This window comes from Pyrus communis, chromosome 2 (assembly GCF_041283825.1).
Source record: "Pyrus communis isolate YQ-2024b chromosome 2, ASM4128382v1, whole genome shotgun sequence".
Classification (NCBI taxonomy): Eukaryota; Viridiplantae; Streptophyta; class Magnoliopsida; order Rosales; family Rosaceae; genus Pyrus; species Pyrus communis.
The window spans coordinates 24,835,265-24,977,528 of record NC_142566.1 but is presented as its reverse complement, the minus strand read 5'-3'; the positions used below and the strand labels follow the sequence as shown (position 1 = coordinate 24,977,528).

General features: G+C 35.9%; 10 protein-coding genes and 5 pseudogenes across 26 annotated transcripts; 4 read left to right on the top strand and 11 right to left on the bottom strand.

Annotated features, from left to right (window-relative positions):
* Positions 1–5,874: 5,874 nt before the first annotated feature.
* On the bottom strand, positions 5,875–9,395 carry LOC137747178 (beta-glucosidase 12-like). Of its 2 annotated transcripts, none has more exons than XM_068487223.2 (13): positions 9,160–9,395; positions 8,858–8,927; positions 8,623–8,681; positions 8,410–8,485; positions 8,201–8,278; positions 7,954–8,041; positions 7,596–7,851; positions 7,317–7,432; positions 7,008–7,225; positions 6,882–6,913; positions 6,685–6,787; positions 6,402–6,510; positions 5,875–6,317 (listed from the first exon to the last, which is right to left on the bottom strand). In XM_068487223.2, exons 1-13 carry the CDS (start codon positions 9,337–9,339, stop codon positions 6,089–6,091), a joined length of 1,614 nt encoding a protein of 537 aa, XP_068343324.2. In that variant the 5' UTR covers positions 9,340–9,395; the 3' UTR covers positions 5,875–6,088. The 2 variants fall into 2 exon arrangements, with proteins under 2 accessions (XP_068343324.2, XP_088544949.1); XM_088688823.1 differs by having other exon boundaries at positions 8,858–8,923; positions 9,156–9,391.
* A 16,141-nt stretch (positions 9,396–25,536) lies between these two features.
* Positions 25,537–26,627, bottom strand: LOC137746921 (beta-glucosidase 13). The gene is made up of 4 exons (XM_068486931.2): positions 26,541–26,627; positions 26,344–26,446; positions 26,065–26,173; positions 25,537–25,980 (listed from the first exon to the last, which is right to left on the bottom strand). Exons 1-4 carry the CDS (start codon positions 26,604–26,606, stop codon positions 25,752–25,754), a joined length of 507 nt encoding a protein of 168 aa, XP_068343032.2. The 5' UTR covers positions 26,607–26,627; the 3' UTR covers positions 25,537–25,751.
* A 19,029-nt stretch (positions 26,628–45,656) lies between these two features.
* Positions 45,657–47,148, bottom strand: LOC137746764 (PRA1 family protein F2 pseudogene; annotated as a pseudogene). Its single transcript, XR_015958306.1, has one exon. The product of XR_015958306.1 is annotated as a PRA1 family protein F2 pseudogene (transcript).
* Positions 47,149–47,264: 116 nt separating this feature from the next.
* On the bottom strand, positions 47,265–49,244 carry LOC148698810 (uncharacterized protein At4g29660-like; annotated as a pseudogene). Its single transcript, XR_015958308.1, has 2 exons — positions 48,689–49,244; positions 47,265–47,504 (listed from the first exon to the last, which is right to left on the bottom strand). The product of XR_015958308.1 is annotated as an uncharacterized protein At4g29660-like (transcript).
* A 1,202-nt stretch (positions 49,245–50,446) lies between these two features.
* LOC137747008 (casein kinase 1-like protein 1) lies at positions 50,447–52,444 on the bottom strand. 3 transcript variants are annotated; one of them, XM_088677825.1, is made up of 6 exons: positions 52,150–52,425; positions 51,535–52,052; positions 51,362–51,423; positions 51,180–51,264; positions 50,956–51,082; positions 50,447–50,663 (listed from the first exon to the last, which is right to left on the bottom strand). In XM_088677825.1, the coding sequence occupies exons 2-6, from the start codon at positions 51,550–51,552 to the stop codon at positions 50,509–50,511; spliced, it is 447 nt and encodes a 148-aa protein (XP_088533951.1). In that variant the 5' UTR covers positions 51,553–52,052; positions 52,150–52,425; the 3' UTR covers positions 50,447–50,508. The 3 variants fall into 3 exon arrangements, with proteins under 3 accessions (XP_088533951.1, XP_088533952.1, XP_088533948.1); XM_088677826.1 differs by having other exon boundaries at positions 51,021–51,082; positions 51,362–52,052; positions 52,150–52,444; XM_088677822.1 differs by having other exon boundaries at positions 51,362–52,052.
* A 1,994-nt stretch (positions 52,445–54,438) lies between these two features.
* Positions 54,439–57,102, bottom strand: ACHT2 (atypical CYS HIS rich thioredoxin 2). Its single transcript, XM_068488482.2, has 4 exons — positions 56,710–57,102; positions 56,102–56,287; positions 55,178–55,342; positions 54,439–54,804 (listed from the first exon to the last, which is right to left on the bottom strand). The coding sequence occupies exons 1-4, from the start codon at positions 56,905–56,907 to the stop codon at positions 54,667–54,669; spliced, it is 687 nt and encodes a 228-aa protein (XP_068344583.2). The 5' UTR covers positions 56,908–57,102; the 3' UTR covers positions 54,439–54,666.
* A 2,251-nt stretch (positions 57,103–59,353) lies between these two features.
* Positions 59,354–61,700, bottom strand: LOC137747687 (nucleotide pyrophosphatase/phosphodiesterase 1 pseudogene; annotated as a pseudogene). The gene has a single exon (XR_015958295.1). The product of XR_015958295.1 is annotated as a nucleotide pyrophosphatase/phosphodiesterase 1 pseudogene (transcript).
* Positions 61,701–61,831: 131 nt separating this feature from the next.
* On the top strand, positions 61,832–65,067 carry LOC137748528 (enhanced ethylene response protein 5-like; annotated as a pseudogene). Its single transcript, XR_015958296.1, has 13 exons — positions 61,832–61,999; positions 62,102–62,238; positions 62,341–62,433; positions 62,549–62,638; positions 62,834–62,899; positions 63,025–63,114; positions 63,237–63,293; positions 63,654–63,715; positions 63,950–64,037; positions 64,252–64,328; positions 64,413–64,487; positions 64,568–64,673; positions 64,771–65,067. The product of XR_015958296.1 is annotated as an enhanced ethylene response protein 5-like (transcript).
* Positions 65,068–73,131: 8,064 nt separating this feature from the next.
* Positions 73,132–84,526, top strand: LOC137746726 (cyclic nucleotide-gated ion channel 1-like). Of its 7 annotated transcripts, none has more exons than XM_088688788.1 (11): positions 73,132–73,395; positions 73,486–73,708; positions 73,826–73,906; positions 76,110–76,206; positions 78,174–78,230; positions 79,604–80,084; positions 81,845–82,033; positions 82,756–83,072; positions 83,237–83,351; positions 83,513–83,629; positions 83,722–84,526. In XM_088688788.1, the coding sequence occupies exons 5-11, from the start codon at positions 78,214–78,216 to the stop codon at positions 84,229–84,231; spliced, it is 1,746 nt and encodes a 581-aa protein (XP_088544914.1). In that variant the 5' UTR covers positions 73,132–73,395; positions 73,486–73,708; positions 73,826–73,906; positions 76,110–76,206; positions 78,174–78,213; the 3' UTR covers positions 84,232–84,526. The 7 variants fall into 7 exon arrangements, with proteins under 7 accessions (XP_088544914.1, XP_088544929.1, XP_088544925.1 ...); XM_088688803.1 differs by having other exon boundaries at positions 78,174–78,236; positions 79,612–80,084; XM_088688799.1 differs by having other exon boundaries at positions 78,174–78,236.
* Positions 84,527–85,553: 1,027 nt separating this feature from the next.
* LOC137746611 (protein HEAT STRESS TOLERANT DWD 1) lies at positions 85,554–87,893 on the top strand. The gene is made up of 4 exons (XM_068486620.2): positions 85,554–85,687; positions 85,800–85,963; positions 86,308–86,386; positions 86,485–87,893. The coding sequence occupies exons 1-4, from the start codon at positions 85,640–85,642 to the stop codon at positions 86,509–86,511; spliced, it is 318 nt and encodes a 105-aa protein (XP_068342721.2). The 5' UTR covers positions 85,554–85,639; the 3' UTR covers positions 86,512–87,893.
* A 4,236-nt stretch (positions 87,894–92,129) lies between these two features.
* Positions 92,130–95,396, bottom strand: LOC137748906 (protein HEAT STRESS TOLERANT DWD 1-like; annotated as a pseudogene). Its single transcript, XR_015958285.1, has 12 exons — positions 95,243–95,396; positions 94,967–95,130; positions 94,527–94,605; positions 94,264–94,428; positions 94,062–94,160; positions 93,792–93,957; positions 93,527–93,633; positions 93,261–93,400; positions 93,058–93,130; positions 92,816–92,931; positions 92,578–92,695; positions 92,130–92,494 (listed from the first exon to the last, which is right to left on the bottom strand). The product of XR_015958285.1 is annotated as a protein HEAT STRESS TOLERANT DWD 1-like (transcript).
* A 527-nt stretch (positions 95,397–95,923) lies between these two features.
* LOC137747010 (cyclic nucleotide-gated ion channel 1-like) lies at positions 95,924–108,578 on the bottom strand. 2 transcript variants are annotated; one of them, XM_088688761.1, is made up of 7 exons: positions 108,337–108,578; positions 99,906–100,371; positions 98,449–98,637; positions 97,358–97,665; positions 97,078–97,192; positions 96,795–96,926; positions 95,924–96,697 (listed from the first exon to the last, which is right to left on the bottom strand). In XM_088688761.1, exons 1-7 carry the CDS (start codon positions 108,360–108,362, stop codon positions 96,218–96,220), a joined length of 1,716 nt encoding a protein of 571 aa, XP_088544887.1. In that variant the 5' UTR covers positions 108,363–108,578; the 3' UTR covers positions 95,924–96,217. The 2 variants fall into 2 exon arrangements, with proteins under 2 accessions (XP_088544887.1, XP_088544890.1); XM_088688764.1 differs by having other exon boundaries at positions 96,795–96,911.
* Positions 108,579–111,940: 3,362 nt separating this feature from the next.
* On the bottom strand, positions 111,941–113,093 carry LOC148698809 (uncharacterized). Its single transcript, XM_088688777.1, has 4 exons — positions 112,931–113,093; positions 112,740–112,845; positions 112,332–112,415; positions 111,941–112,246 (listed from the first exon to the last, which is right to left on the bottom strand). Exons 1-4 carry the CDS (start codon positions 112,945–112,947, stop codon positions 112,079–112,081), a joined length of 375 nt encoding a protein of 124 aa, XP_088544903.1. The 5' UTR covers positions 112,948–113,093; the 3' UTR covers positions 111,941–112,078.
* A 1,226-nt stretch (positions 113,094–114,319) lies between these two features.
* On the bottom strand, positions 114,320–138,495 carry LOC137746705 (putative cyclic nucleotide-gated ion channel 13). Its single transcript, XM_088688770.1, has 6 exons — positions 138,020–138,495; positions 124,667–124,855; positions 115,725–116,050; positions 115,376–115,493; positions 115,096–115,212; positions 114,320–114,999 (listed from the first exon to the last, which is right to left on the bottom strand). The coding sequence occupies exons 1-6, from the start codon at positions 138,197–138,199 to the stop codon at positions 114,580–114,582; spliced, it is 1,350 nt and encodes a 449-aa protein (XP_088544896.1). The 5' UTR covers positions 138,200–138,495; the 3' UTR covers positions 114,320–114,579.
* Positions 122,095–123,401, top strand: LOC137744085 (uncharacterized). 2 transcript variants are annotated; one of them, XR_015952313.1, is made up of 5 exons: positions 122,095–122,204; positions 122,557–122,624; positions 122,758–122,856; positions 122,941–123,021; positions 123,123–123,401. XR_015952313.1 is itself a non-coding variant. In XM_088677816.1 (4 exons), exons 1-4 carry the CDS (start codon positions 122,182–122,184, stop codon positions 123,220–123,222), a joined length of 303 nt encoding a protein of 100 aa, XP_088533942.1. In that variant the 5' UTR covers positions 122,095–122,181; the 3' UTR covers positions 123,223–123,401. The 2 variants fall into 2 exon arrangements, 1 of the variants encoding a protein (XP_088533942.1); XM_088677816.1 differs by lacking the exon at positions 122,557–122,624.
* Positions 138,496–142,264: the final 3,769 nt, after the last annotated feature.

Below are 142,264 nucleotides of genomic sequence, written 5' to 3'. Positions count from 1 at the left end.
CAATTACGAGAGAAGAGAAAATTATATATATTTTATTTTTTTTAAGTTAAAGTTCATAGTTCTATAATATACCTAATTGACTAGAATTTTAATAAACTTTTAAAATAATTGAGAAATAAACCATTTGCTTTTTAGTAATAAAGATATTAATTAGATGTACAAAATTAACCTCATTGCTAATACATTTTTTAATACAATTATTTAGTATTATGATTTAGTGGTGTTTCTCTTAACTTGTAAATAAGAGGTCTTAAGTTTGATTATCGCCAAAAGAAAACTTGAATCACATTATTGCTAGCCCATTGTGGAGCTAAACTCATCCATTTTCCCTTAATGTAAATAATATCTTTTTTTGTTAAAAAAAAAATATATATATATATTCTCTAATACATGTAGGTCTAACGGTTGCAAAATGTATGGTCAGTTTGTGTGCCTAATTAATAACATTAGTTGTTTCCAAAAAAAAAAAATTAATAACATTAGTGTTCTCTTTTTAGTAAGTGAATAAGGAAAATACTGCAGTACACACTGGTCAGTACCCAATTTCACTGATCATTCGTGAGGCCTAAATTTTTTTTAACATTTGTCAATCCGAGTGCTTTTGTCATTTCTGTAACCAAACACATATCCGTGCCTTAAATCCGTGATCAAACACTAGTCTTCTTCATTTCCAACAAGTCTGCGAAGATCCTCATAGCCAGCCACCATGACCTCGTCGGCTCCGCCATCATCTTAAAGATACAAGTCATAGACTTCACTTCACCAATCTTGTCCTCGACAGCCATGCCGAGCTCGATCTCACTCGCCAAGATGACGTCGAGTCCTTTACCATCGACGATTCGTACGTAATCCTTGCCGCTGCAAGTCGGCGGCATCTTCGTCAATCCCACATAGCTTCAGATTTCGTCGCCGTCAATCTCACTGCAACGGTGGAATCCACTGTTGGAAGAGGGACTGGGCGGGGATGGGGTCAGGGGAGGAGGGAAGATGGAGGAGAGAAGACGGGATGAAGAAGAAACCATAGTCATGACATTGAAGACTTGCAGATATCGAAGAAGAAGAGGTCTGTTTCGTATTTGGTATAAAGGATTGGTTTGCATTTGGTTATAAAGTTAGCAAAAGTGGTGAAAGTGATAGATGCCTTAAAATACGCCACATAAATGGTCAGTTAAAATGGGTACCGATCGACCAGTACCCAAGTATTGTCCAGTGATAATACCAGAAAGAGTGCCAGCAATCTTCTCTCTAAGCTTTTTTTTTTGGGGAAGGAACTTCTATCTCCTCCTCATGTTGTGTCATTTCTCATACACTCCAATACTTTAATTAGTTTTAAAAATTAACCCCTTTGAAGCCATCTGTATTGACATTTTTCCTAGCATTTTCAGATAATTATAAATCTAGCCAAATCTAGTGTGCACAAAGACTTAGATGCCCTTAGATTGAAAAATCCGTTGCCAACTAAAGTCTTCCCTCTTCCAGCAAACTTTAAACCTCGCACTACCGATATGGATCACCACGTATTTACAACCCCTAAATCACTAGCCACCACAATTTTTTCTTGAACATGGATGTCAGTTCTATTACTCCATGTGTGAAGTGCATGCAAAGAATCTGATTCCAACATAGCTCAATTCGGAGTCTAAGTGGACATTCCGGATCGGGATGTGTCAGTAGTTGTTTATATTAATGAGATTTTAAATAAAATCCATAATTTGTGGGATTTGAAATATTAAAGGATAGAATATACTCTCCACGACATTGTATGTATATATAAACAAGAGTACATATTTTCAACACTACAAAAAAAAAAAAATAATAATAATAAAATAAAAAATAAATAAATAAAAAGGATACTAGGCTTAATAACATTATTAAATTTCTTCAATTAAACTTGACATGGATACATTATCAAATCAAATGAAATATAATGTACCCATATAAGTTTAGAAAATGGATTAGGACAAAAATGAATGGATTTTACATTAAAAAATGGGTACAATATTAAAAAATAATACATTTCACATGTAACAAATTGATATATTTAAGAATGGGTACATTCATGATTAAAAAACATTAAAAAATTATACGAATGGGTAGATTTAAGATTAAAAAATTTACGAATGGGTATATTTAATAAAACCAGAGCTTTTAACAAAATTGTTTATACATTGTATTTCCTAGCAAACAATTATTATTAAATAAAAAATTTCTCCAGTGGAATTGTCTACTTCATAATGGGGCACAAGGAAAGTGAAAAAAAAAATATCAAGGGTATAATCCACACATTTTATTTCACAATTATCACATTTCTCATGTTGCACCAAACATAAAGTTCCCTCATTTTTTGTTAGGGCCAAACCACGGGCGGAGTCACCCACAAGGTTAAGGTGGGTTGTAGGCTAGGGAGGTTTTTTTTTTATTTTTTATTTTTTTTTATTTTTTATTTTTTTTTTATTTTTATTTTTTATTTTTTTTAGGTGTAGTGCTATTTAGACACTTAATTTTATTTCACACATATCCCTCTCAATTTTCGGCATTCAAATGAAATGAATTAATGAAGATTAATGACAAAAAATTAATAAAAATGTGTGAATATCATTAACCTTTTTTAAACTCATGCTTTAATGGCTTATATGTTAACGCATGTAGCATATATAGCTCACTCAATTCCAAAACAGGTTAATATTAATAAATAACACTTTTTCTGTTAAGAATAATAAATTAGTTCTATCTTCTCTTCTCCTTGCCGGAAAAGGCTCCAATTTCACTCAAACCCGTCGGAACCCTAAAATGGGTGGCTTTCAATTCCAGTTCACAGGTGCTCCAACGGCTCCAATTTGATTGGGTTTTGTTTCTGGAATCCATTGAAGTCAGATGGTAGTGGTGGCCCTCATCAGAACATGCAGATTTGCTAGAATTGACAATCGTGCCCCCCTCAACGCCGTCGGTGTCAAACCCCACGAAATGGAGCCATTAACTCTCGGATTTGGAGTGCAAACTGAAGAAGGGCAGTAGAGGTGTTGTTCTTAAGTGGTGGCTGGCTTCGAATCGTCGGAAAACCGCCTAAAAAGGCGTCGGAAAAATTACAGGACTCGGATCTACAACCGGGTCGAACGCGGGTCGAAAACTGGGATCCAGGTAGGGTGGTTTTCACTCCCCCTCATTTCCCTCCTTTTCCCCTCTCTAATTGGCCATCGCCTTCCTCTCTCATTTCCAATTGGATCTCTATTTCCTTTTCCCTGATTTGGGCAGCCAATGCCTTTAATCTTAACTTCCCCCGCACCTCTCCTTCTTTCCTCCCCTTTATTTTAACTGCTTTAACCTTTAACCCACAAGTGGAAATAAATAATTCCCAATATATAGTTTTATAACTTCAAACGTACTTAACTATATCGATATAATCCGGACTCACAAACGGCTTTCGCCTATGCTTTTGTACCAACGAGTACTACACAAATGCGCGAAGTAAATAAGTCATGCGTTTCTCTACACGTTGGTCAAAGAAAGTCAAAACCTTCATCTCTAGGGCATTGGGCATAAATTCATTTTTTTTAAAATTTATAAAATCGTAGAATTAGGGACGGGTTGTCACATAATCTCATGGTAAAAAATTTGTGTCTAAATTCTGAGAATTATAGAATTCAGATTCCCATTGTATACTAAAAGTTTTCTAGAATCAGAGTAAGAATAGTAATGATGTGAAATATGTTTTTTTTACCATGAGCCTTGTGATTCCTTCTCTAGAAAGCATTCCTGCTAATAAGCGCTTAACTGTTCAAACCACAGGTTTGCATTTTCAGCTTTGATGTCGTTTCTAACCAGACATAACTTTGAAAGTTAATACGTGCAAGAATTGGAAACTTAATACATGTTAAAGAATTGGACCATCTTAATTAAATTCCATCCAACTAAATAAAATTTAATATGAAAATATTAACAATCACCTACATGAATGGAGTTTTGCTCTCAACATTTTGCAAATGAAAATACACACTAAGAGAGAGATTCAGTTAAAAAAGTACCGCATAGAGATATGTAGTTTTTGGTTTTGAATATTATGTAGTGCATCAGCATTAGATGTACTTGACAAATCAGCGAGCACGATGTCATGAACTATTTAGTCGTTTGTGTAAACCAAGACAATAGTAATCACACTACACATTCCAGACCCCCGTAGTTACTCAGTTGTGTTTTCATTCCTGAACAATTACTGATTTCTCTTGAGTGCTCTAAAGAATTAAGTCATTCAAAAAAATTTCATTTGAACTGCCCCACTCAAAACTCAAGTAGATGACTTCACATTAAGAGTATCCTGCAATATCCTACTTGGATTTTAAGAATTCGATTTGAATTATTAAAAACAAAGTTCAACATAATCTCACTAGTAAGCAGTATAGTTATTATCAAGACATTAGTGAGAAAGTATATCTCGATGTTGCTACTCCAAATTATCATAATTTAGTTGTCCCATTTGGACCTAGATCTTTGAATCTCCAGACAACTTGTGTGACAGCCCGTCCCGGATTTTTTTGTACCGTAGGGGTGAAATGACGGTTTTTCCCCTAGTATGTTTGTTTCGTTATGTGGTTGTTTTTGGGTTTTGTTTGGCTGGTTTTAGACCACACACACTCTCCCACACCCCCTCACCCCGTATCCCTGTCCTGTATCCCTGTCCCTTTCTCTCTCTCTCTCTCTCTCTCCCATTTCTATCCTCATATGTACGGACACACCCAAAATCCATTGAAACCTTCACAGATCGAGGAAACAAATTACATATTCGTGCTCGTGAGGTCCGTAGGAGTTCAACCATACCTGATTTAAGTGTTGCTTGGGCTGGCTTGCCGCCCAGCTGCTTAGCATGTCAATTTTGGGATTGTTCTAGTTTATGAAAAATTGGAAAAATAAGAATATTGAAGCTCTGCATCGTATCTTTCCAAGTGTATAAGGCATGTCACTGAGAAACCTTTGAAATTTTCGTTTTTCCCTAGATGTGCAGTTCTGACAAAAATGCAGTTTTGCCTGTTTTTAGTTGAAAATTTGAAAGGATTGATCGTGTAGAAAATTATGAAAGTTCGACATTATAATTTTCAGTGTCTTAGCTTTTGTGTCCAACTAGACTTGTGTCCAAATTCGTATGCAAAGTCGATTTTCTGTTAAAAATCATCCAAGAAAGAATGGTGTGATGGGTGATATATCGTGAACCATTCTTGACGAATAGGCTATGGTGGGGAATTAAGGAGATAAGTGCTCCATGGACGTGTCTACGGGTAGACCGCGGTGAATATGACAGAATATGCGTGTGGCAGAGCATTATCTTTAGTTTCATTGGTTAGAGTTTTTATAGATGTCTTGAGAGTTCTTGTAGGGAAAGTAATCCTAATTAAATTGGGAGACTATCTATGAGGAAATCTACGATAAGATATCCAATCTTCCTAGGATTACCTTGCCTATTTCCCAATATATCCTAATTTGACTTGAATTAGGGTTTTCAAACTTGGTTGGGAAGTAATATCTTCAGTGGACTTAAGCCTAGTATGTCAGACTAAGAATGTAGGACTATGCTTCATGGGCTATGAGCATTTTGATCATTTTTGCTACCCAGGTGCCATGTGTCATGGTTTTGGAAAATTATGGTCCCCCACACTTCAAGTGCTTTTCGATGATTCACTTGCATTTTTACTAAAGATTGATTCCAAAAACATTTTCACTAGAAACACTTTCAACCATTTTAAACAGTTCCAAATGAACCCTTAGCATATTTTGGTTAAGGAATCACTAGCTGGTATAATGTGGCGTAAGGCCATTGATTATCTATGGCAACTTTTTGGTCGAAGGCACTGAGGGTAAGTGTACAGTTTAATTGAATACTGAACATTCAAAAACATTTATTTTCATAAATAGTACATTACATTCATATGGAATTCAACTGCGGAAGAGGCACTAGCCATAATGGTAGTACAAATATAGAGAGACACACACTAATAACATATACAACAAACTCATAACGATTTGTTGCAGCTTATTCCAAATCAGAAGGAGTGAAGTCGAAAAAACTAAGAACAAGCCCCACAACATTCATCATTTGAAGTTACACTTGATAGAGAAAATCAGTGTCTCCAACATTATTGGCCAAAATATTTGAACTTCCTTTGCGCTTCTTGAGGAAATTTGTGAACCAATGGGTCGAATTTTTTGGGTACCTTTGGAGTCCGTCAAAATCCACATAGTTAATACCAAATCGAACTGTGTAGCCTTCACTCCATTGAAAGTTGTCTAAAATTGCCCATGCAAAGTATCCTTTCACATTACTACCCTTCCTGCACCACAAAATAAATAAATGATGACATGATATCACTATAAAATGCAATATAGTCCTAATTAGTATTTCAACAAGCACTTACTTGATTGCTGCATGAACGTAACAAAGGTGGCGATTGTAGTAGTCAATCCTAAATGGATCATGGAGGGCATCATCTAGTGATAAGTTGGAATCATTGAACTCATCAACGCCTGCAATATAATTCAGTACATATGTATTTAGTACTTTCTCTCAAAAAGAGAGATGTAGTTGGTTTTAAATTTAGATTTGGAATTACTCATCTGTATTTTACATCAATATATACATATATATATATGTCAGAAATTAAAAAGTGAGATTAAGTGAGGCTTAAAAGTGTCAATTACCATTCTCAGTAATGTAAATGATTGGATCACCATACTTATTCTTCGTGTAGAGTATAAAATCGTGAATTCCTTTCGGATAAACATATAACCAGTCTGAAGCAGCCTGTAATACCATTTGAAGATATATGAGATTGTTAGGAATTGTATAAAATTAATCCTCCAAACACAAAAAACTTAACCTAAAATTTGATGCGTACCTGAGGACCAATAGGAATGCCATCACGTTCAGCTGCCATAACACATATGAATGCGATCAATATTAGAATGTAATAATTCTAAGATATTAATTAATTAGTCGATAAAAGGTTTCCATTTGTACTCACTCAGTGTAATAACATGTGGATCGTATAAGTAACTTGCAGGTTTAGAATAATTCTTAGGTACATCAGTTGCATATAGAGCAGTATAATAGTTCAATCCAACAAAATCAAAAGACCCAGTTAACATCTTGGATTCTTCTTCCGTGAATTTTGGCAATCGTTCTTTAACAAGGCCTCGCATGGTGTACGGGTAGTCGCCTCTTGTAATTGGATCCATAAACCTACAAAGATGTGAAAATTCCAATAATCAACTTTATAAGTCATAAAAAGGAAATATAACCCACTTGATTTATAAATTAATTATACACTTGCCATCCAAACATAAAATCCATAGCTCGATTTGCAGCATCTATATCTTCCTTTGCATCTGAGGCAGGCTCAAACCAATGTGACAATAGTGTTATTCCTATCACCCCATTTTGATATGCCTACAAAGAAAATTCAGAAAATGATTTGATGTAGTACCATACAAACTCCAAACTGTTTACCTCGCTATACAAAAGGTTTCCTCTTGTGGTGGAACCTAATACTAGTGACTCAGAGAGATTTCAGACGCATAAAAAAGGGAACTAACTAGTTAATTCATTATACCTGAAATTTATCTTTGTACACTTTTACAGCAGCTGCATGAGCAAGGAGTTGGTAGTGTGTTACCAAATAGGGTTCAGTAGCCGAATCTCCACCAAGGCAGGTTGGGTCTTGCCAAGCAGAGCATCGTCCCGGTGCGTACATCCCGATTGTATAACCATGGTTACTGATGGTATATGGTTCATTCAATGTGATCCAGTGCTTCACTCGATCACCAAAAAGTGAAAAACAAAGTTCTGCGTAGTCTTTAAAGTCATCGCTGCGTGCCCAAATTTCAAAACATTTTTGTTAGATGTGGTACGTTTTTATTTAATTAAGCAAATGACCAATATTACACTTAGGATAAAATTTGTTTACTTACACAATACGAGGGCTTAACAAACCACCATATGCATCTTCTAACGCTTGGGGAACATCCCAGTGAAAGATTGTCACAAATGGCTGTATGCCTATATATAACATTATCGGAACCAAAAAAAAAATTAATAGTTTGATTCAATATTGTTTTATGAGGGCACGTTATTAAACTCTAATTATATATTAATGGATGGGATGATATATGAGATTAGATGGGAGGGATGATATATGAGAGTAGGTAGCTTTGTCACCATTGCGAAGGAGTTCATTGATGAGATTGTCGTAGTATTCAATTCCCTTCCTGTTGACACCCCCACTTAGCGTGCCATCTAATAATTAGAACAAAATAATCAAGTGAGTTAATACCTATCTATATATCGAAATCGAATTAAGTAAAACAGGTTAATCCATGAAGTAATTGGTCCCAAATCAAGTATATGGAAGCGGATGTCAACATTACTTGGTAACAATCTGGGCCATGAGATAGAGAACCTATAAGCATCCAACTTCATATCCTTCATAATTGCTACATCTTTCTGTAATGACAAGAAAGGCATACATAATTATAAGAAAGAAGCTAAAAATTAATTAAGGATCTCATGTTCAATGTGCTCTTCAACTTCATAGTGGGAATTTAGGGTTTGGAGAATAATATTATTCCTTGATTGACAACCTTATAGAGGTGGTATTGATCAATGGCGACATCTCCATTGCTGTGATCATCGATTTTTTCTGTCATTAACCATAAAAGTTTTTATTATTTAGAGCATAAAGATGGTAGGAATCATAGAATGAGAACTATTATATATGTCCATGTAGTGCATGTATAGTCCATATGTATCGAAAAATATACAGACATTTACTACATGCCCGAGCGTAATTGATGATAATATGTAGAAGACTATAACCTGGATGGTTGTGGGTGAAGGTGTCCCATATGCTTGGTCCTCTACCATCTACGTTCCATGCACCTTCTACCTGAAATATGCATATGCACATTCAAACTGAAGATGTCAATATTCATGCTTAGAATGAAACTGAAATGTGCATGTGCATATACATATACATATATATATATATATATATATATACATATATATATATATGCTATAGTTTTTCTGACATTGAAATCAAATTAGACCTATGTGATTATATGAAACTCAAATTAATTAAAGGGTAATTAAATAGCTAAGCCCTAGCAGGGACTGGCCTGGTAAGCTGCTGTAGATCCACCAAAGACGAACCCCGGTTTTAGAGCATCAAACTTGGTCCTGTCAAGTGAGTTACAGACAATGGGTTTATCTGGCTTAGCAGCTTTGGTGTTTGTCAATGCAAAGCCATTGAGTAGCAAGACACACAAGAGCAAAGAGCCTAAATCATGCATTGCCATAGTTAACTGGAGGGGTTTTGGTGATCGAGATAGCTAGGTTGGTTCTTCCCCGCATATTGCATGGGGTTTATATAGCGGGCTACGTACCACGTCTAAACGTGAGAATAATTGATAAGCATTTATTTACTAAAATTTGATAAACACGTGCAGGCTTTAAAAAAGTGAAGACCACTTAAAAGTCCAAAGCAAAATATACTTTTGTCACAATAATAATTAAATATGAATACTGTTGGGATAATACATATTTATACAAAAAACTAAATATACTTTTGTGACAATAATAATTAAATATGAATACTGTTGGGATAATACATATTTATACAAAAAACTAAATATACTTTTGTAACAATAATAATTAAATATGAATACGTTTGCAATATTATATATATTTTTATAAGTAAATAATTTCTCAAGCATGTATGTAACGTAAAACTTTGGTGGATTGGTTTTGGGAAATATATCAAGGAATGGAATTAAGTAAAGACAAATATTTAAAAAAAAAATAAAAAATTGAAAAATGGAGAAACGCAATTCAAGATACTGTAGGATATGATACTTTTTCATCTTTCGACTTTTTATCCTGTTGGGACCTCACTTGCAAGCAATGGCGGTACGCGCATGCATGAAATGGACCAGAAAAGTTAGAATCCGACCTTGCCGGATCTTTTTTATGAAAATAAAAGAGATTATATTTTTTTTATATGTCAAAATTGATAGCACATAATCTTTATGTTAAATCATGTAGAATTGACAAATTGATTAAAACTTATATCTACTTTCAAATTTTATTACATAACATTCTCCTTAGAATAGACATCTCCTTTGAAAATGCTCAAATTTAATAAATTATCATACAATTTATTTGACCAATACATAAATTAATACAATTTCAATATTTCAACGTGGTGAATGTGAGAATTGAAATTTCTTGATCTATTTTGCAGAATCAGCCCATATATGAGGTGTGAAAATGTAGTTTACTCAACATGATTAGAGATTTGGAATGAGGATCCTCTCCGGATCCTCTTTGTTTGGATTCCGGAAATTCTTAAATGGTGTCCGTTCATTATATATTGTGCGGTCATAAACCATTTTAAATATCTTTAATTAAAATTAAACACAAATAGTACCTGAAGAAAACTGACTGCACAATATACGATAAACGAACACGATGTGAGGATTCCTAGGATTCTCACAAAAAGGATCTGGAGAGAATCCTCACAAAGAGGATCCGGAGAGGATCCTCATACAAAGATATGTACTAGCTGAAGAGTCTTTTCTCTCTTTTTCCTTTCTTAAAGCATTCAAACCCCACTGCAAGTGACACCCATCCGAAGATGGGATTCCATCTGGATTGAAATTGTGGAGACCCTAGAGATGGGATCCCCTCACAAGACATAACCCTAACTCCTTAGCGACAATGACATCTTTGATACGACTGCATTTTTTATGACAACAACTCATCAACTTTACCAAAAGAAAAAGAAGGGAAAGAGTTGTTATAAGAAAGATTTCTGGGTTCTTGCTGGTGCATTCATTCCGTTTCTAGGTTGCTGGTGTTCTCGATCTTTGATTCATTTTGGTGCTTGAAACTTGTAACTCAAAATATATACAAGAACCGAGTCAATGAAGATGCATTCCTTAGTATGTCGTCATCTCAACAATCTCTTTTTCTTCTTCTAAATTTGGGTTGATTAAACAATACCCTTAGTTTCATAATCTGTTATGCTACTGCGATTCTCAACTTACATGCTACCAGCACCATAATCAGAAATAGTCTATATATAGCATAGCCCCGCCAAAAATAAGAAGAGGAACATATGTGAAACGGAGGCCCCAATGTGACTGCCGTTTTCTAAACCCAGCAGGGCGTCATGCATTGTAACTTTTATACATGCAATTGCATGATTGCTTTGAGACACCTCCGTTTCTATGCAAGTCCTTCTCCTAAATAAGCGTTATGAATAAAATAGTAAAACAATTAAGAGAAGTTCATTCCAATTACAACACACAAGTTGCATGTTAAATATATAAAAACATACACAGATCTAAGCTTAGAACACTAGAAGAAAAAAACTCATCTACCATGGTCGATGTCCATGATAAATTACAATCAATCACGGACACTATGTCCATTAATAATCTGAACATGATAAAAAGTCTCAAATTCTACTACGGGCTATGTCCATTATCAAATATAAGGAAACCAAAAATTGTGCCCGTTGACAAATTGAAGCAATCAATTGAAATAGAAAAATAATTTAATATTCAGCTTGCAGTTTAAAATTTGTAAAACCTTATTGGTAATTCAATTCTAAAACTTCTAGACTGAACTTGAATAGGTAAAACTATTAATAAGTTATTCGAAGGTGACTTGATTAAAGAAAGCATTCATGTGCTTACATATAGTTCATCGCGAGTTGGATAACCGGGTGTTGATTGGTGTTAACATATTGTATAAAACATTCGGCAAGAAGAATCAATGGCCACGTTCCAAAAATATTGTTGAAAGGTTTTATCAATATAATATAAATTCATTGAAATACTTTTAACTTTTATGGTCTATTCCATGGAAAAAAAATTCATTATGACTGGCACACGAATAGTACACCACTTGTTTTTATATAAATAGTGAGAAATTTTATTTTTTGAGTTATTAAATTTTTAACACACATATCTTATAATTTGTATAATGACAAATAGTGTATCACTCCGTGTTCTAATCACATTAAAAAGATCTCTCCATTCCATGCATGCATGTACTGCCACTGCTTGCTAGTGGAGTATGGTCCCAACTGGATTAAAAGTCTAAAGATGAAAAAGTATCATATCCTACAATATCTTGAACTGCGTTTCTCCACTTTTCAATTTTTAATTTTTTTTTAATACTTCTCTTTACTTAATTCTATTCCTTGATATATTTCCCAAAACCAATCTACCAAGGTTTTACGTTATATACATGCCTGATAAATATTTATTTACCTATAAAAAATATATATAATATTGCAAATGTGTGTGTATAATTAAATAACGAGACAAAACATGTTTGTATATAATCCGAGATCACAACCGTCAAACATGTCTTTAAAGTTATCGCTGTGTGTACAAATTTCAAAACATTTTTGTTAGATGTAGTACGTTTTATTTAATTAAGCAAATGATCATATTATACTTGAGATAAAATTTGTTTACTTACACAATACGAGGGCTTAAGAAACCACCATATGCATCTTCTAATGCTTGGGGAACATCCCAATGAAATATTGTCACAACTGGCTGTATGCCTATATATAACATTATCGGAACGAAAAAAAAAATTAATAGTTTGATTCAATATTGTTTTATGAGTGCACGTTATTAAACTCTAATTATATATTAATGGATGGGATGATATATGAGATTAGATGGGATGGATGGTATATGAGATTAGGTAGCTTTATCACCATTTCGAAGGAGTTCATTGATGAGATTGTCGTAATATTCAATTCCCTTCTTGTTGACACCCCCACTTAGCGTGCCCTCTAATAATTAGAAAAAAAATAATCAAGTGAGTTAATACCTATCTATAAATCGAAATCAAATTAAGTAAAACAGGTTACTCGATGAAGTAATTGGTCCCAAATCAAGTATATGGACGCAGATGTCAACATTACTTGGTAACAATACAGAACTTATAAGCATCCAACTTCATATCCTTCATAATTGTTACATCTTTCTGTAATGACAAGAAAGGCATACATAATTATAAGAAAGAAGGTAAAAATTAATTAAGGATCTCATATTCAATGTGCTCTTCAACTTCATAGTGGGAATTTAGGGTTTGGAGAATAATATTATTCCTTGATTTACAACCTTATAGAGGTAGTATTGATCAATGGCGACATCTCCATTGCTGCAATCATCGATTTTTTCTGTCATTAATCATAGAAGTTTTTATTATTTAGAGCATAAAAATGATAGGAATCATAGAATGAGAACATATATGTCCATGTAGTGCATGTATAGTCCATATGTATCGGAAAATATACAGACATATACTACATGCACAAGGGTATTTGATGATAATATGTAGAAGACTATAACCTGGATTAGGGCTGGAAAAAATTCTCAAAAATCCCAAACCAAACCGAAAAAATCCCAAACTCAGACCGAAATATTCGGTATGGGATTGGTTTTCAGATTTCATTTTTCGATAATCCTGATATCCCGAAATCTTCTTTTCCTTTTTGTTTGGTTCATACTTCCCACGCTACCAAAGAACAAAGTGTGCAGAAAAGAAAACTACAATATCAATTATATATTATTAAAATAGTGCATATAATGCATTCAGGCCACTTTATAGTTTATATATACAATGGCCATCCGAGAATAAATTAATATCGCTTCGCGATGAAGAGATTCATGTTTTTTTGTTTCTCATCTACCTCATATACAATATTTACCAATTAATCAACAAACCCAAGTTTACGAGGGATAGTGATATCAGTAGCAATTTGGAAGTGAGGGAGGAGAGTTTTGCGGGGTTTTTCTTCCTCCAGGTGGCTTGTGGAAGATGAAGTCTGAAGAGTTCAAAAAGAGGAAAGCGAGAAAAGTTTTCGGCTTAAGTAATTTCAGTGGCAATTACGAGAGAAGAGAAAATTATATATATTTTATTTTTTTTAAGTTAAAGTTCATAGTTCTATAATATACCTAATTGACTAGAATTTTAATAAACTTTTAAAATAATTGAGAAATAAACCATTTGCTTTTTTAGTAATAAAGATATTAATTAGATGTACAAAATTAACCTCATTGCTAATACATTTTTTAATACAATTATTTAGTATTATGATTTAGTGGTGTTTCTCTTAACTTGTAAATAAGAGGTCTTAAGTTTGATTATCGCCAAAAGCAAACTTGAATCACATTATTGCTAGCCCATTGTGAAGCTAAACTCATCCATTTTCCCTTAATGTAAATAATATCTTTTTTTGTTAAAAAAAATATATATACATTCTCTAATACATGTAGGTCTAACGGTTGCAAAATGTGTGGTCAGTTTGTGTGCCTAATTAATAACATTAGTTGTTTCAAAAAAAAAAAAAAAAAAAAATTAATAACATTAGTGTTCTCTTTTTAGTAAGTGAATAAGGAAAATACTGCAGTACATACTGGTCAGTACCCAATTTCAATGATCATTCGTGAGGCCTAAATTTTTTTTAACATTCGTAAATCCGAGTGCTTTTATCATTTCTGTAACCAAACACATATCCGTGCCTTAAATCCGTGATCAAACACTAGTCTTCTTCATTTCCAACAAGTCTGCGAAGATCCTCATAGCCAGCCACCATGACCTCGTCGGCTGCGCCATCATCTTAAAGATACAAGTCATAGACTTCACTTCACCAATCTTGTCCTCGACAGCCATGCCGAGCTCGATCTCACTCGCCAAGATGACGTCGAGTCCTTTACCATCGACGATTCGTAATCCTTGCCGCTGCAAGTCGGCGGCATCTTCGTCAAACCCACATAGCTTCAGATTTCGTCGCCGTCAATCTCACTCCAACGGTGGAATCCACTGTTGGAAGAGGGACTGGGCGGGGATGGGGTCAGGGGAGGAGGGAAGATGGAGGAGAGAAGACGGCATGAAGAAGAAACCATAGTCATGACATTGAAGACTTGCAGATATCGAAGAAGAAGAGTTCTGTTTCGTATTTGGTATAAAGGATTGGTTTGCATTTGGTTATAAAGTTAGCAAAAGTGGTGACAGTGATAGATGCCTTAAAATAAAGTGGCTGATTCCGAATCCGCCGTCTGTTTCCCCAAATTCAAACATTTTGATAGAGTTTTACTAATGGGTTCCAATAATATGCTTAGATGCGATTACTATTGGAGACTCTGGCTAGCCTAGTTTTACTAATGGGTTTGGATGCTTATAGAAAGGAAATAGAGAGAAATTTCCCTTTATGGTACATAAACTTCTCTTTCTTGTACATATCTTTAATCTCAAGAGATAGCTACATTTTCACACCTTCATGTATGGGCTGATTTTTCAAAATAAATCAAGAATTTCAATTCTCACCTACAACACTATAAGATATTGAAACTGTATTAATTTGTGTACTTGGTCAAAATAATTGTATGATAATTCATTAAATTTGAGCATTTTCAAAGGTGATGTCTATTATAATGTTATGTAATAAAATTTGAAGGTAGAAGAAGTTTCAACCGATTTGTCAATCTGACAAGGAGAAATTGTGTGCTGTAAATTTTGACATATGAAAATATTTAATTTCTTTTTTTTTTTTTTAAATGTTTTGTGGTCGAGTCCTAGTAATTCATCAGCCATAAATCATGAAAATTAGCTTTGATTGATCTGTTTTGAAGAGTGGTTTATTGAATAAGATAAAAGATATGGGTTGGAGCAAAATGAAATTTGACATTGGTACATAGGCCTTCAAATATACATTTGACAATTTTCTTTTGACATCTCCATTGGAGATCGATGCTCTAAGACACATTTGCACCACATTGACTAAAAAAAAAAACTCATCAATTTAATAAAGGATTAGATGTTCAGAGAAACAAAAGGTGTAAATTTAATACGATTTGAAAACATCATGGTGCAATATGAGAAGATTGAAACATCATGGTTAAGTTTGCAAATCACCTCAAACTTGTAGGGTGTAAAATGTAGTTAGTCATAATATTAAAGTTGTCCGAGTCCCGCATGTTTAGAGAAAACAATGTTGGAAAATATTAGCATTAATTTTAGGTATATTTTATTGTTTGGGTATTTTACATAATTCAAGTATTTGGTTTTCTAGGGTATTGTTGGATTTTTGGTGATAAAAAAAAGGAAAATATTAGTAGAAAAAAAGGAAATGAAAAAAAAAAAAAAAGTTAATGTTTTGATGATAAAAAAAAGTATTTGTTGTTATTGGGGTGTATAAGGGTGACGTGTGAAGGATTGATGTTGTTGGGTCTGTATATAGAGTCTACTGCAACTGTTTATCGCAATTACTTAACTGTTTGGATTGGTGACGCTTTAGTAATGGTTGTTAGAGTTTCCAATGTTGTATATGTGGTGATACATTTCATTTATGTTCATTTGTTGTTGTGCTTTCTGATATGAGATCTTGTTCGTTCAGTGGCAGAGAACATTCATATGTTTCGTTTCTATACTCCCAACATCTATCTGCATGAATATGTCTGCTTGAAGATGGTGCAAAGTATATGTTGACCTTACAAAATCTATATGTTGAAGAGTGCCAACTAGAATATGCCTGCCTCCATATATGCCTAACAAAGTATGCATTCGCATTTGCTTGTTATCAAACTCATGTCGTTATCACCTTGAGTTTGATGGGACTGTTGAAAAATATTAGTATTTTAGATTTATTTTATTATTTGGGTGTTTTAGATTTTTAAGTATTAGGTCTTATAGGGTCACTTATGATAAACACAAGTTTTAACTCAATATATATTAGAAACGAGTTGATGAAAATGTATTCCTTAGATTGTAGTTGTATCGACATTTTTTTTTTTTTTTTTTTTTTTGGTTAGTTAAACAATATTCGTAATTTCATACTTTGTTATGCTAGTATGACTCAACTTGTATGCTAGCAGTGCCATAATTAGAAATGGTTCATGTAGAGCATTACCCCGCCAAATAAGAAGAGAAGCGTATATGTAACGGACGCCCCAATGTGACTGCTTTTTTCTCAACCCAGTAGGCCACCATGCCTTGTATCTTTTGTACATTCATTTGCATGACTACTTTGAGACACCTCCATTTTTATGCAAATCCTTCTACTAAATAAGTGCCCTGAATAAAATACTAAAACAATCAAGAGAAAATTATTTCCAATCAATACAGCACAAAAGTTACAAGATGAATTTGTAACAACATACACCGATCTAAGCTTAGAATACTAGAAGAAAAAGCTCATCTACCACGGTTGATGTCCATGGTAAATTGCAATCAATTACGGGCACTGTGCCCATTAGTAATCTGAACGTGATAAAAAAATCTTAGTTTCTATTACTCGCTATACCCGTTGTCCGGATTATGCCAGTTTCACGGATTGAAGCAATCCATGGGAATGGAAAAAATATTTAATATTCAGGTTGCAGTTTAAAATTTGGAAAACCTTATTGGTAATTCGATTCTAAAACTTCTAAACTGAAGTTGAAATAGTTATTCGTAAGGTGATATGATTAAGAAAGCATTCATGCGCATATATGTAGTTCATTGGGAGTTCAATAACTGGGTGTTGCTTGGTGTTAACATATTGTAGAAAACATTTGGCAAGAAGATGATCAATGGGAAAATATTGTTGAAGGTTTTTATCAAATTATAACATTCATTGAAATACTTTAGCATTTCTTGTCCCTTCCATGCATGCATGCACATACGGTCCCAATTGGATTGAAAGTGTAAAGAAGGAAAAATTGAAATTTGTAGTTGTTACAACCCGTCCCTCATTCTACGATTTTATTAATTTTAAAAGTGTGAATTCATGAAAATGCCCCTACAATAAAGATTGTTGATTTTCGTTGACCGCCTTTTTGGGACGTGTACAAGCTACTATTTTAGCGTATGCTCGAAGTCCTCGACAATACGAATGCATAGGCGCAAATGGAATGGGGATCAGAGTTACGGTTAAAATTTCACGAAACATTGAATACCGATATCAAGTTGGTGATTTCATTTTAGATGATATTTTGTATTGTTTTGTGAGCCACTTAGGGCTCATTTAGTGAAATTTTAACCGTCCTAAGCTAATTTCGATGTCCTAAGTCCCTTTTTGACACCCATTTAGTGAAATTCCAAAGTTTTAAAGTGGTTGACCATCGGGGCGTCCCGGTTGACCTTTTTTAGGGTTGATCGTTGACCTTTCATTGACTTTTTACAAAAATTGCCTTGGACCCTTCTTAACGTATTCCAACAAGCTGATTCCGAATCCGCCGTCTGTTTCCCCAAATTCAAACATTTTGATAGAGTTTTACTAATGGGTTCCAATAATATGCTTAGATGCGATTACTATTGGAGACTCTGGCTAGCCTAGTTCAAACGGTTGCAACCTCGCAAGTAACTGTGAGTGGGTCTTTTCTTTTATATAGTATATACATATTTATTAGTTTCCATTTATACATTTGAAAAAGAATTTAGTACGTATGCCTAGATTAGACTAATATTTACAAGAATTAGCGAAATGACGAAATTTACGAAATTATTCCGAATCCTACGAGATGCACAGTTATGTGTGGGATGCCTTAATGATATTTACGGCCGCAAATTTTATATGCTGATTAGAATTATCGAATCACTATGCCATGATTATATTTATGTTATCTGCTTATCGTTTGCTGCACCGGTGTTAGTACTCGCTCGGGCCAGGGCCAGGCTTTCACATATAGGTGCCAGTCATGTCGTACAGGTTACAATAGCCAACTACGACTCATATGTGCTGCACATAACGCCAGTCTTCACGTGATAGTAGTACTAGAGTGTATATCATTGTTACACCCAGTCCTATTGATGTCAGAATACCTCTGCATGAACACGTGTCGATGAGCACTCGATATGATATGTTTGCTTATGTGAGATTATACAATTACTGACGTCATGCACTTATTTTCGAATTATTATGCCGTATTGAATTCTTGTGATTTTGCAAGTTACAGTAAGTATTTTCTTACTATACGTAGTATGTATATTTTGGAAACTATACTTGTTTTACGGTGAGAGGTTATAATGTTTTCAGAAAGGTTTTACTAAAACTTTATTTTCAGGCCCACTCACCCTTGTTTTTCACCCCTCTAGGTTTTAGAAGCTAAGCTTTCGTATCGACGAGGATTTTTGGCAAACATCGATATTAGAGATTACCTTCAACGGTATAATTCTCATCCTACCTTATTGTACTTTACTTATACTATGACATCACGTGTGAAATGGGTTCATTCCCGCTCACTAGCACACTTTTACATTTAGGCACTTTTAGGTTTAAATGTAATAACATTTTCGACATCACTACACTTTATGGCTTCTTCACCCTCAAAGTGTCGGCCAACATAGCTCAATTTGGAGTCTAAGTGGACATTCCGGGTCGGGGTGTGTCAGTAGTTGTTTATATTAATGATATTTTAAATAAAATCCATAATTTGTGGGATTTGAAATATTAAAGGATAGAATATACTCTCCACTACATTGTATGTATATATAAACAAGAGTACATATTTTCAACACTACAAAAAAAAAAAGAAAAAAAAAACAAAAGGATACTAGGCTTAATAACATTATTAAATTTCTTCAATTAAACTTGACATGGATACATTATCAAAACAAATGAAATATAATGTACCCATATAAGTTTAGAAAATGGATTAGGACAAAAATGAATGGATTTTACATTAAAAAATGGGTACAATATCAAAAAATAATACATTTCACATGTGACAAATTGATATATTTAAGAATGGGTACATTCATGATTAAAAAAAAATTAAAAAATTATACGAATGGGTAGATTTAAGATTAAAAAATTATATGAGTGGGTATATTTAATAAAACCAGAGCTTTTAACAAAATTGTTTATACATTGTATTTCCAAGCAAACAATTATTATTAAATAAAAAATTTCTCTAGTGGAATTGTCTACTTCATAATGGGGCACAAGGAAAGTGAAAAAAAAAATATCAAGGGTATAATCCACACATTTTATTTCACAATTATCACATTTCTCATGTTGCACTAAATATTTTTTTTTTTTTTTTTTTTAAGTGTAGTGCTATTTAGACACTTAATTTTATTTCACACACATCTCTCTCAATTTTCGGCATTCAAATGAAAGGAATTAATGAAGATTAATGACAAAAAATTAATAAAAATGTGTGAATATCATTAACCTTTTTTAAACTCATGCTTTAATGGCTTATGTTAACGCATGTAGCATATATAGCTCACTCAATTCCAAAACAGGTTAATATTAATAAATAACACTTTTTATGCTAAAAATAATAAATTAGTTCTATCTTCTCTCCCCCTTGCCGGAAAAGGCTCCAATTTCACTCAAACCCGTCGGAATCCTAAAATGGGTGGCTTTCAATTCCTGTTCACAGGTGCTCCAACGCCTCCAATTTTGATTTGGTTTTGTTCCTGGAATCCACTGAAGTCAGATGGTAGTGGTGGCCCTCATCAGAACATGCAGATTTGCTAGAATGGACGATCGTGCACCCCGCAACGCCGTCGGTGTCAAACCCTACGAAATGGAGCCATTAACTCTCGGATTTGGAGTGCAAACTGAAGAAGGGCAGTAGAGGTGTTGTTCTTAAGTGGTGGCTGGCTTCGAATCGTCGGAAAACCGCCTAAAAAGGCGTTGGAAAAATTACAGGACCCGAGTCTGCAACCGGGTCGAACGCGGGTCGAAAACTGGGATCCAGGTAGGGTGGTTTTCACTCCCCCTCATTTCCCTCCTTTTCCCCTCTCTAATTGCCATCGCCTTCCTCTCTCATTTCCAATTGGATCTCTATTTCCTTTTCCCTGATTTGGGCAGCCAATGCCTTTAATCTTAACTTCCCCCTCCCCCCCCCCCTTTATTTTAACTCCTTTAACCTTTAACCCACATGTGGAAATAAATAATTCCCAATCTATAGTTTTACAACTTCAAACGTCTGTAACTATATCGATATAATCCGGACTCACAAATGGCTTTCGCCTATTCTTTCATACCAACGAGTACTACACAAATGCGCGAAGTAAATAAGTCATATGTTTCTCTACACGTTGGTCAAAGAAAGTCAAAACTTTCATCTCTAGGGTATTGCGCATAAATTCATTCTTTTAAAATTTATAAAATCATAGAATTAGGGACAGGTTGTCACATAATCTCATGGTAAAAAATTTGTGTCTAAATTATGAGAATTATAGAACTCAAATTCCCATCGTATACTAAAAGTTTTCTAGAATCAGAGTAAGAATAGTAATGATGTCAAATATGTTTTTTTTTACCATGAGCCTTGTGATTCCTTCTCTAGAAAGCATTCCTGCTAATAAGCGCTTAACTGTTCAAACCACCGGTTTGCATTTTCATCTTTGATGTCGTTTCTAACCAGAGATAACTTTGAAAGTTAATACATGCAAGAATTGGAAACTTAATACATGTTAACAAATTGGACCATCTTAAATAAATTCCATCCAACTAAATAAAATTTAATATGAAAATATTAACAATCACCTACATGAATGGAGTTTTGCTCTCAACATTTTGCAAATGAAAATACACACCAAGAGAGAGATTCAGTTAAAAAAGTACCGCATAGAGATATGTAGTTTTTGGTTTTGAATATTCTGTAGTGCATCAGCATTAGATGTACTTGACTAATCAGCGAGCACGATGTCATGAACTATTTAGTCGTTTGTGTAAACCAAGACAATAGTAATCACACTACACATTCCAGACCCCAGTAGTTACTCAGTTGTGTTTTCATTCCTGAACAATTCCTGATTTCCCTTGAGTGCTCTAAAGAATTAAGTCATTCAAAAAAATTTCATTTGAACTGCCCCATTCTAGACTCAAGTAGATGACTTCACATTAAGAGTATCCTACAATATCCCACTTGGATTTTAAGAATTCGATTTGAATTATTAAAAACAAAGTTTAACATAATCTCACTAGTAAGCAGTATTGTTATTATCAAGAAATTAGTGAGAAAGTATATCTCCATGGTGCTACTCCAAATTATCATAATTTAGTTGTCTCATTTGAACCCAGATCTTTGAATCTCCAGACAACTTGGGTTTCCATTATGGTGACTCTTAATTACGGGCCCTTAACCCGTTCTCCTTAATAATTAACTTACTCTCTAGCCAAGCCATGGTACCACTCGGTTGACCATCTTTTATGGTGTGCACTCTCCTTTTAAGTTCTTAAAAAAATAGTTGTTTTACAACGTTAAGTTCTTCAAAAAACATATGTTACGACTTATAAAGTAATTTGCTAATAAGTAAATAATAATAATAATAATAATAATAATAATAATAATAAAAAGAAGTTGATATAAAATCTCTAAGATAACCTTCTCAATTGTGGTTGCTTTAAATGCTACCATTAATTCATTCTTTTACTTAAGAAGTAAGAAAAAAATATATATAAAGATAGACCCCTATTTTTTAAGCATCACTAAGCCTCCACAATCCAGTCAACATCCTTACATGGATTCCAAAACTCACTAGTGGTTCCATTACATTACTTCTCTTTCTAGAAAGTGCTCATCATTCTGTTTCCCAGAAAGAAAAAAAAATGTACTCATCATGTACTCATGATTCTCCTTCGAAAAAATTCAACACAGTAACTGTGAAAGCCATTTTTAACAAAATAAAATTTTAATACGAAAATATTAAATAGTTCTAACACTTGCAACCAAAATTGTAAAACTTTATTTTTTTCATTTGAAAATGCTTGTTTTTATTTCCGAGAACTCTATAGGCTTATTAGTTCTGTAGTTTGCTGCTGGTGTTTGAAGGATATACGCTTATGATTTTAAAGCCCAAAAATATTAACTATTAAAGTCCAAACAAAAACGACTATATCGGATATGAATTTGTTTGGTTTCTAGAGGGACTTCAGTTCACTTTATGATTTTTGAGTGAACTAGTCAAACTGTAGCATACCCACCCATACGTATAGTTAGCAAGTAAGCAACAAACATCCACTTAATTTGAAACAAAATATTCCATTTTTTATTGGTAAAATAAATAATCCTAAGCCAAATTCATTCAGATAAATCATTCAACATTAACCTAACATTATTCATTCAGGTAAAATAGATCGATACATCTCATAAACTGCCATCCAACTTTGGAATGCAACAGGAACAACGGATATTTTCGTGTGAAGCAACGCTTTAGTCACGATGATGAAACTGCATTTTGAACATGCACCAAAAACAGATCCAACAAAAGTTCTAGGATACTCCAGCTGTTCTAATCGTTAATCTTTAATTACAATGACTGGAAAATCAAAGGGCATGAGAACCCAATGCATGAGTTGGGTTTTCTTTGTATAATCCCCTCCAAAAGATATCCTAACAATAGTTCAAATGAAGTTCAAAATTCAAAGCAATTGAAGAGCAAGACAGAGAGATGAAATGGTGTTCGTGCTCATAGTAGTGCGGTTTTAACAAAATCCAAACAAGTATAGAATCATAGTCATGAAGTGTGATGATATTCGATAACAAAAAACTCTCAATCCGAAAGTTGATTGCTTCTTTGAAGGAACGAGTTCTGAATCTCTGATTGACATGTAACCCCAAGCAAATGTTGCAACTACGAACAAAGAATTCAACTTAAATGTGAGAACCAAAACCACATAGAAAACCAAGTACAAAAATTTCAAAAAATAAGAAGTGAAGCAATAGAGGCAATGAGTTGAATCACCATTCAAATGTGATTTCAGTTGGGCATTTAATCAAACTTTTTATAGGCGAATACAAGCTTCGCAATCGAAAACCCACAAAATAAAAATTATGTAAGCACCAAGGATTATATGTACCATCGTATTTCATTTCTTGTGGAGGCGCACTTATTTCAGTCTACCTTACTCTGGATAGTTTTAGAGTAAGCTGGAGGAATATGCAATTCAGACTTCTTCATGTGCAGAATTCCAAATCCATAATGGCCAAGTGATGTAGGATTCGTTCAGATTCATGAATTTTTTTCTTCTTACTTGATGTAGTATGCCCCCCCCCCCCCCCCCCGCGCGTCCTTTTCCATTACAAGTTAGTAGTGGAGGAGGGCAAGTGTGAATTTGTCACACAGTGCTTTGCGAGTGACGTTGCTTTTATCTTGTCAAAGCGGACTTGAATTGGTTAACCCTTAGGTTAATCATTAATTTGATCATGACTGTGTGTATCATGAACTCATAGGTTTTTGCGGCACGTTATGCGTCGTTTAATATTAGTTCGGGGAAGAACTTGAGGAATTTTGCAGAGGATATGAATGGTCAAACGGCAATAACGTTTCCCACATAGCTCGAAATTGAGTTCTGCAAAATTCTACAGAATGCTAACATCCACATATTCGTGATGGTGTATAAAAAGAAACTTAGTTTGCTTCGAGAAGGTACGATTTAATATGTCAAGTTGGCAGTGCTGTTCCAATGTGTTGCTTGGGCTGGCTTGCCGCCCAGCTGCTTAGCATGCCAATTTTGGGATTGTTCTATTTTATGAAAAATTGGAAAAATAAGAATATTGAAGCTCTGCATCATATCTTTCCAAGTGTATATGGCATGTCATTGAGAAACCTTTGAAATTTTCGTTTTTCCCTAGATGTGCAGTTCTGACAAAAATGCAGTTTTGCCGGTTTTTAATTGAAAAATTGGAAGGATTGATCGTGTAGAAAATTATGAAAGTTCGACATTATAATTTTCAGTGTCTTAGCTTTTGTGTCCAACTAGACTTGTGTCCAAATTCGTATGCAAAGTCGATTTTCTGTTAAAAATCATCCAAGAAAGAATGGTGTGATGGGTGATATATCGTGAACCATTCTTGACGAATAGGCTATGGTGGGGCATTAAGGAGATAAGTTCTCCATGAAAGTGTCAATGGGTAGACCGCGGTGAATATGACAGAATATGCGTGTGGCAGAGCATTATATTTAGTTTCATTGGTTATAGTATTTATAGATGTCTTGAGAGTTCTTGTAGTGAAAGTAATCCTAATTAAATTGGGAGACTATCTATGAGGAAATCTACGATAAGATATCCAATCTTCCTAGGATTACCTTTCCTATTTCCCATTTATATCCTAATTTGACTTGAATTAGGGTTTTGAAACTTGGTTGGCAAGTAATATCTTCAGTGGACTTAAGCCTACTATGTCAGACTAAGAATGTAGGACTATGCTTCATGGGCTATGAGCATTTTGATCATTTTTGCTACCCAGGTGCCATGTGTCATGGTTTTAGAAAATTATGGTCCCCCACACTTCAAGTGCTTTTCGATGATTCACTTGCATTTTTACTAAAGATTGATTCCAAAAACATTTTCACTAGAAACACTTTCAACCATTTTAAACAATTCCAAATGAACCCTTAGTATATTTTGGTTAAGGAATCACTAGCTGGTATAATGTGGCTTAAGGCCATTGATTATCTATGGCAACTTTTTGGTCGAAGGCCACTGAGGGTAGGTGTACAGTTTAATTGAATACTGAACATTCAAAAACATTTATTTTCATAAATAGTACATTACATTCATATGGAATTCAACTGCAGAAGAGGCACTAGCCATAATGGTAGTACAAAATATAGAGAGACACACACTAATAACATATACAACAAACTCATAACGATTTGTTGCAACTTATTCCAAATCAGAAGGAGTGAAGTTGAAAAAACTAAAAACAAGCCCCACAACATTCATCATTTGAAGTTACACTTGATAGAGAAAATCAGTGTCTCCAACATTATTGGCCAAAATATTTGAACTTCCTTTGCGCTTCTTGAGGAAATTTGTGAACCAATGGGTCGAATTTTTTGGGTACCTTTGGAGTCCGTCAAAATCCACATAGTTAATACCAAATCGAACTGTGTAGCCTTCACTCCATTGAAAGTTGTCTAAAATTGCCCATGCAAAGTATCCTTTCACATTACTACCCTTCCTGCACCACAAAATAAATAAATGATGACTTGATATCACTATAAAATGCAATATAGTCCTAATTAGTATTTCAACAAGCACTTACTTGATTGCTGCATGAACGTAACAAAGGTGGCGATTGTAGTAGTCAATCCTATTGGGATCATGGAGGGCATCATCTAGTGATAAGGTGGAATCATTGAACTCATCAACGCCTGCAATATAATTCATTAAATATGTATTTAGTACTTTCTCTCAAAAAGAGAGATGTAGTTGGTTTTAAATTTAGATTTGGAATTACTCATCTCTATTTTACATCAATATATACATATATATGTCAGAAATTTAAAAGTGAAATTAAGTGAGGCTTAAAAGTGTCAATTACCATTCTCAGTAATGTAAATGATTGGATCACCATACTTATTCTTCGTGTAGAGTATAAAATCGTGAATTCCTTTCGGATAAACATATAACCAGTCTGAAGCAGCCTGTAATACCATTTGAAGATATTTGAGATTGTTAGGAATTGTATAAAATTAATCCTCCAAACACAAATAACTTAACCTAAAATTTGATGCGTACCTGAGGACCAATAGGAATGCCATCACGTTCAGCTGCCAGAACACCCATCCGAAGATGGGATTCCATCTGGATTCAAATTGTGGAGACCCTAGAGATGGGATCCCCTCACAAGACATAACCCTAACCCTTCAACGAAAAAGACATCTTTGATATGACTGCATTTTTTATGACAACAACTCATCAACTTTACCAAAAGAAAAAGAAGGGAAAGAGTGGGAATCTGATTCTTCATTCCACACGTGGCATAATAGAACTGAAATGCACGTTGAAGAAAAAAGTGTCGTGGCTAGTGATTTTGTGCCGGGGTTTTGTATACCCGGTGATTCGAATGGGTAGTGCGAGGTTTATAGTTTGCTGGAAGAGGGAAGACTTTGATTGGGAACGGATTTTTTAATCTAAGGGCATCTGGTCTTTGTGCACACTAGATTTGGCCAGATTTTTAATTAAGAAACTGAAAATGGTAGGATAAAAATGCCAATATAGATGGCTCCAAAAGGGTTAGTTTTTAAAATTTCTCTAATAAGTATTGTTTGGAGTGTACGAGAAATGACACAACATGAGGAGGAGATAGAAGTTCCTTCCCAAACAAGAAGGCTAAGGAGAAGATTGCTAGCACTCTATAGAATTATTTACTTACTAAAACGACAACACTAATGCTATTAATTAGGCACACAAACTGACCACATGTATTTGCAATAGTTGGGCCTAGATGTTTTTTTTTTTAACAAACGATATTGTCTACACTAAGGGAATTGGGGAGTGAACTAAGAGCCTAAGCCTCAAAATAGGCTAGTAATAGTATGGTTCAGATTCATCTTTGACGAAAATCAAACTAATACCTCTCAAATTTGCCTTTAGAGAGTGTGGTAATAATGTTGTTAATTTTATTTGTCTAAATATCTCAATTGTTAAAAGAGCAAATGGTTTATTTCTCAAATATCCATGTTTTTAATGAAATACGATAATTACGATATTGAGGAATACATAATGAGATTACGCATCCTGAGAGAGCAGAACTAACGTTTAAATTTCCAATTAATTAGGTATATACCATCAGAGCATAATTAACCTTTTTTTTTTTTTTTTTTAACGGACGATAGTATTCATACTAAGGGGTGAGAGAATAGGTTAAGCTTTACAATGAGCTTGCCATAATAATGTAGTTCAACTACGTTTTTGGCGAGAATCGAACCAAAGACCTCTCACTTACAGGTAGAGATGAATAGCACTAGACCGTAGTACTATGTGGCAGAGGAGAACTAACTTTAACTTTAAAAAAAAAAAAGTAAAATACATAATTTCTCTTTCCTTTTTTGAAACTCTTCTGACTTCATCTTCCACAAGCCACCAGAAGGAAGAAAACCCCAGCAAAACTCTCTTCCCTTACTTTGAAATTCCCAAAGATATCATTATCCCTCGTAAACTTGGGTTTGTTAATTGGTGGATATTGGAAGGCTATTAATTTATTCTCGGATCGCCGTTGCATATATAAAGTGGCCCAAAATGCTTTATTTGTACTTTCCAATAATAAGATTATGAATAAGGGAAATAGGATTCAAGTTTTGAGTCTTGACAATTTATTAAGAAAAAAATTATTTATTGATACAAAGCACTCCATCCTAAATCTTCTAGGTCAGTACGAAAATAATTTATTTCTATAATTTCGGTTGGTTGGGGTTGGGGAAGATGGGAGGGGTTAAAATAAAATCTGGTTCTTTCACTCAGTGTGAAAAATTAAAAATTAAGAACTACAATGGTGAACTGAGGAAATTTGAGGGAAACAACGATGGGAAGTTTTTCTATTGATAAATTTTTATTTTTATTTTAACAAACGGTATTATCTGCATTAAGAGAGTGAAGGAGTGGGTTAAGCCTCATAATGAGACAGCAATAATGTGATTCAAATTCACATTTAGCGAGAATCGAACCTAAGACCTCTCACTTACAGCAAGTGAGAAGGAATATCACTAAACCGTAGTACTAAGCGACTTCTATCAATAAAACTTAAACTCACACCTTTAAATTAGTTAAGGTTCATTTAATTCTTATTCTGTATATAATAACAGTTTTTCGGATAAAAGTAAATTAAATACTTAGTAATAATTAATTAGCTTTAAGACTAAATCTCGACCATTTATTAATGGATAATGCTAAAGAGATCAAATTTTCAAGTCACATAATGTGGATGTTGATCATTGATTCCAGAGCTTGAACCAATTTCAATAGAATGCGAGGAATTTTGATCAAGAACTAAAGCTTTCCCTTTGTTGATTGCTGTACTAGCCACCTTTGCAGACCCAAAAGATGTTGAAGACTCAAAATATTGACCAATTGTAGTCTCTTCTGCCAACAATTGAGACCTGAAATCTTTTAGTGAAATATTATTCTCTCTTCGTCGTATATAGTCTGATATACAACACAGATTGTGATTATCCATTCTTTCTCTAAGAATCAATACACATAATACTTTCATTCTTTCGTTATCTCTCTTTTGCATTCATTCTTCTGTTTGTTGTTATTCACAGAACGATTTCTTAGTTCTGTTAACATGGTATCAATCGCTCAGGACGATTTGTTTGGTGTTTAACATTGAAGCTGCATACTCTGAGGGCGTTGTTACAAGAAAGATTTCTGGGTTCTTGCTGGTGCATTCATCCCGTTTCTAGGTTGCTGGTGTTCTCGATCTTTGATTCATTTTGGTGCTTGAAACTTGTAACTCAATATATATACGAGAACCGAGTCAATGAAGATGCATTCCTTAGTATGTCGTCATCTCAACAATCTCTTTTTCTTCTTCTAAATTTGGGTTGATTAAACAATACCCTTAGTTTCATAATTTGTTATGCTACTACGATTCTCAACTTACATGCTACCAGCACCATAATCAGAAATAGTCTATATATAGCATAGCCCCGCCAAAAATAAGAAGAGGAACATATGTGAAACGGAGGCCCCAATGTGACTGCCGTTTTCTAAACCCACAAGGGCGTCATGCATTGTAACTTTTATACATGCAATTGCATGATTGCTTTGAGACACCTCCATTTCTATGCAAGTCCTTCTCCTAAATAAGCGTTATGAATAAAATAGTAAAACAATTAAGAGAAGTTCATTCCAATTACAACACACAAGCTGCATGTTAAATATATAAAAACATACACATATCTAAGCTTAGAACACTAGAAGAAAAAAACTCATCTACCATGGTCGATGTCCATGATAAATTACAATCAATCACGGACACTATGTCCGTTAATAATCTGAACATGATAAAAAGTCTCAAATTCTACTACGGGCTATGTCCGTTATCAAATATAAGGTAACCACGAATTGTGCCCATTGACAAATTGAAGCAATCAATTGAAATAGAAAAATAATTTAATATTCAGCTTGCAGTTTAAAATTTGTAAAACCTTATTGGTAATTCAATTCTAAAACTTCTAGACTGAACTTGAATAGGTAAAACTATTAATTAGTTATTCGAAGGTGATTTGATTAAAGAAATCATTCATGTGCTTACATATAGTTCATCGCGAGTTGGATAACCGGGTGTTGATTGGTGTTAACATATTGTATAAAACATTCGGCAAGAAGAATCAATGGCCACGTTCCAAAAATATTGTTGAAGGGTTTTATCAATATAAATTCATTGAAATACTTTTAACTTTTCTGGTCTATTCCATGGAAAAAGAAATTCATTATGACTGGCACACAAATAGTACACCACGTGTTTTTATATAAATAGTGAGAAATTTTATTTTTTGAGTTATTAAATTTTTAACACACATATCTCACAATTTGTATAATGACACATGGTGTATCACTCCGTGTTCTAATCACATTGAAAAATCTCACCATTCCATGCATGCACGTACTGCCACTGCTTGCAATTGGAGTATGGTCCCAACTAGATTACAAGTCTAAAGATGAAAAAGTATCATATCCTACAATATCTTGAACTGTGTTTCTCCACTTTTGAATTTTTAATTTTTTTTAATACTTCTCTTTACTTAATTCTATTCCTTGATATATTTCCCAAAACCAATCTACCAAGGTTTTACGTTATATACATGCCTGACAAATATTTATTTACCTATAAAAAATATATAATATTGCAAATGTGTGTGTATATATAATTCAATAACGAGACAAAACATGTTTGTATATAATCCGAGATCACAATCGTCAAACATGTCTTTAAAGTTATCGATGTGTGTACAAATTTCAAAACATTTTTGTTAGATGTAGTACGTTTTATTTAATTAAGCAAATGATCATATGGTACTTGAGATAAAATTTGTTTACTTACACAATACGAGCGCTTAAGAAACCACCATATGCATCTTCTAATGCTTGGGAAACATCCCAGTGAAAGATTGTCACAAATGGATGTATGCCTATATATAACATTATCGGAACGAAAAAAAAAATTAATAGTTTGATTCAATATTGTTTTATGAGTGCACGTTATTAAACTCTAATTATATATTAATGGATGGGATGATATATGAGATTAGATGGGATGGATGGTATATGAGATTAGGTAGCTTTATCACCATTTCGAAGGAGTTCATTGATGAGATTGTCGTAATATTCAATTCTCTTCCTGTTGACACCCCCACTTAGCGTGCCCTCTAATAATTAGAACAAAATAATCAAGTGAGTTAATACCTATCTATATATCGAAATCAAATTAAGTAAAACAGGTTAATTGATGAAGTAATTGGTCCCAAATCAAGTATATGGACGCAGATGTCAACATTACTTGGTAACAATAGAGAACCTATAAGCATCCAACTTCATATCCTTCGTAATTGCTACATCTTTCTGTAATGACAAGAAAGGCAAATATAATTATAAGAAAGAAGCTAAAAATTAATTAAGGATCTCATATTCAATGTGCTCTTCAACTTCATAGTGGGAATTTAGGGTTTGGAGAATAATATTATTCCTTGATTGACAACCTTATAGAGGTGGTATTGATCAACGGCGACATCCCCATTGCTGCGATCATCGATTTTTTCTGTCATTAATCATAGAAGTTTTTATTATTTAGAGCATAAAAATGATCGGAATCATAGAATGAGAACTATTATATATGTCAATGTAGTGCATGTATAGTCCATATGTATCGGAAAATATACAGACATATACTATATGCACAAGGGTATTTGATGATAATATGTAGAAGACTATAACCTGGATTAGGGCTGGAAAAAATTCTCAAAAATCCCAAACCAAATTGAAAAAATCCCAAACCGAAATTTTCCCCAACCTGGTAATCCCGTACCGAAAAATACCGAAATATTCGGTATGGGATTGGTTGTCAAATTTCATTTTTCGGTAATCCTGAAATCCCGAAATCTTCTTTTCCTTTTTGTTTTTGGTTCATACTTCCCACGCTACCAAAGAACAAAGTGTGCAGAAAAGAAAACTGCAATATCAATTATATATTATTAAAATAGTGCATATAATGCATTCAGGCCACTTTATAGTTTATATATACAATGGCCATCCGAGAATAAATTAATATCGCTTCGCAATGAAGAGATTCAAAATTTTTTGTTTCTCATCTACCTCATATACAATATTTACCAATTAATCAACAAACCCAAGCTTACGAGGGATATTGATATCAGTAGCAATTTGGAAGTGAGGGAGGAGAGTTTTGCTGGGTTTTTCTTCCTCCAGGTGGCTTGTGGAAGATGAAGTCAGAAGAGTTTAAAAAGAGGAAAGCGAGAAAAGTTTTCGGCTTAAGTAATTTCAGTGGCAATTACGAGAGAAGAGAAAATTATATATATTTTATTTTTTTAAGTTAAAGTTCATAGTTCTATAATATACCTAATTGACTAGAATTTTAAAAAACTTTTAAAATAATTGAGAAATAAACCATTTGCTTTTTTAGTAATAAAGATATTAATTAGACGTACAAAATTAACCTCATTGCAAATACATTTTTTAATACATTATTTAGTATTATGATTTAGTGGTATTTCTCTTAACTTGTAAGTGAGAGGTCTTAAGTTTGATTCTCGTCAAAAGCAAATTTGAATCACATTATTGCTAGCCCATTGTGGAGCTAAACTCATCCCTTCTCCCTTAATGTAAATAATATTTTTTTTTGTTAAAAAAAAATATACATTCTCTAATACATGTAGGTCTAACGGTTGCAAAATGTATGGTCAGTAATTGTGTGCCTAATTAATAACAGTAGTGTTCTCTTTTTAGTAAGTGAATAAGGAAAATACTTCAGTACATACTGGTCAGTACCCAATTTCACTGATCATTCGTGTGGCCTAAATTTTTTTTAACATTTGTCAATCCGAGTGCTTTTGTCATTTCTGTAACCAAACACATATCCGTGCCTTAAACCCGTGATCAAACACTAGTCTTCTTCATTTCCAACAAGTCTGCGAAGATCCTCATAGCCAGCCACCATGACCTCGTCGGCTCCGCCATCATCTTAAAGATACAAGTCATAGACTTCACTTCACCAATCTTGTCCTCGACAGCCATGCCAAGCTCGATCTCACTCGCCAAGATGACGTCGAGTCCTTTACCATCGACGATTCGTAATCCTTGCCGCTGCAAGTCGGCGGCATCTTCGTCAAACCCACATAGCTTCAGATTTCGTCGCCGTCAATCTCACTGCAACGGTGGAATCCACTGTTGGAAGAGGGACTGGGCGGGGATGGGGTCAGTGGAGGACGGAAGATGGAGGAGAGAAGACGGGATGAAGAAGAAACCATAGTCATGACATTGAAGACTCGCAGATATCGAAGAAGAGTTATGTTTGGTATTTGGTATAAAGGATTGGTTTGCATTTGGTTATAAAGTTAGCAAAAGTGGTGAAAGTGACAGATGCCTTAAAATACGCCACATAAATGGTCAGTTAAAATGGGTACCGATCGACCAGTACCCAAGTATTGTCCAGTGATAATACCAGAAAGAGTGCCAGCAATCTTCTCTCTAAGCTTCTTTTTTTTTGGGAAGGAACTTCTATCTCCTCCTCATGTTGTGTCATTTCTCATACACTCCAATACTTTAATTAGTTTTAAAAACTAACCCCTTTGAACCCATCTATATTGACATTTTTCCTATCATTTTCAGATAATCATAAATCTAGCCAAATCTAGTGTGCACAAAGACTTAGATGCCTTTAGATTGAAAAATCCGTTGCCAACTAAAGTCTTCCCTCTTCCAGCAAACTTTAAACCTCGCACTACCGATATGGATCACCACGTATATACAACCCCTAAATCACTAGCCACCACAATTTTTTCTTCAACGTGGATGTCAGTTCTATTACTCCATGTGTGAAGTGCATGCAAAGAATCTGATTCCCTCTCTTTCCCATCTTTTTTTTTTTTTTTTCCAGTAAAGTTGATGAGTTGCTGACATGAAAAATGAAGTCACATCAAGGTTGTCATTGTCCCTATTGGGTTAGGATTGTGACTTGTGATGGGCTTCGGATGGGTGTCACTTGTCGTGGGGTTTGGATGCTTATAGAAAGGAAATAGAGAGAAATTGCCCTTTATGGTACATAAACTTCTCTTTCTTGTACATATCTTTAATCTCAAGAGATAGCCACATTTTCACACCTTCATGTATGGGCTGATTTTTCAAAATAAATCAAGAATTTCAATTCTCACCTACAACACTATAAGATATTGAAACTGTATTAATTTGTGTACTTGGTCAAAATAATTGTATGATAATTCATTAAATTTGAGCATTTTCAAAGGTGATGTCTATTATAATGTTATGTAATAAAATTTGAAGGTAGAAGAAATTTCAACCGATTTGTCAATCTGACAAGGAGAAATTGTGTGCTGTAAATTTTGACATATGAAAATTTTAATTTTTTTTTTTTTATTTTTTTTTATTTTTTATAAATGTTTTGTGGTTGAGTCCTAGTAATGCATCAGTCATAAATCTTGAAAATTAGCTTTGATTGATCTATTTTCAAGAGTGGTTTATTGAATAAGATAAAAGATATGGGTTGGAGCAAAATGAAATTTGACATTGGTACATAGGCCTTCAAATTTACATTTGACAATTTTCTTTTGACATCTCCATTGGAGATCAATGCTCTAAGACACATTTGCACCACATTGACTAAAAAAAAAAAAAACTCATCAATTTAATAAAGGATTAGATGTTCAGAGAAACAAAAGGTGTAAATTTAATACGATTTGAAAACATCATGGTGCAATATGAGAAGATTCAAACATCATGGTTAAGTTTGCAAATCACCTCAAACTTGTAGGGTGTAAAATGTAGTTAGTCATAATATTAAAGTTGTCCGAGTCCCGCGTGTTTAGAGAAAACATTGTTGGAAAATATTAGCATTAATTTTAGGTATATTTTATTGTTTGGGTATTTTACATAATTCAAGTATTAGGTTTTCTAGGGTATTGTTGGATTTTTGGATCGACATACCCGTGAGGCTATACTCTAATAACACCGATATTGTCCCAAACTTTACGACCAGCCCAATTTGTCAGGTGTGAGGTTTTATCACAAAAAGCCTCGATATTAGTTAAAGTGGGGCAATCATATTTAAATCCCCATTATTCTTTTCACCCACCGATGGGGGATTCCAACACTCTACCTCACATGTAACCCCATTTAGTTGTTCATATGTGGAGATCCACACATAAGCAATTGAAACTCAGAGGTTGGCTTTATGTTAAGAGTTCATACTTGTTTTCAATAGAACTCAGAGGGCGGCTCTATGTTAGGAATCCTGGTTTTGTTTCCTAAATTCTATGTTAAGAATCACGGCTTGTTTCCTTCTTGGGGACAAGCTCATTGGCTTGCACGGGGCCCGAACCTTCGCCCTAATACCATGTTGGATTTTTGGATCGGCGGGCATCCCACTCTAACAACACCGATACTGTCCCAACTTTACCACTTGCCCAATCCGTCATGTGTGGGGTTTTATCACAAAAGGTCCTGAGATTAGTTAGAGTGGGGAAATCATATTTAAACTCCCATTTTCATTTCACCCACTCCAATGTGGGATTCCAACATGTTTCACCCACCATTCCCACTAACTTAGGGTTGCACTACTCAACCCCCACTATATTTGTCGTAGTCCATGTTACGCTGCCTAGATATTGCTAATGCAAATCCATCTACACATTAATGTTGCAACTAGAAACCCAAATAGCAACTGGTTTCCGACGAACCCAATTACCATTACTGCTTGTTTCTAGACCACAAAACGAGATCACATTGAACCACTGCAATCATTTTTGCCCGATCAAACTCACATATGTGTTGCGATCTAACCACCAATGTCATGATCTGATGAACCCATGAATCCTCGTCAGATCCTCCAATCACATCCGTTCATCGTATATCGTGTAACCAGTTTTTGTCAGGTACTATTTACATTCAATTTTAAATAAAAAATTTACAATGATTTATGACCACACGATGTACGATGAACGGATATGATTGAAGGATCCGGCAAGATCCTCCTAGCATGAATTCGATTTTGCATTGTCACAGCCACCAGGTATGCTGACACACCTCATTTGTACCCATTATTATATTCTAGCTGTACCCCACATAAAGTCCATTCCACTTGTTCCCACAAAAGAAATGGAAAAAAAGAGTAGAAAAAAAGGAAATGAAAAAAAAAAAAAAAAAGTTAATGTTTTGATGATAAAAAAAAGTATTTGTTGTTATTGGGGTGTATAAGGGTGACGTGTGAAGGATTGATGTTGTTGGGTCTGTATATAGAGTCTATTGCAACTGTTTATCGCAATTACTTAACTGTTTGGATTGGTGACGCTTTAGTAATGGTTGTTAGAGTTTCCAATGTTGTATATGTGGTGATACATTTGATTTATGTTCATTTGTTGTTGTGCTTTCTGATATGAGATCTTGTTCGTTCAGTGGCAGAGAACATTCATATGTTTCGTTTCTATACTCCCAACATCTATCTGTATGAATATGTCTGCTTGAAGATGGTGCAAAGTATATGTTGACCTTACAAAATCTATATGTTGAAGAGTGCCAAATAGAATATGTCTGCCTCCATATATGCCTAACAAAGTATGCATTCGCATTTGCTTGTTGTCAAACTCATGTCGTTATCACCTTGAGTTTGATGGGACTGTTGAAAAATATTAGTATTTTAGATTTATTTTATTATTTGGGTGTTTTAGATTTTTAAGTATTAGGTCTTATAGGGTCACTTATGATAAACACAACTTTTAACTCAATATATATTAGAAACGAGTCGATGAAAATGTATTCCCTAGTTTGTAGTTGTATCGACAATTTTTTTTTTTTTTTTTTTTTTTTGGTTAGTTAAACAATATTCGTAATTTCATACTTTGTTATGCTAGTATGACTCAACTTGTATGCTAGCAGTGCCATAATTAGAAATGGTTCATGTAGAGCATTACCCCGCCAAATAAGAAGAGAAGCGTATATGTAACGGACGCCCCAATGTGACTGCTTTTTTCTCAACCCAGTAGGCCACCATGCCTTGTATCTTTTGTATGTTCATTCATTTGCATGACTACTTTGAGACACCTCCATTTTTATGCAAATCCTTCTCCTAAATAAGTGCCCTGAATAAAATACTAAAACAATTAAGAGAAAATTATTTCCAATCAATACAGCACAAAAGTTACAAGATGAATTTGTAACAACATACACCGATCTAAGCTTAGAATACTAGAAGAAAAAACTCATCTACCACGGTTGATGTCCATGGTAAATTGCAATCAATCACGGGCACTGTGCCCATTAGTAATCTGAACGTGATAAAAAATCTTAGTTTCTATTACTCGCTATACCCGTTGTCCGGATTATGCCAGTTTCACGGATTGAAGCAATCCATGGGAATGGAAAAAATATTTAATATTCAGGTTGCAGTTTAAAATTTGGAAAACCTTATTGGTAATTCGATTCTAAAACTTCTAAACTGAACTTGAAATAGTTATTCGTAAGGTGATATGATTAAGAAAGCATTCATGCGCATATATGTAGTTCATTGGGAGTTCAATAACTGGGTGTTGCTTGGTGTTAACATATTGTAGAAAACATTTGGCAAGAAGATGATCAATGGCAAAATATTGTTGAAGGTTTTTATCAAATTATAACATTCATTGAAATACTTTAGCATTTCTTATCCCTTTCATGCATGCATGCACATACGGTCCCAATTGGATTGAAAGTGTAAAGAAGGAAAAATTGAAATTTGTAGTTGTTACAACCCGTCCCTAATTCTACGATTTTATTAATTTTAAAAGTGTGAATTCATGAAAATGCCCCTACAATAGAGATTGTTGATTTTCGTTGACCGCCTTTTTGGGACGTGTACAAGCTACTATTTTAGCGTATGCTCGAAGTCCTCGACAATACGAATGCATAGGCGCAAATGGAATGGGGATCAGAGTTACGGTTAAAATTTCACGAAACATTGAATACCGATATCAAGTTGGTGATTTCATTTTAGATGATATTTTGTATTGTTTTGTGAGCCACTTAGGGCCCATTTAGTGAAATTTTAACCGTCCTAAGCTAATTTCGATGTCCTAAGACCCTTTTTGACACCCATTTAGTGAAATTCCAAAGTTTTCAAGTGGTTGACCATCGGGGCGTCCCGGTTGACTTTTTTTAGAGTTGATCGTTGACCTTTCATTGACTTTTTACAAAAATTGCCTGGGACCCTTCTTAACGTATTCCAACAAGCTGATTCCGAATCCGCCGTCTGTTTCCCCAAATTCAAACATTTTGATAGAGTTTTACTAACGGGTTCCAATAATATGCTTAGATGCGATTACTATTGGAGACTCTGGCTAGCCTAGTTTTACTAATGGGTTTGGATGCTTATAGAAAGGAAATAGAGAGAAATTTCCCTTTATGGTACATAAACTTCTCTTTCTTGTACATATCTTTAATCTCAAGAGATAGCTACATTTTCACACCTTCATGTATGGGCTGATTTTTCAAAATAAATCAAGAATTTCAATTCTCACCTACAACACTATAAGATATTGAAACTGTATTAATTTGTGTACTTGGTCAAAATAATTGTATCATAATTCATTAAATTTGAGCATTTTCAAAGGTGATGTCTATTATAATGTTATGTAATAAAATTTGAAGGTAGAAGAAGTTTCAACCGATTTGTCAATCTGACAAGGAGAAATTGTGTGCTGTAAATTTTGACATATGAAAATTTTAATTTTTTTTTTCTTTTTTTTATAAATGTTTTGTGGTTGAGTCCTAGTAATGCATCAGTCATAAATCATGAAAATTAGCTTTGATTGATCTGTTTTGAAGAGTGGTTTATTGAATAAGATAAAAGATATGGGTTGGAGCAAAATGAAATTTGACATTGGTACATAGGCCTTCAAATTTACATTTGACAATTTTCTTTTGACATCTCCATTGGAGATCGATGCTCTAAGACACATTTGCACCACATTGACTAAAAAAAAAACTCATCAATTTAATAAAGGATTAGATGTTCAGAGAAACAAAAGGTGTAAATTTAATGCGATTTGAAAACATCATGGTGCAATATGAGAAGATTGAAACATCATGGATAAGTTTGCAAATCACCTCAAACTTGTGGGGTGTAAAATGTAGTTAGTCATAATATTAAAGTTGTCCGAGTCCCGCGTGTTTAGAGAAAACATTGTTGGAAAATATTAGCATTAATTTTAGGTATATTTTATTGTTTGGGTATTTTACATAATTCAAGTATTAGGTTTTCTAGGGTATTGTTGAATTTTTGGATCGACATGCCCATGTGGCTCTACTCTAATAACACCGATATTGTCCCAAACTTTACCACCAGCCTAATTTGTCAGGTGTGAGATTTTATCACAAAAGGCCTCGATATTAGTTAAAGTGGGGCAATCATATTTAAATCCCCATTATTCTTTTCACCCACCGATGGGGGATTCCAACACTCTCCCTTACGTTTAACCCCATTTAGTTGTTCATATGTGGAGATCCACATATAAGCAATTGAAACTCAGAGGTCGGCTCTATGTTAACAGTTCATACTTGTTTTCAATAGAACTCAGAGGGCGGCTCTATGTTAGGAATCCTGGTTTTGTTTCCTTCATTCTATGTTAAGAATCATGGCTTGTTTCCTTCTTGGGGACAAGCTCATTGGCTTGCACGGGGCCCAAACCTTCGCTCTAATACCATGTTGGATTTTTGGATTGACGAGCATCCCACTCTAACAACACCGATATTGTCCCAACTTTACCACTTGCCCAATCTGTCATGTGTGGGGTTTTATCACAAAAAGTCTTAAGATTAGTTAGAGTGGGGAAATCATATTTAAACTCCCATTTTCATTTCACCCACACCGATGTGGGATTCCAACATGTTTCACCCACCATTCCCACTAACTTAGGGTTGCACTGCTCAACCCCCACTATATTTGTCGTAGTCCATGTTACGCTGCCTAGATATTGCTAATGCAAATCCATCTACACATTATTGTTGCAACCAGAAACCCAAATAGCAACCGGTTTTCGACGAACCCAATTACCATTACTGCTTGTTTCTAGACCACAAAACGAGATCACATTGAACCACTGGAGTCATTTTTGCCTGATCAAACTCATATATGTGTTGCGATCTAACCACCTGTGTCGTGATCTGATGAACCCATGAATTTGAGAGAGGTTCCTCGTCGGATCCACCAATCACATCCGTTCATTGTATATCGTGTAGCCAGTTTTTGTCAGGTACTATTTACATTCAATTTTAAATAAAAAATTTACAATGATTTATGACCACACGATGTACAATAAACGAATGTGATTGGAGGATCCCCAAGATCCTCACAAAGAGGATCCGGCAAGGATCCTCCTAGCATGAATTCGATTTTGCATTGTCACAGCCACCAGGTTTGCTGACACACCTCATTTGTACCCATTATTATATTCTAGATGTACCCACATAAAGTCCATTCCACTCGTTCCCACAAAAGAAATGGAAAAAAATAGTAGAAAAAAAGGAAATGAAAAAAAAAAAAAAAAAACAGTTAATGTTTTGATGATAAAAAAAAAGTATTTGTTGTTATTGGGGTGTATAAGGGTGACGTGTGAAGGATTGATGTTGTTGGGTCTGTATATAGAGTCTATTGCAACTGTTTATCGCAATTACTTAACTGCTTGGATTGGTGATGCTTTAGTAATGGTTGTTAGAGTTTCCAATGTTGTATATGTGGTGATGCATTTGATTTATGTTCATTTGTTGTTGTGCTTTCTGATATGAGATCTTGTTCGTTCAGTGGCGGAGAACATTCATATGTTTCGTTTCTATACTCCCAACATCTATCTACATGAATATGTCTGCTTGAAGATGGTGCAAAGTATATGTTGACCTTACAAAATCTATATGTTGAAGAGTGCCAAATAGAATATGCCTGCCTCCATATCTGCCTAACAAAATATGCATTCGCATTTGCTTGTTGTCAAACTCATGTCGTTATCACCTTGAGTTTGATGGGACTGTTGAAAAATATTAGTATTTTAGATTTATGTTATTATTTGGGTGTTTTAGATTTTTAAGTATTAGGTCTTATAGGGTCACTTATGATAAACACAACTTTTAACTCAATATATATCAGAAACGAGTCGATGAAAATGTATTCCTTAGTTTGTAGTTGAATCGACAATTTTTTTTTTTTTTTTGGTTAGTTAAACAATATTCGTAATTTCATACTTTGTTATGCTAGTATGACTCAACTTGTATGCTACCAGTGCCATAATTAGACATGGTTCATGTAGAGCATTACCCCGCCAAATAAGAAGAGAAGCGTATATGAAACGGACGCCCCAATGTGACTGCTTTTTTCTCAACCCAGTAGGCCACCATGCCTTGTATCTTTTGTACATTCATTTGCATGACTACTTTGAGACACCTCCATTTTTATGCAAATCCTTATCCTAAATACGTGCTCTGAATAAAATACTAAAACAATCAAGAGAAAATTATTTCCAATCAATACAGCACAAAAGTTACAAGATGAATTTGTAAAAACATACACCGATCTAAGCTTAGAATACTAGAAGAAAATGCTCATCTACCACGGTTGATGTCCATGGTAAATTGCAATCAATCACGAGCACTATGCCCATTAGTAATCTGAACGTGACAAAAAATCTTAGTTTCTACTACTCGCTATACCCGTTGTCCGAATTAAGCCAGTTTCACGGATTGAAGCAATCCATGGGAATGGAAAAAATATTTAATATTCAGATTGCAGTTTAAAATTTGGAAAACCTTATTGGTAATTCGATTCTAAAACTTCTAAACTGAACTTGAAAAGTTAAAACTATTAGTTATTCGTAAGGTGATATGATTAAGAAAGCATTCATGCGCATCTATGTAGTTCATTGGGAGTTCAATAACTGGGTGTTGCTTGGTGTTAACATATTGTAGAAAACATTTGGCAAGAAGATGATCAATGGCAAAATATTGTTGAAGCTTTTTATCAAATTATAACATTCATTGAAATACTTTAGCATTTCTTGTCCCTTCCATGCATGCGCGACATACGGTCCCAATTGGATTGAAAGTGTAAAGAAGAAAAAATTGAAATTTGTAGTTGTGACAACCCGTCCCTAATTTTACGATTTTATTAATTTTAAAAGTGTGAATTCATAAAAATGCCCCTACAATAGAGATTGTTGATTTTCGTTGACCGCCTTTTTGGGACGTGTACAAGCTAATATTTTAGCGTATTCTCGAAGTCCTCGACAGTACGAATGCGTAGGAACAAACGAAATCGGGATCAGAGTTACAATTAAAATTTCACGAAACATTGAATACCGATTTCAAGTTGGTAATTTCATTTTAGATGATATTTTGTATTGTTTTGTGAGCCACTTAGGGCCCATTTAGTGAAATTTTAACCGTCCTAGGCTAATTTCGATGTCCTGGGTCCCTTTTTGACACCCATTTAGTGAAATTCCAAAGTTTTAAAGTGGTTGACCATCGGGGCGTCTCGGTTGACTTTTTTTAGGGTTGATCGTTGATCTTTCATTGACTTTTTACAAAAATTGTTCGGGACCCTTCTTAACGCATTTCAACAAGCTGATTCCGAATCCGCCGTCTGTTTCCCCAAATTCAAACATTTTGATAGAGTTTTACTAATGGGTTCCAATATTATGCTTAGATGCGATTACTATCGGAGACTCTGGCTAGCCTAGTTCGAACGGTTGCAACCTCGCAAGTAACTGTGAGTGGGACTTTTCTTTTATGTAGTATATACATATTTATTAATTTCCATTTATACATTTGAAAAAGAATTTACTACGTATGCCTAGATTAGACTAATATTTACAAGAATTAGCGAAATGACGAAATTTACGAAATTATTCCGAATCCTGCGAGATGCACAGGTATGTGTGGGATGCCTTAATTATATTTACGACCACAAATATTATGTGCTGATTAGAATTATCGAATCACTATGCCATGATTATATTTATGTTATCTGCTCATCATTTGCTGCACCGGTGTTAGTACTCGCCCGGGTCAGGGCCAAGCTTTCACGTGTAGGTGCCAGTCATGTCGTACAGGTTACAATAGCCAACTCCAACTCATATGTGTTGCACATAACGCCAGTCTTCACATGATTGTAGTACTAGAGCGTATATCATTGTTACACCCAGTCCTAATGATGTCAGAATACCTCTGCATGAACACGTATCGATGAGCACTCGATATGATATGTTTGCTTATGTGAGATTATATGATTACTAACGTCATGCACTTATTTACGAATTATTATGCCGTATTGAATTCTTGTGATTTTGCAAGCTACGGTAAGTATTTTCTTACTATACGTAGTATGTATATTTTGGAAACTATACTTGTTTTACGGTGAGGGGTTATAATGTTTTCAGAAAGGTTTTATTAAAACTTTATTTTCAGGCACACTCACCCTTGTTTTTCACCCCTCCAGGTTTTAGAAGCTGAGCTTTCGTATCGACAAAGATTCTTGGCAAACATCGGTATTGGAGATTACCTTCAACGGTATAATTCTCATCCTACTTTATTGTACTTTACTTATACTCTTACATCACGTATGAAATGGGTTCATTCCCGCTCACTAGCGCACTCTTACATTTAGGCATTTTTAGGTTTAAATTTAATCACATTTTCGACATCACTACACTTTATGGCTTCTTCACCCTCCAAGTGTCGGCCAACATAACTCAATTCGGAGTCCAAGTGGACATTCCGGGTCGGAGTGTGTCAGTAGTTGTTTATATTAATGAGATTTTAAATAAAATCCATAATTTGTGGGATTTGAAATATTAAAGGATAGAATATACTCTCCACTACATAAACAAGAGTACATATTTTCAACACTACAAAAAAAAAAAAAAAAAAAGAAATGCTTTAGAGACTGAGCGGAAGCACCGGATCAATCGGTCGGCGATGATGCCATGTAAAGATAGCAAAACCGAAGAAAAAGAAGAATAATGAGAAATATTGAGAGAGATTTTCAGTTGTAAATGTTTTCCTTCATTATTCGTATTGATTTACAATCCTCACTTATATAGGTGTTTTCAATCCCAATCTTACAGAGTAAGTAATCCTCCTTTTAACTAATTAACTCCTTATGTCAACCAACTATCTCCTTATCCCAACTAACTATATCTCTAACAACTAAGATTCCAACTAATATACCAGCCTTTGTAATCTCTTGACAAGTGGCATTGTTTTAACCATTGATATCCTTCTCACTTGGATCACTATTTTCCACTTCATTCTTCTTACCCTAAATAAGCGTTATGAATAAAATAGTAAAACAATTAAGAGAAGCTTGTTCCAATTACAACACATAAGTTGCATGTTAAATATATAAAAACATACACATCTCTAAACTTAGAACACTAGAACAAAAAAAAACTCATAAAAAAAATTTAAAAAAAAAAACATTTGCCCTATGCAAATTAGCCTCTATACTTGTTACTCAAGAAAAGAAAAGAGAATTTTCTTTTAGTTCACAAGTAAATCCCTATATCCGCAATTCCTTACTTTTCGTTATGATTTTCCAATGAATGTAATATTTGGTACATTCTTAATCGCTTTATTTACTTATTCTTGATTTATTTAGTAGGTTAATTATTTATGTGGTCCTTGAAGTTGTTGGTTAGGGTTATGATTTCAAGAATTGTTTATATTCTATTGTTGTTTTTATATTGATTATTATATAATTTTATATAAGAAAAACATAAACATATAATTTTATGGTACTAATTTTAGCTAGCCCACCAAAAAAAAGAAGGGGAAACTTGATATAAGTCCAATTTTTTGAGCCAACAGTAAGAATAGTCCAGTTTATTAAAATAAGTCCAATTTGTTATATTTAATTTTTTTAATTATCAATAGTTATCTTTTCAATTAAAAAAAATCAAATTTCTTCCCAATTATCTCTTTGGTTATTTATTTTTATTTTTCTTTTTGTTATTTCTCGTTCTTCCTTCTGCTTTAAACCCTATTTATAGATTTAATTTTTAATTTTTATAATCTACCTATATCTTAGGTTAATTTTATTTATCTGCCTATATGATAGATTCTTTTTTTTTTTTTTTATAATCAACCTATCACAGATTAATGTGTCTTACTTGTAGGTATGTTATGTTTTTTCTACCTTTTAATTAGGTTTCATATCTCATGTATAGGTATAATATACATTCATATATTTGTTACTTAAGTTAGGGTAGAATGTTTTGCAGATAAATTTATGTTAGTATATTAGTTTTTTTGTTATAAGATATTAATTATATTTTTTTGGAGTTGGAAAATGCATAATATTAGAAGATTTTAATTGATTTTTAATATTTGTAGAAAATATAAAATGAGTATAAAAGAATAAAAACATATAATTAGATAATTGGACTCACTCCTAAAAACACTATATGTTTTTGGACCTGGATCTAAAAATCCAAAAAAATATATATATTGGCTCCGCCCACCAAACAAACAAACCAAAGGGTGCGAAATGCATTACAACTCCAAAACTCAAAACCCAATTCTTAACGTTAAAGATTGCTTTAAAACCTACAAGCAAAAAGATGAAAACATAAAGAAAAAAAATAGTTATCAAACGAGGGCTTAGTTTCCATATGAAAAGGATTCCAATATGAACATCCAATTCTCTTATGATATGCATTGGTATCATGACAGAGGCTTCAAGATAATCAACCAAATTCCAAAAGCAACTTGCCAAAGCCAATCATCCACACATCAACATATACACCATGTTTCCCATCCTCTACTCTAAACCTACATGTGAGACACATTCAAACTTGGGTTAAAAGAGGTGGGCACAATGCCCCGACAAACTGGTCTAACTCATATTTACGCTCTGCCCTAACCTTTGAATATATGTTCTTCTCCCATCTGGGTACTTTGGAGGAAAAGGGTGCATTCTTATCGACGCATCAGTCCACTGTGACGATGGGGGAAAAAGTTGGAGTTGGTTGAATTCTCATAGAGGAAGAATCTGAATTTTCCTTTGATCTCCGTGGAGTTTCTTGCAGTTTCAGCTCCAATTGCATGACACCATTTACATATGTATTTACAGATTTTGAGTCCTGGAGACACGTGTCATTGAACCCCATAATTCACCATCAAGAACAAGGAAATTACGAGTTTCCAAAAAAAAAAAGAACGAGGAAATTATGAAAAGAAAATAAAGAAAATAATTTCAGCACTCATGTTTTCTCCTTTGTTTATGTCCCTTGATTCTCTTTCAATTTTGTTAATCCAAGCAAAAGAAAAGAGAGGGGTGATGAGAGAGAAAAGGGGAGTGCAGAAATCATTTTTGTTTCGGAAAAAGAAAAGATGGAGAAAATAAGGCCTTGTTTGTGATTCTCACTATTTGGCCAAAGAATAAGAAGAAGAGGCAGCATGTTTGAGAGGCACTTTGTGAACATGTGCACCACCTCCACCTGATCCTGTTCCTTCATCATCCACAACGAAGACATCCTCAGGCTCCCTCAGAGCTCCATGCACCAGAACAACCGCGAGGCCAATGCAGAGTCCGGCGACGATATGATATCTCGCGTTAGTAAGGTAAAGCGCGACGAGTGTGACCACCAACAGGGCCATCATCATCACTTGCCCGTTGATCCGGTACCCTAGAATCATCAAAGGTTGGTCATGCAGGAAAAATAGAAAGATCCATGCAACCATCATGACGATGAGGACGATCAACGAAATGGGGTGCCATAGGAGGCTTAGGAAGAGGATGGAAAATGTGATGATGGCGTAGTTCATGCGAAAGAAGACGACATTCGTCTTGATTCTATGGACTGATTGGTTGAAGGTGGAGGGAAGGGTGAGATTTTGCAGTTGTATAATTTCCTGCCATGGTCTTCGGTTGCTTAGGGCTGATTGGATCTGTTCTTTTGCGCGTGGGACGAAATGTTGGTTCAAGGATGCCAGGGGTTCGGTCGGGATAGTCCCGTACGTTGTCATTGTCCGGTGGTGGAGACGGAGAGAAGAATAAAATGGTATGGAGGTCTGTGGCAAAGATAGTGCAGAAGGTTTGTAGCTTGGATTTCTAATTTTGGGGGAGAAGTTTAGATCACTGATCACATATCAGCTACGTGTTAGGTTAATGTTTAAGCAAGTTTGTTACGATCACATGATGTTTTATTTATAACATTGGATGTACAAAAAATGGTTTAGCTGAAAAGGAAAAGGAAAAGAAAAATGGATGGTGACAATCGTTCCTTACACCGGAGACCTTTAAAACGGTTGGCATTCATCAACAGAAAATGGTATAGAATAGTTGAAGCCCGTATAACAATTTCTCCGACTGGTCTATGGCTTTCACTGAGTGGCTGGGACCTCGCCTTGCTGTACCCTCCAAGGTCCTCCGTAAAACTTTGGCTTCATAAGAGGCACTGCCTGCCCAGGATGTTCTTCCCAGAATTTTTCCTGCACAATACCAGAAGGCAAAGTTTTTATGAGGTCTATGAAACTTGACATGAGAAGATTTATCTCCATTGAACTTCGGATAATATGTCGACATGTAGATATGTATATATACCTAAAACCAATTCACTGATATCTATATGTCAAAAAGATATAAAGCTACTCGGTAAAAATCTCCTAAAAGCGGAAGAAGAGAGCTTGATAGGATCGGAGATCATCATATATAAACAATCACGCGACAAAGTCAAGATTGCTCCAACAAAGATTAGTTAAGTGAGATCAGCAGGCGCATTGAGAATTGGTGTCAGAACTACTATGAATTTATGGCACCAAAAATGCAAGCTGACAGAACGTAGAAATGAGACCTGATTCCTCGCCCATCACTCAATGGTTCCAGAAAGGAAACCAAATAGGCATCTTGAGATCGAACAGAAAGGAAACCCTATGGTGACTCGATGAAAACCATGAGAAATCTCCTCTTCATGTCAGAACCGGAAAACACACATCTTTCCCAAACCCTGTTCCTCCACTATCCGTAATTAAAATTTAGAAATCAGAGCGTAGCAGATCTATGATTAAATCATTAAAGCTCATGCTAACAATAAGCTAGACCTATTGGACTAATCAAAAAAGTGTGTAGCCAATTACGCATCAAACGCTACTCCTTCCAGCTCCAAAACCTGTTTCCAGGTCTGACACCTCTCAGCTATATACATATGGTATCAACTCATACAATGATATATATACCTTCAAGCACAAGAAACAATGCCATAAGGCATTCTATCAAATGACCTCCCCCAAACTACACATTGTTCAAATAAACTCAACAGGTTTACAGCAAATTTCAGTCCAATAAAAGCTTCAAGAAGAAACCGATCTTCGTGCCATGGTTTCGTCTAATTTTCTAAGTACTAAATCTTAGATTTATCAGCAAATTGTTAGGACAGAGATCAATCAATCAATAGGTTTCAAAATTTCAGTACATTTATGCAACATTTGAAGCTGAACAAAAAGAAGGAAATTCTCCAACTTTATTTTTCCTATAAACTACGGCATCAAAACTAAAAACCCCATCTCAAATTTTGGGTTTTGATCAACTAAATTAACCCAGAAAATTAACAATAATAGCAATAAAAACAAGCAAAATAAAAAAATAAAAAAAAATTAATACCGAGCAAAGTGATTACCTTGTAAAGCTGCTCAGTGATAGCAGAACCAATCACACCAGTGTAGAAAGCGGCGACTTAGATGGTAACCAATGGGGTGAACGATTTGGGCCTGCTGTAGGGCTCCACCATGTTCCAAAGAATCATTCTTTCCCACTTTGTATAAACGTAGTCTGCGTATTTCCTCCATAGATAGCTCGCCATTTCCGATCGGTTCGAGTTGGGTGTTTTTGTAGTGCCGCTGTGAGAGGTTTTGTCTTTGTAGTCTAGGGTTTGGTTTCATTGAATTTTCTCTTCTTTTCCCGAGCTTTCTCGGCAGCCAAACGGACTATTTGAGTCGGCCGAAAGGGAAAACAGAGTTGGTTTCCCAAAAAAAAATAAAAGGGAAAACAGAGTTGTAGTTGGAAGAGAAACAGAGTCACGTGACACGAACCAAAACATGGTTTTAAAACGACAAGTCGTTCACATTTTACTTTCTATTGGACATTTTATATAGAGTAAATTATAGCAATGGTTCCTTAACTTTAACTCAATTGGAGCAATGATTTTTCAACTAAAAATTCGTTACCATTGGTCCCTCAACTTTAATCCAACTAGAAAAATGATCCCTCAATTTTAACTCACTTGAAACAATGGTCTCTCAACTTTAACTCAATTAGAGCAATGGTCCCTCAACTAAAAATTCATTACTATTGGTCCCTCAATTTTAACCCAACTGGAAAAATGGTCCCTCAACTTTAACCCAATTGAAGCAACGGTCTCTCAACTTTAATCCAATTGTAGCAATGATCATTCCAGCATAACTCATTTTGACAAAATTCTAACGAAATTGACGAAAATGATCATAGCTACACGTTTTGACGAGTTGATGGACCCCAATTGTAGCAATGGTCCTTCCAACATAACTTATATTGACAAAATTCTGACGAAGTTAACGAAAATGACTATAACTATACATTTTGATGAGTTGAGGGACCACTAGTAATGGATTTTTAGTTGAGGGACTATTACTCAATTTATATTAAAGTTAGAGATCATTGTTACAATTTACTCTTTTATATATATATATATATATATATATTAAAAATTATCCAAAAGCCCCAAATTAAAATAAAAAAGCAATCCAATCTAATTGAAGCGGGAAGCAAAACGCACGACCTTTACGCGTTTAGAGAGAGGAAGAAAGCCTCCAGTATAGCAAATACCAGAAAATAAAAATATGAAAATCTGAGGACTTTAAGATCCAAAAGCTTATTTGGTATGAGATTTGAGAGTGTTGACAATGAAAAAGAAAGCAAAGAAGGTCGGAAGAGGGGCAAATTGGAGAGGGGAGTATGAAGGAGAGAAAAAGAAAAGAGAAGAGGAGAGAAAGTAGTAAGGAGATCGCAGGTTAAGAGGAGAAAAGAGAAAGAGGGGGTATCAAAGGAAAGAGAGATTCGGCGTGAGGAGAGAGGAGAAAAAAAGGTACGGACCTTTGAATTTAAAACCTTTAAAAAAAATTTCTTTTTTCTTTTCAAGGAAAAGACTATTGTTTTAAGTTAGTCTTGAAATCAATTTCTAAAAATAGTTGTACTTGTACCAAATAAGTTTCAAGGCCTAAAATTTAAAAACTATTTTTGAGTTCAAAAAGTTGGATTCGAGTATAATACCAAACGAGTCCTAGTAATTCCGTGTCCAAACAAAATCCTGAGATGTGGATCAAATAAATTCTCAAACGGAGAATAAAGAAGTAGAAATTTAGCATAAGAATACGAATATAAAAAGGAAAGAAAATAGAAAGAGTGTGCTAGCTAGTTACTTATCTGCAGTACGGATTTAATGTCCAAACCCTAAACCACAGCCTAATTACAGTGCTTTATAACTGGTCCAGCGTTTTTGTTTCTTGGGCAATACGGCACCACTTTTCTATACAATCTTCTAGCGACGACAATACCTTCCTCTGACAACAAGCAGGCCGGGTTACGAACCCAATCATACTTCAAATCCCGCCGATAACCTGAAGCAAGAACACACGCATATGAGCTGACATGGTTAACCACACGGCCCTACTATGAGAACACTAGATGCATGAAAAACGTAAGTTTTTGTTGGAACCCCCAGTCCCACATCGGACAGAGGGAGAAGAGAAGAGTGCTTTAAATAGAAATACCCCTCTCTAATTAACACCGAGGTTTTTTGTGATAAAACCCCACACCTGAGGATTGTGCAGGTGGTTAAGTGGAGACAGTATCGGTGTTGTTGGAGTGGGCCCTCGGCCCGTCGACCTGAAAATTTCCACAGTTTTCAACCTTTTCGATCAAAAAGGCGGCGAAGGAGCTTCCTCAGATAAGCATGATCTGGTTTTTCATCAAACCTTAAAGACCTGCAGTAGTTCAAGTACGCCGCAAATTCCCTTGGATATCCTCGGCATAACTCCTATGAACGGATTAAGAGAGCAATGACTAATCAATACTTGTAAGTAACTTTAAGCACGCACGTTAATTTTACTTCAATCATCAATGTTTCAGCTTACCTCTATTGAAATTGACTCTTTTATTTCACATATCTTCTCAAACTCTTCCTCTCTAGTCCCTGCTGACACCTCTTGCCAAGGCAGACTGGAAAAATAAAATTATAGAGAAAGAAACACCGTAACTAAACACAATGATCCCAATAAAGCATTCATAAAGCATAACAGGAAGGCACAAGGTTTACCTTCCTCGTAGAAAGTACGTAAGCACATATCCAAGTGATTCTAAATCATCCCGGCAGCTTTGCTCTATGAACATTGAAGTAAAACAGTTTAAAGACAGATGGACGGAGGGAGAGGAAGAGAAAGAATGTAGGGGACAAGGGGAGATTAAAAGACGGTGAGAGAATTCACTTACCAACGCCACGGTGAGCATTGATGCTTGAATATGCTACATTATGTTTCCACTTCTTACCGTCTCTGCATTATATACATGAGAACTTGACATTAGAAACTCGGTAGCCACAAGTTCACTTATAATCATAATGTGTGGATCCATTCTCAGTGGACTACACATCTAATCTAGCTTAAGCGCCGGAAAATAAACATTTGGGTTTTCAAAAACACTTTAATCATTGAAAATAGAGACAGTGGAACCCAAAATGACGGCATTTCCGAAGTGCAACTTTGAAGCAAGATACAATCACCCGTTGAACAATAAAGACAACACCGAAAGAATAAAACAAGCCACCAACCTATAAGGAATATGCATCAGCATATTCAGAACACGGAATAAAGCTATAGTGTTTACACAGGACATAAAAAACATATCGAAAGAACCTCATTAGGTTGTTTAATGGCACCAAATAGGAAGTTTTCTGGCTTGATATCCTGGTGTAGAAATGATTTGGAATGGACAAACTCCACACGATTGATCTGACACAAATTTCAAGACGAAGATAATCAGGCTGCAAGTTAGACGACTAGATTTCAAAAAATATGCATTCGTGAAAGAAAAAAAAAACATGTCTACCATTTTTTCAGCAAGCATGAGGACAGTCTTCAAAGAGAATTTCTTGCTGCAGCAGGTGAAAAATTCTCGAGACTAAGTCCCATTACGTCCATCACAAGACCATTGTGGTCTCCTTCCACTCCAATCCATCTCACTTTTGAAATTCCAGCTGCCAAAGTCCAATACAGAAGCCCACCAACGAAGAGTTCATAGGGGCTAGAACTAAACTATATAAACATACGTGTACATATAGTAAACAACAAATAAACAAATATACAAAAAGCTTCAGGGATAGTGGCTGAGGCCATGACCTCCTCCCTTTAGTCTGTTATACACCTCTGATTCATGGATCAACGCGGGATACTCCGCGTTCACATTTTCCTGAAAAAATGTACAACAGAATTCCGGCTATATATATAAACTGATAACTACAAGGAGTAAAGCATTGCGGTCCTTTCGATTAAAGACAAAGTAGGCATAAAGATGAGCAACATGATCCATATATGAAAACAAAAGATGAAATATTCCAAAGTCAGAAAATATTGAACACAACGGAATGTATTTTGATTGTGACCGTAAATCTTTGGAAAAAAAAAATGGAAATTCAAGAGAATAATATCCTAGATAAATTGGAGACCGAATCGTGGTCATAAAGCCCCAAATGATTGTTGACACCTTGTATTGGACAGTAACTAGAAGCCGCGAACAGAGGCGAAGTAGGCAAACAATTGTTATACCCGCAATTTCAACCATACAAAACACATAAGATTTAGGTGATTAGGGCAGCGAAGGACGTTTTCAGAAGAAATTGTATCGCAATAAAACATCAAACCACCGAAAACTTCCAACAATCGTCCCTACATTGTTCGTTTCTATACAGCATGATCATGGAACAAGTATCGATACAAACACAAAGTTTCAAATTTATCAATACTTTTTTTATTTCAATTAGAAAAGATAATTTAATAGAACAAAAAATCGAAAAAAAGATCTCACCAGCTTAATCTCAACCAACTGCTTCGTGAAAGTATCAGTTCCTGAAAATCAAAGAACAGAAATTGAAAAAGAAATTAAAAAAAATTTACCAAAAATTAAAAAGAAAGGACGAACAGTAAAAAAAAATTGCAAGAATTAAAGAGAAATAATCATAGCCAAAAAATTGAAAAAAAAAAATTCAAACGAAAGAGAGAAAGAAACCATAGTAGACCACTCCGAACTGCGAGAAACGGATTATCGGGCCGACTCGAAACCTTCCGCTCACAACAGGTCGAGACTTCCTATCAAACCATCCATTCCCTCCAACAACAGACTCCATATCTCAAAACCCGAATCAGAGCCCTAACAAACAACGACCGATCTCTCTCTCTCTCTCTCTCTCTCTCTCTCTCTCTCTCTCTCTCTCCGTATCAGGTTTTTGCCCGCCTTTTTCTATAGCGGCTATATACATGTATGAAGTTAAATATGTAAAAACCCCAAAATATCCCCACATAAAACTGAAAATTAAAGGATAGAATAGTAAAATCAGTGGGTTTTTATTTTAAGAGGTTTAACCAAACACTTCCGGGACTGTTCACTTTTAACAAAAAACCACATTTATACATTTTCCTGGTACTATTCACTATACCTTTAAAAAGGGCTTTTCATTAAAAGGGAAGTTTTTTTTTACTTTTCGTTAGTTTTCCTTTTTATTTTCTCGCTTCATACGTTTCATACTACTCATACAATTGTGTTTACGTATGTTCCCTACTTCTCATACTAGTGTAACTTTTTGAGTGACTGCGCATGTATGTCACGCTCCCATTCCAATTGACGCTTAAGATCGAAATGTGACGTCAAAACATAGTAGTAAATTATATATATAAAATATAATTACATAGCTCTCTAACTCAAAAACAGATTTATCCAGCAGGCGTATAATTTATAAGCTTTGATTTTATGAAGTGAAAAAAATTGGTGAGTATTGTAAACTACTCTAATGACTCATTTGGAAAGTGTTTTTAAATGTCTGAAAGTACTTTTAAAGAAAATGTTTATGAGTTTAAAAAACACTTGAAGTTCTTTCCAAAACTTCTTCCATGAAACACTTCAAGTATTTATTCAAGATGAACCTGCATTTTTTTTACTAAAGAACTGAGTTTTAAAATGATTTCTCTAAAATCACTTTCATTTATTTAGAAGCACTTTCCAAACGAGTCATAATTCAAACAAGAGGATAATTCGAGCTCAAGTACATGATGTGAACATATTCGATGGTGACGATAGAATGTTTGGCAAACTGAAACCTGGATGTTCACTTGTCCAAAACTCTGGTAAAAAGAATAACTCATATCATATTACGTACCTGGAATTTCTTTATCCACAGAAATTTCAATTACATACATGACATCCAGAACAAGAATGGAAAACAAGGTGGCAGAAAATAGCGACTTGTGCTTACAAAAATATACAGAATACGAGTAGAAAGTGTAAGCCGACTATCGAGGGGCTTTATACTATGGACCTGTTTTCTGTACTACAATTGCTTGAGTCGAACAAGTTCTATGATGAGGCAGATTCCGAGGGCTTGTCCTTCGAAGCTGAGGATGGTTCCAGTGTAAGATCTCCAACTCCCTTCGCAGGACCAATGCTGCAACGAGCTGTGTTGTGTAATGCAATAGCATCCTTTAACTTCTGGAACTGCAGAAGATTATGAACACAATCAGGTGGTTTCAGATGAAAATGGATGTGAAACTTCCTAAAAGCATTGAAGTAATACTAAAACTTGGGCATCCCCATTACTCGCATGAAAATTCTACACGCTTACAAGAGTATAACGGAAAGATGATTGTTTCTGACAGTATCACAAGAAGTTTACTGTAATCCTATTCAGCTTTCTAATCGGGGTTGGAGTTTTAATCCAATGATGGTTCCCATTTTCAGAAAACTAGGTGCTTCAGAAGGTGTATTCAGTTCTTAAAGATAAAAAAAAATATAACAGAGACTATAGAAAAATTCTGTTCCGCTCCTCTTCCCCGGTGTCTAACTGATAAAAAAGAAGTTCAAGAACTACCTTAGCGAGTGAACAAGAAAAGGATTCAAGCTGTCCCTCAGATCCACGATAAAAGTGGAAATACGGAAGCACCTTCACGTTCATACTTTTGCACATTGGTTTGTTCTCGTCAAAATTCACTTTCAGGAATAAAATCTCAGGGTGGTCTTCAGCTGTTCTGCAGAGCTGACACATGTAGTAAACAGTGATATCAGGAACATAGCTCCTCAACCATATAAAAGCAAATTTGAAACAGTGTAATACGTTTAACTTTATCTAAGTTTCGATTGAAGAGCGTTAGATTCCAGGACATTCACAAAATGAAATTCAAAATTGAAGGGTTCTTATGTTCCATTAAACATTTAAGTTGAAATTTTGGGCAGAGCCATCTCCTCTCTTCAAGAACCAGTTACCACAGATTATTTCCGATCAGTCAAAATCTTTCACAAGTAATAATACGTCTAGATAACAGAAGGCAACAGTCCAAAAACAATAAAACAGCTCAACAAGGTATGCTCACCATCTAGATACGATTAATACAGTTTATACCATAGGGGCCTATAATTAGTGTTGGAAAAATATTAATGCTTTAAGAGTTTATATGTTATGCTGGCGTTGCACATAAGACACAGTTCTCGAACAAACGAGGAACACCATTAAGGATGCATGTCCAGACAAATTTATAACAACAAAATCAGTTTCTGTCTGGATCCCAATTGCACAAACATATGTACAGCATTTGGATGACACCAGTCCTATAACACACGTATGTATTCACGGATGACACCAGTCCTATAACACACGTATGTATTCACATATAAGCGCATGGACATTACCTTCTTCACTGCTTGTTGTAATGTCCAAAAACTTAAGGATTATTGTCTCGGGAGTTGTAACAAAATTTTCAAGCAGAAAGCAACTAGAAACAATGAATTATGAGATTACCTTAGGAAACAATGCTCGGCAAGAAGCACACCACGTTCCATAGAATTCTACAATAACTAATCTATCACCAGCTTGGCCCAAAGCACTCAAAAACTCTTGAGTGGAATGAATGTCAACCATATTCGGAACACTTCTTTCCCACCATTTTGGCTGGTCCTTGTCTCTTTCGGCAACAGTTGCCTGTACCTGCATTCAGCACACAATAACCCATTACACAAAATTTTGGACACAAAATCAGCGATCAGCATAGCCCAAAACTTGAGGAAAACTAACAAAACATCAATTTCCACTGGATTTTCGACTTCCCTTTTAATCTTTTCCTTTTGTGCAACTGCCACCATAAGCCAGGTTATCAAAATTATAAAACTTGGCAGCTAAAGCAGCGAAATGCAATGGAATATGACAACTTCATCAAAAGGGGTTCCCAAAAATGCTTCTAATTTGCAGAAAACTTGCCAATTGAAGCCCAATTCATGAACAAAATTACCAAAAGCTATTACATGCGGCCAAATTACAACATTTCAACAAATAGGTAATCGTGAATTCAATCAAATACTAAGCAGATAACAAAAAAATGAAAGAAAAATGCCAAGTATGGATAGAATTACCTTGATATTAACCGGCTGCTTTCTGGGTCTGAAAGCGAAGTGAGCAACAGACGAATACGAAAGGGGATAAACCCTCCTGTATGGGTTTTGATTGGCTGGGAGGCCCGGTTGCAGAGAACTGACAGAGGAGGCGAAGGACGTGAGCAGAGACGAAGAGAAACGAAGTGAATGGAATGGTAATCTCAGGACATCAGCCATTTAATTGAAAGAAAGAAGAGGAAACTACAGTGCTCTGGAGAAATCTGAGAAAAGGGTAAGAGGTGGGAGAGGTCAAGTCTTCACGGAGATTGAGGGTCAAGGCAGAGAAGAAGAAAGGCCATGGCTTTTCGGAAAAAAAGAGGGGGGGTTTTGTAATAGCATCTGCTCTGCTTCGTGTGTGAACCATATGGTACCAGAGGAAGACCAAGTTGTTTGGGTCCTTCTACTTTTTTTTTTTTTTTTCTCTTTTTGGAATTTTTCAACTTTTTAATTTTTGAACTTTCCAATTTCACGGGTTTGTTCAATTGGCTTTCTTTACGTTAAATTTTTTTTTTTTTAGATTTTATTTTAATAAATTATATTTATTTATTAAAATATGCAAAAAAGAAAATGAAGCCCACCACAGACTACCTGGGTACTTTTTCATTTTTTTAATGTGTAATTTTCATTCAAAATTTAAACGGTCTTGAATTACTATTTTGTCTCTTATTAAGTAAATTGTCTTTGTCAAATGCTTTAATAAGGAAGGGGCGTTTAGTGGCATTTTGAATGTTTGCCCTTTTATCCTTCTCACTCTAGAGCAACAACATTAAATGGTTGGGTAGTTAGTTGTTAAGAAAATTAGTGTGCATAATAATTGTTTTTCGTCATTGAGGTAAAACACCATATGCACAAAGTGTCACTAATTCATCTTACAAACATCATAATCAAATCTTTTATTCTTTTTATCATCATTTAATGATCATCTTTAAAACTTTAAGAAAATTCATTTAATATTAAGACCATTTAATCATCTATACGAATCAAACAAATTAAAACTCATCACAAAAATGTTACTATTATCATAATTGTCTATTTGTTCGACACATATATACGTATTGTTAAATGGTTTCCAAATAATATTTCTAAAAATAATCTCCCGTGAAAAATGCGTATCTTTTATTGTTTAGAGTCTAAACTCGTCCATATACAGGATCTCGTCCTCCACATTGGTCTCGTCCTCATCGTCGTCATCGATGCTGATAGGGTAGTCTTATTCTATTTCTTCGGCATCATCCCAGTACCGTGATAGGGTAGTCTTATGCTATTTCTCCGCAGAGCGCACAGGCCCAAACTCCGCAGCGACGTATTTGCGAAGGCCATTCATTATTTCAAGTGCTTGAAACCAAAATGTAGTGCCCTCAAATCAGTAAACTAATGAGAAAATAGTTCAAAAAGAAAAGAGGCAGTTCAAAGATCATAATTGAAGTACAGATACGGGTACATTTTTGTTTTCGTAAAAAATGCACCCGTATCTGGTACTTGGCCAAGCATTTTTGGTCCTTGGTCTCATCCCTTGCTGTTGGGATAATACTGGAAATTGCTCTCCGTTCATATATAGGAGTTATGCCGAGGATGTACAAAGGAATTTGCGGCATACTTTTTCTACCGCAGGTCTTTGAGGTTTGATGAAAAACCAGATTACGCTCATCTGAGGAAGCTCTTTGGCCGCCTTTTCGATCGAAAAGGTTGAAAACTTTGTACTTAGTATGTTTTTCATGCATGTACTGTTCTCATAGTAGTGCAATGCAGTCAACCATGTCAGCTTATATGCTTGTTTTCTTCAGGCTGTGGGCGTGATTTTAAGTATGATTGGGTTCTTGGACATACCCGCTTGTTACATAGCCTGAAAACGCTTGCAGGTGGTGATGAAGGCCGCTCGTTACATAGCCTGAGAACGGTCGCGGGTGTTGAGGAACGCCGCTTCTTACAGAGCCTGAGAACGGTTGCAGGTGGGGAGGAAGGTGTGTTGGTTGAAGATCTCCGAACCTTGCTCCGAAGTTACCCAAGCTAGTAATTAATTTAGAATGATAATTAATCGCCTCAAATAGGCTTATTATACTAACAATCTACATATGTTTGAATAAACTCTACATACTTAATACATCCCACATTTACTTTTTCAATGAAAAATTATCTTAATACATCCCATATACTTCCCCAAAAACCCTCACACCTCACATTCTCAATATACACCTTACATTTTCTACATCCATCCCATATTTTCTATACACCCCACATTTCTCAAATCTTATAAAGCTTTTAATTTGGACAAAAAATGCCGACTGGAATTTTGATAAAAGATGCCGCCTGAGATTGAAAGCATATGTGGGTTGTTTTCAATTGCACCATTAAAACCAATGTCGTCTGTTTTTAATATTTGGAAGTAATTTTAGATGTTTAATTCTTCATGTAATCCCTAAAAGATAAATACGAACATAGAAGCTTGAATAACGCAGCAAAAGCAAGATTAAATAATTATCGATGTCATCAAAATCACTAAAACAATAAAGAATATGAAGTCTTACCTCATGTGAAGCTTCTGAAAAATCTATTTCGTGTTTCATTCGTCAAAAATAATTTTTCTCATGAAGGACTGTTGAATAATGACAATATAAAATGCTGATATAGAATTAAGTCGATGGAATTCAATCAAAAGTTTAGAAGACACAAAGTTTCGATCAAGGAAATGTCGTCACCAGGAATTGGAACCTAATTTTTACTAGTATCATCTACCGAATGATGCCTCTTTACAGAAGTACAAAATTACAACTCAGCATTTCGAGGGTGCTCCCATTACATGAAACGAATAGACAGAAGAACGACGTTGCCAGGGAAACTAAGATGTCGCAACAAGTGAGCTCACAGATCATGGCTAAGAAAACCAAGCACATCGCAATTAGTGAGCTCCCGGATCATGAAATAACTGATACTGCTACCTTTCTGCGATGCTGGATCGTAACTATTCATGACCTCATAATCTCGCAAGCACATATTCTTGCGGGTTACATAATAGCGAAACCTCTCCGACCACCGCTCAAACTTCACTAAGCTGACTCCACCGAGATACTCTTTGTGGTGGACATCAAGCAGCAGGCAAAAGAACAGAATTTGGAAATGATAGAGATCCATTGTTAGGAGCACCCTGAATATTGAGAATCGTCGTGACCAAATTGTATATGTGGACATTTTCAAAACTAGGAACCTTGCGACCTCTTGCAAACTGAGGACCATGCCCAACGAATATGGTCCTCATGGAAAAAACAGCATTGTCATAACCATGTGATCCTCCACATTCTCTCCGCTTCGTCCTCTTTTGCTCTACCTTAAATCCCTCTCCAACCAACCCTACTATAGGTGTAATTCGATCGCTTGCTGCATAATGGAGCCGACTTGGAAGCTCCTCCTTAAGATACACTCTCAAATTCTTCCCATTCTCAACCTTGCCCGATTTCAACCCTTCATTCATCTTCTCAACAACATTAGCAGGATCAACTCCCGAAGGCGGGCGAATGGAAAGCAATGGAGTATGTGACTGGACCCAATCATCAGGAATTTCAATCCAAGGGGCCAAATCACTTAAAAAAATTAGCTTTTTATCACATGTACCAACCATCCCATGATCACCTACCATAATTATAGTAACATCCTCGAAAACCCCTCTTTTCTCTAAACCTTCAATCAACCTCCCAATCATTTTATCAATTCTAGCAACAGCTTCAGTAATCTCTGGATCATCAGACCCAACATGGTGACCCTGATGGTCCGGATCCTCGAAATACAGAGTCATAAACACAGGAATTTCACTACTAGGCAGATCAAAGTAATTCAAAACTGCATCAACCCGTTGTTCGAAAGGAACAGAGCTATTATACTGCATACAAAGCTTATCAGGGCAAGTCCAAGAACCTTTATTTACCTCAGCACCAGGCCAGAAGTAAGTGGCAGCCTTCAAACCGTGATTGACCACCGTCGCCCACAGCGGCTCGCCGAGCCACCACTTGGGTTCGTGGCTTCCCATGTAGAAGGACTCCCCTGTGTGCGGGTCCACAAAGTGATTGTTGACAATGCCATGGTAAGCAGGGTAAAGACCTGTGACAATCGAGTAATGGTTAGGAAATGTTAGAGTTGGAAACACCGGAATCAGACCCTCTTCCGCCTCCGTCCCATTGGCGATGAGGCGGCGGATATTCGGCGTCGGGGCCTTGAATTGGTATCCGAATCGAAACCCGTCTGAGGAAACCAACAGAACCACCGGATGATCGAGCTTTCTCAAAGGTCGAGCCTTGGATTCCACTGACGAGGAGTCGGAAACGGGGGCGGATTTTGGTGAGTTGGAGAAGAAGAGGAAGGCAAATGCAGCGGCGGCGGAGAGAGCAATGCAGGTGGTGAGGAGGAGAGAGATGAATATAACAGTGGTGCTGTGTTTGTGAGAAGGGGAAGACGATGGGATCGGAGAGGCGGATGAGTCGGTGTTGAAAGAGAGCAGCGCCTCCGATTGGTCCGGCGAGTCCTCGTCGTGGGTGGGGATCGGAGTGGCTTTCATGGGTGGCAAATCCGAACCCATCTGAAGAAACCAGGTGATTGATTCTGGTTTTTTCTTCGATGGGTCGGAGAACTGAAGAATTTGGGAGGTGGGTATTGGTGGTGAGGCGTTTAGAGAGAGAAAGTGGGGGGTTGGAGTGAGAAGCAAGGATTAAAGGTCGAGTCTTTGGGTGGAGCTGCAGACGCTGGTTTGGTGGAGGTGAGCTTTCACAGCTTTTGGAGAAGAAGACTTGTCAATGGCTGTTGGTGGACTTGAATTGAGCTGGAAGGAAGGTTTTCTACGACACCGAGTTTGATGTCAAATTTGGCGCATCGCATTTGGATTGGATATTCCAAGACAAACGGTGAAAAAAAACATACGGAAAGGGAAATATTTATACGCAAACGTCATGTCGTTTTCTGCACCTCCTTCCTTTCCTGTTCGTTCCAGGAAAATCAACAAAACAACAATGGCGGAGCAGAACGACGCCGTCGCAACCCTTCTGAAAACATAGTAAGCAAGTAATAAAGGCGCGTGCTTGCAGCTACTGAGAGAGTGCTTGATCGAGCGGAGACAGAGATGGCGTACTTGAGCATGGGAGAAGCTCACAGAAGAATCACCGACTACCTCAACCGCTTCTCCGACGCCGTTTCCACCCAGGACGGAGCTTCCCTCAAGCACCTCCTCTCTCTCTCCTCCAACAGCCCCGCCCTCCTCTCCCTCGCGGACGCCCTCAACGTCTTCCAGGTAATACATTTACTCCAATGTGTGTATTTATATACGTATTTGTATTTGTTTAAATTGGGGAATTTAGGGTTTTGATTGGTGCTGTTTCTGGGTGTGTGACAGGACTTCAATAGATTGATCAAACAGTCCGATAACGACTCGCAATTTGGAGAAATTCTGGTTCATCTGTTCCGGGCTTTTCAGAGTTACCGAATTGGGAATTTCATTGATTCCTACCAAGCATTTGAAAATTCCGCAAAGTATTGATCTTTTTGTTTAATTATCTATTTTTGTTTAAGTCTGTTCTGTGTGTGTATAATTTTGTGTTTGGTGGTGGTTTTTGAACTAATGTTGGTGTGCAGTGCTTTTATTCAGAAGTTTGGAACTGGGACACGGCGTGGGATTTGCCAGCATTGTATGCCATTGCTTATGAGATTAGGGTTCTAGCTGAGAGGGTGAGACCCACAATTTCCTTTCTTTTGAATAAAAAGATATGTGCTTTATTTCGTAATTGGTTGTTGATGTCTTGGGAAGACAAATTTAGCAAGACTGTTATGTGTGGCTTTGTAGGCTGATAAGGAGTTAGCTTCGAATGGAAAGTCTCCAGAGAAGTTGAAGGGAGCTGGCTCTTTCCTGATGAAAGTCTTTGGGGTTCTTGCAGTAAGATACTTTCTTTTAAAATTCTATTAATTTCGCTGATCTTGCTAAACTCTGTTCTGTTTTATGTTCTCTTTGCAATAAAAGTTGGTTGCTTTACTCAAACTTGTATAAAACAAGATTTGACAGTTTCTTGGGTGTTTATGAACAATACTTTGAATCTCTAGTGCTAACTCTTTCATTGGTGTATCCTCATAGGGAAAAGGCCCGAAACGTGTTGGAGCATTGTACATTACTTGCCAGTTGTTTAAAGTTTACTTTAAGGTAAATACTTAATGCACACTTATGAGTTTGCCAATGCTTTTCTGAATTAGCTATTAGGCCTCTTCTGAATGCTGGATAAAAATGCCTGAGCTGCATTATGATGAATTATCTTTATTATTTTGCAGCTTGGTACAGTTCACCTTTGCTGCAGTGTCATAAGGAGCATTGAAACTGCACGAATATTTGATTTTGAGGAATTCCCTAAAAGGGATAAGGTCAGAATCGCCGTTGTTTGGGCAGATGCTATTTTCTTTTCTTGAACTCCCTCACCTTTTCAATGGGTTCTCTATCAACTAGTTTTTTTGGTTTATTCTCGCTGCTGTACTGTGAAATGCAGGTGGCCTACATGTATTATACAGGTCGTCTAGAAGTTTTCAATGAAAATTTCCCTGCTGTAAGTATCCTAATTTCCATGATGTTAATGATGCACAAGCTTCTTGTTTGCTAAGCTATTTAAGTGGTGTTATGGTTTTGGTTCGGGGGGTCACCATCTGGAGTCTTGAATTCTACAAATTAGACATTGGATAGAGAAGTGAGCAGCTCCACCCTTTGCCTTACAATCACTTGAAATAAAGAAATTTCTCCCAACTAGTAACATGGAAGTCTCAGAAGATGCGTGCTCAAATTAAAGATTTGATCTCAGTGGATAATTTGCCCGATTTCACTTATTTCTATGCATGAAAAAGGCTCAACTGAAATCTGAGTTTCCATCAGGCGTGTGCTATTCACTAAATTTACTTTTGGTACCTTGCAGGCTGATCATAAATTATCTTATGCCTTGAAGCATTGCAACCCTCAGCGTGAAGCAAATATAAGGTTAGGTTCATGTGTGCTTGTTGCATATATGTTGTATCTGCATGATAGACTTTAAGGAGGCATCTTTGTAGACAAAAATGTTGTTGTTGTGCCTATATATTCTTCAGCTTGAATCGTCTTTTTATTTGTATGATGTTGAACATCTTGCGATAGGAAGTCAAACATTAGATTTATTAGGTGGTGTACCATCTTTTATTGTCCGTCTCATTTTTTTCTCTTTTTGTATTTGCGTAGGATGATACTGAAGTATTTGATACCTGTGAAGCTTTCGCTAGGCATCTTACCAAATGATTGGCTTCTGGAAAAGTATAACCTGGTTGAGGTATGTCGGAATTGTTATTTCTTTAACTGCAAGAGATCTTATTTAAGCTTGATGATGGGAAATAAGATATTCTGGTATCCCCCGGTTGTGTTGGTTATATGCTACATAAATGTATTTATTAGTGTCTCAATGAAGATGAATGTTGACTTTAGCTTACCCTCCCTCCACTTTCCATAGTTGTGTCTAAATCCTAGTTTACAACTTGCCTCCGCAGTATAGGAATATTGTACAAGCTCTAAAAAGAGGCCATCTTCGACTTCTCCTGCATGCTCTTGAAGAGCACTAAGATCGGTATGCTTATCTTTTATTTTGAAAATCTTGGGATTGATACAACCGATTTCTGAAGTTGGAACTTATGTCTTCAAAATGAAACAGGTTCTTGAGATCAGGTGTATATCTTGTCCTAGAGAAGCTAGAACTCCAAGTCCACCAAAGGTTAATAAGGAAAATGTAAGTTCTCATTCCACTTTGTAAAATTGACGGTAAAATTCCTCTTAAGAGTTCATGACGTCCACGTGCTCATTGTGCAGTTACTTCATTCAAAAGCAAAAGGACCCGGTTAAAGCTCATCAGCTGAAATTAGAAGTAATTGTTAAATCTTTGAAATGGCTTGAGATAGCCATGGATGTCGATGAGGTACTTGTTCTCTCCGCCTCTCTCTCTATCTCTCTGGTAGCTAATCTTGGTTTGTCCGTCTCCTTCGCTCTAATCAAGTCTCTGGTGTTATTTGGAGGTGGAGTGCATAGTGGCCATATTAATATACAAAAATCTTGTAAAGGGTTACTTTGCTCACGAGAGCAAAGTTGTGGTTTTGAGCAAGCAAGATCCTTTCCCTAAATTAAATGGGAAGCCCGTCAACTCATAGAGAAGATCGATACAAGTAGGCAGGTGATGAAAAATACACTACTAAGATGAGATATGCCGGCAAGTTCATCGTCATTGGAAACCATTTTTGTCGGCCTCGTGAAGAAATCATGTCTACTTCACTAGTCATGCTCGCTATCTCGTCAAACTGAACATTTTTTACACATGTTTGACATAGTTTTTGTATCCTCTGTTCCTTATGGTTTCCATTTTCTTACACATTTTTTACCAACGATTGCTGACAAATAAATACGGTAAAATCCCAAGAGATGCATAACGTAAATTAACTCAGCGGATGAATATATTAAAAAGGAATCAACAAAAACACCTGGTTAAAAAGGGGAAGGAAAACCGAAAACAACCGTCGCTTCAAATATGTAATTGCTTCGGTTCATAAGCCATCCCACCATTGGAATACGATCTGATGAAAGAAACTGACAAACTTCGAGTTTCAAGGAACATTAGAGATCAGAGGGAAGGGTGATCTGTATGTTTGAAGGCATCAGAATATTATAACCATCAGCCGCAGTTGAAACGAGCATGCCAGGAATCTGAGTATGCCAATGAAGTTCTTTCAATTCCTTTCCCTGTTCACCATAATTTACCACGAGTTAAATGACTGAAAAACTCGGGGGCTCTTGGAGTAGAACAGTCGGTCGGAAATGTTTACCTGATGAACATATGTTTACCTTATCACATCACATCAGAAACCAAACTTATCTAGGCTTCTTTATAATCTTTACCAAGGACAAGGATTGTCTATCCTCCTATTTTTTGTGCTTTCCCGTGCCTTCTTATTTTGTGTGGTTACGGTTAAGTTATGTCAACATTTTATATTATTTTTTTATAGAGATAATAAGATAAAAATGAATAGTAATATAAAATGTTGACGTGACTTAACCGTGACCACACAAACAAGAGAGCATCGAAAGTGGAAGGGTAGACAATCCTTGTCCCTTTACCAATGCATGCATCATGATCCCTACCATTATCTCTTTTTAACTGATCACATATGACCAAACAATGATGGCGTTATCCCATCATCATGTGATCCATGGTCAAGAGATCACCACGTTGCTAACGGAAAAAAAATTTCCTTGTGACCGGAATACAAAGGGTACATCACGTGTTTTTATACAAGTGGTGGGCAATTGTATTTTTTAAGTTATTAACTTTTTAACACATATATCCCACAATTTATATAATGACACGTGATGTACCATCTCGTATTCCCATCACACTGAAAAATCTCTCATGCTAATGGACTCTTTCCAATGTGTCCATAGGCTGAAGCCTATTCTTTTGTTCAGATGTCACCTAATCACATCACCATCTCATAATTTCACCTTTATCCCATGCATGGATTAATTTCACGAAATTAATCCAGTAATAACTGTATTGACGCGTGAATCTGCCAACACCAATATACCAAGTATTCCCAATTAATTCTGAACTGTAGTTTGCATCACGTTTATCTTGTACAAGATAATTCATTACTTATCATAAAACAACCAGCTGGATATAGCTAATATTAGGCTTAGATAATCTAATATATATTAAAAGAAAATATTATGATTAAAACCACAATATTATCCCTCAATAATAATAATTGAAAATCATCCCAACCACTTTATCATCCAACGGTCTAAAACTCTACTCATCCAACAATCTCGATTACTCGAGTCAATAGTGTAAAATCGGATCCAAACATTACCCCTAATTTCCTTGAGCTTCCGAATCATGATGTTCTTTGGCAATAACATGTTTGTTCTACCAACACTGTGGTCTTCCTCGGCTGCCACAATTCTATACAAGACCTGACAACTTTGCCAGAAAAACCTTGTAATTACTTTGAACATCCAACTCATACGGTCCAAAGACTCAAAACTTGCAAATGGGGCCGAGAAATACTGGGGCGAGAAGAACTTGACTCTTGGTAGCTCGGTAGTCACCCATCATGAATGTTGTGTTCACTTTTTATGAAACAATCACATGTGGATAGCCCGGCCAAGTTTGGCCTATCATTCAGCCATCCACTCCTCAACATTATTAAATTATTATAGTGGCATCATGATGTGACATTGCTATATATATAACCAAGGCCACAAAAAATCAAATCTTGTCTTGTTGGCCTACACTTGGAATGATGTTGTTGGCATGCACATTTCTATCACATTTTTATTCTTTTCGGTACACAACTCGGCAGACTGCCCGCCGAGCCAGTGTGAAATTACTATAATTATATAGACTCTGAAAAATATCTCCGCTTCATTCGGTCGTCTCAAATGGAATCACAGTTAGCACCACCATTTTACTAATAACAAGCATGGTCTTCGTGGTGAAGTGATCAATTTCTCCATCGAATATGAATTTAGCCTAGTACTCGACTCGAAGAGAGCTCCCACGATGGGTGGTCTTCAGCAAACATCTTTCCTCGGCTCGGCTAATGCATTAAAAAACAACATTTTAAGCCGAGCACACCATCTTTTGGGTTGTCACATCATTTTGTTGCCCCCTTTATTTTCTTATGCATTGGCACGCACGGCCGAATGATTAAGAAAATAATTTGCTTTCATCGACACCGCCACATGAACTGACACCATTAAACTCGGCAAATGCTGCATGATTTCTGTCCAAACACCAAAACTCTACAAAATATGTAGTCTCGGCAAGACTAAAATATTAATCGACGAGCATACATTTTGCACCCTTATTTTTATGCATTGGCCTGAAGGGCGAATGGTTAAAAAAATTTTTTTTTTAAGAAAATGAAAATGGCCGAACCATAATCAGGAGGAAGCCAACGATGCTTTATTCCAAGCTGAGATCTTTTTATATCAAAATTTTCAAATTGATTTCGCTCTAGGCTGAATAAAGAATTTTCTCCAAATATTTCTGACTTGGTGAAATATTTTTCATTTTCGGGCATCGAGTGTGTTGAACAATTATTATACCCCTAGACATAATAATTTCACAAATTTCGGCTTTTAACTCGAACAACTTAGCCGAACGAGATTTCTCTATATTGGCTTTATCGTCAATAATCATATCAATTGGCATAGTTTCGACGTCTAAGACCATGTCTTGGCCATGTCCATCATTAGAACGCTCATCTAACGTATCCTTTTCTGAATCGACTTTTGGCTCAGAAACTTGAACTCTTTCATCTAGGCCTACCACACTTTCAGTCTCGATCGAGACAACAGGTGGCCTAGGTGTTTCTTCAACTGTCTTGGCAATTTCTTGAGGTCGAATTTTGATTGTGGCCAGAGCGAAAAATTGCCCCCTGGTCTTGTGATCTAACCATTCTTCAAATGGAATTGATTTGAACCTAGGACAAAAAGCGTTTTCTTATCGAGCCACCCATAAAATCGAGCTCTATCTTCGTTTAACCATTGATCTTGTATGAACCTTCACGTTTATCATTTGAGAGAAATATTTTTTCCTTTCTTCATATGCTTCAAGGGTCCGGTCAAAGAGTCTTTGCTTCTCGACACTTTCCTTAAATAGGCGCTGAATCTCATCCTGATTAAGATCTTGATATATTATGTGAACTTTGTAGTTTTAGCACTCGGTTCCACTGGGTGTGCCAAAATGTTGACCTTAAAAATTATCAAGCCTACGTGGCCGGCAAGCAGATTAATTAATAAGCTAACTACATCATTCGGTTATGTGTGGGGCGTGCCAACTCGACGACCAAGCTCGGCCGTTGAGTAAAATATGTGGATATGGCGTTGAGCGCACTGCTGACTTCTTGATCTTGCGATTACGGCTAAGGAAGGAACATATCTCGGCCTTCGAGTTCTAGAGCCTGAAGACAAGGCTGCTAGTTCTGTGAAGTTCAATATTAAATTCGGCTTTCAATGTGCTGAATATAGTAACTTGTAACACCTCACTTCGCCGAGAAGGCTAATGAGATGACCTCTACCAATAAGGATTCGAAAATCCTTCTTGACCGAGACTTGGATAGATAACCAGTCGACCTCGACGCAGTGCTGCTTATCCAAACTGAAAGTGCTTCGCGGTCGGCTGATTCTATGGCTCCAATGCTGTTTATCCAAACTAAAGATGTTGTCTGTTGCCTTCACAGTGTTGTTTATCCATACTAAAGATGTGTTGACAGAAAAAGAAAATAAAAATCTCAAGGTTGTTGAGAGGTTTCACGTAGAGCGAGAGTTTGTGCAGGGCAGTTTGTGTGTTGAATTGGAAAGGGTCACATGTTACCTGCGACTCTGTATTTATAGGCAAATGTTGTGTGGCGTGGCCAAATAATTTTGTATAGTCCAAATGCAATTCTAATTCACGGAATTGAACTTGATCCCCATCAGAAGCCAAGCCATATCCTTCAAATTGATCTGTGGGATTTATTCCTTGACTTTTCAAACCTAATAACAATTAGGCTTATCACATCACATCAGAAACCAAACATATCTAAGTTTCTTCTTAATCTTTACCAACGCATGCATCCTGATCTCCACCATTATCTCTTTTTAATTGACCACTTCTGACCAAACAATGATGGCTTTATCCCATCATCATGCGATCCATGATCAAGAGATCACCACGTCACTATCCTTGTGCTAATGGACTCTTTCCAATGCGTCCATAGGCTGAAGCTTATTTATTTGTTCAAATGTCATCCTAATCACATCACCATCTCATAATTTCACCTTTATCCCATGCATGGATTAATTGCACGAAATTAATCCAGTAGTAACTGTATTGCTGTGTGAATTTGCCAACACCAATATGCCGAATATCCCCAATTAATTTTGAATTGTAGTTTGCATCACGTTTATCTTGTACAAGATAATTCATTACTTATCATAAAACAACCAGCTGGATATAACTAATATTAAGCTTAGATAATCTAATATATATTAAGAGATAATATTATGATTAAAACCACAATATTATTCCTCAATAATAATTGAAAATCATCTCAACCACTTTGTCATCCAACGGTCTAAAACTCTACTCATCCAACGACCTCGATTACTTGGGCCGTTAATGTAAAATCGAATCCAAATAGAGAGATAAAGAAAAGATGCAAGAGACCCTTTACAACAATAATGACAATGACTGTTCTCTTGCACCATAGCGTGGGTTCGGATCTCATTAACTCTCTAATCTAATAAATCTATTGTTTGAAAAAAAAAAAAAAAAAAAGCAGAGAGAGATTATGGTGTTAGAAAATTAAATATTAAAATTTTAATTTCTAGAAAATGAATGGAAATTATGGATTCGAATCCCAATGACTCTTTAATCTAGCACATTTATCATTTGACAAAACAAAAACCAAAAAAAGAGAAAAGAGAGATTACGGTGTTAGAAAATTAAATATTAAAAGTTTAATTTCCAAAAGATGAATGGAAATTATGGATTCTATATGAACCAATTTTTTCATATATTACAATTCCTTTATGTTTCACGATGATCTTTTTCGGATTTTCTTTGTAAGGATTTAGAGAACTTTTTAATTGTGTTTATTTATTGTCCATTGTGCAGTTAAAAATTATTATAAATTTTTTATTTAAGTTGAATATAAATAGTATATGACGAAAACTGATCACACAATATATAATAAACGAACACAATTAAAAACTCATCGAAATCTCTCGTCACAACCATTGATGGTACACAACTTTTGGAGTTGCTTTTGTAGACTCAACCCTTCAACCTTCTGAGGGCAACATGTGCGTTGGGGCCCAGCTTGCCCATACGTTAGCAATAATCGGCGAATATGGGTTACCCGTGCTTATACGAAGTATCCTTAATTCTGCAGTTCGAATCATAATTGTCACATCCCGACCCGGGGCAGATCACTTCATTGGCTCGCTACACCATCGTAGCACGATATTGTCAGCTTTGGGTTTACCATTCCCTCACGGTTTTGTTTTTAGGAACTCACGAGCAACTTCCCAGTTTTGTTTTTAGGAACTCACGAGCAACTTCCCAGTGGGTCACCCATCATGGGATTGCTCTAGCCTCCTTCTCGCTTAACTTCGGAGTTCCTATGGAACCCGAAGCCAGTGAGCTCCCAAAAGGCCTCGTGCTAGGTAGAGATGAGAATATACATTTAAGGATCATTTCCCTGGGCGATGTGGGATGTCACAATCCACCCCCTTTAGGGGCCCGACGTCCTCGTCAGCATACACGCGACCAAGGTTAGGCTCTGATACCAATTTGTCACATCCCGGCCCGGGGGAGACCACTTCCCGGCCTCGCTCTACCATCGTAGCACGATATTATCCGTTTTGGGCTTACCATTCCCTCACAGTTTTGTTTTTGGAAACTCACGAGCAACTTCCTAGTGGGTCACCCATCATGGGATTGCTCAAGTCCCCTTCTCGCTTAACTTCGGAGTTCCTACAGAACTCGAAGCCAGTAAGCTCCTAAAAGGCCTCGTGTTAGGTAGAGATGAAAATATACATTTAAGGATCACTCCCTTGGGCGATGTGGGATGTCACAATGATTGTTTCAATAGATACGATAAATAATCATCATATCAGATTAATCTGTGCATCGGATAACATGTCGAACTATAATAATTTTCTAAAGGAATTGTCATTAGCACTTCAAAAACCTTATTTGGCAATCCAAAATTTCTATAATTGAAAAGAAAAATACACTTATAAGAAGTGTAAAATAACATTTTTGAAATGATAATAACAATCATCTTTTCTAAAAAAATTCACAAAATAATTGTTGTTAAAACTTAAAAGGAAAAATGGGAAGAAAAATAAACACCATAAACCAAGAAAATTCAAAAAGAGGACTGAAAGTGCTTTTGTAAAAAGCATATAACTGGTGATTTTTGTAGAAAGCACTTAAAGTACTTTTAGAATCCAATAACATTATCTGTAAAAGAGCTTTAATCATTTTAAAAATACGTCCAAACGAGCCCTAAAGTTAGCATCAACTTTTTAGATAGGTTAACGTTTGGAATATTATATTTTTACTTATAGAAAATAAGAAAAATTAATGAAAATGACTTGAAAACTTTGAGTTTTAACAATAAGGATAAAATAAAGAGTATAATAAATAGTATCAGAATTGACTTTTTAGTAAAAAAAAATATGATTTTTTTTGTTAAAATAAATAGTATCAAGAGATTTTCATTAAAGTTCCTTAAAAAATAAATATGTTAATCAAAATTTAGGTAATAATATAATTATCAACATTTATAAATTTCAATTTATAAAATTTAGTTTAAATATTTGATATTCTTAATATTACCCTTAAAAAGTAATAATGATAGGACTATCTGCAGTATTGATTTTTTTTAGGCATGCAATTATGTAAGAGGGACAAGATTCGGCTCCGTACTGTGTAATAGTGACAGGACTGTCTTCACAATTGATTTTTTAGGCATACGTGGGTGGAAAGTACGGCGACACTCGTTTTCGGAGCGAGTTCCGTGACATTTCAGTTTTAAATTTGAAAATCCTACTGATATCATCATTTCTAACGTTTAAGCAGCAAGGGTAGCATTAATCTTTTAAATTTATTTAAAAAAACCTTTTTTTAGTGGGTTGTATATTTTATTTTTTAAACGAATAATATTATTGTTATATATATTTATGTTGCAGTCTTATTATATTAGAAATGTATTTATGTAAATTTTAGTATATATTAAAATATCTCTTATATTTCTATTATGAGTAAATTACCGATTAAATGTTGTAATCGTAAAAGGAAATGTTTTTACTTATCCTACTACTATGAATAAAGGTACAATAGAGTGGAATAAAACACACCTTACAATTACACATCTCTCTCTTCTTCTCTCTATGCCGCACCCTCTCTCTCTATATGACATTCATAATTGTTCAGTAAATTATGCTTACAACAACTTCTACTATTAAGAGAATCTTCCTTGTTAATTTTCTATTTTGCCCTTATTTTTAATATACATTATTGACAAAACAAGGACAAAATAATTTGTACTTTTGACAAAATGACAAGTAAAGCTTAAACCTTATTTGCAATGGACCACTTCAAGATATTTTGGGTGCTCCTCATTGGGAAGGGATTTTTCAATTTGATCGGTAAATAAGGTGGTATATTATGTGTCATTATATAAATAAAAAAATATTTGTATGAAAAAGTTAATAACTGAAAAAATATAATTTCTCATCAATTATATAAAAACACATAATTTAATACTCGTGTTCTTTACAATAAAAAGTTTCTCTCTACCGAGTACCTAAGTATTTTCTATTTAAAGAATCATTCTTTAGGAGAAGGCTTACTTCTCTCTCTCTCCCGCCCTGTCCTCTCTCTCACTCCCACTCTCCCTTCTCTCTGTAACGCAGAGGCTAAACCGCCTCCGACCAATCGAGCCTCCAAACCCACCACCATCGCAATCGGCTCCTCAAACACAACACAGCCGTGACTTCGGTGTTCGCAAACTCGGACCCAAAACCCGAGAACCACGAACTCAGTCGCGCTCGAACTTTCCGACGAGTTTTCCGTCGTTTTTCCGGCTAATGTAAGCTTTTAATCGCCTCGAATCGTTGCATTTCATTGAGTAGTTTAAATTTCCTATTTGGTTGGTTGAAAATGGCGAGTTTTGACACAGATCAATGGAGAAGTGCACTGCAGAACTCCGGCGAGTTGCAGAGAGAAAACGCTGATTTTTCGACCAAGCGTCGTCGATTTGGAATATTTTGAAGCCACCATTCGACGCACCAGCATCCCTAGGCTCAGTGTCGAATAACCTGTGGGTTCGAAATTCCGAAATTCAGACCGAGAGTTCTCCGGCCAACTTCGAGATTTTCCAGCCACTTTTTGGCCAAACCAAGGTGATATATATCCCACCCTCAAATTGGGCTACGTTGTGAATTTCGTGAATTTTGGATGCGTTTTTGTAACTCACCGTGTTCTGGAAATTTTTTCCGCCCAAAATTTTAACATACTAGGTCGATCCTCCTAAATTCTGTTAGCAAAGGATATAGTATCATTTGAACTTGAGTTATGGCGGACTCCATTGAAACTATAAGGTTGGTTTTTTTAAGTCAGTAAGAGCAACTCCAGCGTTGGAGCCCTCTCCCCAGGTAATGCACTATTCAATCCACCTAATGAACATTAACTGCCCTTAATAAACAGTAAATAACCTTGGCAATAGAATTTGCATCTCCACCGTTACACTTCAATTGCCTTGGCAATAGGTAATAAAATATTAGTATTTTTTTTATTTATAAAATAATACAAAATAATTTTAATTGTAATATCGGATAAGATTTTTAATCGTTCTCGTTGCGCCACATGTCATTATCCGAAGTATTATTAAATAATACAAAATATTTTTATTTGTAATTTCGGATAAGATTTTTAATCGTTGCAGAATGAGAAAATATGAAATTGTTGTATAAGGTAAATGATAATGAGAATGTATTTATAGAAAAATAAAAACAATTTTTTTTACATTTTTTTCCAGATTTTTCAGAATTTTTTCTGAATTTTTTTGAATTTTTACAATTTTTTTTAAATTTTTATTCAATTAATTAATCTCTGCCGTTGGATATAAAAAAAATTTGAATTCCAACACTCCAGATTGTGCCACGTGTCACAACGGTAACTTTTCTTAATTTTAAAACTATTTTTTTCATTTATTTTTTTTATTTATAAAGAATATTAATATCCATCGTTGATCTCAGATCGAACGGTGGATATTAAATCTGATTTTTTTTTTTTACCGTTGAGATCGAACGGTTCAAATTAAGTAACCGTTGAGATCTAACGGACCGTGGGAAGCCACGTGGCTTCCCAACGGTAACTGACGAACTTTTTTTTTCTTCTGATTTTTGTGTCGGCGACGCGCCCCCACGCGCGAGTGGGGTGCACGCGCCTGACACAAAAAAAATTTAATATTCCCTGATGCCAGGCTGACGTCAGCCTGACGTCACATAACCCTCAGGCTCTCGGGCTGGCAATTCGCCACGGGTCCCGAGCTCGGGCCTCCACCTTCGGTCGGGCTAGCCCACGTTGGAGCCCTCCCACCGGCCCTCGGACCCTTGTTTTCTCCACTGTCCCCCGAGGCAAACCCAACGCTGGGCTTGCTCTAACTGTAAGATCACTTCTTGTTTTCTTTCTTTTTCTTTATTTATCAGAAAAATGACATATTTATATTAAGTTGAAAGAAGAATATTGTTAAATGAGAGGGGAGGGGAGGGTTACTGTTATTCATATGTTTGGCATATGATCTTATTCATGGAGGGGTTTGCCCAGGGTTCGGACTGAGGACTCCATCACTGTTGCCAAGAGTTTGGACTGGGGACTCCATCACTGCTTCAGTACTTGTCTCTCTGTTGTTGTATCTAACTATTAGTTTGCCATGCACATACATATTTTGACAACGGCTACACTTACCATTTATTTATAATGAGTTTTAACGAAAAACTCATGGTACTGTTTATTTTACGAAAAATTATATTTTTACACTAAAAAGTCAATCTTACTATTCACTTTCCCCTTTATTTTGTTCTTATTATTGAAACTCAAAGTTTTCAAGCAATTTTCATTAGTTTTTCTTTATTTATAACATCTCTCTAATAGAAGTAGGATCTGCTAACGCGGATCTCATCTCTTGTAGAGAGATGAGATGGTACAATTAGATGATAAGAATAACATTTTTATTGGCAAACTAATCATTGATTTTATGAAAATGCTATTTTTATCATCTATTTGTTCTATTATTTTTAATAAGATCAACTTCAATAGTAGGCTAAAAGCCAAATTACCCCTCAAAATTTCCCCCCAAACCCACTCCAACTTAAGGGGAAATTTTGAGCTAAATGCTAAATGCTAAACCAATGCCAAATTCCCCCCCGAAATTTAGCCCAGAAATCAGGGTGGACTCTACCTAATATTTATCGGAATTTAAATTTTTTTAGATTAAAATGTTCATAAAATTAATTTACGATAGTCTACATATTTATTTTTTTTTTAAAAAATTTAATTTAACAAAAAAAATAGCCTAAGTTCATTCTTTAATAATCTCTGGCTAAAATTTTAGAGTAGAACGGTTGGAGTAGAAAAGCTGTTTTTGAGCTAAAAGCTAAATTTTTTGGGCTAAAAAATTTGACTTTTAACCCAACTCTAAAGAGATAGTACAAATAGATAATAAGTGTAGTAGTACTCTTGATTTTATTTTGTGGTAACTTGTAGAACTTTAACAAGCTAGCTATTGTGTGGTACTTGTAGAACTTTAGCAAGGTAGCTCGCTCCTAAGACTCGTTACCACAAGATATAGAGGTATCATACGAACTTCAGTTATGGCGGACTCCATCGTAACCCTAAGGTTAGGTTGTTTAATTCTGTAACTTTTAAGATCATTTGTTGTTTTCTTTTTTTTTTCTTTAATTATACATAATTATTATAAGTTGAAAGAAAAATATCTTAAACAATTACTTATCCATTCCAGATCCAAAATAAGGAGAGATTTTTCAATGTGACGGATACACGAAGTGATACATTACGTGTCATTATGTAAATTGTGTATTAAAAAGTTATTAACTTAAAAAATAAAATTTTTCACCATTTACATAAAAAGATGTTATATACCATCTGTATTTCCGTAACAATAAAAAATTTCTCCCAAATAAGGTCTAATCCTACCCTACTAGAGCTCATCTATCAAAAAAACTCCTAACAACAACGAAAAACTCTAAACAATTATTTTTCTTTCTTTTTCTTTAATTATACATAATTATTATAAGTTTACTTGAATGACTCATAATCCTACTTTTACTTGGAAAATAATTCAGCTAGCTTGCGAGCATGTTTTGAAGGGATTATTCAGTGTGATTGGAATTTTGGATGGTACATTATTTGTCATTATAGAAAGTTAAGAATTAGAACAATAAAATTTATCATCACCTATATAAATATATGTTGTGTACCACTTGTGTTTCGATCATAATATAAAAAAAATCCACGTTTTGGGGCAGTATGGGGTCTAGGCAAATCTGAGTGCTCTTTCTAAAATATACAAATTATATATAAACGTATCGGGATGGGTTATGTTTCATTTGGTTGAGTTTTTTGGCCAACATAGGAAATCAAACCGAAAGTACGATTCAGATCGGGTTTTTTTTATTTATAAAATCTGAAAATTGTTTAAAAAAAAACTGATAACGCAAGTTTTTGTTTTTTGGTAGAATGATATATTTTACATTAAGAGGAAAAAAATTCGATTAAGACATACAATAAGCAACCTAATTTGGTATTGAATTTATCATATACAATATACGAACCTAAGATCTTTGATTTACAAATGAAGAATAATACTATCAGACCGTAATACTGAGTGATTGAAACCCTAAGTCATGTATTTAAAACCCGTTTCTCAATTCATCAAAACCCAATCCCCTGATAAAAGCAGCACCAAGTCTCTCAATAATATTTTCAGACCTCTTAACTCAAATTCAATAAGTCCCTGTATTCAAAAAATACAATAATTCGAACTCAAATTCTGAGAAAACCAATGCATAGATGATCGAAAAGCACAGCATAAAACTCCAATTCATAAAAATGAATTGATGTCCTCTTCCACGGTCCTTTATACTATAAAGCGGCGGAACTGGAGAATGATTCGGCAGTGGCGTTGGTAGAAGGGCGCGAGAAGGAGAGAAGAAAGAAGAGGAAAAAAAAGAAAGAAAGAAAGTAGGAAGATGGGGCTGTTGAGAGAAATAAAATAATAAAGCAGAGGCAGAGAAGATGTTTTCTTCTGGGAGAAAGGAGAGAAAATGATAGGAAATTAAAAATTATTAAGGTAAAATGACGGAAGTTGAAATAATATAATTTGAAAACGGAATTTGTTTTATTAACTTAAAAGAATAATGAAATTTCAAAAACGGAATTTGTTATTTTTAATTCTCAATCAAAGAAATTTGAAAAATGACATTTATTTACATGAAATTTGAACTTAAGAATTAGAGGTCTCAAATTTCAAGTTTTTGCTTCATATGGAAATTTTAATTTTTTATGATTATGAATCCAAACAAAAGAATTGATGTATATCAATTATAAATTCTAACTTTTGTAAAAATTTGAAGCTTATTTTCTTTATCCAAACATAAAGTTAGGGTTTGTAGTTAATAAGGCTTGATTATGAATCCAAACAAGAAAATTGATGTATATCAATTTATAAATTCTAGTTTTTGTAAAAATTTGACGTTTATTTTTTTCATCCAAACATAAAGTTAGGGTTTGTAGTTAATAAGGCTTTTTTAATATACTAGTATTAGTGGTTGCGCGTTACTGCAGGATTTAAAAGCGTACAAAACACGTACAAAGTTTTATACATATGCACAACCAAATTAGGTAACGGTGGGTCTTCCAATCCTATTTACAATTGAATTTACACATGTACAGTGATTAGTAACTCAAAACATTGTCGTTCATCACTTCATAGCATTTTTTGTTTTGTTTGTTTTTTTTTATTTTTTATTTTTTTTTATCATTGTTACAATTTGAAAAAATAGTTGTTAATGTTAATGAATAACAATTTCTGCAGTTGTTAATGTAAATGAATAACTTTCGAAAATAACCATTGATAAAAATATGTTCTAATTTCAGGGCTTAACAATGTAATATTGGAATTTGCATTTGATTCAAATAAGTAAAATTGATAAAGCAAAAGGTAACAAAATCTATATCCATTTAATTATTCACCCAAAAATACATTTGAACGAATAATATTTATAAGGATCCAAACAGCCATTAAACTAAACAATTAAAAATAAAAAAAGCATTCATAGAAGATATATATAACGCATTCATAGAAGCTATCAAACCTGCCGAAATACCAAACTATCCATTAAAATGATTGAAAACTTAAAAATTAGATGAATTAAGAAAAAATCTTTATTGTAGGTCGAGTATCGGCTTCACCGTTGATGCTCGGCATTGGTTCTACTCAATTATAGACTTCATTAAAGGATTGAAGTAGCTGCACATTGACTCCATCCAAAGATAAAAAAATGTCAACACCACACTACAAAATTTGAAGTTGAATTAAATCTCTAGATTGATTGACAATCCACACAGATTTCGAATGAACAAAACCCAATTTCGAATGAAATTATAAAATTTGAAACAATCCACACAGAATGGAGTTCAGGGTCAAATGTAACTGAAAATTTAACAAAAACCCAAATTCGAATAAGAAATTCTAAAATTCGAAATAATCTGCAAATCTAAAACCAAAAGCAATAAACAGAGCTAAAAACAGTAAAAACAGAGAAACACATGTATGCTGGGAAATCAAAAGAGAAGGAAATAGTGGGGCATTTTTTTCAGTCCACTGTCCGTGAACAGGGCCCGAGTTTGGGTTTGAAGTTAGGGTTTCAACACATGTGGATTTGGAAATTGGGCTTAATATTGGTCCGGGAAAATAAAAATAAAAATAATATTTATGTGTAAATTTATGTGGTTTGGTTTGGTTCGGTTTTTTTTTCTTTTGTTTTTAATGTTTAAATTTACGTGGTTTTTGTTCTAAAACTAGAAGTTTCAAGAGCCTATCTCTCGAGAACTCTAATTTTTAAATTCTTATAAATTAATCGAGGCGTTAGCTAGTTGACTAGCGCCTAGACGGTGCTAAGTGAAGATTTTTAGAACACTATTTATATATGCTGTATATTTCTTTTTTATAGGGGAAAAATATTGGGATAGTATGTTTATTGTGTCTTGTACAGTGATCTAGGTCATAGCAGTAATACTTTAGAGGAGGGGATAGCTAACACGGAAGATGGAGGACACAGAAGCATAACCACTGCAAAATCGCCGAAAATTGGGCGACAACGTCATCAATCAAAAATATTCTTTCCAACCTGGGATATTATCTTTGTTGTATCATCAGCATTTTCTCTCTTTGTTGATCCCTTGATCTGCTATATTCGGTTCGTTGGCGAGAAAGACACTTGCTTCTTGTGGGACCTACAGTTGATGTGGACATTTTTGGCTTTACGATCAATCGGGGATCTTTTTTATTATATGGACATCGTTGTTTTTATGAAGAGATTTCACACCGAACTTAGTGCCAAGTCTTCTACATGGGCCTCCGCAAACACTAATGACGATGGTCTTGTTACAACAGTTCGTAATTTCATCCACAAGAAACCAGTAAGGTTCTTAGCCATTCTAGGTCGCATTTGGGTTGCTCTTCCCTTTCTACAGGTAAGACCTAAAAAGAAGGTGATCTCTTGCAAGTAATTAAATTTCACAGTTAAATGCATGCGTGCGTGCATGATACTTTGATTTTATTTGAGAAAAATTAATATCCGGCCTCTAGTTACTAATGTTTTTTGAGTCGGACCTTATTAGTTTTAGTTTTTGAACGAAATATCTAGCATTAATGAATTAATAAAATTTAAATGTCAGTTACATAGTTTGCCTGAGTTTTGGGCCCAAAATTGACACGCCAAATGAAAGTTGAGTTAATCCAAGTCCAAAACATTCGCTTTAGGAATTTGACAGCAACAAATAATTTATTAACCCTTAAATTACTAATTCTCCAATCATTTTTCTTTGTCAAAAGTCGCTTCCTCCATCTAACTTTTTATTGAACAAAATATATTACCTGCATTAAAGAGAAGGGGTGGGCTTAGCCTCCATTTAACTTTATTGAATATAAAATAACGTAATTCTTGTCCCACACCAATGCAACATCCTATTATAAACAATACTGCTATATTTTTTAGGATCAAGGCCCCTTGACTTTTTCTCATGTTATTACTTGAATGTTAATTATATTATTTACAAGTCATTATATGTCAATTTTAAAAATAAAAAACTTATTAATCATTTTCAAATATATCTTTTTAGTATTTTTCATATATTTCTTTTTATAATTTGTATCCTTTCTTTATTTGTACACTTTTTCTTTTTAGTTTTAATTTGGGCCCATGATTTTGAATTTTAATACGAACCCTTTTATTTTTTTTTTGTGAATGTACTTCTGCTTATTATATGTATTTATTTTATGTTTTAAAATATATCAATAATTATTTCTTAAACTATATTAATAATTATGTGGATACATTATTTTTGTGCTAAAACTATGTGAAAACAATATTACTCTATTATTGATTTTTAAGTATTTGTTACATTGTAAAGTATTATTTGAATTTGTTTAAATTTCATAATTTGTGGAAAATTGAATGTATAAATGCATGAGTGAAATTTCTTAAATGATGTTGCAGACCTTAACCAAACTATTTAAATAAATAAGGCTTCATTGTTATAATTAGGTTGATTAGGGATTGGAACCAAAATGATCATATTTATTACGTTCATTTCTCTTTTATTTTATTAAAACGACTTATTTTTACAATAAAAGGAAGGGTAGTTAGGTAAAGCCACACAATGGATAACACGTACATTCCTATTAAGTTTGTCATTTTGCTACCTATTTATGGTTGTAAGGTAGCGTTTGCCTTGTAGGTCTAGGATGAGACTTTAAAACTTTGACACACATTAGATGGATTATTTAGTAAAGGATTTTTAGCCAAAATAATCTTTGAGATTTGCATAACTCCTTATTTTGATCCTTGAGATTTAAAATCAATAGAAATGGTCTTTCAGTTTGTCTATTATTAATTATTTTAATCCTTTAGTGACAAATTATGTTAAATAAAGATCAAAATGATAAAAATACTCTCAATTTAACAAACAATGGGTCAAAATGATTTGACATAAATTGAGAGTACTTTTGTCATTTTACTTTATTTAATGGAGATTTTTTAGGAAATGACAAAAATAATTGATGGTGGACAAACTCAGAGACCACTTTTATTGATTTTAAATCTCAGGAACAAAAGTGAGAAGTTATGCAAATCTTAGGAGTCGTTTTGGCTAAAAAGCTGTAAGTAAATTAATGATTTATTAACATTGGTTAGCTAATAGACCACTATAACTGTTTGTTCGAATGTCTCCAGGCACTGTTGCTCATTGGAAGGTATACATCCTTGGATAATTCTAAGCTTATTTCACTAATTCCATTCCAGTATATACTGAGGGCTTATAACCATTACAAATGGCTTGATCGGCGTGCTAACATAGAGACTGTACCAAGAAGATTCCTTAAAGCTATATTAGACTTCCTTCCGTTCATCATTGCTTCTCATGTAAGTTCAAATCTTCATTATTTCGGATATTTGGGGTGAAAAATCTAAATTTTGTTGAAATCTTATTGTTGAGATATACAAGTGTAAATATGATGAACTTTTTCAAACTAGCATGGTTACCACCAACATATTTACTAATATTGTTCTTCACTTAACCACATACCACTAGGTGCGGGGTTTTCCACTAAAAGCGTTTGTGCTAGTAGCATTGAACCTTTCTCATATAAACTGTAAATTATCTTTTTAAATCTTCAATGTGAGACTCTATTCTCCAATAATAGATATAGCAATGCCCAACCATTAACCGGTTAGTAACCAACAACATCATCTCATAATCAACATCCAAAGAAGGAAAACTTTCACAATAACAATGCAAATAGTGAAATGATGTCCGATTTGGATAACTTTTGCAAGCTTGATCTTTGAATTGACCTAAATTATGAGCCAGCTAAATAATGAGATGACGTTGTGTAGCGGGCTTAAATATATGGTTAGTATCATATTAACATATTAACTGGTTAGTGCCCAAATAATAGGTACAATTAACTTCTCATATGGTTTTGAATAAACAAACAATACTGAATAGGAGTAAGAGCATGTTTACTTCTTCTTTAGCCATCTTGTTTGAGGGGTGTGGTGCTTTCATTTCATTATCTTTTATCTTTTTTCAATACTTTTCAGAAACATTGATTATTAACTATATCGTCGTGTTTGTCCTTCAGCTATACGGATCCTTGTGGTACTTTTTTGCTGTGGAACGAAAGATAAAATGTTGGCAGGACTATATCTGTAAACATGGACAAATATGTAATGATTACATCCATAGTTTCCATTGCGGTCGTACTAGTCAGACATACAATGGGCGGATCGATATCCCACTTTTAAAACTATCATGCTCTGTAGCACTTCCAAATAATAGGACATCGTTCCATCACGATTATGGTATATATTTGTCTGCTCTCCAATCTAATATGTCAACGTCAAGATATCTTCCAAGAAAGATGTTGCAGTGTTTTTGGTGGGGCTTGCGAAATCTTAGGTTTGTATTTGTATGACTTTTCATGTTTGATCACCTAGAAATATTTATGTTGTATTCTCATAATTTGTCTCCTTGCAGTTAAATCCTATAAAAAATTTATGCCAGTTTTCTAAAAGAACGTAATCAATAATTAATATATTGCCCCCCATTTCATTTTTTTGCAGTTCTTTTGGTTCAAACCTTGAGACCAGTTTCGACACGGCCCAAATCGTCTTTTCTGATGTGGTCTCTATAAGTGGCGTGATACTATTTTTAGTATATCTCAATTCGAGGGTGCAGGTTAGTGCCGTGATCAGTAGTCTTTTAAGCAAAATTTTTGTCATTAATTAAGCTTAAAGCTCCTCCATGCAATTTCTTTTTGTGTATTAATGCACGTACGTATGCTTTTGGATTTATTGAACTCGTCATGAAATCGCTTTATCAAGTTACTAAACATGCAGTGGTACCAAAAAGCAGCCGAGCGGCGGATATTGAGAAACAAGAAGGAAAAGACATATCCAGTCTTAATAGAACAAACGCTTATCGTGCCCCGTCACTGCGTGAATTCACTAAAGAAAGTATGTAACTAGAAAATTTTGAATTTAATAGTCAATAAAGATAATATACGTCATGCGTAATAAATTTTATCTAATTGAACATTGGTATGCAGGTTCCAATTATTGGAAGTATAGATAAAAAAGGGTTGCAGGCAATATCTGAGCGTCTAAAACCCGTGATTTATAATGAGGACGTGTATATTATTAGGGAAGGTGAACCGTTGCGGAAGATGTTGTTCATTTGGCGAGGCACTACTTTGACCTACACCACTACTAAAGGTGCAACAAATGTATGCAAATGCCTTGAGAAAAATGATTTCTATGGAGAACAACTTGTAATTTGGGCATTGAAATCTGCCTCATTTTCTGAGTTGCCTATCTGCACTACAACCCTTGTGTCCCAATCAAAAGTTGAAGCATTTTCAATCACGGCAAACGACTTGAAGTCTGTAGTCGCTAAGTTTTGGTTGCACTTTAGAAGGGATCTTCTTCACTCTCAGGTGGAGTGTTTTGCAGCTTCTTCCATACAAGTAGCATGGCGCCGCTACCACGCAAAAAAGCTAAGAGATCAACTGGCTGGGAAAAGTGGAGTATTTTGCAGCTTCTTCCTTCCATACATGTAGTCTGGCGTCGCCACCACTCAAAAGAGCCAAGATCAACTGGCTGGGACTAATATGTATTTTGAGTTGGTATCACTTTTGTTTTGTGTGTGCGTTTTGAGTTGGTATTGCATGCTTTGGTTCCTATTTATATTGCTTTAATCTCTTTTGGCTTTGGTTTCCCTTCAATTTCGTGGTGTGTCTTGCGTTTTGGTTTTTGTGGTATGAAAAGTGTGTAATCGTTGACGTTCATGAGAACGATATTATGTATGAATTAAAAGCTCAAATTTTGGATAATCTTCTTCAAATTGAACATGGAGTGGTGGAACTGGTGTTTATGTTCATTAATATTTGTAGCATAATGTGAATACTGGTGCTGGTATTAATGTTGTAAGAAATAAATCAAACTAGTATATGCCCACGCACAGTGTGTATGTGTGAGAGAAATTACATTACTGCTTTAACTTTTTTGCTGATAGAAAATTAAATGATCTTTTCATCCTCTTTTGATTGACAAAGATGATTATGTTAATATATAGTTTAGATTCTTATGTTGTAGCATAAGGGTTTATGGTTTATATAGCTACAATAACTCTGCTGTTTTTACAACGACTATGAAGAGCGCCAACATGCAAGCTATAGCTAGGGCCGGGTGCACAAACGGCTGGAATTCATAAAGATATTCAAGATCACATAAGAAGTTTCGGTTTCTCCATATTTGTCTCATACCCAAATACCCATTTATAAATCCTCCCCAAACGACTGTGTACCTGGGTGAAATGATTTTGACAGGTAGGAAAATGTCATCCCTAATGTCAACAGTTACCCTTGCACTCTAGTTTCCAAAGTTGTATCAAAAGTCGAAGGATAATGCTATTCACATGCTGATTTTTACTCCTCAACACACCCTTCTTAATTTTCAACTGTCGAATCAATAAACTGTAAAAGATCAATTGTAAAAAAATTAATAAGGGTGTGTGAGAGGTAAGAAAAAAGTGTGAATAGTACTATACATGTTGAAATAGGGATGATTTGAAATCAAGCACAATCCCATGCACGGTTACTCTAAGAATTGCATGATAATTGTTTTTGAGTGCCAGTAAACAAATGAAAAGAAGCTCATGCCTATCCACCATGGTGTCAATTCGATCCCTAATTAGTCTCTTTTCTTCAAACAACTAACTATTAAACTCACTTTAAAAAAAAAAAAAAAAAAAAAAAAAAAAAAAAAAAAAAAAAAAAAAAAAAAACCATTGCACCTAAGTGTCGTGTATTACTTTTGGGCTGAAAAAAAACAGCATATTATTGTTATTATCATAAAAGGCTGGAGCCCAATACGCTAAAACCCTAGCCCCACCTAAACCCTTCAGTTTTGCTTTCTCATCTTTCCTTCATCAGAGTCTCTGTTTCTGAAAAACCTGAAGAATTAGAAATGGTCAGAAGCATCAAGAACCCTAAGAAAGCCAAAAGAAAGGCCAAGGTCAGCTCCAAATTCCACTACCTTCTCCGCTTATTATTTATTTTTTTCGTAAATTTAGGGTTTTATCTTTTTCCCAATTGATTTGATTGAATTGACTTGAATTTTTGTTTAGGGCTCAAAGAAAGGAGATGCGTCTTCTTCCTCTTCGGGACCGTCGATACCGGCGAAGGTATGGCAACCGGGAGTGGACAAGCTGGAGGAGGGTGAAGAGCTCCGGTGTGACCCTTCAGCTTACAATTCTCTCCATGCCTTCCATATCGGTTGGCCATGTTTAAGGTAGCTCTGAATTTATGAATTCTTCTTTTTGGTTTGCATAGAAAGTGTAGGAATAGCATAAAGTTTGAATTTTGGGTTGTGGGTTTGAATTATTGGAGCATGATTAGCTGAACTTAGTACTTAATTGAACTAATCTTAACTGTAGCTTGTGTTAATAATTACAATTTCTTCTTTTCGGAAATGCTCGCATTGTACTCGTAAGTCGTAATATTGAATTATGTTTTGAAGTTCCAGTTTTATACTTAATTTGCGGGTAATGGTTATAGTTAATAATTAAAGTTTCAATCTTTCCAAGAGAGTTACAGGTTTCCAGTTCACCGCTAAAAGTGAATTTCTTTTTACAGCTTCGATATTGTGCGAGAGACATTGGGGTTGGTTCGGACAGAGTTCCCCCATACCGTGTATTTCGTTGCAGGGACTCAGGTGAGCTTTATCTTTTTGTTTGTGTGACTGATTTATTTATCTAGTTTCTTTTACCAATTCAATATTGATGGTGAAAACATAAACCTGTGGTTCTGCAGGCAGAAAAAGCTGCTTGGAATACTTAAAGTATCTAATATTTCTGGGAAAAAGCGCGAACTAGTGCCAGCCAAAGCCACAGATGATGACTCTAATATGGATAGTATCTAATGTTTCGCATACTGGGTGATGACTCTATTATGTGTTTTACTGCTCGATATATTTCCTACTCATGATCATTTTTCAGAGGCTGTCAATACTGGGTGATCTGCGGTTGTTGAGGGTTGTTTGGCTTGCGACGAACTCAAATACAATAGTATTAGGAATTATTGGTTTAAATCTCTATATGAATTGGTTGTTTGTAGAACTAGATCATAAAAGCTTGTTTTAGCCCTACCCATAGTTTAATTGGTATTTTGGATGTGCATGTAAAACCAAACTGAATAATTTCTTACTAATGGTATTACTATTTGATTTGATTAGATTTTGTAATATTGGAATTTGTGTTTTTTTTTTAAATATTTAACTTATTGGGCACAATAATAAAAGTTGTGTTAATATGGATGGGAAAGTAAATCTGACAACTTGTCAGAACGGAGGCACAAAAGCCCTTTATTTGTGCTGACATCATTGAGCACCAAAAACAGTATTGTGCCTTCTAATCAATGGTAACGTCCATATAGAAACATGGTTGCTGCATTGTTACCATTGACCTATGAGCACATATGTTGGTGCCCTTTGGCATTAAAGGTCACATATAATTGTTGTGTGCAGTGCCCAGTTTTGTTGTAGTGGGGACTGCTAAGATGCGTTTGTTCCTGCGCTTTGCTTCTTCTCTCTCTCCCTTGCTCTATCTTTTTGCACCGACAACCCAGACGCGGAATGATGTCGACGCCACCCACTCCTCTTCGCCGAGGTGATAGAACACTTCTTGGGTGGTGAATCAATTAGAAAAGAGAAAATTTATTTGATTATCGTGATCGGCTGAGGGCTGGGGTCGACGGCGGCGGCCCGAAGGCTAGGTTTGAAGACTGAGTTCGAAGATGGCGGCCTAAAGGCGAAGGTCGACCACGGCTGCACGAAGGCAACGAAGATGGATTTATGGCGCCGTCAATTGGATTTGTGGATTTGTGGTTGTGACGCTGTCGTCGTTCCAATTTGTGGCACAATACAATTTCTGGGCTTACATTTCAGAGCCTCAAATGGCGATGGGCAAAAGGATTCCATACAATTTTTTCCCCAATTTTTTTTGGTGGATTTGTGAGAAATCTATTATTATGTTTTAATTCTGAAAAATTGTTTGGTTTTGGTTTGAATTGGGTGTTGGTAGAGAAAAGTGGATTTGGTTAATTTCAATTTTCCTTCTGTAATTTGAGATTTGATTGTAGGTTAGTTAGTTTATGATGTCGTAGTATTGAATTTTGTTGTTGTGATTGTTCAAATACTGTTTTATTTTCACCGATTTTCATTATTATGCTTCTTAATCCCCGCGGCAAACACTTTACTAAAACAATTCAATTTAGTTTATTTTAAGCTAGTTTAGTTTAATCTTTGAAGCTAATTCAGTTTAAAATAATCCGGTGCAACAAATGTACCTTAAATATTTTCCAAGCACGATTATGAGTCATTCAAGTCGAAGTCGGACTATGAATCATTACTTCCCGACTTTGGATATGTTTGTTGTTTAGACTTCAGAGTTCTTTTTAGTTATATAAGCTATATTAGAGTAGGATTAGCCCGTATCGGAATGGAATGGATAATTATTTTTATAGAAAACTAGATTTTAATCTCTAAATAAGATGAAGTTTAGAAAAATGTTTTATACAAGATTAAAAATTGATTTTAGTCCCTAGACGCTACTTAATGCCAGCATCTCAATGTTTCTTTTTTTATTTATAATTTTATGAATTTAAATTTTATGAAAATATTATAAATTTTAATTCTCATTATGATAGGTATCTTATATAAGAAAATATTTTCATAGAGATTTTTGGGTACATTTATGTTTTTGCATATTTTCTTATCTGCCACTAATTCATAACAATATATTTAAGTACGAATATTTTGGTACAATGGGTTAGTATAATATGTTTAGGTATGAACATTTCGGTACACTAGTTTAGAATAATATATTTAGGTATTGATATTTCGGTATACTAGTTTAGTATAATATATTTAGGTACCGACATTTCGGTACACTAGTTTAGTATCATATAGTTAGGTACCAAATTTTGGTACACTTATGTTTTTACATATTTTCTTATCTGTCACTAATTCACTATAATATATTTAGGTACGGGCATTTCGGTACACTAATTTAGTAAAATATATTATTGTCACATCCCGGCCAGGGACGAATCACTTCTCGAGCCCACTCCACCACCATAGCACGATATTGTCCGCTTTGGGCTCCCAGCACACCCTCATAGTTTTGTTTCTAGGAACTCACACGAGAACTTCCCAGTGGGTCACCCATCATGGGAGTGCTCTCGCGCGCTACTCGCTTAACTTCAGAGTTCTCATGAAACCCGAAGCCAGTGAGCTCCCAAAAGGCCTTGTGTTAGGTAGGGATATGAATATACATATAAGGATCACTCCCCTGGGCGATGTGGGATCTTACAATCCACCCCCCTTAGGGGCCCGACGTCCTCATCGGCACACCACGACCAGGGTTAGGCTCTGATACCAATTGTTATATCTCGGCCCGGGACGGATCACTTCCCGAGCCCGCTCCACCACCGTAGCATGATATTGTCCACTTTGGGCTTACCATTCCCTCATGGTTTTGTTTTTAGGAACTGACGAGCAACTTCCCAGTGGGTCACCCATCATGGGATTGCTCTAGCCCCCCTCTCGCTTAACTTCGGAGTTCCTATGGAACCCAAAGCTACTGAGCTCCAAAAAGGCCTCGTGCTAGGTAGGGATGAGAATATACATTTAAGGATCACTCCCCTGGGCGATGTGGGATTTTACAATTATACTATGGACGTTTAGGTACACTAATTGGATAAAGTTAAATAAAATTGTATAATAATAAATTTAAAATTTAATGTAATAACATTAAATAAGTTATCTATTAAACATAAAAACAAAAATATAATATGAATTTGAATTAAGTACACACTAAAGGTCTAAAATCAATAATCAATCTAAAACCAGGTTTTTATTAAATTTTAATCTTCTTGAAGATTAAAATTCAAAACCCCCTTATTTTTATGGCATGTGAAATGAAAAAAATTACAACCAAATTGGAGTTAGGAGATGAATTAGTCAACAACAAAAATTATCCATTCCAATCATTCTCAAAAATAAAGTGTGTTTCCAATCATTCTCAAATTGGAGTTAAGGGACGTAGGGATAGATTCTGGTCCGTCCCAGGCGACGGTTTGGTGTTGACATAGGGTCTGAAGTGTGTTTCCTCTGGCTATTTAGCACAGGGATGGGGAGCCGGCATGGGGCCCGGAGTATATTTTCCTCTAACTGTCTGCTCAGAGACGGGGGAGTCAGCATGGGGCCTGGGGGTTATCAGACACTCACTAGTGATTATTATATATACAAGTTATGATTTGAGACATTGCACGACATGCTATGTTTCGGAAAAACCTATGTTTATCATAATATATGTGTTTTCATAAAACCTGTAGGTTAGTATGTTGATAACTGTTTTAGTATATATATCAACTCGGTCCACTCATGTTTGTTTTGCGCCCCCTTCAGGACTTAGAATCGAGGCATACAATTCCAGCTTCAAGGCATTTCCGCATCAGCATCTTCGAGTCCTCTCGGCGTAAGACCCATTCTTTTATTCATTCAATTTTATATTATTTCCTTTAGTATTCTAGTTAGTTGTATGCTCTGAGCACGTTCTTTTAGTGCTTATTCTTCATAATTAAATTTATAAGTCTTATTTATTCCTTTTTCTTAGCATTTGCATTCAATAAATGGCTTTCGTCACCATCGGGTGTCAGCCAGCATGTGCATATCCTAGTATTCAGGGAATATCGGGATCGGGGCGTGTCATTATAAACAATGACTTTTAGTTCATAATCTTGTATGTCCAAAATAGAGGGAGTTCAAGGTCCTTTTAACCACTTTCTTGATCACAGTTTACTTTTAATGAAACCAGGTTTATTAACTTAACCAAATCTGAGTACATATGGATCTCTTAAGTAGAAAACATTTAATAATGACTTGAATGTACGCTGAAAAGTATATTAAGCGACATATCTACTAATACAAGTACGAACAAAGAGACTCGGACAAGATTTCACCTTGTCGGGTAAGGTTGAACTTCTTGTAGCCACTTCTCTTTAAGTTTACATATGGATCAAATTAGTCCGGTCTAATTTAATACAAGAGAGCGCCAAACACCCGCCTCTGTATTAATAGTCCTATCCAGTATTATATCTGATGTACCAAACGAGGTCTCAATGTTACAATGTCAATGCAATTAATTTAAAAAAGAGGAAGTTTCATTACAAACTACTACCTACTACCTTTGATGTAACAATCCAGCATAATAACATTTTAAAATAATCACGGACAAAATATAAAATTGTTACTTGGGGCGGTCTTTATTTTAAGGAAGAACGTGTCTTATTCATTTGTTTTGTTATACTTGGAACTTTTTTTTTATTTGACCAGCGATCGGCTCACTAATGTTTGTGAGTTTGTATTCTATTATTCAACGTGAACATGGACTCTCTCTTGTTATATTAGTCACGAAGCAGTTTCCTACCTATTTACCTTTAAGTGTGAATGTGATTGAAAGAGAAGAACTTTTGCGCCAGTTTCATTTCAAAAATGATCTATCTATTAGTTTGGTCGGTGGCGTTGTTATATGAGTTGAGGGTTGACTAGCAAAATTTATCTTCAAGAAACTAGCAAACTTTTACGTGATCATTTAAAAGCTGGTTGAAAGGAAGGCTTAAGTGTGTACTATCTTTTAGACTTTTACATGTACATACCGAGTATCAAATATATAGAGTTACAAATAAATTTTTTTGGTTTGTATACTTTAACAATAATTCGTGTTTAACTAAAAAAAATAATCCTATTCAAACATACAAAATCGACTCATTTGCCAACGCACTTTGTAAGAGGTGTTAGGATTAATTATGAACGCCAGCGTTGAAGCTAGTCCAACTTAATCCTTGAAGCTAGTGCAATCCGAGATAATCTGGTGCAAAGGGACCCGTTTAAAGCTCATCAGCTGAAACTACAAGTAATTGTTAAAGCTTTGAAATGGCTCGAGATAGCCATGGATGTCGATGAGGTACTTGTTCTGTCCGCCTCTCTCTCTATCTCTCTGGTAGCTTATCTTGGTTTCTCCGTCTCTTTCGCTCTAATCAAATCTCTGGTGTAATTTGCAAAGTTGTGGTTTTGAGCAAGCCCGTCAACTCATAGAAGTAGGCGGGTGATGAAAAATACACTGCTAAGATGAGATACGCCGGAAAGTTCGTCGTCATTGGAAACCATTTTTGTCGGCCTCGTGAGGAAATCATGTCTACTTCACTAGTGATGTTCGCTATCTCATCAAACTGAACATTTTTTTACACATTTTTGACATAGTTTTTTAATCCTCTGTTCCTTACGGTTTCCATTTTCTTATACATTTTTTACCAACGACTACAGCCAAATAAATACGGGTAAAATCCGATGAGATGCATAACGTAAATAAACCCAACGGACGAAGATATTGAAAGGGTATCAACAAAAACACCTGGTTCTGCTAAATCATTAAGCCAAAATTGCAGAGGTTACTCCATACAACTAAACCAAACCACCCAAAAAGGGGTAGGAAAACGAAAACCGAAAACAACTGTCACTTCAAATATGTAATTGCTTCGGTACATAAGCCATCCCACTATTGGAATATGATCTGATATATATCTACTTTCCGCTGCACGAAAGAAACTTATAAACTTCGAGTTTCAAGGAACATTAGAGATCAGAGGGAAGGGTCATCCGTACGTTTGAAGGCATCAGAATATTATAACCATCAGCCGCAGTTCAAACGAGCATGCCAGGAATCTGAGTATGCCAATGAAGTTCTTTCAAGTCTTTCTGTCCCTGTTTACCATAACTTACCACGAGTTAAATGACTGAAGAACTGGGGGGATCTTGGAGTAGAACAGTCGGTCCGAAATGTTTACCTGATGAACAAACAGAAGCTGCGGAGGTAAATATTTGGGAGCATTCACTTCCTCTTTTGTCTTAGCTTTGAATTCTGCCTCTTCCTCCCTGTCATTTTCTAAAGATAGATCCCATATTCTGGTAACAAAAGCCAAATGACAAATATATTGAGTTCATACATAAACACCAGGAAAGTTAAAAATGTTTGTGTCAGGCACGCCATTTATCACTTCAATCTGATCTCTGTATATTACTTACGTCAGCTGATTGTCAGAAGACGTCACGGCCAAAGTGGAGGCTTCGTGTGGACTCCACTCGATGGATGTGATAGGGTGTTTATGGTATTCAAAATGCGCCACCGCAGAATCTCCTTCCTACATTCAGATAGAGGAAAGAGGACTATATCATTTTAGAATTATCAACTTAAATGAATCACTCAAAAGTCAAAACAATTTCATTGAACCCAATTTAACACTAGTGGGAATTCCAACAAGACGTACCTTCAGCAATCTAAGATCGCGAATGGAAAAGGTGCCATCGTCACTTCCAGATGCCAGCATACAACTAGTCAGCCTAATAAAATAAAAAATAAAAAAAATAAAAAAATAAAAAACAATGCAATACCAAGGTCGTCATTTCATACGTGGAATAAAATGTATTGAAACAAATAACAAGTAAGAAACAGCGAAGGTTAAATAAACACCTATTCCAAGACATAACATTCACATCTGCATTATGCGCCTTAAAAGAAGTTGCTGGTGCCTTCCCTATGCGGATATCCCATATTGCTATATTCCCATCAACAGAACAAGAAGCAAATACATCAGGTTCTGTAGGAATCCACTGCAAAGATAAAAGTGAAAAAGAATACTGTTAGACGATTGGAAAACTACTCTACTGAGATCATGAGACTGAACATATGCTTTATATCAACAGATCAAACTTTAGCTTCCCATCTTAGTTACATACTTGTAGATCCTCCACGCTTGCAATATGTCCAATATATGGAGTAGTATTAACAGTCCATGTTGAACCAGATGTAGGTTCCCATAAATGTATACAATTCTTGCAGTCCCCTTTTAAAATCAGACATAAACGAATCATTGGTTTCAAATCAAGAAAGCAATATACAATATACCATTAAATAGACTTGATAAAGAAAAAAAAAATTAAAGTAAGTTATACCATTAAATATGATAAAGAAAAAAAATATATTTAAAGTTAATAATAGTACCAGATAGAAACCGTCCAGGTACAAGCGGACTCCAGTCTAGAGCAAACCCTTCATCTTTATGCCCAAACTTAACCAATGGAGCCTGGTTAAAAACGGAAGAAGCTCCCTGGCTAGCTTCAGTCTCCGACTCCGCTAATGCATTCAAATGGGAACTGAAGTCCCAAACCTGCAAGAGTAGCAGGATTAAGTCAAGTACAAAGTATATATAAATGGTCATTATTCAAGCGTCAGTATGATATATATACTCATATTCTTGACATAAAGTCTGACCTGCACATGACCGGTGTCTGCCCAAGATGCACATATATGTGGATTTTGTGTCATGGCGCGTATACGATTCACACATCCTTCATGAGCTACCTTGCGCAACTGTACATGGAAAGAAGAAAAATGGAAGGGCACAGAGATGAGATAAAAATTAAGAAAGATGAAGGTGAGCTGAATCAAGTGTGGGCTATTAAAAAAATATTGCCTGTGCACTGGATCCACCGGACTCGCTATCGTCGTCACTATCACTGTCCTCACTATCCATATTAGAGTCATCATCTCCGGCATTGGCTGGCACTAGTTCCCGCTTTTACCCGGAAATGTTAGATACTTTAAATATTCCAATAGAGTTCCAAGCAGCTTTCTCTGCCTGCAGAACAACAAGTTTATGTTTTCACCATCAATATTGAATTGGTAAAAGAAATTAGATGAATAAATCAGTTAGACAAACAAAAAGATAAAGCTCACCTGAGTCCCAGCAACGAAATACACGGTATGGGGGAACTCAGTCCGAACCAACCCCAATGTATCCCGCACAATATCAAAGCTGTAAAAAGAAATTCACTTTTAGCAGTGAACTGGAAACCTCTCTTGTTAAAGATTGAAAATTTAACTCTGAAGACATAGCAAATTTCGCAAATAAACTTTACCCACAAATTAAGTATAAAACTGGAACTTCAAAACATAATTCAACATGACTAGTAAAAGCGAGCTTTTCCGAAAAGTAGAAGTTATAATTATTAACACAAGCTATAGGTTTACTATTAGTTCAATTAAGTTATACTCAGTTCAGCTAATCATGCATTCATGCTCCAATAATTCAAACACACAATCCAAAATTCAAACTTTATGCTTTTCCTGCACTTTCTATGCAAACCAAAAAGAAGAATTCATAAATTCAGAGCTACCTTAAACAAGGCCAACCGATGTGGAAGGCATGGAGAGAATTGTAAGCCGAAGGGTCACACTGGAGCTCTTCGTCCTCCTCCAGCTTGTCCACTCCCGGTTGCCATACCTTCGCCGGCATCGACGGTCCCGAAGAGGAAGAAGACTCATCTCCTTTCTTTGAGCCCTAAACAAAAATCCAAGTCAATTCAATCAAATCAACTGGGGAAAAGATAAATCCCTAGATTTACTAAAATAATAAATAATAAACGGAGAAGGTAGTGGAATTTGGAGCTGACCTTGGCCTTTCTTTTGGCTTTCTTAGGGTTCTTGATGTTTCTGACCATTTCTGATTCTTCAGGATTTCCTGAAACAGAGACTCTGATGAAAGAAAGAGAAGAGAAGGGAAAACTGAAGAGGGTTTTGGTGGGGCAGGGTTTTTAGCTTGTTGGGCTCCAGCCTTTTATGATAATAATAATAATATGCTATTTTTTTAGCCCAAAAATAATACATGACTTTATTCCAATGTTCTTTTTTTTTTTTTTTTTGACAAACAATAGAGTTAATGTGTTAAATAATTAGTTACTAGGGGAGAAAATCGGTGGAGATCAAACATGAGCTTGTTTTCATTTGTTTACTAGCATTCAAAAACAATCATCATGCAATTGTTAGGTTAACTATGCATGGGATTGTGTTGGATTTCCAATCATAACCCTAAAAATTTCGACATTTGACGTACTTTGAAACTAGTATGCAAAGGTGACTATGCATATATTCATGGTGATAGGGATACCGTAACCATCAATTCCAGTCAGTCGTGCACCTATATAGCTTGCATGTTGGCGTTCTTCAAGTCGTTATAAAAACAGGAGAGTTATTGTAGCTATATAAACCCTAAAGCCTTATGCTACAACATAAGAATTTGATTTATTTCTTTGTGGTGATCAACTACAGCATTAATACCAGCACCACTATTCACATTATGCTTCAAATATTAATGGACATAAGGTGTTAAAACACCAGTTCCACCACTCCATGTTCAATTTGAATAAGACCATCAATAATTTGAGCTTTTAATTCGTACATAATATCGTTCTCATGAATGTCATTGACTGCACACTTATCATACCACAAAACCAAAACGCAGGACACACCACGGAATTGAAGGGAAACCAAGGCCAAAAGAGAGTAAAGCAACATGAAGAGGAACCAAAGCAATACCAACTCAAAACACACACACCAAAGCGATGCTCCAATTTACTCTTACTAATCTACTAATTATTTGTCCCAGCCAGTTGATCTCTTAGCTTTTTTGCGTGGTGGCGGCGCCAAGCTGCTTGTATGGAAGAAGTTGCAAAATACTCCACCTGTGAGTGAGGAAGCTCACTTCTCAAGTGCCACCAAAACTTAGCGACTACAGACTTCAAGTGATTTGCCGTGATTGAAAATGCATTAACTTTTGATTGGGACACAAGGGTTGTAGCGCAGATAGGCAACTCAGAAAATGAGGCAGATTTGAATGCCCAAACTACAAGTTCTTCTCCATACAAATCATTATTCTCAAGGCATTTGCAAACACTAGTTCCACTTTTACTAGTTGTGTAGGTCAAAGCAGTGCCTTGCCGGATGAATAGGATCTTCCGCAACGGTTCACCCTCTCGAATAATATACTCATCCTCAGCATAAATCACCGGCTTTAGATGCTTAGATATTGCTTTCAACACTTTTTCATCTATACTTCCAAGAATTGGAACCTACGTACAAATGTTTGATTAGATAACAATTAATTACGCAAGACAAATATTATCTTTAGGGACTGTTACATTAAAAAAATTAAAATTTGATACGTACTTTTCTTAGTGAATCCATTTGGAGATGGCGCATGATAAATATTTGATCTATTAAGACTTTATATTTTGTTTTAATCTTTTGTCTCAATCTGCGCTGCTTGGCTACTTTTTGGAACTCCTGCGTGATTAGTAACTATAAAGCGCTTTCATGAGGAGTTCATTAAATCTAGAAATAAACGTACATGCATGAATACACAAAAAAAATTGCATGGAGGAGCTTTAAGCTTAATTAAATAATTAGTGACAAAACGTTTGCTTAAAAGAGTACTGATCACCGCACCAACCTGCACCCTCGAATTGAGATATACTAAAAATAGTATCAAGCCACTTATACAGATCACAACAGAAAAGATGATTTGTTCCGTCTCGAAACTGGTCTGAAGGTTTGAGCCAAAAGAACTGCAAAAAAATTGAAATGGAAAGCAATTTATTATTATTGATTACATTCTTTTAATAAACTGACATAGATTTTTTATGGAATTTAACTACAAGGACGATAAATTATGAGTTTACAACATAAATATTTCTCGGTAATCAAACATGAAAAGTGATATAAATACAAACCTCAGATTTCGCAGGCCCCACCAAAAACAGTGCAAGATCTTTCTTGGAAGATATCTTGACCTTGACACATTAGATTGGAGAGCAGACAGAAATATACCATAATCGTGAGGGAACGATGTCATATTTTTTGGAAGTTCTACGGGGCATGATAGTTTTAGACGTGGGATATTGATCAGCTCATTGCTATAATAACCACAGTAGAAATTGTAGATGATAAAATCACATTTTTGTTCATGTTTACAGATATAATCCATCCAACATATTACCTCTGTTTCCACAGCAAAAAAGTACCACATGGATCCGTAAAGCTGAATAACAAACACGACGATATAGTTAATAATCAATGTTTTTGAAACGTATTGAAAAAATAAAAAATAAAAGATAACGAAATGAAAAGCACCACACCCCTCAAATAAGATGGCCTTTAAAGAAGTAAACATGCTCTTACTCCTATTCAGTATTCTCAAATGTTTTCCCAATGTTTATTCAAAACCATATGAAAAATTCTACCTAATATTAGGAGTGCTCAAGAACTAACCAATTAATATGTTAATACAATACTAACAATATATTTAAGCCCGCTACCCAACGTCATCTCATTATCTAGCCGGCTCATAATTTAGGTCAATCCAAAGATCAAGCTTGCAAGAGTTATCCAAATTGGACGTCATTTCACTATTTGCATTGTTATTGTATTGTTATTGTGAAAGTTTTCATTCTTTGGATGTTGATGCTAAAAAATATTGGTTCAGATTATGAGATGATGTTGTTGGTTACTAACCGGTTAAGGCATGAGCATTGCTATACCTATTGTTGGAGATAGAGTCTCACATCGAAGACTTAAAAAGATAATTTACAGTTTATACGTGGAAGGTTCAATGTTACTAGCACATACAGTTTTAGTGAAAAAACCCCGCACCTAGTGGCATGTGTGATTACGTGAAGAACAATATTAGTAAATATGTTGGTGGTGGACCATGCTAGTTTTAACAAGTTTGTCATATTTACACTCATATATCTCGATAATAAGATTATGACAAAATTTATATTTTTCTCCCCAAATACCGGAAATAATGAAGATTTGAACTTACATGAGAAGCAATGATGAACGGAAGGAAATCAAATATAGCTTTAAGGAACCTTCTTGTTGCAGTCTCTACGTTAGCACGCCGATCAAGCAATTTGTAGAGGTTATAAGCCCTCAGTATATATTGGAATGGAATTAGTGAAACAACCATTGAACCGTCAAAGTTTGTATAATTTCCAATGACCAATATTGCCTGGGGACATTTCAACAAACAGTTAAATTGGGTTATCCGCTAACCAATGTTGTTAAATCATTACTTTACTCAATAATCTATCTAATGTGAGTCAAAATTTTAGCAAGGTATCAAAATAATTAATTGCATGAGGAGGTTGAGTCTCGTCGTAGATCCATAGGGCAACCCTTCCCTTGCTACCATGAATAGGTAGCAAAATGACAAATTTAATAGGAATGTACGTATAAAATATAGAACAATACTTGACTACTTAAAGATGAGTAGAAATTCCTACTCAAAATTCTTAGTGTTTTAATCACAGAGCTTTGTGCTTATGATCAGAACCGTTCATACTATGAATCACACTGTAAAGATCATATTTGCAAAAAATAAATTAAAATTAAGGTCGTTTAGTCATTCTATTGTAGCATATACATAGACGTTTTGTAATGCTTTTACAAATACCGTTCATTTGTTTTTAAACAATATGATGACTAAACGACCTTAATTTTAATTTATTTTTTGCAAATATGATCTTTACAGTGTGATTCATAGTATGAACGGTTCTGATCATAAACACGAAGTTCTATAAATTGACAACGAACAATTTTGAGTAAAAGTTCCTACTCATATTTGAGTGATCAAGTATATAGCATCATTGTTTATAATAAGATAAGCATTGTCTTGTGTAGGACAATAAATGCGTTATTTTATATGCAATAAAGTTAAAGCGAGGAAGCGATATTAGTTGAAGAAAAATGATTCAAAAATTGGTAATTTAAGGGTTAATAGATTATTTGTTGCTGCCAAATCGCGAAAGTGGATGTTTTGAACTTTTTAGGCTTTCAAATTAACCCAACTATCATTTGGCATGTCAGTTTTGGGCCCGAAATTCGGGCGAATTATGTAAGTGACATGTAAATTACTAATTTTTATTTTAAAAAATTATGTAATTGACATGTAAATTCATTAATTCATTAATACATTAATGATAGGGACTTTGATTAAAATTTATAAACTAATATGGTCTCGTTCAACAGAGAGATTTTTTAATGTGATCGTAACATGGGGTGGTACACATAAAATTTCCCACCACTTGAATAATAACATGTGGTGTATCACTTGTGTTAGGGGCACAAAGAAAAATTTCTCCATTCAAAGAATATTAGTAACTAGGAGTCTAGGAACCAGAGACTAATTTTTCCCAAATAAAACCTAGGTATCATGCATATGCAATTAAATGTGAAATTTAATCACCTGCAAGAGATCACCTTCTCTTAAGGTCTTACCTGTAGAAAGGGAAGAGCAACCCAAATGCGAAGTAGAATGGCTAAGAACCTAATTGGTTTCTTGTGGATGAAATTACGAAGTGTTGACAGACGATCGTCATTAGTTTTTGTGGAGGAGGCCCCTGCAGAAGACTTGGCACTAAGTTTGGTGCAAAATCTCTTCAGAAAAACAACGATGTCCATATAATAAAAGAGATCCCCGATTGATCGTAAAGCAAAAAATGTCCACATCAATGGTTGGTCCCAAAAGTAGCAAGTGTCTTTCTCGACGATGACCGGAACATAGCAGACCAAGGGATCAACGAAGAGAGAAAATGCGGATGATACTATAAAGATAATATCCCAAGTTGGAAAGAATATTTTTGGTTGATGACGTTGTGGCTCAATTGTTGGCGATTCTGCAGTAGTTGTACTTTTGTGTCCTCCGTCTTCCCCCTTCTGTAAAGCATTCGAATGACCTAGATCACTGTACAAGACACAATAAACATATTATTCAACAATTTTCCCCATGAAAAAAATTATATATACCTAACACTATTCTTACATAATTTTGACACACGTTTTTGTAGGTCTTCACTTTGTAATATATTTTAATGATCCAAACTGTATATTTTTAGGTCTTCTTTAAAAAATCATGTCTACGAAAAATCACCTAAATCTAACACCATATGAATCATAGATAAAGGGTTTTTGGGTTTCTTTGTAGAACCATATTAATCAATTTCTTCACTAGAAATGAATTCTTAATTAGAGTTGTCTAATTTCTTGTAAGGATGATCTATGAATGATACTCTAAAAGATAGACATTCGGATCGTTAAAATACATTACGTGTGTCAAAAATTGTGTAAAAAAGAAGTGTCATGGATCCACCCCTGTATGTGTGTGTGTGTGTGTGTGTGTATATATATATATGAGTAGAGCTTTTTAAGGAAAGGGATTCTTACATTTTCCAAAAAAATGAGCATTAATTGTGGGGCCGACACCACATCAAATTTTAACAATCTAAACCATCTGTTTTTTAAGTTGTATCTCATAGATCATCCTTACAAATTATCAGCCAAATCAGAAATGCTTGAAGTATCCAATTGAGCTCAAAGAATAGACGAACAATATGTTTTAAGAAACATTGAAAATCCATCGTAACAATTAAATTGGCAAATAATTTCCGATTGAGTTGATTTTTTCACAGGAATTGTCTGTGAATAGAGACTTAATAAATAGACAATTCCAAATCATTGAAGTTCGATTTAGTTTACGTGAGTCCCACAACTCATTTTTATTTAAAAAAAATAGAAATCCCTTTCCTTAAGGCTATGTAAATGTGGGGCGACCTATTGAGAGTCAATGCCTAGCGAAAGAAACTGATAGGTTTGGAATTCTCAATCATATCCCTTGCAAGTAAATAACTTATAGGGTGCATAACTTACAAGTACATGACAAACTTTTCAAAACCCTACAAGACCACAACTTTATTCACTGAAATGACTTATTAATTACATCATTTTCTCTATTTTCAGTTTTTATCACACTCTCTCCCTCATCTTAATAATAGTAATTTTTAAAGTTAAAAATAAAAAATAAAAAATAAAAAATAAAAAATAAAAAAAAGGGATTTGCACAACAAACCCACTTAAGATGAAATCTTATCAAAATTGAGTTACAATACGAGGACAAAGATTTTCTCAACTTCTACGCGCATGCGATATACGCCTATAATGGTTTAATTTCCATATAATTTTTTCAAAATTTTATAAGACAAGGTATACGATTCTAGAAAAGAATTGTTCTGCTCTAACATGGGCCTTGCAACGCCTACGCCACTACATGTTGAAGTATACAACTATGCTAAAAGGATGGGCCATCTGAAGTATCTCTTTGAAAAGCTAGCCTTCGCTGGCCGTACAACAAGGTGAAAAATATATGTCACTCTTAGAGTTCGATATTGTGTACATCACCAAAATGCCTTAAATGAGAAAGGCAAGGGGCAGGCAATAGCAGACCAAATGCGATATACGCCTGTAATGGTTTAAATTCCATTTTTTTTTCTTCAGAATTTTCTAGAATGAGGAACTGCCCCAAAAATGCGTTCACCAGTTGGCTTGAGTTGTTTTCCAAGTTGATGAGTCGATATGTATCTATATTTTTACTCTAATTTTAGTTATAGTTTATTGTCTACTTTGAGAAACTTTTTATACTTTGTTCTATATTTTGTTTGTGGGACTACTTTGAAAAAAAACTGATCAAATAGAGGAATTTTGTTTGATATTTTCTATTTATTTTCCTTAGGCATTAATTCATGAACTGTACTTTGAAATTTGCACATTCACACCAACATGATTTGTGAGGAGTGAGATTGGAATCTATATACTTATTTGTTCGTCTAATTAATTTTGTTCCTAAATAAAGTAAATTCTAAATTTTGTCACAAGTAATAATTGTTTCACCCGACACTTTGCCTAGTAACCGGGCCTCCTGCCTAATCAGCATAGAGTTTCACGTCAAACGATGAGGTTTTGGCATGGGGTAGGGTGGTTAGTCGGTTTCATAGCCTTTTCAGCACGGGTTAATAAATCCTTAGTGGTGTTTCTCCCCATAGTGCCCAAAAGTCTTGTGGTTTGGGAGTCATTGACCTAACGCTCGGTACATGGGTTGGATAGAAAGCTTAATGGTTCCGATTGCATGATCATTGCTGTTAAAATTAAGAAAAAAAAAATAAATAAGAGAAAAAAATAAAAAAATAAATGTAATATTAAGTATATGTGAAGTATTGAATAAAGAAGAGACGAGAGGTCAAGAACTTAGTCAAGTCTCTTTAACTGTGTTAGTTCACTTTATACCAAAGAAAGTTCATAAATTCTTTTCTAATTGATTATAAAGGGCTTAGACTCTATGGTGGGATTAATTGGAAATTTTGAAAAGATGTTTTAATTTTTAACGTTTTGAAGTGAAAATCTGTCTAAGTCGAATTTTAGTCTGTTAGTTGTTGTTTTAATTTTTGAGTTCTAGTTTTGCTTGATGACAAGCAAAAAAGCTAAGTTTCGGGTATCTGTTGAGTTGAGATTTATCTATATTTTTACCGTAATCTTAGTTATAATTCATTGGTTATTTGAGAGAATTTTGATGTTTTGTTATATATTTTGTTTGCAAGACTTATGAATCTACTTTGGAAAAAAACTGACCAAACGAAGGAATTCTGGAGTAATTCCAATTGAAGTGGATTTGTGAGTCTTTCAAGTTAATCGTGACAAAATTTCTCATTTTTTTCTATGTCGTTTGATAGTGGCAAATAAAAGAAGTATGACTGCGCAGTACTGCTAATTTGACGTTTTGGGCTTAATTGGCTATAAGTCGATCAAGATGGTGAGTTTAGGGAAATTTCCTTCTACAAAGTTGTTGGGAACACCCTAGTATTTCAAACGCCTTGATTTGGTGCGGATTTCATCACAAATGTGGAGAATCTTTGGCTTTCAAGATTGTCCAAGTTAGAATAAGATTGTGTTTCCTAGTTTATTATTCTAAGAAGAAAGCTATGCTTGTTATCTACTTGTACTATCTCTCTAATAGAGGTAAGGCTCACCAACATATGTGAGTTTCATCTCTATTAGAGGGATGACACAAACAAATGGTAAGAATATTATTTTTGTTATTCTAATTGGGTTTCCAGATTTGTTGAGAGACATATTTTAGGTTGGATTCAGATTTCTTAGTCTATTTATATGTTGATTTTGGAACTCTTGAGGGGGAGAACATTTTTGGCTTTGAAAAACTCGGTTAGGAGCGTTTGACGATTTGTGCTAAGGGCGTTTTCTATCATTTCCTCTTAATAATATTTTGCTTTTCAATTATGATTATATGTAACTAGTTCTCTTTTCCTAGGATGGGAACACCAGCCTTAATATGAATATGTAGTTTCTTTTCAATTTACTTATGATGTTATGCATACTAGTTTTGAATTATTAATCATTATGTTTAAACTATCTATATATATCTTGATGCATGATCACCATTAAAAGTTTAGAAAAATAATTTAATACAATTTATACTGGAATGTCACATTGAAAGGGATTAATACTTATTGTGATTGATAATTGTAATTTTACTTAAGGTGAATGCCACAACTTAAGAGTTGCATGGTTTTTGAAAAGGTTTTCATAAAGTTTAATGAGTGCACATTTAGATTTGATTTGAATGACACAAACGGATTGCATATTAGATATACGTTCTAACTTGAATGGCACAAATAGAATATGCATTAGGAAAACCTAACCTTCAAAGTACATTGTGTTAACTCATAAGTAATTGATAAAACTGTATAAGATTGTTAATTGTGACGGCTAAACCTAGTGCCTTTTATGCTTGATTTTCTAAACCATGTGTTATTTTTGCTTCGCGTGATATGCAGATTTAGTTAGTTTTAATTGCAATTTTTTATTTTAAATCATGATCTCAACTTTATATATTTTGTATTTAATAGTTAATTAAGAATTGGTTTTAAATACAAATTATTCATATCAATCCATGTGAAGAACAACTTTACTTGAGCTATTTGTATTACAATTATTTTGTTCTCTTGCAAGCATTTTTTTAAGTGTTTTTTTAACTCTATTTTTACAAATGGTAAAAATCCTATCACAAGTAAAAGAAGGATTATGAGTCGTTCAAGTCAAACTGACTCGAGTCATTTCTTCTACTTATTTAGATTTTTTTAGTTATAAGCTCTATTAGAGTTGTACTAGCCCTGGTTGGATATAGAGGATTTAATTGGAATTTAAAAGTCATTTTTTTAAAGCATGTTGAAAAAATAAATGAAATCATTGTGACCAAATTGGCGTTAGGAGATGAATTATGTAATAACAAAATTTATTCATTCAAATCCTCCTCAAAGTAAGAGGATTAAGAAGAAGACGTTTTATTCATGTCTAATTCTTTTCTAATCCTCTCAAATGCAAAATTATTCTTTATTCGTTTTAATTCAATCTTCCATATCAAATGAGATTTGTATAAACAAAATCTCTCTACTACAAATAATGAGAGACAGTTTTACATTCAACCATTCATTCTTTAGTTTCTTTTATGTTTTTGTTTCAAATAGTTATTATGATTATGCAGAAGTAAGTTTCTTATAGTTTGATAACCACATAAAATCGCCCAAGGCCTATCAACGCAAAGATGAATTATTTGAGGATTGATCAATGGTTCAGATTTCCCTAACTCCCCATCAACAGTTATGGAGTCCTTAGTCCGAACTTTTGGCAAACTCCTCCAGGAATCAGATCATATACATGCCAAACATATGAATAACAAGACTGCAGCGATATATGGCATTTCCGGTGTGGTTGAATAGTAATTTTAGTATACACCAACCCAATTAAATAGGACTTTCAAATACACCATCTCCAATAATTTAGGTTTTAACTAGAAAAAGTTTTTCTCTAAACTTTTTGGGTCAAATTTTTAACCCAAAATTATTAAAGAAAGAATTTACGATAATTTTTTTTAAATTAACTTTTAAAAATTATGTAGAGTGATGTTTGTCACATCCCGGTCTGGGACGGATCACTTCCCGGGCCTGCTCCACCACCGTAGCACGATATTGTCTGCTTTGGGCATACCATTCCCTCACGGTTTTGTTTTTGGGAACTCACGGGCAACTTCCCAGTGGGTCACCCATCATGGGATTGCTCTAGCCCCCTTCTCGCTTAACTTCGGAGTTCCTACGGAACCCGAAGCCAGTGAGCTCCCAAAAGGCCTCGTGTTAGGTAGGGATGGGAATATACATTTAAGGATCACTCCCCTGGGCGATGTGGGATGTTACAATCTACACCCCCTTAGGGGTCCGACGTCCTCGTTGGTACACCACGACCAGGGTTAGGCTCTGATACTAAATTTGTCACATCCCGGCCCGCCGGCCCGGGGCAGGTCGCTTCCCGGACCCGCTCCACCACCGTAGCACGATATTATCCGCTTTGGGCTTACCATTCCCTCACCGTTTTGTTTTTGGGAACTCACGAGCAACTTCCCAGTGGGTCACCCATCATGGGATTGCTCTAGCCCCCTTCTCGCTTAACTTCGGAGTTCCTACGGAACCCGAAGCCAGAGAGCTCCTAAAAGGCCTCGTGCTAGGTAGGGATAGGAATATACATTTAAGGATCACTCCCCTGGGGGATGTGGGATGTTACAATCCACCCCCCTTAGGGGTCCGACGTCCTCGTCGGCACACCACGACCAGGGTTAGGCTCTGATACCAAACTATCACATCTCGACCCGGGGCGAATCACTTCCCGAGCCCGCTCCACCACCGTAGCACGATATTGTCCGTTTTGGGCTTACCATTCCCTCACGGTTTTGTTTTTGGGAACTCACGAGCAACTTCCCAGTGGGTCACTCATCATGGAATTGCTCTAGCCCCTTTCTCGCTTAACTTCGGAGTTCCTACGGAACCCGAAGCCAGTGAGCTCCCAAAAGGCCTCGTGCTAGGTAGGGATGTGAATATACATTTAAGGATCACTCCCCTGGGCGATGTGGGATGTTACAATGTTATTTCCATCCTAATATCTTATCTTCTCACCCACTTTTTGATGAATTTTTTAATTACAAATTTGTCCATTTGCAAAAAGATTGATGAGGACATTAATTATCTTATTTTTCTTAATTAAAAAAAAAAGGTTGGGCATGGGAGACGACTTGTCTACCTTAAGCCCTAACTTATATTTTCATCTACTTTCATTAAGAGATAGTAAAAAAAATATTAATGGACTTAGAAGATGACTTTTTCATTGAACAGGTGGAAGTGACATTTCTATAAAAGAGGTAGAAGATTATGTTTTCATTGAAAAGGTAAAAGAATAATTTGTGTGTACGTCATTTGAATTTGTCCATCGTATTATTGAATTTGTCGTTGTCGAATTCTTTTGAATTTGGATACCTCTGTCGTTTCCATTTGAATTTGTAGACCGTAGTGATTTTCATTTACATATTATTTGTTATATTTTTTAAGAGACAATTTTATAATTTCATATATATATATATATGTATATATTAAGGGTTATTTTGGGATTAATAGTCGGTGGGGAAATAACATTTTAATTTTTTAAACTTTTTAAGGTGAGTGAGATTATAACGTGGGTGGGAAAATAAGACAATATTGTGGGTCTAGTAGCTCTCATTATGTAAACTATCCTAATTAATTTTATGAACATTTTAACCAAAAAATATTTTGTAACATCCCACATCGCCCAGGGAAGTGATCCTTAAATATATATTCACATCTCTACCTAGCACGAGGCCTTTTGGGAGCTCACTGGCTTCGGGTTCCGTAGGAACTTCGAAGTTAAGCGAGAAGGGGGCTAAAGCAATCCCATGATGGGTGACCCACTGGGAAGTTGCTCGTGAGTTCCCAAAAACAAAACCATGAGGGAATGGTAAGCCCAAAGCGGACAATATCGTGCTACGGTGGTGGAGCGGGCCCAGGAAGTGGTCCCACTCGGGCCGGGATGTGATAAATTGGTATCAGAGCCTAACCCTGACCGCGTGTGTGCCAACGAGGACGTTGGGCCCCTAAGGGGGGTGGATTGTAACATCCCACATCGCCCAGGGAAGTGATCCTTAAATGTATATTCATATCTCTACCTAGCACGAGGCCTTTTGGGAGCTCACTGACTTCGGGTTCTGTAGGAACTCCGAAGTTAAGCGAGAAGGGGGCTAGAGCAATCCCATGATGGGTGACCCACTGGGAAGTTGCTCGTGAGTTCCCAAAAACAAAACCGTGAGGGAATGGTAAGCCCAAAGCGGACAATATCGTGCTACGGTGGTGGAGCGGGGCCGGGAAGTGGTCCCTCCCGGGCCGGGATGTGACATATTTAGATTCTAATAAATATGAAAAAATTATTATATCAACACCAAGAAACTTGTGGAACATGGTAAAAGAATATGAAACACATGAAATTTTTTTTAATTATTTTTGTTGTTGAATTTAAATTTGGATCATTAGATCTTTTTTCCAATGTTAGATTTGATCATATATAATCTTAATCGTTGAATTCAATGAATTTATAAATATCAAATTAAAAAAGATAAATATACATGTATGGTGGACCATCCCACAAATCTAGGGGAATTCTGGACTAAATTGCCTAAAAATGAGTTTTAATCCAAAACTCATTTTTGGTCTGAGGATTGGAGTAAGTAAGTAAATTTAGAACCTAAAATTTAAATTTTATCCTATGAGTTTGAGTGTGTAGACAGTAGACATACGAGTCCATGACTCCGGAGTCCGGATTAATTGACGCTAATCTAACAGTAACCCTGATCCTGTCCCATCTCATTATACAATATTCTTCTTTCAACTTATAATAATTATGTCATTTCTCATAATAAAAGAAAAAGAACGAAAACAAGAAATGATCTTAAAGTTAAGAGAAACACACGAACCTTATGGTTACAGTGGAGTGGGCCATAAGTCAAGTTCAAATGATACTATATCCTCTCTGCTAGAGCAATTTAGAACGAGGTTTAGTCGGAAACTTTGAGCTCGACTGATTTCTATGTTGGGTTTGAGGAGTAGATTGCGATGGTGGTGGTTTTGGAGGCTCGATTGGTCAGATGCGGTTTTGTCTCTGCGTTGCAGAGAGAAGAGAGCGGGAGAGAGAGAGAACCGCGAGGGAGAGAGCAGAATTCAGCTTTCCTCTAAAGAAAGATTCCTTAAATAAATAAAATTCCCAACTAAAAGACAAATGGGATAGTCTGCAGAATAATATTAGAAAAATCATTTATTTAAATTATATTTTGTAAATCATATGTTGTGGATATTAATTATTGAATTATTACTAAATGTTAGTAAACGTGCTTATTTTTTGTTGTGACACATCATATAATTTGCAATATGGTCTAAAAGGTTGATCTCTCTAACAATAATTTTTTTTTTAAACAGGAATTAATAGTTGTCCAAATTAAAAAACAAATGGGATATTTTAACGGAAATTCTCATGGAAGTGGCATCTACAATCAATGCTCCATGTGGAGTAAAAAATAATTCGAAATTTTTCAAAGCTGACCCGTAGACTTTTACGCATAAGTAACGAGAATGTCCTCTGTAGGACCTTATTTACATCTCTCCGTCCAGGAGCAATGATGTCAAAGAACATCATCCTCACATGTTCCCATGTAGAAAAGGACGTTAAATGGGAGGTGATGTAGACCCAGCATGTATGCCTACATAATTTGACCAAAATGAAATACTTTTGTATAATAATTGAGCAGCAATTATTGGATGAAAAAGAAGAAATAAAAGGAAGAAGAAACAAAAGAAGAAAAGAAAGGTGGTGGGGGCGTGGAGAAAGGAACCATGCATGAAGAAATGGACTATTTCTTGAATTTTGCAACTAAAACAGGATTTTTGGGATATGCTCAGAACAGATACACGACATAAATAGTAATATAACAGAAATGAGAGAAGGGAAATGTTGTGATGAGAAAACAGAAGGGAATGGAAATGTTGTGTGTGAGTTTCTTAGTGAAAGTGTGAGGAAGATGGGGTCGATATAAGGGGATGAGAAAAGAGAAGGAAAAGAGACAGATTTGACTGAAGAAAACTAAATTAATTTGATTTGCTTTTGCCTTAAGTAAATAAGACTGAATTTTCTGGTTATGATCAATTTGTTGGGGTAGTGATGGCGAAATAGTAGAGTTTTAAAAAAGAAATGTGTATGAAAAGTCTTCCTGACCAATTCAACCCCAAAAATTCTATTAGACTCACATACTCCCTCTCTCTCTCAAAAATGTAGTCGTAACCAGTGAGAAGCAACGCGGGTGAAGGTTTGAAGATTCTTGGTCCTATCCTCGCAGGTTTAATTCAACACACCCCATTTGCACCCAACGTGAGTAATGTATAAGTAGAGATGTCCGTTGTCTTTTAAGAAATTACGGTTTAAATTTTTTAAATATTGTTATTAACGTTCCAAAACATCTTACACTACTTTGTTATAAAGCAGCTAGCTTTGTTATAAAGCACAAACAAGCAAATTTGACGATGTTAATAACAACTAATGTGATAGGAAGCACCTTTGGATAGAAACATTTATTCCACTTTAGTTCTTGGTTTTTTATTATAAAAGGCTTCAATTATAATGCCTTTGATTTTGTTGGTTGATTGGCATAATTACTTATGGCATTTTCATCAGATATATGTGTACATATTTTTCGAAATGATGACTAAGGTGCTGACAAGCTCATATTTATATATATTTTATATCAAATTCAATTGTCTTTTCTTAGTTAGTTCTTTGAGCTATTTACTTTGTTTTTGTGTTTTGTAGGATTTGTCAAGCAAAGAAAAGAAAAATAGCACAAGTGGGATTTTAAGTAACAAATTCGTCAAAACTGCCTGTGCACGTCAGCTGACTTTGGAATTAAGTTTCGGACAGCTCAGAATGAATTAGAGAATGAGCCTTATAGCTTGGAAAGCTACGGATGTCTATTTTCTGGAGCATTTCGCGGATTGTTAATATCATTTTTCTAGAAGAAGTTATGGCCGTTTTAACACTGAAAGGTTCCCAAGAGGCTGAACAGTTTGTAATTGACAGGAAAGCATTGAAAGCAATAAATCCAATAAAACTAGTAGCCAAAACTGATGCAATCAAGAACAAACCAGCTGATACCTATTCAAATATCAGAGGAAATGGAATTAAAGATGAGGATTAAGAGGGAGTTATTGGCATAAAGGCTACCCAAGGAGTTACAATTGTTTCACCATTTCCTCTCACTTATTGTCATCACTAAATTATTAGTGGGTGAGTTAAGGAGAAGAAAATGATGCAGCAAGAATTGGTTTAAAAGTAATGTTGGGGAAAGAAGGAAAGAGGGAAGCCTTAGTTGATTTCTATCCACAAGTGACGATAATGCCTCTGTAGGACCGTATTAACACCTTTCCGTCCAGGAGCAATGATGTCAAAGAACATCATCCTCACATGTAGAAATGAAAAAGAAGAAATACTTTTGCATAGACGCAGCATGAATGCCATAATTTGACTAAAGATGAAATACTTTTGCATTGAGCAGCAATTATTGGATGAAAAAGAAGAAACAAAAGGAAGAAACAAAAGAAGAAATGAAGGGCGTGGAGAAAGGAACCAATAGTGAAGAAATGGACTATTTTCTTAATTTAGAGATTAAAATAAGATTTTTGAGATATGCTCTGCATAGACACACGACATGCACACAAATATAACAGAAATGAAATTTTTCTAAAATATGAAATGACCAAATTGCCCTTCCATATAATCGGATTATTGCAAAGGCTCACTTAGTAGTTTCTCCTTCCTTGTCATCTCTTGCAATCCCCAGCTCGACAAACACTAACCCCAACGGCGCGACCCAAATCCTTCTCCAATTTTTCGACGCACGCCAAGTTTCCAATTTTTCACACGGCTCAACCCAAATCCAAAAGAAAACAAAACCTGAGAGCTGTCGATCCCAAACGAGAAAAGCCTAATCCCATTTGCTCTAAAAAACTCTTCGCACTCCTCTGGCACAAATATCTAACCCAATCAAAACAATGATTGGTTGAAATTTTCCAAATTTAATGAAACGAAAACCAAATTTGAATCTAAATTAATCAACAGAAATTTGACTTGCATGATGGAACGGAGGCCTAGGGATTTCAACAAGCTGAAATTGGGGGAATGAGGGAAGCCGGACCTAAACACACCATTGTCGACCATAGCGAAGTTCGGAGGTGGCATAAATGTCAGTCCGCACCTCTCATTCTCGTCTCTGATCTCCAAGTTTCTAGTTTGGGATCAATGGCTCTCCCCGAAATCAGAAAAATGACGCAATGAGCTGTGAGTTTTTACAATTTATATGTGGGTATTTTCATCATTTTGCTTTTGTGCATAGTGAGCATGGAGAGTGCATAGTCGTTTGACTGCCGGTGGTAAAAATTCTATCACTAATATGTGGATTTTGTGCCATGGCGTGTATACGATTAACACATCCTTCATGAGCTACCTTCCGCAACTATACATCAGAAGAAGAAAAATGGAAAGGCACACAGATGAGATAAATACTAAGAAAGATGAAGGTGAGCTGAATCAATTGTGGGATGTAAAAAAATATTGCCTGCAAAACAGGTGCACCAGATCCACCGGACTCCTCATCCTCGCTATCGTTGTCACTATCACTGTCCACCGGACTCCTCATCCTCGCTATCGTCGTCACTATCACTGTCCTCGCTATCCATATTAGAGTCATCATCTGTGGCTTTGGCTGGCACTAGTTCGCGCTTTTTCCCGGAAATGTTAGATAATTTAAATATTCCAAGAGAGTTCCAAGCAGCTTTCTCTGCCTGCAGAACTTTCACCATCAATATTGAGTTGGTAAAAGAAATTAGATAAATAAATCAGTCACACAAACAAAAAGATAAAGCTCACCTGAGTCCCTGCAACGAAATTCGCTTTTAGCGGTAAACTGGAAACCTTTAACTCCCTAGGAAAGCTTGAAACTTTAATTCTTAACTACAACCATTACCCGCAAATTAAGTTTAAAACTGGAACTTCAAAACATAATTCAATACTACGAGTACAATGCGAGCATTTGTGAAAAGTAGAAATTATAATTTATTAACACAAGCTACAGGTTTAAGACTAGTTCAATTAAGTTATACTAAGTTCAGCTAATCATGCTCCAATAATTCAAATCCACAATCCAAAATTCAAACTTTATGCTTTTCCTGCAATTTCTATGCAAACCAAAAAGAAGAATTCATAAAATTCAGAGCAACCTTAAACAAGGCCAACCGATATGGAAGGCATGGAGAGAATTGTAAGCTGAAGGCTCACATTGGAGCTCTTCACCATCCTCCATCTTGTCCACTCCCGGTTGCCATACCTTCGCCGGCATCGACGGTCCCGAAGAGGAAGAAGACGCATCCCCTTTCTTTGAGCCCTAAACAAAATTTCAATTCAATTCAATCGAATCAATTGGGGAACAGATAAAACCCTAATTTTACTAAAATAATTAAATAACCAACGGAGAAGGTAGTGGCATTTGGAGCTGGCCTTGGCCTTTCTTTTGGCTTTCTTGGGGTTCTTGATGCTTCTGACCATTTCTGATTCTGCAGGTTTTCCAGAAACAGATACTCTGATGAAGGAAAGAGGATAAAGCAAAACTGAAGAGGGTTTTGGTGGGCTAGGGTTTTAGTTTATTGGGCTCCTGCCCCTTATGATAATAATATGCTATTTTTTCAGCACCAAAAATAATATATGACGCTTTAGTCCAATGGACTTGTTTATTTTTTTTGGACAAACGATAATGTTAGTTGGTTAAATAGTTAGTTGTAAGTAGGAGGATATTCGATGGAGATCAAACTCGCACCATGGTGCATGTGCATGTTTTTATTTGTTTATTAGCAACTCAAAAACAATCATCATGCAATCCTTGGGGTAACCATGCATGTGATTCTTTTGGATTTCCAATTATAACCCTATGGGCTGGTTTGAGGTTGTGATGTTTCTAAAAAAAAAACAACTTATTAAAAAACAGGGACATCAAATGTGTTTGGTTAAACAAAACAAAAAAATAAAAAATAAACTTTTTTAAAAATATTGTTGTCATTGGCAATAGAAATATATAGAAAAGCAGAAGCAGAGTCTATTATGCTTCTTAAAAAAATGTCTTTTTTTTAAAGCATGCAGGTGAACATTCCTCATTTAATGAAATTTTCAAATGGCAAATACACATTTGCATATTTTACAAAACTACATCCTTTGCCCCTACATTTATTATACTACATTCAATACCATATCTTTTTTAGTCATTTAGCATAGTCACAACAGTTTTATATAAAAGTTTACCAAACACTTAGACACTGGTTGATTTTTTTTTTTTTTTTTTTTTTTTTTTTTGTGAAATACACTTTTACAAAAAAAATTTACCAAACTCTCAACAACTTTATTTACAGTTGTTTATTCTCACAACAGAAACATTTAAAAAAAAAATAACAATACCAAACTAATCCTAAAAATTTCGACATTTGATCTTTAGAAACTAGAGTGCAAGGGTAATTGTTAAGGTTAGGGATGTCATTTTATTACCTGTTAAATTCTTTTCCCGCTGATACTTACCACTCTTTTGGGGAGGATTTATGAATCGGTATATTTGAGTACGAGACAGATATGAAAAAACAGAAACTTGTTATTTGATCCTGAATATCTTTATCGTGATAATATACCGTAACCATCTTCCAGACAGTTCTTCTCCCAGCCCTACTTATCGCTTGCATGGTGGCGCTCTTCAAGTGGTTAGAAAAGCAAGAGAGTTATTGTAATACCAGCACCACTATTCATATATTATTCTACAAATATCAATAGACATAAAATAGTAAAACTCCAGTTCCACCACTCCATGTCCAATTTGAAGATGATCCATAATTTGAGCTTTTAATTCAGAATATCGTTCTCATGCATGTCAAAGATTATACACTTTTCATAACAAAGACACACCACCGCATTGAAGGGAAACCAAGGCCGAGTAAAGCAACATAGAGAGGAAGCAAACCAATACCAACTCAAAATACACACACACAACAAAGAAATGCTCCAATTTACTCTTACTAATCTACTAATTATTTGTCCCAGCCAGTTGATCTCTTAGCTTTTTTTGCGTGGTGGGCACGCCAGACTACTTGTATGGAAGAAGCCGCAAAATACTCCACCTGAGAGTGAGGAAGCTCCCTTTAAAAGTGCCACCAAACTCAGCGACTACAGACTTCAAGTGGTTTGCCGTGATTGAAAATGCTTCAACTTTTGATTGGGACACAATGGTTGTAGTGCAGATAGGCAACTCAGGAAATGAGGCAACTTTGAATGCCCAAATTAGAAGTTCTTCTCCATATAAATTATTTTTCTCAAGGCATTTGCAAACCCTTGTTTTACCTTTACTATTTGTGTAGGTCAAAGCAGTGCCTTGCCGGATGAACAGCATCTTCCTCAACGGTTCACCCTCTCGAATAATAGACACATCCCTAGTATAAATCTCCGACTTTAGATACTCAGATATTGCTTTCAACCCTTTTTCATTTGTACTTCCAAGAATTGGAACCTACACACTAGTGTGTAATTAGATACAATTAATTACGCATGACAAATATTATCATTAGTGAATGTACGTTACATTCAAAAATTTCTCATTACATACTTTCTTTAGTGAACTCATGCGGAGAGAGCACGTGGTTCTTGTTTGTTTTAATAAGATTGAATTTGTCCTTTTCATCTTCTGTCTCAATTTGCTTTGCTCGGCTATTTTTTCCAATCCCTGCATGTTTAATAATCTATAAAGCAATTTCATGACGAGTTCATTAAATCCAAAAATAACGTACTTCGTGAATACACAAAAAATTTGCATGAAGGAGCTTTAAACCTTAAGCTTAATTAATGACAAAAATTTTGCTTGAAGTAGCACTGATCACCGCACCAACCTGATTCACCCTCGAATTGAGATATACTAAAAATAGTGCCAAGCCACTTATAGAGATCATAACTGAAAAGATGATTTCGGGCACGTAGAAACTAGTCTGAAGGTTTGAACCAAAAGAACTGCAAAAAAAAAAAAAAAAAAAAAAAAAAAAAAAAAAAGAAGAAACGGAGAGCAATATATTTATTGATGACATTCTTTCAGAAAACATGACAGAAATTTTTTATGGAATTTATCTACAAAGACGAAGTTGATGAGAGGGTAATGATAAAAAGAAATTGATGAGTTCACGACATAAATATGCATATTAATTTCTAGGTGATTAAACATGAAAAAGTCATAAAAATGCAAACCTCAGGTTTCGGAGACCCCACCAAAAACAGTGCAAGATCTTTCTTGCATAATCTCTTGACGAAGCCAAATTAGATTGGAGAGCAGACTGATATATACCATAATCAAAAGGGAACGATGACGTATTTTTTTGAAGCTCTACCGAGCATTGTACACGTGGGGTACTGACATTGATTTTCTTGAAATTGATTTTCAGAGAAGAACGACCACAATAAAAGTAAGAGTAAAATCTGTCAAGGTCACATATTGTTTCATGTTTACAGACATACTCCCGCCAGCATTCTAGCTCTCGAATCACTGCAAAAATGTACCACATGGATCCACAAAGCTGAAGGGCATACAAGACATAGAGTTAATAATCAATGTTTTATAAAATATTGAAAAAGGATAAAAGATAATGGAAAGCATCACCCCCCTCAAAAGAGATGGCCCTTAAAGAAGTAAACATGCTCTTACTCCAATTTAGTATTCTCCTATGTTTTGTTTATTCAAAATCATAAGAGAAATTTTACCCTAATATATATAAAAGCCACTAGTAGAAAAACATGTTTGCGCGACCGAATTTTGCGCGACGGATCAACTTTCGTCGCGCAAAGTATTTTTGCGCGACCTAAAACACAAAACGTCGCGCAAAAGGTATTTGCGCGACGGAATTTTGCGCGACCAAGGATGGCGTCGCGCAAAACAGCTTTGCGCGACGCATCAGATCATAGGTCGCGCAAAGGTGTTTTGCGCAGCGCCATCGTTTGTCGCGCAAAGGTTCGTCGCGCAAATTCCTTTTGCGCGACGTTCAATATGTCGCGCAAAGTCCTTTTTTTTTTCTTTTTTGGCCTTTTCCTTTTTTTTTTTGGATTCTTGCATTGCCTTTTTCTTTTGTAGTATCCACTTGTGTAAATGTTTTAAATTGACGATCGAATCAGTTCATTGTATTCATATAGGGTTAAACAGTGGAGCTGTAAAAAATCATCAAAATCGGAGTTAATATAACCGTTAAATCGTAATTTTTTGTTTATAGCCGTCGAAAAGGTTTGTTCCGTTGTTTAATCTCTACAATCTTGTTTTTTACAATTTTTGGCGTATGCGATCTCAAAGCATATACAAACAAGTTTGACGGTTGGATCGTTGAAACTAGTTTTGTACAATGCGTATCCCATCAAAACATTAGATTCACTAACACTTGAGGTTTATTTATACTTTCATTAAGTATAACATAATATTTTGTAGTATCCACTTTTGTAAATATTTTAAATTGAAGATCGAATCAGTTTGTTGTATTCATATAGGGTCAATGAGTGTAGTTGTAAAAAATCATCAAAATCGGAGTTAATATAACCGTTAAATCGTGATTTTTCATTTATAGCCGTCGAAATGGTTTGTCCCGTTGTTTGATCTCTACATGTTTGTTTATTATAATTTTTGGCGTATACGATCTCAAAGCATATACAAACAAGTTTGACGGTTGGATCGTTGAAACTAGTTTCGTACAATGCGTATCCCATGAAAACATTAGATTTACTAACACTTGGAGTTTATTTATACTTTCTTTAAGTATAACATAATATTTTGTGGTATCCACTTTTGTAAATATTTTAAATTGAAGATCGAATCAGTTTGTTGTATTTATACATGATCAATGAGTGTTGTTGTAAAACATCATCAAAATCAGAGTTAATATAACCGTTAAATCGTGATTTTTTATTTATAGTCGTCGAAAAGGTTTGTCCTGTTACTTAATCTCTGCATGTTTTTTTTTTTTTATTTTTGGCGTATGGGATCTCCAAGTATATACAAACAAGTTTGACGGTTGGATTTTTGAAATTAGTTTGGTGCAATGCAATTCCTATCAAATTCAATGGTATATGTATTTACTAAGTAGATTTTAATTAATTTATTTTGTACTCATAAGCAAAACGGGTAAAAAAAAAAAAAAAAAAAAACAGAGGACTTTGCGCGACGTAGGTACAACTGCGTCGCGCAAAACAGGCTTGCGCGACGTAATTGTACCTACGTCGCGCAAAGTCCTCTGTTTTTTTTTTTTTTTTTTTTGTGCCTTTTCCTTTTCTTTTGGGGTTCTTGCATTGTCTTTTTCTTTTGTGGTATCCACTTGTGTAAATGTTTTAAATTGACGATCGAATCAATTCATTATATTCATATAGGGTTAATGAGTGTAGCTGTAAAAAATCAACAAAATCGGAGTTAATATAACCGTTAAATCGTGATTTTTCCTTTATAGCCGTCGAAATGGTTTGTCCCGTTGTTTGATCTCTACACGTTTGTTTATTATAATTTTTTGCATATACGATCTCAAAGCATATACAAACAAGTTTGACGGTTGGATCGTTGAAACTAGTTTCGTACAATGCGTATCCCATGAAAACATTAGATTTACTAACACTTAGAGTTTATTTATACTTTCTTTAAGTATAACATAATATTTTGTGGTATCCACTTTTGTAAATATTTTAAATTGAAGATCGAATCAGTTTGTTGTATTTATACATGATCAATGAGTGTTGTTGTAAAACATCATCAAAATCAGAGTTAATATAACCGTTAAATCGTGATTTTTTATTTATAGTCGTCGAAAAGGTTTGTCCTGTTACTTAATCTCTGCATGTTTTTATTTTTTTATTTTTGGCGTATGGGATCTCCAAGTATATACAAACAAGTTTGACGGTTGGATTTTTGAAATTAGTTTGGTGCAATGCAATTCCTATCAAATTCAATGGTATATGTATTTACTAAGTAGATTTTAATTAATTTATTTTGTACTCATAAGCAAAACGGGTAAAAAAAAAAAAAAAAAACAGAGGACTTTGCGCGACGTAGGTACAACTGCGTCGCGCAAAACAGGCTTGCGCGACGTAATTGTACCTACGTCGCGCAAAGTCCTCTGTTTTTTTTTTTTTTTTTTGTGCCTTTTCCTTTTCTTTTGGGGTTCTTGCATTGTCTTTTTCTTTTGTGGTATCCACTTGTGTAAATGTTTTAAATTGACGATCGAATCAATTCATTATATTCATATAGGGTTAATGAGTGTAGCTGTAAAAAATCAACAAAATCGGAGTTAATATAACTGTTAAATCGTGATTTTTCCTTTATAGCCGTCGAAATGGTTTGTCCCGTTGTTTGATCTCTACACGTTTGTTTATTATAATTTTTGGCGTATACGATCTCAAAGCATATACAAACAAGTTTGACGGTTGGATCGTTGAAACTAGTTTCGTACAATGCGTATCCCATGAAAACATTAGATTCACTAACACTTGGAATTTATTTATACTTTCATTAAGTATAACATAATATTTTGTGGTATCCACTTTTGTAAATATTTTAACTTGATCTCCGAGAAGTTACAAGTGCGAAAATTTTTTAAAAAAAAAAAAAAAAAAAGAATTTAACTTTCACATCGGAGGATTCTTTTGGTCTCCCCCGAAGGTCTGATTACATTGAGGCTTGATATTGGTGATTCCACAGGCTTAATCTTGAACTAGGCTGCAGTTGTTGCTTGTCTCCACATGCTCATTCTTGAACTGGTTTCCTCCCATCGTTGATTTTCCTTTGTGCTACTCTTGAACTGGGCAGCAGGATTCTTTTGGTCTCCCCCGGAGGTCTGAGCTTTCCCCTTTTATCTGCTTCTTTGTTCAATCTTTGCAGGAGTGGTCCCTTCTCTGGAAGTGTATCAACCGTTGAAGATGACTACTCGAGAGCAACGCTAGGTAAGCAATCAGGAATAAATTCCAGGCAGTCGGATCCAGATCGGAAAACTGACTCCAAGTGCCGGCTGATTGCTTCTTTCACTTTGCCATGCGAGTAAGAACAAGGACAAAGAAAAAGACAGGGAAAGAGCATGATATGAGATACTTTTGCTTTTGACCTTGATGATATGAGATACCTTTGCTTTTGAAGAAGCGGTGAATGAATCAGCGCACTTCAATCCGCCATTTCCTCCTGGGTCATCTGTACTCCAGGCATCTGGTATCATCTTTGGGGAAGAAGAAAGAATTGAGTATTTCGAAAGGCTTTGCTGGGAGTGCACCCTCAGAGGTGAGGGAGAGTTGGGCATTTTCTTTAGGTTTGTCTTGCCATAAAAGACGAAGGTCGACATATATAGAGATAATATCAAGTGGTGGTATTGTTCTTTTACCCTTGTCGACAAACGTTTTGATCCCGCAAATCCGGCTTTTTGAAATAGTGGCGCCTCTTCGATTTCTGAACGACGCCTCTTCGATTTTTGAAATAGCGGCTCCTTTTGACAAAGCTGCACGCGTCTTCTGAAAAGCCGAGAACGCGTCGCCTAACTTACGCCGGAAATTCCGGCTTTTTGAATCGGTGGACGCGTCGCCTTGGCTTTTTATAGAGCTATCGATCACCACAACAAACACACTCTGAAGATTTCCCATTCTTGAAAATCGACTCCGGCCCTTTGAGAATTAACTTCATCCACCCCATCTCTTTGAACATTTTTGAAAAATGGCAAACCCATCGAACCTTAGCTTAGAATTGAGTCTCAGCAGTGATACGGGTGCGCCGCGTCAAGGTAACGTATGGCGCCCTTTTTTCTTATCTTCTAACGGTCCTCTCACAGGTGAAGATTCAGTGATGCAGGACGCCACAATAGCTACAATAGTAGCTAGGAACCTCCTCACTCCAAAAGATAGTAGGCTGCTGTCAGGACGGTCCGATGAGTTGGCCGTTCAAGAGTCCCTCGCACTTAGTGTTCAGTGTGCGAGTTCTGTGTCCAACATGGGCCAACGCCTGCTTGCCCGCTCCCGTCAGGTGGAATCATTGATGGCGGAGGTGGAAAGTCTTAAGCAAGAGATCAAACTGCTTAAGTACGAGAATAGAAGTTTGCATGTGCTTGCAAACAACTATTCGACGGGCATGAAGAGGAAGCTTGATGAGCTGCAAGAATCCAATGGTCGCATGCAAAGTGACCGTCAAAGGCTTGCGGCTTACTTCCAGAGGCACATTTTTCCTGGCTCGTCTAGCGTTCCACCAAGTGTTGAGGCCTCTTCTTCGATGCCTCCTGCTCCGATGCCTTCCGCTCCGATGCCTCGTAGTAGGGGTTCACGTAAACAACCTTTGTGAAGGCTCCATCATTCTGCCATTTTTTTTTTTATTTTTTTATTTTTATTTTTTATGAACATGCTTTGTTTTATTCAGTGCATTGGGTTGCCTCCCAAGTAGCGCTTTCTTTTACGTCTTGCAGCCGGACGAATAACCCAATCACTCCAGGATATGTTCACGAATCGGATGAGAACTCCGAGTCATAAACTAGTACCTAGAACACGAAACAAAACAAGATTAAGAATCTGGAATAAAATAAAAACAAACGAAAATAAAACACTTTGGCTCCAAGCATAAGCTATCCATCCTTAGCCCAAAAGTGTTTCAAAAGTCTCCAAAATGCATCTTTTTGCTCCTTTAGCCCTTTGGACCTACAAACACACGAAAATAGCTTAAAGTACTAAAATAACTAAAGAAACATAACGTAAATGCACGAGAACAAGCCATTTAAGTCGCATAAATATGCTCCTATCACATAAACAAGCCATTCACGTAAACATCCTTTGTGAAGGCTCCATCATTCTGCCATTTTTTATTTTATTTTATATGTAGTTTTTTTTTTTTTTTTTTTTTGGGAATCAAATGACATGGACTTTATCTTTGAATGGAAGGTGATACTTGAAATGATCCGGTAATAGTTTAAATTCAAGATTGGGTGCCTGAATCATTAACAACATGTTAGTTTAAAGAAAATTGAAATTCGGGGAGGCGGCTTACCTGTGTGCTCCGAAATGAACTCAAGAATAAACACCCCTTCGAAAGTTATGACTTGTCCCGAAAAGCACATAAAATTTTGAAAAGCACATAAAAATTTGAAAAGCACATAAAAATTTGAAAAATTGTTTTGAAAAACCCAAAAAAGAGTTGTTTTTGTGTGTTTGTGTCTTAGGGAACCTTTCAACGTTATGATGAGGATTTGGTTTGTAATTGCATGACTGTTTAAAAGAGTTATAAACATGGAGAAAAGTTTGATTTACTCTTGGTATATGCTTACTCCTTTTATCTGTTTCTTTATTATTATTTTGTTTATTTATTTATTTTATTTTGGCGGTCCAATAGTGAAAAATAGGCGCATTTTTTAAATTTTCCTAAATGTGTACCTCTTCCCTCTTTCCCTCTTTCCCTGTAACTAGGTTTTCCCTCTTTCCCTCTTTATTTCCCTCTTCCCTTTTTCCCTCTTTCTTTCCCTCTTTCCCTCCCGTATAAACCTTTTTCCCTCTTCCCTTTTTCCCTTTTTCTTTCCCTCTTTCCCTTTTTCTTTCCCTCTTTCTTTCCCTCTTTCCTTCTTCCCTTTTTCCCTTTTTCTTTCCCTCTTTCCCTCTTTCCCTCCTCACTTTCTTCTCCCGAACTTCCTCTCCACTATCGATCCCCCTTGCACAAAGGAAGAAGACAATGATTTTTTTCAGGACCTCAAGGTTTTATTTCTCCATCTTTTTCTTTGGTTTTTACGATTTTTCCTCTCTTTAGTTTTGTTTTCCCTCTTTTCAGTATTTAATTCGGGTTTTTTATTTTATTTTTATGTGTAATCAATTTTTGTGATCTTCTTTCTTTTCAATATGTAATTGGGTTTATGTATGTTTTTGGAGTATGGGTTTCTCCCCTGCACATGTTGCGTTCTTGAATTACTTCCATTACTGCGTTACAACTCTTTTGTTATTTTCTTATATTATTGGATATTTCAGTTCCTGATTGCATGAATCTTGCAATCGACTTTGATTTGTAGAAACATGCTTATTCACTCTTTTCATTCTCTTTGTTTCTTTGCAGATTTATGAAGAAGGATTTGACTTTGAAAAATCACTTTAAGCACTAGAAAATTTATCTTCCATTGATAGGTTTTCAGAATGTTGGATACCAAAAGTTGAATCACTTTAATAATAATTTATTATTGTTTTAGTTATTTTTTACGTTTTTTTTATTAATTTATTTCAAATAGTTGCACTAACATGTATATTGTGTGTTTAACAGAAGAAATCTGTTGCTGGCCAAAAAGCTCGTGAGTCAAAGACACTTCTCCACCATTCCAGTTCGAATCCCTTTTCGTATAGGCTTCAGACACGACGTGAGGTAAAAGTATATTAACTTTGAAATTTTATACAATTTATTATTATTATTGATTAATAAAATTTTCTTACTGTTTTTTTTCTTCAGGAGGTTTCTAAGTTCCCAGCAATCGACATGTTCAAGGACGTTTACGTTCGACCTGGTCAGGAGATTACTGAGCAGTTTCATGTAAGTATATGTAATTATTATTATTCTTATATGTATGAATCATTCAAATATTATTTATATTTTGTTTTTAAACATTATATGTTTTTTCTTTATTATTATAGGCTACTATGGTGGAAAAGAGCACTTCTGTTCTCCAAGAAGCAACATCGCAGCTTCCTCCGGAGACCCCGATCGAGGACGTCACGATACTTGAGGATGTAGGTTTTCAGATCATGATTGATGTCCTGGATCAGAACTTAGGTTTTCAGAGCCACCTCGCCCTGCTGATACCTAGTAGCTTGATGTATTAAACCTAGTTCACTTTTAGTTTTTTCTTTTTTGTTCGGATCTTGTATGTACATTTTAATATATTTTATAATTAAATACTTTTGCTTGGTTAATTAATTATTCTTTCGAATTTAATTACAATATTTATCAAAAATTAAAAAAAAAAAAAAATTTGACCAAAACTACTCCCCACTTTGCACGACCAATCACTTTGCACGACGCATGGCTCCGTCGCGCAAACCCACTTTGCGTGACTCATGCGTACGTCGCGCAAAGTGGGTTTGCTCGATGCACTCCGTTAGTCACGCAAAGTGGGTTTGCGTGACGCACAAAGTGGGTAGTGCAAAGTGGGTTTACGCGACGCACACCGTTAGTCACGCAAAGTGGGTTTGCGTGACGCACAAAGTGGGTAGTGCAAAGTGGGTTTGCGCGACGCACTCCGTTTGTCACGCAAAGTGGGTTTGCGCGATGACCACGTAGTCGCGCAAAGTGGGTTTGCGTGACGCACTCCGTTGGTCGCGCAAACCCGCTTTGCGCGACGCACGCCATGACCGTCGCGCAAACCCGCTTTGCGCGACGCACGACATGACAGTCGCGCAAACCCACTTTGCGCGACGCACGCCCCGTGGGCCGTCGCGCAAACCCTAGCGTCTCAGACTTTGCGCGACGATTAACGCGCGACGAAGGTTGTGTCGCGCAAACCCTTAGGCAACGATTTTTTACTTTGCGCGACGAAAGTACCTACGTCGCGCAAAGTGTTTTTTTTACTAGTGCTCAAGAACTAACAAGTTAATATGTATTTTTTTGGTAAATATGTTAATATGATACTAACCAATTGTTTAAGTCTATTACATAGCGTCATCTCATTATCCAACTGACTTATTTTTAGGTCAATTGAAAGATCAAGCTTGAAAAAGTTATCCAAATCGGACATTATTTCACTATATTTGCATTGTTATTGTGAAAGTTTTCCTTCTTTGGATGTTGACTTTAAAAAATGTTGGTTAAGATTATGAGATGACGACATTGTGGAGTGACCTAAACGAGTGGTGAGCGTCGTATTAACTTACTAATTAACCGGATAATGTTTGAGCATTGCTATACCTACTGCTAGAGAATAGAATCTCACACAAAGACTTAACAAGATAATTTATAGGTTATATGTGGAAGGTTCAATGCTAGTCGTCGGATGCCTGGAAAAACCCCGCACCTAGTGATATGTGGTTACCTTGAGAACAATATTAGTAAATATGTTGGTGGAGGACCATGCTAGTTTTAAAAAATTTATCATATACACTCATATATCTCAACAATAAAGTTACAAGAAAATTTAGATTTTTCTCCCCAAAAATGGGGAATAAGATTATTTTGAACTTACATGAGAAGCAGTGGTGAACGGAAGCAAGTCTAATAGAACATAAGGCACTCCTCTTATTCCAGTCTCTACATTAGCACGCCGATTAAGCCATTCGTAGAGGTTATAAGCCCTCAGTGTATATTGGACTGGAATTAGTAAAACAATCATTGTAGGATCACTGGGTGTATACTTTAGAGTGATCAACATTACCTGGAGACATTTCAACCAACAGTTAATTTGAGTTATAAGTTATAACCAATGTTATTAAATCATTACTTTACATAATAATCTATCTAATGTGCGTCAAATTTTTAAGCAGGGTATTTGTTGACTCTAAAAATTACCAAGCTTACGTGGCGTGCAGTCTGAGTAACTATTGAGCTAATTACGTCATTCTTGGGAATGTAGGCGTGCCAACTTGCAACCAAGCTAAGTTGGACGAATAGAATAGATAAGGTGATGGTGGTGTCAAATGCGCTACTGACTCCTGAACATAAGTGACTACTGTTGAGGAAGGAACACCTCTCAGCCTAGGGTTCTAAAACCTTAAGACAAGCTTATGTAATTCACTACGAAGTTCAAGATCTTATGCACCAGGTTCGGTGACTTCAGCTATATTTGTAAGAATATACGTGCGCCGATTCATTATTAGGATGTATGGGCATAAATACCCAAAGGAAATAAGTTTCTTTATGGTAAACATGGTTATGCAGTCTAAATGCCGAACTATGAAGTGCACGTGGGAGCAACCGATCATAAAACACCTCATTATGCAGGTGAGCTAATGAAGCGACCTCGTAAGAATTGAAAGCTCTTTGTCGGCCGAGACTTGGATAAATAACCAACCAACCAGAAACAGTGTTGTTAATCCAAACTGAAGATACTCCTATATTGCTTGATTTTACAGCTCTAGTGCTGTTTACTTATCTAAACTGAAGATGTCACCTGTTGTCAACACAATACTTTTTGGTCATCCAAACTAAAGATGTGTTGACTAGAGAGTTAGGATAATTAGTGTTTTTCTCATGGTTGTGAGAAAGGTTTCGCACAGAGAGTTGTTTGTTGAGTTGAAAGGGTTTTTTTTGTTGCATGGTGTCTTGCATTTATAGTGATGAATTATGTTATGGCCAAGTCTACTAAATGGTATAATTCTAATAATATTTCAATTCCTCGACATATTCTCTAAATGTACTCAAAATCATTCTGAGTCTCGTCATCAAGGATCGCATCTTCGATTAGGACTCTGAATCTAGATTAATTATATGATTGATTTAACCTTTATCTGGAATTCAATCATGATCCTCAATATTTCTCTCATCCATCAACTTAAAGTATATGGACCGAGTGTGTGCAAAATTGGGTCCAACTAGTCTGCAAAACAGCCTACCAATTAAAATGGGTGGCCATTAAAATTGCACTTTTTTTTGCAGACAACCTCTTGTTGCCCATATCATTTTCTTAAGTATCATCCTAAACAACCAAATAGTTTAGAAAATAAAAGTTATTATTTTACTAGCAAACGAAAATGAAAGTGGCTTAACCATAATAAAGAGGAGACTAACAATGCTTTATTCTGAGCCAAGATCATTAAATCCATTGTTGTTAATCTGATTTTTTGTTCTAAGCCAAGTAAAGAATCATCTCCAAACATTCTTGATTCTCGGCCACCAAATGTGTTGAGTTATTATGTCTTCAGCCACTGCTAGCATAGTCACTATGCCAATTTTGGCTTTTAACTCGAACAATTCAGCTGAATGAGATTCCTCCAAATCGGCCTTATCTCCAATAACCATATCGACGGACATAGCTTTTGCGTATATGGATGTGTTTTAGCCTAGCTTTTTTATTGGAAAATTCCTCGAAGAATCCATCATCTGGATCACTTTTTATAGTTGGCTCGGAGACTCCAATTTTTGCTTCCCAGGCTAACCCGATTTTCCATCTCGTACGAAAGAATAGGTAGGCCAACTTCTTTCTCGGCCTAATTGACAATCTGTTTATGCTAAGGTTTAATTGGGGTCGAAGCTAAAAATTGCCCCAAGCTTTTTGATCCAACCACGCTTCAAATGGAATTGATTTGCATGCAAGAAGGTAAAGGAAGTCTTTCTGATCTAGCCACACACTAAATAAGGTTCTGTCCTCTTTTACCCGTTTCTCTTGTACGGTACTTTAGGCCTTCATTTTTAACATGTGGGTGAAGGATTTTCGCATCTTTTCATGAGCATCAGGAATTATTTTTGCTTCCCATGCTTTTTTTATTCCCCTCACACTTTCTAATGTGTTTCTCTAGTTGATCTTGGATCTCATCCATTGGACTAAACTGAGCTGGATTGGAATCTTAATATATCATATGAACTTCGTATGTTTAGCATTAAAAGTCTCATCGGGCGTGCCAAAATGTTGACCCTAAAAATTACAAAGAGTACGCAGGCTAAGTAACTATTGAGCTAGTTAAGTCATTCTTGTGAATGCAGGCGTGCCAACTAGCGACCGAGCTTAGTCAGGCGAGTATAATAGACGAAGTGGTGGTGGTGTCGAATGCACTGCTAACTTTTGCACCTGAGAGACTATGGTTGGGGAATGAACACCTATCGGCCTAAAGTTTTAGAACCTAAAGACAATGTTGTTTAATTCACTACGAATTTTAGGATCTTTTGCATGAAGTTTGGTAGCTTCAACTATATTCGTATGAATACATGTGAGCCAAATCAATATTAGGTTGTATGGGCAAAGATACTCAAAAGAAATGAGTGTCTACAATGTCGAATTATGAGGTGCACATGGGAGTAACCGATCATAAAACACCTCACTTCGCCGGGGAGCTAAGAAGTTGCCTTTTTAGGCGAAGTTGAAACTCTTTGCTAGCCAATACTTGGATAGATAACCAATCAAAAGCAATGTTGTTAATGCAACCTGAAAATACTTTCAAATCAAATGATTCTACGGCTTCAATGATGTTCACTTATGCAAACTGAAGATGTCACTGGTTGTCAACACAATAGTGTTTACTTATCCAAACTGAAGATGAGTTGACAAGAGGGTTAGGATAATTAGTGTTTTTCTCAAGGTTGTGAGAAAGTTGCATACATCAAGGCTTTTCGAGTAGAGTTGTAGACATCGAAATTTCAGTAAAAAAAAAAATGTTCACCAATGCATTAAAGTTTTGACGTGTCAAGGCATACATGGCATACGCCACGTGTTGTACAAATTGTACACATGGCGTGTGACTCAACAAAATAGGAAGAAATACCCTTGAAGGATTAAACAAGTTTTTCTTCTCATTTTGGGCAATGACAAGGCAAACACACTTCAATCCATTACGGATCAAAACAAGTTTTTCTCATTTGGGCAATGACAAAGCATACACATTTCAAGTTTGAAATGGTGTTAAGTGGGAAATTAGGCCATAAGTTAGACCACTTCAAGTTTAAAATGGTATTAAGTGGGAAATTAGGCCATAAGTTACACCACTTCAATTTCAATATTGCATTAAGTGGGAAATTAGGCCATAAGTTACACCACTTCAAGTTTAAAATGGTATTAAGTGGGAAATTAGGCCATAAGTTACACCACTTCAATTTCAATATTGCATTAAGTGGGAAAATTAGGCAATGGTGCTTGGAAAGGAAAAAAATATTTTGTGGTGGTGATTCATTCTCAAAGCCTATAAATAGGCTTCTCCATCAAGGTATCAAGCATCAAGGAATTCACAAATACATTTCTCTACTCCCAAATTGGAAGAGAATTCCCCAAATCCTTGAAGCTTTGAAACTCCAAAGCTCTCAAGCATCCAAATTCCCAAGAATTCCGAAGGATCAAGAAAGCACTCTTCGTTCTTCGTCAAATCCTCCTTCAAGATCAAGCCCCAACGGCCCTTGAAGAACTCCCACCAACTCAAGATCAAGCCCCGACGGCCCCTTGAAGAAAGTGTTCATCATTCATCATCCGTTCATCCTAAGATCAAGCCCCAACGGCCCTTTGGATCAACAACCTCAACAAACCCATACACCCATTCTTCAAGATCAAGCCCAACGCCCCTTGAAGATCCGTTCAACAACTGTTCATCCAAGATCAAGCCCCGACGGTCCTTGGATCAACAAACAAATCCACACATCTATTCTTCAAGATCAAGCCCAAAAGCCCTTGAAGAAAACCAACTGTTCATTCAAGATCAAGCCTCGACAGCCCTTGAAGAAAACCAACCGTTCTTCAAGATCAAGCCCAAAAGCCCTTGAATATCCGCACATCCAATCGTTCTTCAAGATCAAGCCCCGAAGGCCCTTGAAGAAACTTACAACTGTTCATCCAAGATCAAGCCTCGACGGCCCTTAGATCAACAAATCTAGATCTTACGGAGATAGAATCAGAGGACCAAATTTAAGAGAGATCGTAACCCCAAAAATCATAAACACAAAAATATTATTTTGTACACGTCATTCTGGTTTCTTGTTTCAAGGAAACTTTCGTGTTCACAAATTTGGCACGCCCAGTGGGACCATCTCTACCTCTCATCTCTGTCTCCGTTCAAGATATTTAAGCACAGTCCATGGCTTCAAACAAAGAACAAGTCATGACTATCGGCACTACCTCCATTGAAAAACAGTTGGTTCAGATGAAGGAAACAATTGCAAGGCTGCTAAAGACTGCAGAGGAGAAAAACTTGCAAACCGCCGGACTCATCAACCGTCTGGAGGCGCAACATGGCGTCAAAGTGAAACCAAGCTCTCTTCCAACTAAGAAGACCGAAGAAGGCTTTAACCCAAATGCCTACGAACTCATGTCAAAGGCTAGGCATGACTTTGCTTCCTCTTTAAATCTTGGAAAGAAGGTTTCAAACACCGTCAACGACAAAGATCGTGACCTCACCAAAACTCAAAAGAAGTTGAAGGAGCATGGTTACGGAGTTGACAACAACCAAAGCACACCTCCAAAATCAATGGCATCAAGCAAGGGACAAGCCGTTCTTGCAACCACCAAGGGAATAAGCATAAGCACTTCCGCCGCAAATGGAGCATCCATTGGTGCCACAACCACTTCTCAACATGCCGCTGCAAAGTTGGTACTGCTAAGCAAGCAAGAGCAGCATCAAAGGCGCGAGTCGGTCATCCACCTGACCTTGATGGGGGCACCAAAGCATGCTATTGAGGCACACAAGATGACACCCCAAAATGGCCAATGGGGTTCTTCATCAGCACTATGGATGTCTGAAGGAAAGTCATGTCTATTGGTTGCACAAGTCATGACCATCGGCGTCACCTCTGTTGAAGAACAACTGGCTCAAATGAACGAAGCAATTGCAAAGCTTACACAGACTGTGGAAGAGAAGGACTTGCAGATTGCCGCACTTGTCAACCAACTAGATGCGCTGCCCGACGTGAAAGTCGACCCAAATGTTGGCCTATTAAAGAAAGAAGTCGACGAAGAAGAGGAGCCTCCAGTGGAGAAAGTCGAAGAGAAGCTGAAGCTAGACCAAGCAACGGCGTTCATGGAATCTCTCTCTATCCAGCAGCTACAGGAGATGATCGCAAGCACTGTTAAGACACAGTACGAAGGAAGCTCGCATGACTCCGTACTGTACTCAAAGCCTTACTCCAAGAAGATTGATGCTTTGAAGATGCCAAGGGGTTATCAGCCCCCAAAATTCATGCAGTTCGATGGAAAAGGCAACCCGAAGCAACATGTCGCCCATTTCATTGAAACTTGCAACAATGCTGGGACAGAGGGAGACTACCTTGTCAAACAGTTCGTACGTTCGCTGAAAAGTAACGCTTTTGACTGGTACACCGACCTCGAACCCGAGTCTATCAACAGTTGGGACCAGCTAGAAAGGGAATTCCTCAACCGTTTCTACAGCACTCGACGTACTGTAAGCATGCTAGAGCTGACCAGTACGAAACAGTGGAGAGATGAACCTGTCATCAACTACATAAATAGATGGCGCTCCTTAAGTCTGGATTGTAAAGATCGGCTTTCTGAAATCTCTGCCATTGAGATGTGCGTTCAAGGCATGCAGTGGGGACTACACTACATCCTTCAAGGCATTAAACCACGAACATTTGAGGAGTTAGCCACCCGCGCCCATGATATGGAGTTAAGCATCACCCGTCATGAGAAGAAAGAACAGATCGCCGACTACAAGAATGACAAAGTTTTGGGGCCCAAGGTGGATAAGGCTGCGTGGAAACCCACCAAGGAAGCAATGACGGTCAACACAACTCCAGTCAAAACCCATACACGAGGCAAGGCGATTCAAACCGAAGCTTTTCGTGATCAAGAGATACGTAGACGCACTTTGAAGGAGCTTGAGGAGAAGACATATCCATTCCCCGACTCTGACGTGGTTGCCATGTTGAAAGACTTGCTTGACAAAAAGGTGATCGACCTACCTGAGTGCAAACGGCCGGAAGAGATGAACCGTACTAACAGTCCAAGGTACTGTAAATTCCACCGCTTCATTGGTCATCCGACGGAAAAGTGCTTTGTGCTAAAAGATCTCATCATGAAGTTAGCTCAGAAAGGGATCATCGAGCTAGATCTTAATGATGTGGTGAAGTCAAACTATACCACCGTCACTTCTGGCTCTTTGAACTCAAAATCTTCACCTCAACCGCTGGGGGCATGCTCCAAAACCATGTCAGTCACGTCAAGTGAAGTTGAAGGATGGACTTATGTCACTCCAAAGAAAATGCACAAGAAACATAGGTCTCCTCCACAAGTTCACCAATCGGAAAGGGGGCAAAGCAGCTACCGTCAACCTTCAAAGCTACATGAAAGTGTTGAGGATGAGGAAGTTATGACACAAAGATCGTCCGTTGCCATCACAATGCGCGATTTCTTCCCCAAAGACTTCTTCAATCACTCGGTCAAGACTCCTTGCTATGAAGATTGCAAGGAATGCCTCTCTAAGATCGTTTGACAAATTCAACCAACGCTCCTCGTTCGCACGAGCCTAAAAGGCGACAACCAACGCTCCTGGTCCGCATGAGCATAAAAGGCAACAACCAAACGCTCCTTGCCTGCACGAGTTGAAACTGCAAACGACACCACAAGCTCCTCGTTCGCACGAGCCTAAAAGGCGACAACCAAAGCTCCTTGTTCGCCACGAGCATAAAAGGCGACAACAAATGCTCCTTGCCTGCATGAGCTGAAACTGCAAACGGCACCAAAAGCTCCTTGTCTGCACGAGTTGAAACTGCAAACAACAACCAACGCTCCTCGTTCGCACGAGCCTAAAAGGCGACAACCGACGCTCCTCGTTCGCACGAGCCTAAAAGGCGACAACCAACGCTCCTGGTCCGCATGAGCATAAAAGGCAACAACCAAACGCTCCTTGCCTGCACGAGTTGAAACTGCAAACGACACCACAAGCTCCTCGTTCGCACAAGCCTAAAAGGTGACACCAAACGCTCTTTGCCTGCACGAGCTGAAACTGCAAACGGCACCAAAACGCTCCTTGCCTGCACGAGCTGAAACTGCAAATGGCACCAAGCTCCTTGCCTGCACGAGCTGAAACTGCAAACGGCACCAAAACGCTCATTGCCTGCACGAGCTGAAACTGCAAACGGCACCAAACGCTCCTGGCCCGCAAGAGCATAAACTGTGTACGGCAAAATCATCAAAAAAAAAAAAAAAAAAAAAATCATCACTCATTTGAACTACGTCATGACTTGATCCCTCCTCAACCAAGGGTACGTAGGCAACTTGAAACTTCAAAACTTCAAGTACAGTCACATCATCAAAAAAAAAAAAAAAAAAAAAAAAAAAAAAAAAAAAAAAAAGAGGAAATAACACATCTTGGTGATGTATATGTTTTATCTGTATTTAGCACAATACACTAAATAAGTAAAACATGTTCATTGATCTCCGAGAAATTACAAGTGAGTACAAAAAAAAAAAAAAAAAAAAAAAAAAAAAAAAAAAAGAGATGGAGCTTTCATAAAGGTTGTTCACGTGAAGCCCCACTACTTGGGAAAACTACAGAAGCGGGAGGCATCAAAGAAGAGGCCTCAATACTTGGTGGAACGCTAGATGAGCCAGGAAAAAGGTGCCTCTGGAAGAAAGCAGCAAGCCTTTGACGGTCACTTTGAATTCGACCACTGGATTCTTGCAGCTCATCAAGCTTCCTTTTCATGCCCGTCGAATAGTTATTTGCAAGCACATGCAAACTTCTATTCTCGTGCTTAAGCTGTTTGATCTCTTGTTTAAGAGTTTCCACCTCCGCCATCAATGATTCCACTTGGCGGGATCGAGCAAGTAGGCGTTGGCCCATGTTGGACACAGAGCCTGCGCACTGAACACTGAGAGTTAGGGACTCTTGAACGGCCAACTCATCGGACCGTTCTGAAAGCAGCCTACTATCTTTTGGAGTGAGGAAGTTCCTAGCTACTATCGTAGCTGTTGTTGCGTCTTTCATCACAGAATCTTCACCTGTCAAAGGGCCATTAGAAGATAAGAAAGAAGGGCACCATACATTTACCTGACGCGGCGCACTCGGATCACTGCTGAGACTCAAATCTAAGCAAATGTTAGACGGGTTAGCCATTGTCAAAAGGTTAAAAGAGAAAGGTGGATGGAGTAAAATCAGAAAGGGCCGAAGACGATTTTCACAAACGGGCGATCTTCAAAGTGTGCATGTTGGAGGTAATCGATACCTCTATAAAAAGCCAAGGCGACACGACCACCGATTCAAAAAATCGGATTTTCCTGCGTGAAGTTCGGCGACGCTTTCGCGGCTTTTCAGATAACGCGTTCAACTTTGTCAAAAGATCTCTGACAAAGTTGAAAACACGTGAAGGTTATCATCCCAACTACGCGCCTTTGCCAACAAGCGTGGTGACAGAGCCGCACCCGTGACTACTTTTTCGAAGAGGCGCTCGCTCAGAAATCGAAGAGACGCTTGTTAAAAAATCGAAGAGACGTTTGTCGACAAGGGTAAAAGAACATAACCACCACTTGCTATTGGGAAATCCCTATATATGTCGACCTTCATCTTTTATGGCAAGGCAGACCTGCAAAAAATGCCCAATTCTTCCTCACCTCTGAGGGCGCACTCCCAGCAAAGCCTCTCGAAATACTCAATTTTTTCTTCTTCCCCAAAGATGATACCAGATGCCTGGAGTACAGATGACCCAGGAAGAAACGATAAATCGAAGCATGTGGAGACAAGCACAACAAATATATGTGCTGATTCATTCGCTGCTTCTTCAAAAGCAAAAGTATCTCATATCATCAAGGGCGAAAGCAAAAGTATCTCATATCATGCCTTCTCCATGTCCTTTCCTTTGTCCTTGTTCTTACTCGCATGGCAAAGTGAAGAAGCAATCAGCCGGCACTTGGAGTCAGTCTTCCGATCTGGAACCAACTGCCTGGAATCTATTCCCTGGTTGCTTACCTAGCGTTGCTCTCGAGTAGTCATCTTCAACGGTTGATACACTTCCAGAGAAGGGACCACTTATGCAAAGGGGAGCAAGTAAGGCAAGTGAAAATGATACATTGAAGCATGTGGAGACAAACAACAACTGCATATGCTGAGCTATCCTCTAACCCTCTTCAATACGAATTGGAGAGATTGAACAAAGAAACAGAAAAAAAAAGGAGTAAAGCTCAGACCTTCGGGGGAGACCAAAAATATCCTGCTGCCCAGTTCAAGAGTAGCACAAAGGAAAATCAACGATTGGAGGAAACCAGAAAATCTTCCAGTCGAACTCATGATCAAGCCTCGATGGCCCTTGAAGAAATTTCCTGCTGCCCAGTTCAAGAGTAGCACAAAGGAAAATCAACGATTGGAGGAAACCAGAAAATCTTCCAGTCGAACTCAAGATCAAGCCTCAATGGCCTTTGAAGAAATATCCTGCTGCCCAGTTCAAGAGTAGCACAAAGGAAAATCAACGATTGGAGGAAACCAGAAAATCTTCCAGTCGAACTCAAGATGCCTTTGAAGAAATATCCTGCTGCCCAGTTCAAGAGTAGCACAAAGGAAAATCAACGATTGGAGGAAACCAGAAAATCTTCCAGTCGAACTCAAGATCAAGCCTCGATGGCCCTTGAAGAAATTTCCTGCTGCCCAGTTCAAGAGTAGCACAAAGGAAAATCAACGATTGGAGGAAACCAGAAAATCTTCCAGTCGAACTCAAGATCAAGCCTCGATGGCCCTTGAAGAAATTTCCTGCTGCCCAGTTCAAGAGTAGCACAAAGGAAAATCAACGATTGGAGGAAACCAGAAAATCTTCCAGTCGAACTCAAGATCAAGCCTCGATGGCCCTTAAAGAAATTTCCTGCTGCCCAGTTCAAGAGTAGCACAAAGGAAAATCAACGATTGGAGGAAACCAGAAAATCTTCCAGTCGAACTCAAGATCAAGCCTCAATGGCCCTTGAAGAAATTTCCAGCCCAATTCAAGATCAAGCCTCGACGGCCCTTGGGTTGACATCTACATTAAGGGACTTCAAAACGCATCTTCTACACGTGACAAGCACATGTCTACGACGCGCCTTGAAGTGGGGGCATTTGTAGACATCGAAATTTCAGTAAAAAAAAAAATGTTCACCAATGCATTAAAGTTTTGACGTGTCAAGGCATACATGGCATACGCCACGTGTTGTACAAATTGTACACATGGCGTGTGACTCAACAAAATAGGAAGAAATACCCTTGAAGGATTAAACAAGTTTTTCTTCTCATTTTGGGCAATGACAAGGCAAACACACTTCAATCCATTACGGATCAAAACAAGTTTTTCTCATTTGGGCAATGACAAAACATACACATTTCAAGTTTGAAATGGTGTTAAGTGGGAAATTAGGCCATAAGTTAGACCACTTCAAGTTTAAAATGGTATTAAGTGGGAAATTAGGCCATAAGTTACACCACTTCAATTTCAATATTGCATTAAGTGGGAAATTAGGCCATAAGTTACACCACTTCAAGTTTAAAATGGTATTAAGTGGGAAATTAGGCCATAAGTTACACCACTTCAATTTCAATATTGCATTAAGTGGGAAAATTAGGCAATGGTGCTTGGAAAGGAAAAAAATATTTTGTGGTGGTGATTCATTCTCAAAGCCTATAAATAGGCTTCTCCATCAAGGTATCAAGCATCAAGGAATTCACAAATACATTTCTCTACTCCCAAATTGGAAGAGAATTCCCCAAATCCTTGAAGCTTTGAAACTCCAAAGCTCTCAAGCATCCAAATTCCCAAGAATTCCGAAGGATCAAGAAAGCACTCTTCGTTCTTCGTCAAATCCTCCTTCAAGATCAAGCCCCAACGGCCCTTGAAGAACTCCCACCAACTCAAGATCAAGCCCCGACGGCCCCTTGAAGAAAGTGTTCATCATTCATCATCCGTTCATCCTAAGATCAAGCCCCAACGGCCCTTTGGATCAACAACCTCAACAAACCCATACACCCATTCTTCAAGATCAAGCCCAACGCCCCTTGAAGATCCGTTCAACAACTGTTCATCCAAGATCAAGCCCCGACGGTCCTTGGATCAACAAACAAATCCACACATCTATTCTTCAAGATCAAGCCCAAAAGCCCTTGAAGAAAACCAACTGTTCATTCAAGATCAAGCCTCGACGGCCCTTGAAGAAAACCAACCGTTCTTCAAGATCAAGCCCAAAAGCCCTTGAATATCCGCACATCCAATCGTTCTTCAAGATCAAGCCCCGAAGGCCCTTGAAGAAACTTACAACTGTTCATCCAAGATCAAGCCTCGACGGCCCTTGGATCAACAAATCTAGATCTTACGGAGATAGAATCAGAGGACCAAATTTAAGAGAGATCGTAACCCCAAAAATCATAAACACAAAAATATTATTTTGTACACGTTATTCTGGTTTCTTGTTTCAAGGAAACTTTCGTGTTCACAAGAGTGTTTTGAGTTTTTTATTGAGTTGAAAGAGCTTTTTTGTTGCATTGTATCTTGCATTTATAGTGATGTATTCCGTGATGGCCAAGTCTACTGAATGGTATAATTTTAATAATATTCCAATTCCTTGACATATATTTTGAATATACAGGGAATTATTCTCAGTTGAAACTTTACCACTGCCAAGTCTTGCTGCATTCAACTAGGATGCTGAACCTAGATTTATTATGCGACTAATTCCACCTTTATCTAGAAACCAATCTTGATCTTTATTTCTTCTCTCATTCAACCCCTTAGAAGATATAGGTTGAATGCATGCAAAATCGAGTCCAAACAATGTCAAAATAATTACTTGTATGAGGGGGTTGAGTCAAGTCTTAAACCCACAAAGCAAACCCAGCCTAACCACCATGAGTAGGTAGAAAAATGAAATAATTGATAGGAATGTACGTCAAGAATATATAGCATCATGGTTTATCATAGGGTAATTAGTGTGTTGATGCAGGACAAGAATTACGTTATTTTACATAAAATAAAATTAAAAGGAGGAAGCGACGTTTAATGAAGAAAAATGATTAGAGAATTGATAAATCACGCGTTAATAGATTACATGTTGCTGTCATATCCCAAAAGTTGATGTTTTGGGCTTTTCAGGTTGTTCGAATTAAAACGACTTTTGTTTGACTTGTTAGTTTTGGGCCTAAAATTCAGGCAAATAATGTTATTTGCCATATCTAATTCGGATTGTATTATTTTAAGTACAATTTTGATATTTCTTGTTTGTTTTTTTTTCTTCCAATTTTATTTAGATTCCTAGGGTTAAAATCATTATGATGAGGGGTTGTAAAAGCTTATTCGAACGACAAGTTTGAGCTAGCTGCGGTGAATAGTATTTTATTTGGTTTTCAATGTCCTACCTATGATACTTTTTTGAAAAAAGAACGACGAGACAAATGCAATTCGCCGCTTTGTTGTGGTATAGGATGGATTTTGGCATTTTAAAAACTTTTGAAGGATTGAAAACAAGGGTGTTTTCGGAACTTTCGTAATCTTTTAGTTTTATTTTCTTTTGCAAATACTATATAAACAACTTTAAGGTTTTATCTTCATCATCTTATCATTTTATTTTTAGTGCTTTTCTCAATTCTCTGGTGTACTAGAAACCTATTTAAGGGTGACCGTTGGTGATCTCTTTTATTTGTAACTTTGATTGTATCACATTATAAATAGGTAATCTTGGCCTTAGGTTTTGTAACCAATTCAACTTTAGAGTTTTCTCTATTTTTTTGGAGAAACTCCGAATTATTGATAGGCTTCAACTTATTTGCTAGTGAATTCTAGCGTGGGAAGTTCGTTCGATTTCCCTTGACATATATCCCGCTACATCATGTGCAATCACTATGTATACATGTCAAATAAAATCTAGGCATCATTCATGCATGCGGTTAAATGTAAAAATTTTAATTACTTGTTAGAGATCACCTTCTCTTCATTAAGGTCTTACCTGTATAACGGGAAGAGCCAGCCAAATGCGAAGTAGAATGGCTAATGAGAATTTAACTGATCTCTTGTGCTTGAAATTACGAAGATCATCAGTAGTTTTTGTCGAGGAGGCCCCTGCAGAAGACTTCGCCCTAAGTTTGGTTTTGGAGCGAAATATCATCACAGAAACAACAATGTCCATTACATAAAAGAGATCCCCGATTGTTCGTAAAGAAAAAAAATGTCCACGTCAACCATTGTTCCCAAATGTAGCAATTGTTTTCCTTGACGATGACCACAATATAGCACACCAAGGGATCAATGAAGAGAGAAGTTGCGGATGCTAATATAAAGATAATATCCCAGTTTGGAAAGAGTATTTTTGGTTGGTGACGTGGCGGCTCAGTTGGTGACAATTCTGCAGTGGTTCTACTTTTGTGTCCTCCGTCTTCCTTGGAAGCTTCCCCCTCCTCTAAAGTATTCCGATGACCTTGATCACCATACAAGACACGATAAATATATTATAAATTATATTATTCATCGTTTTCCCCATCAAATATTTCAAATTAAGTTCAAAGGAATTGAGAACAATATATTTTAAGAAACATTGAAATTTGATGGTGATAATGAAATTGGCAAATGGTTTATAATGAAATAGAGACTTATTAAATAGACGGTTTCAAATTGTTGAAGTTTCGATTTGGTGTATGTAGGTCACACAACTAATCCTTGGTGTTTTTTTTTTTTTTTTTTTTTTTTTGAAATAAATGAAAATCCATTCCCTTAAAGGATCTGTGTATATGAGCCATGGGTGCATGTGTTGAAAATTTTCCAATATATGAAATGCGACCGGTTGAGAGTCAATACCTAGCGAAGGAAATTGATAGGTTCTTACATAGACAAGATTAGCATTCTCAATAACATCCTTTTGCAAGTATATGATTTTCATGAATAACTTATAGCGTGTAAAACCTATAAGTACATGAAAAATATTTTAAAACCCTACAAGACCACAACTTTTTCCACTGAACTGGCTTATTAATTCATTTTTCTCTATTTTCATTTTTAATGGGAAAGCGACTTTTGGGAAGAGAAGAAAGCTAATGTGTTGAAGTTACTTACGTGATATTTCTGAAATTTTCTAATGAGTCATTTGTTCAAAAAAGAAAAAAGTTTGTTGGAGAATTGGACGTGCGTTGCGTTTGTTTGGCTTCATTAGCCTTCACTAAACTAAACTGGACTACTCATCAATGCAGTTCTGTGTTTGTTACATAGTGGGACTAAGTTTAATGGGATTAAAGGGGACTCGCGTTCACTAACTCTCTCACTAAAGGGTCTTAGCGAGACCCCCCAAATACCATGGGACTGCTAAGACCCTCGCTGCGTTCTTCTTCTTCACGTCGAGTCCTTCTCTGCTTTCTTCTTCGCGTAATGTCCTACACTCACCAAACTATGGCAAGATTACACCGCAGGTCCAAACCACCACCAATCTCTATCTCTCTCTCTCTCTCCTCACCCTGAGCCCAGAATCATGAATGAGACCTTAGATTCGACCTTTAATCAAAGAACCCACGAGCTCCATTTCCAATTCGAGAGAACTCCATCGATTTAAGGTTTTCAGATCGAATTTCTGGTCCTGCATATACAAGTGAGCTTGATTTAATTTTTCTGGGATTTAATTTTCCTTGCGAAGGATTATAACTATGGAGGGTTTGCAGAAGATGATTGGGTTTTGGGTTGGGTGCTTTGCGTTCTTCCTCTCTCTCTCTCTCTCTCTCTCTCTCTCTCTCTCTCTTTATTTTATTTTATTTTTTACTTTATTTGTTCTGTTCTTTAAAGTTTCGAAACATTTGATGGATTCTGTGAATTCGTTGCTTTTGGTTTGTGAAGGGAGGTTGGATTTGTGAGTTTTTTTGGGATACCATTTCGTTCTGATCAAATTGAACGAAATCTGGATTCTACGAATGGACTGGTTAATCAAATTTTGAATGATTTCAATTAGTTCTGATTTTTCTAGGATACCAAATTGAACGATTTCTGATTTATTTGGAATTTGGGTTAAGCATTTGCTATTGGAAGTTCTGCAATTTCCAAGGTGTAGAGGAGCACCAACAATTTGCGAAGAAGATGCCATTTCTTACATATTGATATTTTTAATAGAAAAGAAATTAAAATATAATAATAATAATTTATTGTTAGTCCAACTTCTTAGTCTGACATTGCATCAAATGTTTCACTAAGTTAGTTCAGATTAGTCTAGTATAAGTCAGTCTAACTTAATCCCTGAAATTAGTCAAGTCCAAACACGTTCTAAATATTCCAAGTGAGTTCCGAGCAGCTTTCTCTGCCTGCAGAACTTTCACCATCATTATTGAGTTGGTGAGAGAAATTAGATAAATAAATCAGTCAGACAAACAAAAAGATAAAGCTCACCTGAGGCCCTACAACGAAAAACACGGTCTAGGGGAATTCTGTCCGAACCAATCCCAATGTATCTCGGACAATATCAAGGCTGTAAAAAGAATTTCACTTTTAGCAGTGAACTAGAAACCTATAGCCCTCTTGGAAAGATTGAAACCTTAATTCTTAACTATAACCATTACCCGCAAATTAAGTATAAGACTGGAACTTGAATACATAATTCAATACTACGAGTACAATTCGAGCATTTCCGGAAAGTAGAAATTATAATTATTAACACGCTACAGGTTTTTTTTATTTTTTTTATGTCAAACTATAATTTTGTTAAATTACATATTAGATTAACTACCAATGATATTCGAATCCACGCCGTTATATAAGGGTTCAATTCTTTCTACCATTATAGGAAAGGGCCACTTGCACACGCTACAGGTTTAAGATTAGATCAATTGAGTTATACTAAGTTCAGCTAATCATGCTCCAATAATTCAAACCCACAATCCACAATTGGCCCTTTAGCATAGTGGTGGGGAGGAATGTTACCCTTTGCACAATAACATGAGTTTGAATACTGTCAACTTGTAATCTAACAAATATACCGTTTGACAAAAATAAAAAATAAAAAAATAAAAATTCAAACCCACAATCCAAAATTCAAACTTTATGCTTTTCCTGCATTTCTATGCAAACCAAAAGGAAGAATTCATGAATTCAGAGCAACCTTGAACAAAGAGAACCGATATGGAAGGCATGGGGAGAATTGTAACAGCATATCTAGTGGTGTCTCTAAATAAGGACAATTATTGTATAAAATATGTATAAAATAAATATAGAGACAGAATGAATCTCTAATGGATTGAAAAATGAGTCCTTAAAGTATAGGAACTTGCCTGATACATAGTATATATCATCACATATATGGACTATATAAGAACAACCTTTAGTGGAAAATGAGACCCACAATCTTGATTGAAGTTTTTAATGCTTTTAATGTTTTTAGTTTTTATACTTTTAATTAATAAAAAAATAGTTAACATAAACAAAAAATGTGCATCTTAATTGAAAAGTGAGACTTACAATCTTGATTGAAGATTTAATGCTTTAATTAATTAATAAAAAAAGGTTAACAAAAACAAAAAAAATGTGCATCTAATCAAATTATCACATAAAATCATAAAAACTTCAAATTTAAGGATTCTACTATAAGGATTTTACCATTAAAGGCAATATTTTTTTTAGTTTTTATTTAAGTCATTAAATGACTACTCAAAAGCTGAAGGTCACACTGGAGCTCTTCACCCTCCTCTAGCTTGTCCACTCCCTGTTGCCATACCTTCACCGGCATCGATGGTCCCGAAGAGGAAGAAGACCCATCTCCTTTCTTTAAGCCCTAAACAAAAACTCTATTCTATTCAATCAAATCATTGGATAAAAGTTAAAACCCTAATTTTACTAAAATAATTAAATGATCAACGGAGAAGGTAGTGAAATTTTGGAGCTGACCTTGGGCCTTTCTTTGGCCTTTCTTAGGTACCGTTTGGTACATAGACGGGATGGGACGGGAAATGACGAGACATAACGGAGGTTCTGTGTTATGTTTGGTACGCGCAGGACGGAACGAGACGGTTGTTCCGTTCTTCGTTTGGCACATGTTGGAACCAAAAGATTGAATGACTAACTTACCCTTATTCCGTCTGTTGTTTGATACAATGTTTATACGTGGGACGGGATGAGACTTTTTTTTTTTATTTTTTTTATTTTTTTTTTAAACTTGTTCATATTTGAACACATATATGCTTATCTATGACATATTTTTTTACAGTAGCACATGACCGAAGATATGTTA

Excerpts from the sequence above, each read along its gene's own strand:
- LOC137747178 (XM_068487223.2), bottom strand. The coding sequence starts at position 9,339 with ATGGCAATGCATGATTTAGGCTCTTTGCTCTTGTGTGTCTTGCTACTC. Across the intron at positions 7,433-7,595 it reads TGTACAAAGATAAATTTCAG|GCATATCAAAATGGGGTGAT; the intron begins GTATAATGAATT and ends TTTTCTTTGTAG. Across the intron at positions 7,226-7,316 it reads ATGGATTTTATGTTTGGATG|GTTTATGGATCCAATTACAA; the intron begins GCAAGTGTATAA and ends ACATCTTTGTAG.
- LOC137746921 (XM_068486931.2), bottom strand. The coding sequence starts at position 26,606 with ATGGAATCCCATCTTCGGATGGGTGTTCTGGCAGCTGAACGTGATGGC. Across the intron at positions 26,447-26,540 it reads GCATTCCTATTGGTCCTCAG|GCTGCTTCAGACTGGTTATA; the intron begins GTACGCATCAAA and ends ATGGTATTACAG. Across the intron at positions 26,174-26,343 it reads CATTTACATTACTGAGAATG|GCGTTGATGAGTTCAATGAT; the intron begins GTAATTGACACT and ends ATTATATTGCAG.
- LOC137747008 (XM_088677822.1), bottom strand. The coding sequence starts at position 51,552 with ATGCTCACCGTGGCGTTGGTAAGTGAATTCTCTCACCGTCTTTTAATC. Across the intron at positions 51,083-51,179 it reads AAGAGTCAATTTCAATAGAG|GAGTTATGCCGAGGATATCC; the intron begins GTAAGCTGAAAC and ends ATCCGTTCATAG. Across the intron at positions 50,664-50,955 it reads CCGCCTTTTTGATCGAAAAG|GTTATCGGCGGGATTTGAAG; the intron begins GTTGAAAACTGT and ends TTCTTGCTTCAG.
- ACHT2 (XM_068488482.2), bottom strand. The coding sequence starts at position 56,907 with ATGGCTGATGTCCTGAGATTACCATTCCATTCACTTCGTTTCTCTTCG. Across the intron at positions 56,288-56,709 it reads AGCAGCCGGTTAATATCAAG|GTACAGGCAACTGTTGCCGA; the intron begins GTAATTCTATCC and ends TGCTGAATGCAG. Across the intron at positions 55,343-56,101 it reads GCCGAGCATTGTTTCCTAAG|CTCTGCAGAACAGCTGAAGA; the intron begins GTAATCTCATAA and ends TACATGTGTCAG.
- LOC137746726 (XM_068486728.2), top strand. The coding sequence starts at position 76,181 with ATGGCGGACTCCATCGTAACCCTAAG. Across the intron at positions 80,085-81,844 it reads TTGCTCTTCCCTTTCTACAG|GCACTGTTGCTCATTGGAAG; the intron begins GTAAGACCTAAA and ends GAATGTCTCCAG. Across the intron at positions 82,034-82,755 it reads CGTTCATCATTGCTTCTCAT|CTATACGGATCCTTGTGGTA; the intron begins GTAAGTTCAAAT and ends TTTGTCCTTCAG.
- LOC137746611 (XM_068486620.2), top strand. The coding sequence starts at position 85,640 with ATGGTCAGAAGCATCAAGAACCCTAAGAAAGCCAAAAGAAAGGCCAAG. Across the intron at positions 85,964-86,307 it reads ATCGGTTGGCCATGTTTAAG|CTTCGATATTGTGCGAGAGA; the intron begins GTAGCTCTGAAT and ends TTCTTTTTACAG. Across the intron at positions 86,387-86,484 it reads ATTTCGTTGCAGGGACTCAG|GCAGAAAAAGCTGCTTGGAA; the intron begins GTGAGCTTTATC and ends GTGGTTCTGCAG.
- LOC137747010 (XM_088688761.1), bottom strand. The coding sequence starts at position 108,362 with ATGGCCCACTCCACTGTAACCATAAG. Across the intron at positions 96,927-97,077 it reads ATCTCAATTCGAGGGTGCAG|TTACTAATCACGCAGGAGTT; the intron begins GTTGGTGCGGTG and ends AGCGCTTTATAG. Across the intron at positions 96,698-96,794 it reads AAATGGATTCACTAAGAAAA|GTTCCAATTCTTGGAAGTAT; the intron begins GTACGTATCAAA and ends ATTTGTACGTAG.
- LOC148698809 (XM_088688777.1), bottom strand. Across the intron at positions 112,416-112,739 it reads GGATGGTGAAGAGCTCCAAT|TTAAGAATTAAAGTTTCAAG; the intron begins GTGAGCCTTCAG and ends TAATGGTTGTAG. Across the intron at positions 112,247-112,331 it reads ATTTCGTTGCAGGGACTCAG|GCAGAGAAAGCTGCTTGGAA; the intron begins GTGAGCTTTATC and ends AAAGTTCTGCAG.
- LOC137744085 (XM_088677816.1), top strand. The coding sequence starts at position 122,182 with ATGATTTTTTTCAGGACCTCAAG. Across the intron at positions 122,205-122,757 it reads ATTTTTTTCAGGACCTCAAG|AAGAAATCTGTTGCTGGCCA; the intron begins GTTTTATTTCTC and ends TGTGTTTAACAG. Across the intron at positions 123,022-123,122 it reads AGATTACTGAGCAGTTTCAT|GCTACTATGGTGGAAAAGAG; the intron begins GTAAGTATATGT and ends TTATTATTATAG.
- LOC137746705 (XM_088688770.1), bottom strand. The coding sequence starts at position 138,199 with ATGGACATTGTTGTTTCTGTGATGATATTTCGCTCCAAAACCAAACTT. Across the intron at positions 116,051-124,666 it reads CGTTCACCACTGCTTCTCAT|CTTTGTGGATCCATGTGGTA; the intron begins GTAAGTTCAAAA and ends TATGCCCTTCAG. Across the intron at positions 115,000-115,095 it reads GCATGAGTTCACTAAAGAAA|GTTCCAATTCTTGGAAGTAC; the intron begins GTATGTAATGAG and ends ACTAGTGTGTAG.